We start from the raw sequence: 144,179 nt of genomic DNA on the forward strand, positions 1-144,179 counted from the left end.
GTTTTGATCAGTGTATATGTCATTTTGGTCATGTTGCATGTCGCTTTGGTCATGGTGCATGTCGCTTTGGTCACGTTGCGTGTCGTCTTGGTCACGTTGCGTGTCGTCTTGGTCACGTTGCGTGTCGTCTTGGTCACGTTGCGTGTCGTCTTGGTCACGTTGCGTGTCGTCTTGGTCACGTTGCGTGTCGTTTTGATCAGTGTATATGTCATTTTGGTCATGGTGCATGTCGCTTTGGTCTTGGTGCATGTCGTTTTGGTCATGGTGCATGTCGCTTTGGTCATGGTGCATGTCGTTTTGGTCATGGTGCATGTCGTTTTGGTCTTGGTGCATGTCGTTTTGGTCATGGTGCATGTCGCTTTGGTCATGGTGCATGTCGCTTTGGTCATGGTGCATGTCGTCTTGGTCATGTTGCATGTCGTTTTGATCATGTTGCACGTCGTTTTGATCATGTTGCATGTCGTCTTGGTCATGTTACATGTCGTTTTGATCATGTTGCATATGTCGTTTTGATCAGTGTATATGTCATTTTGGTCATGTTGCATGTCGCTTTGGTCATGGTGCATGTCGCTTTGGTCACGTTGCGTGTCGTCTTGGTCACGTTGCGTGTCGTCTTGGTCACGTTGCGTGTCGTCTTGGTCACGTTGCGTGTCGTCTTGGTCACGTTGCGTGTCGTCTTGGTCACGTTGCGTGTCGTTTTGATCAGTGTATATGTCATTTTGGTCATGGTGCATGTCGCTTTGGTCTTGGTGCATGTCGTTTTGGTCATGGTGCATGTCGCTTTGGTCATGGTGCATGTCGTTTTGGTCATGGTGCATGTCGTTTTGGTCATGGTGCATGTCGTTTTGGTCATGTTACATGTCGTTTTGGTCATGTTACATGTCGTTTTGGTCATGGTGCATGTCGTTTTGGTCATGGTGCGTGTCGTTTTGGTCATGGTGCGTGTCGTTTTGGTCATGTTACATGTCGTTTTGGTCATGGTGCGTGTCGTCTTGGTCACGTTGCGTGTCGTCTTGGTCACGTTGCGTGTCGTCTTGGTCACGTTGCGTGTCGCTTTGGTCACGGTGCGTGTCGTCTTGGTCATGTTGCGTGTCGCTTTGGTCATGGTGCATGTCGTCTTGGTCACGTTGCGTGTCGTTTTGATCAGTGTATATGTCATTTTGGTCATGGTGCATGTCGCTTTGGTCTTGGTGCATGTCGTTTTGGTCATGGTGCATGTCGCTTTGGTCATGGTGCATGTCGTTTTGGTCATGGTGCATGTCGTTTTGGTCATGGTGCATGTCGTTTTGGTCATGTTACATGTCGTTTTGGTCATGTTACATGTCGTTTTGGTCATGGTGCATGTCGTTTTGGTCATGGTGCGTGTCGTTTTGGTCATGGTGCGTGTCGTTTTGGTCATGTTACATGTCGTTTTGGTCATGGTGCGTGTCGTCTTGGTCACGTTGCGTGTCGTCTTGGTCACGTTGCGTGTCGTCTTGGTCACGTTGCGTGTCGCTTTGGTCACGGTGCGTGTCGTCTTGGTCATGTTGCGTGTCGCTTTGGTCATGGTGCATGTCGTCTTGGTCACGTTGCGTGTCGCTTTGGTCACGGTGCGTGTCGTCTTGGTCATGGTGCGTGTCGCTTTGGTCATGGTGCGTGTCGTCTTGGTCACGTTGCGTGTCGTCTTGGTCATGTTACGTGTCGTTTTGGTCATGGTGCATGTCGTTTTGGTCATGTTACATGTCGTTTTGGTCATGGTGCATGTCGTTTTGGTCATGGTGCATGTCGTTTTGGTCATGGTGCATGTCGTTTTGGTCATGGTGCATGTCGTTTTGGTCATGTACATGTCGTTTTGGTCATGTTACATGTCGTTTTGGTCATGGTGCATGTCGTTTTGGTCATGGTGCATGTCGTTTTGGTCATGTTACATGTCGTTTTGGTCATGGTGCATGTCGTTTTGGTCATGTTACATGTCGTTTTGGTCATGGTGCATGTCGTTTTGGTCATGTTACATGTCGTTTTGGTCATGGTGCATGTCGTTTTGGTCATGGTGCATGTCGTTTTGGTCATGGTGCATGTCGTTTTGGTCATGTTACATGTCGTTTTGGTCATGGTGCATGTCGTTTTGGTCATGTTACATGTCGTTTTGGTCATGGTGCATGTCGTTTTGGTCATGGTGCATGTCGTTTTGGTCATGGTGCATGTCGTTTTGGTCATGGTGCATGTCGTTTTGGTCATGTTACATGTCGTTTTGGTCATGGTGCATGTCGTTTTGGTCATGTTACATGTCGTTTTGGTCATGGTGCATGTCGTTTTGGTCATGGTGCATGTCGTTTTGGTCATGTTACATGTCGTTTTGGTCATGGTGCATGTCGTTTTGGTCATGGTGCATGTCGCTTTGGTCATGGTGCATGTCGTTTTGGTCATGTTACATGTCGTTTTGGTCATGGTGCATGTCGCTTTGGTCATGGTGCATGTCGCTTTGGTCATGTTACATGTCCTTTGGTTAGCTTTTGGTGAATGTGAAGGGAGAGACGGCTGAGGTCGAGGGGGGAGGCTTGGCTCCGGGAGTTTAGATGGAAAAATGTAATCAAAATGTTTTTTCTTTCTCCTAGCCGGTGAAAACACACTCCTCTTCCTTGTGTAATTACAGTGGGCTCGGAGAAACAAGAGCAGAGATAATTGGTTTGTTGGTTTGAGTTTGTTTTGCGGGGTTATTATCTAGCAGCTCCATTATGGCTGGCAGCACAGAAATCCTCATTAGCATACACAAATATATACAGAGAGGATGTGGGAAGGGAGAAAAATGCAGCCGTGTTTAATACCAAACGTTCGCACTCTCGCGCAACACACAAAAAACATGCAAATACAATCCACAATGGAGCGGCGCCGACACTGCCTCCAGCTGTGAGGAGACGCAGGGAGGTGTCAGGAGGAGCAGAGAGGAGGGAGGGCGGTGGCGTGAACTGTTTGTTCGGCAGACAACGGAGGAACGAGGGAAGACGAGGAAAAAGCCAGAAAGACAGATGTAGCAGTAATTAGCGCGAGGCCCGGCGGCGGCGGCTGGCGGCGGTGGAGATGACAGGGGAGGAACCGCGGAGGCTGACGGTGGCTTTCACCCTCCGCCATCATCATCCTCACCTTCATCGCCGTCGTCAGGGCCTACACACACCAACAATCGCTGTCAGTCTGTGTCAGAGCGGCACAATGGCGGCTGTCAGTTAGCTCCAGTTCATCTGGATCAACTCAGTTTACCGGGTTTGTTTGTTGTCACCAGTTTGGTCGCTTTTTATTTGGGTTTCTGCACGTTTGACACCAGAACGGTCTCATCTGGACCAGCTTAGTCTGACGTGGACAGGTTTATTCTGACCTGGACTGGTTTATTCTGCTTCATTAAGTCAATAGATTCACCAGAATTATAATATTAAAGGGATTTCAACTTTTGGAGAGGACCAACAGTTGGCATAATCTGCAGATGATCTTCTGATCTACCTAGACCAGCCGAGACAATCTCTGCCTAAACTATCAGACTGTATGGAGGAACACGACTACAAGCTAAATGTGACCAAAACACAGATTATCACGTTCAGCTATCAGCCCACTGGGGATGTAACTCAAAGACACCAGTTAAAATGGAACACAGACTCAATAAAATACGTGGGTGTGCATTTAACAAGAGATCTAACAATGTTGTCTAACATCAACTTTGGGCCCCTGAACTCAAAAATAAAGACAGATATAACAAGAGGGCAAACTATTCCATTCCTAAATTTAAGTTCAAGGTTGAGTCAGTGAAAATGAATATCTTACCATGGCTACACCTGTTCCAGACACTGCCTGTGGAGGTGACTTTATCAATCTACAGAATGGGACTAACTTATATCTGGGTACATATGGAATGGTAAAAAGCCTACGATAAAGTAAAGAACTCTAGAGTTGAAGGAGCATGGAGGAATGGGGCTTCTATGCCTGCCAGAATACGACTATGCAGCCCCATTTCAGCCCCTTGTATGCTGGTGTAATCCTGGATATACTGCCAGATGGAAGAACCTTGAAGTGGTAATGTCAGGGATCCCTCTTCAAGCAGTTATCTCAGATGAGACACTAAATATCTCCTCAGACAAAACCAACCCATTCACTGGCCTATCTCTTAAAGTTTGGAGGCAAATTCAGAGGAAATGCCACAAAACAGCCAAACTACTAAAATGGTTCACTATTGATAGTCTTTCATTCGGTAACGTCGGCAATAGAAGATTTAAGGTATGGACAGAGAATGGAGTTACTGCCTATTGCACTTCAATACAAAGGGAAGAACTTCCAAACTATGAGGGAAGAATAGTGAAATGACTGAAAACAGTTATTAAAATGAGACGTAAAACGACTGAAAGACGATGCAAAATGACCTAAACCAACGACACAAAGCTTCAAAATGACTCAAAGAGGCTCAAAATGACAAACATTTATGCGAAAATAGACACAAATATATAAAGAAGATACGCAAAATATCGAAGAGCAATGTCAAAAGACAAAAGAGATGTAAAAAATACAAAAGGAGAGAAAATTATCAAAGAGACGTGAAATGACTGAAAGTGGATGCAAAATAATCAAGAAGATATGCAAAGTGACCAACAAGATGCAAAATGACCCAAAGCAACAACAAAGAGTTTCAAACTGACAAAAAGACACATGAAAAAAGCAGAAATATAACAAGAGGAGATGCAATTTATCAAAAGGAGACGTAAAATGACAGAACAAAGATGTAAAATGATACAAAATGAGAAAGAAAATTATCAAAGCGAGACATGAAATGACTGAAAGTGGATGCAAAATTATCAAAAAGATATGCAAAATGATTAAAAACAAAACAATAAAAAAATCTAAATTACTAAAAGCACTGAAAATGACAAAAATGAGACGAGAAATAGACACAAATATATAATGAAGAGATGCACATTATCAAAGAAATGATGCACGTAAGTAACACAAAAGAAGACAGAAAATTATCAAAAATGATGTGAAATGACTGACAGTAGATGTAAAATGACAACAAAGACACGTGAAAACCAAAAATATACAAACATAACAAAAAAGACAAGTCATTAAAAAAGGGGTTGCAAGAATCCTAGTCACAAAATGATAAAAAGAGATGTAAAACGACTGAAAGTAGATGCAAAATCATTAAAAAGATATGCATAATTACTGCAAAATGATAAAAACAGATGCAAGATGGCCTAAATCCAACAACAGAAAATTTCAAAATGACTAAAAAGATAGGAGAAAGGCACAAATATAACAAGAAGAGATGTAATTTATCGAAAGGAGACACAAAAAGACTGAAAGATGATTCAAAATTATTTAAAAAAAAGATATAAAATGACTGAAAGACGATTCAAAATTATTTTAAAAAAAGATATAAAATGACTGAAAGACGATTCAAAATGATTTTTTAAAAAAAAGAGACGCTGGAGAAATGAGTGCATCTGATGAACTATTTGATTATTATCATTTCTTTTGGTGCAGCAGTTTGAGTCAAAGTTAATATAAGTGATGTTTTTCATAGTTTTCTGGCTCATATAAACCATATTTCTGAATCAGATTTCGGGGCTCTAACACACAGCTCTTGTTAGTGGTATCTTCCTTTGTTGGTTTGCAGATTGGAGGCTCTGAAGCCGGTTAACCTCCGGAGCAGAGGGACGCAGACGATTATTAACGTGTCCTACTCTGCAAATTAAATCCTCTAAACTCAGCGTCTGGCCCTCGACCTCTCACAGATTTCTTTTCTCCTCCCGGGGATTTCATTTCACTTTTTGGCTGCTCCGTCTCCCCGGTCTATTCTGCGTCTCCTAATATTCTGCCGTCACCTCCTGTGCTCTCCTGCTTCCTCCTAAATGATGCTGTCAGTCGCTGAGGATGAGTCATGTGCAGGGGTTTTCTGCAGGTCCGCCATGCTGCCGGCTCGCTCAGTCCGGTAAACAGTTGTGTGTTTGTGTAGGCGGAGGTGTGAGTCTTTTCTGAGGTTACAAACACTATTTCTCAGATTTTTTGGGTTGCTTTTTTGTTGTGAGATTCCCCGCAAGAAACACAGATAATGTCAAACTCTCCTCTTGTCTCCAAAACAAGGAGGAAAAATGATGTTTTTCTGCATTGAAAACTTGTCAGAAAGGAGCTTTTTAGATTCACAATTTATCCTAAATTGACAGGAATCTGATAAAATAACTGTCGGGCGGAGCGACGTGGTCTCCACACATCCAGAAAAGGATTTAATGTGTTACGTAAGGAGGAATAATTCACAACAGGAGCATTAAAAATACTACTGGACTGTATATGCACCATTAAAACCAGACATGAGGTTTCATCTAGAATGGAGCTTTTACTGCATTTTACTGTTAGAAATACAAAAAGATTCATGAGTCTCCATTGATTGTGCATTTTTTTGTCGTTTTGTTTCTCGATTTTGTCATTTTTGGTCTCATTTTTGTCTTCGCTTTGTTTCATGTCGTTTGTCTCATTTACTTAAAATATCCCAAAAGAGACACAAAACAGTCGAAAACAGTTGCAAAAAGACCAGACGCTCAAAATAATTGTTATATAAAAACAGCTCCAAAGAGACTCAAAACAGTCGACCAAGATATAACAGAAAATAGAAATATAACAAAAAGAGATGTAAACAATCAAAAACACACAGAAAATGACCAAAAGGTCTTAAAATATCACAAAAGAGACACAAAGAGATGCAAAATGATCAAACAGTTGCAAAATAAAACAAAATTGATCACAAAGATACTAAAACCGAAAACAAAATGTCTGAAAACGACTAGAAGAGACTTAAAATTAGAAAAGCTGTAACAGAATGATGGAAGGAACCTTAAGATGTTCTAACAGTCCATTAGGAGAGGGACACTAGAATATCTGAAATGACTAGAACGTCTGAACAGACCCTTAAAACCTCTTCTGTGACCACTAGAACACATTTAGGTACTCTACAACCTTCTCACTGACCACCAGAACCTCTTAGAATATCGAAAGGTATCTCCACAACTCTAAATGGACCCTTTAAACCTCTTCAGTGGTGACTAAAACACTTTAGGATACCTTGCAATCTTGTCAGTGGTCTTTAGAACCTCACTAAGGATCTCTAGAACCCGTTGATAGAGCATTGAACCTCATCAGTGACTGGTAGAATTTTCTAAAAGTCCCAGAACCTGCAGATATCTCATTTAACAGCTGATAATGAGGTAGTTTATTGATCCACCTGGGGGAGGTTCTCCTGTTGCAGCTCATCAGAAGATCAGAGGTCATCGAGAGAACAGCATCAGGAGGAGATTCGGTTTCTTGCTTTGGGGCGTCGACTGATGACACCAAACGGATGTCTAAGAGGTTAGGAGGTTCTAGGTTTCATTTGGAAGGATCTTGAGACAATTCATAAGGTTGTAGCAATAATTAATAAGGTTGTGTTCCAAAGGGTTGTACAGAACTTGATGAGATTCTACTGGACACTAGGGTACCTTTAAGAAGCTCTAGTGGTCATCATAAGGTTCTATGTATCTTCGTTGAAATTCTATGTGCCATTTATTCGCCTGAAAGTATCTTCTAGAAAGCTTAAAGGGTCCAATAAAACATTCCAGGGTTCCTATAGAGAGGTTCTAATGGCGATTTAGACAATACTTAGGTCCCTTTGTCTTTCTTTAGAGATTATAACTTCCTTTAGGAGAATCTTGAATTCATCTTGAGTCAGAGGGGATAACTGATGTGTGTTCCCTACAGTTGGAGGGAACCTTAAGAGGTTCTAGTGGTCCTTTTAGATTCTCTGGTAATAGATTAGAAAGTTCTATGTGTTTGATGTTCTAGGTTTTATTTACTAGGTTTGAAGTGGTTTTTAGGAAGTGGAAAGGATCTGATGGAAGGAATTGTGGTTCCTTCACAAGGTTCTAAGTGTTCTTTATAATTCTTCAGAATATTTCAGATATCCTGTAGAAGGTTCTAGGATTTATAGGTCTACTGGGAGGTTCTAGAGTCATTCTTCATACATTCTAGTATACACTAAGGAGGTTCTAATGGACACTGATAATGTTACAATTTTCTAGTGACTGGGTTTCTAGAAGTTCTAGGTTTTCTTTAGGAGGTGCTAGGGCGTCACTGACAATGTTCTAGTTGTAACTGATGGGATTTAAGGAAGTCTAGTGGTCAGTGACAAGGCTTAAAGGCTCTCAAAGAGGTTCTAAGTGGTCCTTTAGATTCTCCAGTGGCCCATGATGAGGAGGTTCTAAGTGTCCTGAGGTATTTGGTTTCATGTAGGACACTCTGATGGCTAGTTAAAGATCTCAGTGTACTTTAGGAGGTCCGTTAGGAAGATCAGTGGATCCTCTGCGAGGTTCTGATAGGAACTGAAGACATCGGAGTGAAAAAGCTTTAGTGGTTTTTAATAAGGTTCTAAATGCCCAGTAACTAAATATAGTGGGTTTCCATAAGGTTCTACAGGTTTTTATGAGACAATTTGAATTCTGTCCAAATGGAGGCTTTCTGTGTCGCTTAGAAAGATCTAGGGGGAAGTTCTAGTGGTTCACGATGGAATTCTGAGGAACGTTTCTGAAGTCTGAGTGGTTACTAACTTGTACAGGAGGTTTATTTCATTAAAACACTTAATTGTTTTGTATCTGAAGTCAAGTGTTCCCATTAACACCTCGCTCCAGAGGGAATAGAACCTGGTCGGTGTGGTTCCTGAGTTCTCCACAGAACAGCTGCAGAGGAAGTCTTAGGGCTGAGTTAAGGCCTTTAAAGGATTATTCCACCTATTTAAAGTGTTTCTGTTAAAGTGTGTAATCCTGCTGCCCTTAGTCTGAAGATCTGAACATCTTTCAGCTCCGACCGGCTCCTTTTTCTCTTCAAAGACCAGAGAGGATGCAGAGGCCACGACCTCCGACCTCTGATGGACTCAACACCTCCTCCACCTCCTCTATTTGTTGTTGATTATTCACCCTTAACACTGGAGGTAAACAGAAATAAAAAAGGCTGGTAATTTTAGAAAAACATGGTAGTTTTGGAAAAGTTTTGTGTTTGTTTGGCCAAATTTTTACTTATTTTGGTACATTTAGTCATTTTGAATTAGTTTTGCGTAATTTTACAATAAATTAGTTATTTTTGACACATTTTAAGTCAGTTTGTTAATATTTTGGACATATTTTAAGTAACTGTGGATATTTTTTAACTCATTTTCGGTGAATTTTTAGTCACTTTGGACAAATTTGGAAAAATTTTAGAAAAAGAACATTTTGGTAAATTTTGTGTCATTTGTAGTTTAACTCAAAAAGAAAAAGAAAGATCGATCTATCTTATCTGGTTTCAAATCCACCACCAATCACAAATGAATATCCAGTCATAGGGCTACGCTGGGCTCTATGGGGTTAAACATTTTAACGCACTGTTTACAGCAGATTACTTTCATTCTCTCCTTCCTGTGTGACTTTGTCTTTTGCTGCTGCTGTTCGATTCACCTGTTGCCTTCTTTTCTTCTCCAAACTTCTCCATCTGTTTTCCATTTCCTGCTGAACTTTCCTCTCGTCTGCAGCGTTTTCCTCAGAAAACGTCCCATAAACCTCGAGGAGAAGCAGCTTCCAGGTTCCCTCCTCCTCGTTTCTCGGCGGCTGTAATCACTTTACTACTGTTTTTGTTCGCGGTAAGTGGACTAAATATTTGGATGCTCATAAGCAAAGCAGAATAATTGAATGTGTGATTTGTGGCAGCTGGCTCCGAGTCTATGGGCTCGTCTCGGCATAATGAAAACAGCTAGCGAGCCGCTGTAAACAAAAGCAACTTGTTATGTTGCAAACCCCTCGCTGTGCTTTGCCGTGTGTGGGAAACAACTAATTTTCTTGATGGCGTACTGTAATCATGGCGAAGCTTTACCACGCGCTGTGCTGAGTACTGCACTGCTTATTAATACGCAGAGAGAGTCGGTCCACTCCTGGCACAGCTACTATTACTGCAGACGCTTTAAAGTGTGAGGAGAGAGAACGGCAACCTGAATTATTATAATTATTAGTTGAGTCCAGCGGGCCGGCCGGAGGACCTCAGCCTATTTACAGCTGATGTGGATTCCAGGAGTCGGTGAGAGCACTTCTTCAAAATCACACGGTAATTATAATAATAAAAACAATTACAGGTGAAGAAAACCTCCAGCCAACAAGCCGCTGACTCCAGGAAGCCACGTGACTCCTGGAGGTTAAAACGAAGCCGCAGACCCATGAGTTCACGACTTTACAAATTGGAATAAGTCACTGGAAAGTTTGACTGAAACAGCATAAGGACAAAACTCTGTTTACTCGAAAACAAGCATGAATAAGAGCTGATTCTCTCCATGAAACGAAGCCGGTCAGAGGTTCTACACTGAAAATAAACAAACAGCAACAGCACTGCTGTTAAAACCCAAGATAAATGAAGCAGATTTAACTTCACTCCTGGCTTCTAGGTGGTATCGATCCCAATATTTGCTTTGAAAATTGACATTTACACTAGAAAAATGCTTATACAACCAAACTACAATATACCTGCAGCAGGATTTACATCTGAACACAGCAGGGACACATCAACCACAGGAAAAACATCTGGAAACCAATTTCTAAATAAAATATTTTACTTTAGTGTCACTCCACTGAGTATGTTTATAATATATAAATTGTTTTTTATCTGTCAAAGTATATTTTCTTTCTTTGGTTTTCAGATCAGACTTTTTTCCAGTGTAAAAATCTTTTACTTTTTTCCCCTTTCAGATATTTCACAGATTAACTGATTAACGTGACGACCAACTGAAACAACAAACTGTTCAACTAGAACTAAAACTCCTTCTCTGCTGCTTTTCTTTCACTTTCCATCCTCCTCCTCGGCGCCTCTCATCCTCTTTTCTGAGTGAAGACAGCAGAACAACAGAACCTCCACCTCTTCATCTTCCTCCTTCGCACCAACAAAAGCTGCTCTCCACATCACTCAGAGCTGCTGCACCTGTGGAGGGCCGAGGAGAGGAAGGGCCAAGGAGAGGGGAGGAAGGGCCGAGGAGAGGGGAGGAAGGGCCGAGGAGAGGGGAGGAAGGGCCGGGCCGAGGGGAGGAAGGGCCGGGCCGAGGGGAGGAAGGGCCGGGCCGAGGGGAGGAAGGGCCAAGGAGAGGGGAGGAAGGGCCGAGGAGAGGGGAGGAAGGGCCGAGGAGAGGGGAGGAAGGGCCGAGGAGAGGGGAGGAAGGGCCGAGGAGAGGGGAGGAAGGGCCGAGGAGAGGGGAGGAAGGGCCGAGGAGAGGGGAGGAAGGGCCGAGGAGAGGGAGGAAGGGCCGAGGAGAGGGGAGGAAGGGCCGAGGAGAGGGGAGGAAGGGCCGAGGAGAGGGGAGGAAGGGCCGAGGAGAGGGGAGGAAGGGCCGAGGAGAGGGGAGGAAGGGCCGAGGAGAGGGGAGGAAGGGCCGAGGAGAGGAGAAGAAGGGCCGAGGAGAGGGGAGGAAGGGCCGAGGAGAGGGGAGGAAGGGCCGAGGAGAGGGGAGGAAGGGCCGAGGAGAGGGGAGGAAGGGCCGAGGAGAGGGGAGGAAGGGCCGAGGAGAGGGGAGGAAGGGCCGAGGAGAGGGGAGGAAGGGCCGAGGAGAGGGGAGGAAGGGCCGAGGAGAGGGGAGGAAGGGCCGAGGAGAGGGGAGGAAGGGCCGAGGAGAGGGGAGGAAGGGCCAAGGAGAGGGGAGGAAGGGCCGAGGAGAGGGGAGGAAGGGCTGTCGGCCCACAAAAGAGGTCAGGAGTCGGGGTCGGGGGTCAAGAGGAAGTCCTTTCTGCCGACAGAGAGCCACTTATCATTCTCATCTAATGGAGCGGCCATCTGTCAATCAGGAAGAGAGGGGAGGGGCCAACAGGTATCGCTACCTCCGCTGCTGTCCCCCGAGGGCCCGAGCCTTCCAGAAATATGGCTCAGGGGTCCGAATTGGGTCGTGGGATTGTTTACGGTGGCCCTCTGTCCCTCGACCCTGAACCAGGGAGTTTAATCGAGTTTCAGCGACCTGAAGACGCCCTGCTGCCGATAATTAAACCCAAAGTCACACCTGAGCTGATTCCACAGCACGAAACGCCAGGAAACGCTCCCAGGAAACGCCAGAAAACATCATCAAACACTCCCAGGACACTGCAGAAAACGCTAGGAAACACCAGCTAACGTCAACTAATTTCTTGATTAATTTATTAGTTGTTCTAATATTGAGGCTCAGAGATGACGGGAACAGTTCAAAATTGATTGAAAATGACAAAAAAAATTGGTCAAAGATGACTAAAAAAAATGTCTAAAATGACTCAAAATGTGTCCAAAATGACTAAACATTTGACCAAAATGACAAAATATAATCCTAAATTACCAAAAACAAAATCGGTCTAAAATTACTAAAAATTGGTTGAAAATGACTAATACAATTGTCCTAAACTACTAAAGATTTGTCCAAAAAGACCCAAGATTGTTTGAAAGTGACAAAAAGAAATGGTTAAAAATGATTAAAAACATGTCTAATTATTAAAAACTGCTCCAAAATGACAAAAATAGTCCTAAATGACTAAAAAATTGGTTCAAACTTACTATAAGTTTGTCTAAAATTACTGAAAATTGACCCAAAATGGTTCAAATGTGTCGAAAATGACAAAAAAAAATGTCCTAAACGACTTAAATTTGGTCCAAAGTGACTAAAAATTGGTTTAAAATTACTCAAAATATGTTTAAAATGACTCAATTCTAGACTAACCTCTTAGTTGTTCTACTATTGAGGCTCAGAATTGATGGGTGGAACAGTTTTTTAATTGTACAGTCACTTTGCACTCCTGTGTTTATATATTCCTTTCTAACTATGTCTTCTATAGTTATCTTATTCTTTTCATGTACATACTCGGCCATTAAAGCTGAAACCTTGTTTCATTAAATGGGAATCAGCTGATAGTGAGGAGGTCAGGAGGAAACTCTTCTGATTATCTGACTTTATAAGGAATGACACTTTAAACTGTTCCCACATAGCTGAGCTTCTGAGTTTGGTCTTCCCATTAGCTGCTGAGGTGAACTGAAGCATGACGTTCACAGCTAGAGGGAGGAATGTCGGAGCAGAGGTGTTTTTATCCACATTTTAACAGAAACCAGAAGATTGTACCGACATAACACAACAGCAACTGAATACCAACACAACAAACAAATAGCTCAGCAGTCAAACACTCCCAGGACGGTTTTCAGAAAAGGTCTACAGCCCAGACCCAGTTTTTAACCATTTTCTGAACCATTCTCGTCAGTAGAAACCCACTGGACCTCTCTGGGAGGTTCTTGTTCCTACTGAAGTTCCTACAATTATCATGACCTGGATGACCAAGAATCTACACACATAAGCTTCATCATTAAGATTAATAATTGTCTGTCTGTCTGTCAGCAACATTCCTCAAAAAATGGACTGATTTGGATGAAGTTTCCAGAGAAGGTCAGAAATGACACAAGCACCAAGAAATACGCAGCTTATAGTCTGGATCCCCGATTTCAACAAAAAATACTTCAAATTTACAAAATAACTTATAATTTGCCTAAAATGGAAAATAAATTAGTCCAAAATGACAAAAAAAACCTCGACGTGAAAAAAATCTGTCAAAAAAGGAGAAAAAAATAAAACACATTGGTCGAAAAATAACTAAAAAGTGATTCAAAATTACTCAAAATTTGTCCAAAATGAAACATAAATGATCTAAAATGACTAATAGAATTGGTCCAAAATGACTAATAATTTGTTCAAAAATGATTTTTGTCATTTTGGACCAATTTTATAAACAGCTAAATAACAAACCGGTCCAAAATGACTAAAAATTGAAACAAACTGACAAAAAAGTAGTCCAAAAACAACAAAAAAATTGGTCCAAAATGTCTACAAAGTGACTCAAAATTATTTTAAATTAGTCTAAAATGGTTTAAAATGTGACGAAAATAATGAAAATTTGTTCAAAATGACAAAAAAAAATCCAAAATGACTAAGAATTGGTTCAAAATTACTCAAAATTTGTCCAAAATAACAAAAAAGCCCTAAATGACAAAAAAAAGGTCCAAAATGATTCAAAATATGTCCAATATGAGAAAAAAATGGGACTTTCCAAAAACCATGAAAACAGTAAAAGTAAAGGCAAATATAAACAATACCTATAGGTGATTTAAATACAGTAAAACTGTAATTTTACAGCGACACGGTAAAAAACACAGATCATCAATGAGAACTGTGTTTAAGTATCGGCCCGTTTTTGTTGACAGATAATATGAAAATTAATACAATGAATGACCAGTTCTTATCTGTAATTTAACACGGCAGTTCTCCACCTCTGCCTCATCAGTCGATATATTAAAAACCTGTTAATTCTTACTAAACATGAACATGTTTGACTGGACACACAATTCAATAATAATAATAAAGGCAGGTTTTAGTGAACAAACTGATCAGTTATTGGTCTTTGTATCAGATAAACTGAAGATAATCTGTTTTTAGTTTCAGCATTCATCTCCTCTACGATATTCATGTTTCTATAAAAACACTGATTAAATTAATTGTCTAAGAGACCAACGGTTCTCTTGAACTTCATCTAAACTGATCCAGAGTCTGGAGGTGATAAACCTTCTGGGCTGTTTGTTGATCAACGTTTAATCCTCCGATCCTCCAATTATCCTGAAACACAACCTGCTGTCACCTGGATTGAACCGCCTCCAACGACCAACACCAAACATTCCCACTGTCAGGGACACTCCTCCTGACTCCCCAAGGACCTCCTCCAGCCTCACTCTGACTCCTTTGGCCTCCTCCTGCCTCCTCCACTCCTCTCCTCCTGTTTCCTACAGCCTCCTCCTGCCAACCCTAGCTCTGACAGTCTTTTTCAGTCTTTTTTGGTCCTGGTCCTGAAGTTCATCCTGCAGCAGTAAACTCTGTAAGCTTCCAGAGACAGAAGGAGGAACGGTCCCTGCTGGAGGTCTAATGATCAGATCAGTGATTTAATGACAGCCTGTTCCGTCTGGGAGAAACCTCTCACTGCTTTTCTCAGACTTCAGAGCCCTGCAGGGAGCAGAGCTGGGGGGACTGATGCAGTAGTGTGGCCCAAAACCACAGCTGGTCCCTGGGGAGAGTGGAGAGGCGACGGCCCCGAGTGCTGGAGGAACAGGTGGAGCGTGGGAAAAATTACCTGGAGACGATTTCTGAATGACTGAACTTCAAGCTGCAACACAGACCAACTGGAACGGAGGTCGATTAATCAGACTGTTTACACATGAAACAAGTTCATTAACAAAAAATATAAAGTAGCAGAAAATGCAGCTTTCAGATTTAAACGAGTGTTCAAAAGTTTGGGTCACTTAGAAATGTCCTTATTATTAAAAGCATTTTTTTATTAAATAAAAGTGGGAGGTTTTTGTCTGGATTACCCCAAACTTTTGAACGAAAATGCATATTTTTACTAGCCTAGCCATGCTACACCCATGTTTCTGACGGCACAAGGGTCTAGGGAAGCTCGACAGGGAGGGAGGCGGGCTAAAAGGTTGTCTATCAAATCCCTCTGCAGCAGTTGGGTAGGTAGACAACCAATCAGTGCAACGAATAGGCTGACGTAGTTCCGAGAGCACCGGCGGATTGTGGCTAAGTCCCGTTAGCTTCCCAACCAGCGGAGCCAACTGGTATATTAAGGATTTGCCATATCCCGTCGGCATAAGTCCAAATACGTCTTTCTTCTCAATGAAACACTTCAGTGCCGTCCTTTGTTTATCTTTCAAGTTGAATTTTAGCTTCAAATCTTTAAGGGCTGTGGCCAAAGTCGAGTCCAAAGATAACTGTTTATTGTCCGCTGGTTGTTTCTGCCAGAATCGTCACGCCTCTGTCGTCACTTCGTTACGCCCGCCTTCTGACTCTACACTTCATGGTGATTGGTCCGGCCAGTTTTAGGAGAATCCAGCCTGGAGCCTTATGGAGGGTAACTAGACCCACCCTGGCAGAGAATTAAATTCGTTGCCATGGGTTGTCTAGCGTGGCAAGGCTATATTTTTACTGTATTTTAAATGTTTTTTTATTACGTTTTTACCACACTTTTACTACATTTTTACTGTATTTTTAATCTATTAAAACTATATCTAATATATTTTGAGATTTTCACTGTATTTTAACTATATTTTATTGCATTAATATATTTTTACTGCATCTGTACTGTATGTTAATTCAATTTTTCTAGATTTTACTGTATTTACTATATTTTACTACATTTTTTACTATATTTTCACCACACTTACGATATATATATTTTTTTATTTTTACTGTATCTTTACTATGTTTTTACTGTATTTTTACTATATATATTTTTGTTATATTTTTATTGTATTTATTATATTTTTACTGTATTTTTTACAGCGTTTACTGCATTTTTATTATATTTTTACTGCATTTTTACAATATTGTTATTGCATTTTAATGGATTTTACGATATTTTTACGATATTTTTATTGTTTAATTATATTTTTTTATATTTGAACTATATTTTTATTGTATTTTAATAGATTTTTACCCTATTTTTTCTGTATTTCTACTGTCTGTTCAAAGTAATACCCCAAACTTTTGAACTTGTGAAATTATTCTCACACATCTGGGAAATCCTAACAAATCCCAGAAACTAAAACTGCTGCTGTTGTTTTGACATTAAAGTTTCTTCCACAACTCTGCCGAATGCACAGCAGAAAAAACCCACAGAATATTACTAACAGAGGAACATAAGCAGCTGTCTGTCCTCTGACTTCGTTCCTCTGTCGTTTATCTTCACGGTTCCCCTCACTTGAACCCCCTCCTGTCTGATGCTTGTTCAGGTGAGCTACATGGTGTCAAGTTTCACCTGCTTGGAAACAAACAACACTTTAAACAGACCTTTGTGGTCTGAAATCAAGTACATAACTAATGACTTCTTAAAGGTTTTGAGCTCAAATAAAATGTTTTTTTAATCTCATTTTTGTTCACACTGACTGAGCTGCTGCAGTAACTGATGGAGGTTTCTCTGTACATGATTATTTATATTTATTATATCTTTATCCTGTAGCCTTGTGGTTCTTGTTGTAATTTTTGTGCTTCTTTCTGCCTCGTCTGTATCCAGCTGCTGTAATAAGTGAATTTCCCCAGTGAGAGATCAATAAAGTTTATCTGATGAACACAGGACCTGGGAATTTTTTCATTTTCGCCCGCAGGAGAAACATCGTACCTGGAAAGTCATTTTAAGGGTTCAATATCTCCCGAAATAAAACCCCCACAGCCATGAAAATTAGTGAGGAAGCACACGAAATCATGCTGGCTCTTAGAAAAATCTGCAAATGATTCAGTTGAGGCTTTCATAGTGTCCTCAGAAACACCGTGTAAGTGTATATATGTGGACGGCTACATATATTTTCTGATATTTTTACTGAAAATTGGTCCAAAATGACTAAAAGTTGGCAAAAATGACTTCAAATGTATCCAATATGACTCAACAATGACAATAATTAATAATTATTTTGTATTAAAATAGGTGAAAAGTGTAAAATTCTCAATCCAGGCTGGTTTAGTGTCTCCATGAAGTTACTGTAAGTGTATATCTATGGATGGATCCATATTTCTACTAAAATCCAGTCTGTGGTCCACATTTCTCCACCTGTTGAGGCTCAGTAGATATATCTACTCAATCAGTAGAACCTGCTGTGTTAAAGTTTAACCACACAAAGACTGGAAATCTGTCCAAGATCTTTAAAAGAACATAAAGGCTGTCCAAAGTAATGTTGACACCTGTCCTAAATTACTCAAATTTGTCCAGGATGCGTTCTCTAAAATTATTAAAAATGTGCCCATAATGACTCAACTTTGCCCCTAAAAAGCTGAAATATGTCCAAAATTACTGAAATCTGTCCATAATATTTTGAAACTCGTCCAAAATAAGATACTGATCAAAAATACAGAAAAATGTCCAAAAGGTTGATATAGCGGCACATAGAGCTCCAGATGTTGGTGTTCACAGACGTCCAGGTGTTCATAGACGTCCAGGTGTTCACAGACGTCCAGTCGTTCACAGACGTCCAGTCGTTCACAGACGTCCAGGTCTTCACAGACGTCCAGTCGTTCACAGACGTCCAGTCGTTCACAGACGTCCAGGTCTTCACAGACGTCCAGTCGTTCACAGACGTCCAGTCGTTCACAGACGTCCAGGTCTTCACAGACGTCCAGGTCTTCACAGACGTCCAGTCGTTCACAGACGTCCAGTCGTTCACAGACGTCCAGGTGTTCACAGACGTCCAGGTGTTCACAGACGTCCAGTCGTTCACAGACGTCCAGGTCTTCACAGACGTCCAGGTCTTCACAGACGTCCAGTCGTTCACAGACGTCCAGTCGTTCACAGACGTCCAGTCGTTCACAGACGTCCAGGTCTTCACAGACGTCCAGTCGTTCACAGACGTCCAGGTCTTCACAGACGTCCAGGTCTTCACAGACGTCCAGGTCTTCACAGACGTCCAGGTCTTCACAGACGTCCAGTCGTTCACAGACGTCCAGTCGTTCACAGACGTCCAGGTGTTCACAGACGTCCAGGTGTTCACAGACGTCCAGGTGTTCATAGACGTCCAGTCGTTCACAGACGTCCAGGTCTTCACAGACGTCCAGGTCTTCACAGACGTCCAGTCGTTCACAGACGTCCAGTCGTTCACAGACGTCCAGTCGTTCACAGACGTCCAGGTCTTCACAGACGTCCAGGTCTTCACAGACGTCCAGGTGTTCATAGACGTCCAGGTGTTCATCGACGTCCAGTCGTTCAGACGTCCAGGTCTTCACAGACGTCCAGTCGTTCACAGACGTCCAGGTCTTCACAGACGTCCAGGTGTTCACAGACGTCCAGTCGTTCACAGACGTCCAGTCGTTCACAGACGTCCAGGTGTTCATAGACGTCCAGGTCTTCACAGACGTCCAGGTGTTCACAGACGTCCAGGTGTTCACAGACGTCCAGTCGTTCACAGACGTCCAGGTGTTCATAGACGTCCAGGTGTTCACAGACGTCCAGGTCTTCACAGACGTCCAGGTGTTCACAGACGTCCAGGTGTTCACAGACGTCCAGGTCTTCACAGACGTCCAGGTGTTCACAGACGTCCAGGTGTTCACAGACGTCCAGTCGTTCATAGACGTCCAGGTCTTCACAGACGTCCAGGTCTTCACAGACGTCCAGTCGTTCACAGACGTCCAGTCGTTCACAGACGTCCAGGTCTTCACAGACGTCCAGGTGTTCACAGACGTCCAGTCGTTCATAGACGTCCAGGTCTTCACAGACGTCCAGGTCTTCACAGACGTCCAGTCGTTCACAGACGTCCAGTCGTTCACAGACGTCCAGGTGTTCACAGACGTCCAGTCGTTCATAGACGTCCACGTCTTCACAGACGTCCAGGTGTTCACAGACGTCCAGGTCTTCACCGACGTCTAGATGCTTCATGTTGTCTTCATTTTGGCTTATTTAAAGTTCCCATAAAGTCGAACGCAGATTATTCAACACACATCACAATAAATCTTGTGTTTTCAGAAACTGTCCTTAACTGGATCCGTTCAGTCATTCTAATCTGTTGGAAACCATTCTGTCTGTTCTCACCACATTTCATGCCTGCATGAGTTTTATTCTTGAAGATATTGAACCTTAAAATGGTTTCACAGGTGAGACGCTTTTTGAGAGTGAAAATAGGAAAATTCTCAACATTCAGTCAAAATGTTTTTACAGAACCCGAACAACAAATAGGAACAAAATCATGTGCTGTCTGAAATGACATGAACTGACCCAAATGAGTGTTTTTTAGAAGTGAAAGACATTTTAAAAGGAATAAAAAAATCCACTTTCTAGGCCCAGTAATTCAAAATGTGTCCTTCACTGGATCCATTTAAATCCACTGGAAACTATTCTGTGAGAGTTAAACTTCTGAAGGGATTTAACCTTTAAAACGGCTTCACAGGTGAGACACTCAGATTGAAAATACAAATTCCCAGAATAGAACATTTTTACTGTCAATCTCTCTACATATCCAGAGGAACCAAAAAGACGTTTCTGTCACACCTTCATGTTAGTGCCATACATTTAAATAAAGAGTCAAAATATACTATAAATAATGTAAAATATATAAAAATCAACCTATGAGCTGGTGGTAGTGCAATATAGGACGTTTATTGAGGTGATAGTAGTGCAGAAAGGTCAGAAAACACATTTAACACAGAAATTAACAAAATTGAGCCGGATTATTTTGCTAAAGCTGTTCCCAATAAACACATTTATAAGGACTGAATAAAATCTGTGACGAAGCAGAAACTATCTCCTGGATTCTGTCTTCATGTGCGTGGTCTGACCCTCAGCATCTCCAGGCCTGCAGAATAAAACATGCGGGAATTAAAACGCTGACGGCGAGGCTTCGGCCGTGTGAGTTTCCTCGTTTCCTGGTGTTTTCCGACTGTTTGGATCCAAACAGGGCCGGCCGTGTGTTCAGGTTACGAGCTCGGATATCCGACGATCCTCCTCCTTCCTGTCTGCTAACCGGCCATTAGCTGATTGGAGGCCGTCAACGTGTAATAATATTCTGGTGGCGGCAGCGCTGGTGATACTGGTGGTGGAGGGGGGGGTCCAGCCATCCATCCATGCATCCATCCATCCAAATCAGCATTAATCAACACTGTTCATTCCTCCTCGTATCAAATCAGACAAATGATTACTGGCATTCAGGCGACGAGGGCCGTCGACGGCGAGGGGCAGCGCTGTGCCGCAATCAGCCTCGCCGCTCGCTTCCTGGAGATCCCGCCGCAGAATCACAGTGTTTTTCTTTTCTTAACTAATCGCCTAATAAAAGTGACGATGATTGACGGACGGGGGAGAAAAGAAGTGTGAATGAACGCTGCAAACTCGAACCCGAGAATATTTAGACGGGCGCGGAACGGCCCCGCCCTGAAAACACTCATCATCCCGTGTTTTCTTCTCAATCACGCTCCGCTGCAGCACGGATAATCTCATTTCACTGTGGTGTAAATACAGACAACTGACCCAGGAACAGCAGAAGAAGACGAAGAGAGCATCTAATAATTTCTGATTTCAGGAGGTGAAGCGTTACCGGATCGACCTGCAGGGACGGATGTTTGTCTCTAAATAAACCAACGAGGCTCTTTAATTCTGTTTTCTGTCTGTTTAACGTGACGCCCAGGCTGCTACAAACAGATTTAAACCTGCTAATGATCGGACACGCACACATTTACACTCACAAACCTCTAACAAATGACAGAACACACATCCTGAATACAGAATTTTAGGGTTTTCAGGACGCCAAAGTGTAACAAGAATTTATTCCATCAAAATTATATCAGATTAGACATAAATTAAGTAAGAGGACGAAGACTTTACGAAGGTTTTAAATCCTCACACTTGAGTATTTATGATAGAATATTATAATGTATTTTACTAAACCACCAGTTTGACTACAGCTGGATTTTACTATTTAACTTTCTGTTTTTCACTCCCATCTCTCTTTTTATTGTGATATGAAGCCATGAAGGAGGAGAGAGAACTGAAGGAATAAATTCCAGCTTGTTTTTCTACAGGATCTCGTGCATAAGGTCTATTTTGGGAGAATTTTTCAGCAAAACCTGTAGAAAGTGAATTTGGTAAAATATAATTTTAAGCTTAGATTTGGTAAGTTTTCCTGACACAACCACACATTATACATCCAAGGACAATGGAAAAGTTTTAATTCTCATCAGTCTTCCAGTTTTTGGCAGAAAGGAAACGTTCCTTTCAAAGCCACCGGTGGGTTTAGAGGTTGCATATTTTAATTAAAACTATTTTGTAGCTGCTTATAACAGATATTTGTCACTGAATTGTTCAAATATTTGCCTGTAAAATGTCAGAAAATGCTGAAACCTGCTGCCTTATCTGTCTCATTTTTCCTCACTACGTCTCATTTTAAAGCCATGAAGGAGAGAAAAGTGAAGGAATAAAAATCCGTCAGGCGATTCTCAGTGGTGCTTTCAGGTTTTGTTTTTTTACAGGATCCACTGCAGACTGTCCATTTTGGAGAATTTTTAAGCAAAAAATTACTTCCTATAGATGCGTCCTCCTGTACGAATGCATTCTTGAAATCTGCTGCTGAGATTCCTCATTGACCGCTGCAACATCTCAGCAGGAATACTGTGATTTTCATCCTGAATTCTCTGTTTTAACTCATCCAGAGGTCTTGGTCGAGTCGTGTACTCTTTACTCTTGAGATAGCCCCAAGTAGATTTCAAGAATGCATTCGTACAGGAGGACGCCATCTACAGGAAGTAATTTTTAAAAAATGAACATTCCAACATTGGCATGTTCTAAGGTTTCAATTACTATAAATAAAATATTTTCCTTCCATCGCTCTTGGTCACCCTGTATAATCATACAGCATCAATAGGAGTTTCTGCATCCCTTTATTTAGGGGACGTCTGGCTTTTTTTATTAGTTTTTTAGCTGATATTGTCCAACTCTCGATGTTCGATTTCAATATCAGCCGATATCTGTGGGCTATTTAACTAATTCTAGGTAACATCACATATCTCCTGTGGTGGAACTAAAACGTCATGCCTCATTTTATTGTGATGCCCCATTGGATGCAAATTTTATCGGTTTTAATGATTGGCAAAAAAAAGAAAATCAATAATGATACTGACCATTATTACATTTTCATGCAGACATTGGGCATTATTTAATTTTACTACTGGTTTGAAACAGCTGTTGGTGCTTAAATCGCCGCTCAACATCCCACTTACTGTGATTCTGAATAAGCCTCGTGGAGTTAAGAAGTGGGATTTCAGCTTAGAGGGGAATAAAGTAGGGGTTTTTTCTGTTGTCGTTCCCTCTCCTGGTCCTGTCTACAGATTCCAGATTCCCATAAATGTGCCGTTGTGTTGGGTGAAATCAGTGCTGGTTTTGTTGCTGTTTGTCACTCGGATCTCAGCCTCTCCGTCAGCCGTCGGCGCCGCTCAGCTCCGCAGAGCGAAATAAACGCCTTCATTTTTTATTCAGGAAACAACTCTGATGAAATTTGCTTCGCCCAGTGGTGCTCGAATCAAAGTGCAAATCAGACAGAGATGATGGGAGAGACATCTGATCAAGAAAAATCAAAGTGTGGCAGCCTCGCCTCTCAGGAGGACCAGAATCAATTCATCCCGGCTGCTGGAGCCTGATGAGGACCTAAAATGTGCTTTTTCTGGAGCAGAATAATCTGCAGTTTTGGAGGAAAAGCTCCACTGGTGTTACACGACAAACAGGTTGAAATACCTTCTCAGGAACGGACGATTCCTCCAAGTGCAGCTTGGTCTGTTACAGTTGAAATGACTCCAGTACACGACGATTATTGATCCTGTAGAAAACAGAAATGTCAGTTCTAGATCCTCTAACCTCCTTCACTCCATTAAACCTCAGATCAGGAGAGTCAAACTCATCCTAGTTTAGCTTCATTCAGCCCAGTGTGATCTCCAGCGATCTGGACCAGTAAAACCACAGCTTAATAACCTATAAATAACCACAAGTCCACATATTTACTTTGTCTTAGTGCAAAAAGTACATTCTGAAAATGTTCACATTGAAATAATTATCTTTTCTACAAAACATTAGAAACAACCTGACATTTGTTAAGAAAAATAAGTTCAGTTTCATCAACGTTCTTCCTCAGTTTATCATTTCTACATTACAACTTCCAGATCACAGAGTGTCTACAAAGGAACACAACATTTAGTCACCTGGAACTGAATGATGTAGGATTGTACTTTAAAAAAACAACAACAAAATATTACAAAAATGAGACAAAATGACAAAAAAAGAACAATGAACAATCCAGTTTTTTACTTTCTGATCCAAACAACTTGTCATGGTCTAGAAATGATTTTAAATTTATAGTTTTACTCATTTACAATCTGCAGTTAATGTCTTCTCTGGACTTTTTACACTTTGAGGGCCGGATTGGACCCTCTGGAGGACCGCTTTTGGACCACGGGCCTCATGTTGGACCCTCTGGAGGACCACTTTTGGACCACGGGCCTCATGTTGGACCCTCTGGAGGACCACTTTTGGACCACGGGCCTCATGTTGGACCCTCTGGAGGACCACTTTTGGACCACGGGCCTCATGTTGGACCCTCTGGAGGACCGCTTTTGGACCACGGGCCTCATGTTGGACCCTCTGGAGGACCACTTTTGGTCCACGGGCCTCATGTTGGACCCTCTGGAGGACCACCTTTGGCCCACAGGCCTCATGTTGGACCCTCTGGAGGACCGCTTTTGGACCACGGGCCTCATGTTGGACCCTCTGGAGGACCGCTTTTGGACCACGGGCCTCATGTTGGACCCTCTGGAGGACCACTTTTGGACCACGGGCCTCATGTTGGACCCTCTGGAGGACCACTTTTGGACCACGGGCCTCATGTTGGACCCTCTGGAGGACCACTTTTGGACCACGGGCCTCATGTTGGACCCTCTGGAGGACCGCTTTTGGACCACGGGCCTCATGTTGGACCCTCTGGAGGACCGCTTTTGGACCACGGGCCTCATGTTGGACCCTCTGGAGGACCACTTTTGGACCACGGGCCTCATGTTGGACCCTCTGGAGGACCACTTTTGGACCACGGGCCTCATGTTGGACCCTCTGGAGGACCACTTTTGGACCACGGGCCTCATGTTGGACCCTCTGGAGGACCACTTTTGGACCACGGGCCTCATGTTGGACCCTCTGGAGGACCGCTTTTGGTCCACGGGCCTCATGTTGGACCCTCTGGAGGACCACTTTTGGACCACGGGCCTCATGTTGGACCCTCTGGAGGACCACTTTTGGACCACGGGCCTCATGTTGGACCCTCTGGAGGACCACTTTTGGACCACGGGCCTCATGTTGGACCCTCTGGAGGACCGCTTTTGGTCCACGGGCCTCATGTTGGACCCTCTGGAGGACCACGGGCCTCATGTTGGACACCCCTGGTTTAGAAGCTCCAGTGATTCTGCACTTGTCCATAAGTGGGCCAAAAATGACCCCTATAAGATGTGTTTTTATACCATTATTGTTACTTTGGTTCAGAATAATAATTAATTTTAGTGCTTTTTTGTATTTTTGTCCACACAAAAATCATTTCAAGTTTGAAATCTGTTTATTTTTCACTTTCTAACAGATTTTGAACATTGTGATGATTGAGAAAGAAGAATATTAAACAGAACAGCAACAGAAGAATGTCAATGTCCATTTTGTGGACATTTTTCCACTATTTTCCTCCAAGTTTGTGCACTCCATCTCCTCCTTGTATGACATTAACACGGGGGTAGTCGTATAGATATCACAACTTTTTAAAAATATAAAAGGGAACTTAAAAATTTCAACGGAATGATATCAGAAACTTGTTTTTTGAGAAATAACTGGAAAACGAAATGACAAAAACTTTTCACTCCAAAGATACAGCAAGAAAACGTCACCGAGTCATTTTGATGGATCTAAGGGTTAAAGACAGTACCGAGAAAGAGGAATGTGAAATTATGACGGACAATTATTTTATCTTTTCTTCAATCAGTCTGCCAAAGGAATTAGAAATGTGGCAGCAGGTTTCAGCATCTTCTGTTTTATAGACAAATATTTGATCAATTCGTTGAAAAATCGCAGCTCCGAGCAGCTGTAAAGCTTCAGATATTCATTCACAACCAGCTTCTAAACCTCTGAACCTCCAAACCCACCAGAGGGTTTGAAAGAAATATTATCTTTTAAAAAAGCACCAAAATAGCATCATTTATCAGCCAGAAAATGAAAACTAGGGAAATAATCGTCCAATTTTTAACAGGTCTGAGCTGCATATTGGTGATTTCTCCTTCTGCCAGAAATACGAACAAATTTTAAGCTCAAATGAACGATATTTCAGTAAAATCAATGTATTCCTCATGGCTCATTTAAAAACGCTCCAAAAATAAAGCACTTCTACAAAAAAACTAAACATCCTGAGCTCCTCCAAGCAGCTGATCCTCCAGGACCGACAGGAAAACATTCAGAGTTTTCAGATTAACTGAACGCAGCAGAGAGCAGACAAGTACGGAATCTAATATTTTATAAATATTATTACAAATATATATTATCCATAAAATGTCCCAAACGATATGATTAAATGCAACACATAAAAAAATCAAATGACCCCGAAATGTCAAAAATAATCAGAAATGTGTGATAAAAATATGATGAAAAAATAAACAAACATGAAACCGATTTAAATAAAAAAGTCATACAATTAGTATAAAATTTCAGAAAAGTATTAATAAAGGGTGGAAATAAGATTTTTAAAAAGAAGACATGAACAAAATACTTTGGTAAAAGAACCGTCCCACTCCCTAAATACAGTAGATACAGACCTGATCAAAATCTTAAGACCAGCTGAAAAATTGCTAGAATTTACCTTTTGCACATTTGGCTCTTAATGAGGTTTTAAGTAGAGCTACAATATGCAAAAGCAAGAAGGGGGAGTGTGACAAAAAGCATTTTGAAAAAGTGATTTATTGAAAACAACAAGTAAACTGAAATAGGCTGTTTATCAGCTGATCAAAAGTTTAAGACCACAGGCTATAAAAGCCAAAATCTGCTCAAAATTCTCATTTTCTGTCAGCCATTCACACGGTCACGCCCTCCTGATGGCTAAAGCTAACAAACTTTCTCTTCTTGAACGTGGTCGGATCGTCGAGCTGCATAAGCAGGCCTCTCACAGCGTGCCACTGCTGCTGAGGTTGGACGCAGTAAGACGGTCATTCTGAATTTTTTGAAAGCTCCTGAGCATTATGGAACAAAAAAGTCAAGTGGTAGACCCAAAACAATTACACCTGCGCTGAGCTGGAGGATCTGATTGGCTGTCCGTCAAGACACAGGGCGGATCCAAATTAAGGCCCTTACTGGTGCCGACTGCAGCGCAATAACCATCAGACAGCATCTGCAGGAAAAGGGTTCCTAAAACAAAACCTCGTCTCCTTTAACGCCACAAAACTGCCCGTTTAGACTTTGCCAGGAGCATCAAACATGGGACATTGAAAGGTGGAAAAAAGTTTTATTCTCTGGTGAGGAAAAAATTAACCTTGACGGTCCAGATGGCTTCCAACGTTACTGGCTTGACAAGGAGATCCCACCTGAGATGTTTTCTACCCGGCACAGTGGAGGGGGTCCATCATGAGCTGGGTGCTTTTTCATTCAGTGGAACACTGGAGCTTCAGGTGGTGCAGGGTTGTCAAATGGCGGCTGGTTACGTGCAGATGTTGCAGCGGGCATCCCTCATGACTGAGGGTCCTCGTCTGTGTGGTACCAGCTGGGTTTTTCAACAGGACAACGCTGCAGTTCACAATGCTCGCTTGACCAAGGAATTCTTCAGGGAGAATAACATCACTCTTTTGGACCATCCCGCATGTTTCCCTGATTTAAATGCCATAGAGAACATTTGGGGATGGATGGCAAGGGAAGTTCATAAAAATGACCATCAGTTCCAGACAGTTGATGCTCTTCGTGAAGCCATCTTCACCACTTGGAGCAATGTTCCCAAAAGCTTCCTGGAAACACTCGCATCAAGCATGCCCAAAAGAATCTTTGAAGTGATTAACAAGAACGGTGGAGCTGCTCATTACTGAGTCCTACTGAGAACATTTTGTTCTGGTTTGGAGAGTTTTTTGTGATTTTTTGACCCCTGGTCTTAAACTTTTGATCAGCTTATTGTTCTTTTAAATAAATTACTTTTTCAAAGTGCTTTTTGTCACACTTCCCCTTCTTGCTTTTGCATATTGTAGCTCTACTTAAAACCTCATTAAGATCCAAATGTGCAAAAGGTAAATTCTAGCAATTTTTCAACTGGTCTTAAGATTTTGATCAGGTCTGTATTAAAGAAATAATCAATAAATTAAATAAAGCATAATAAATACCTTCAGAAAGCTTCAAAGCTGTGATGAATCCTATGATGAGCGACGTCCTCTTGTTGGTCCTGTGGGAGAAAAAGTTAACAAAATAAATGATTGATCAGATGATCAGTGTTTTATGGACAAAAGCAGCATTTCTGGTTCCTAAAAGAGCCTCCTAAAGCCAGTAGAGGAAAGTAACCAAGTACATTTACTCAGGTACAACAGTTTAGTACTATTTTGAGGTTTTGGTCCAGCACACGAGTATTTTTATGTGCTGCATTTTCTCCTCCATTGCATTTATCCGACAGCTCATCTAAGATGTACGTTTCACAACAGATAATAAAACCCGCTTTTAAAATACAAACTTCTACTCTTTGTGTCTTCTTCCTGTATTTCAGATCTCTATGAGACGTTAACAGCTCCACCAAAGAGTGATTTTTCCTCTAAACGTCTCACATTTCAATAAATGTTCCAGTGACCCAAAATAAAAATAACAAATCCGACATTAAAGAAAAACTGAGAATAGAATTGCGGATTTTTCCTTTGAAGCCTCGGGTTTATCTGCTGTTTCAGAATATAAACTGACTCAAAAAATATTCAGAAAATGTCCAAAAAAATGTTAAAGGAAAGTGTCCCAAATGACATAATAAATGTAAGGGGTAAAAAAAACATCAAATGCCCCAGAAATGTCAAGAAATAGTCAAAGTGTGATAAAATATCATGAAAAAAACAAAACTAAGTCCTGTCCTAAAATTAGCATAAAATGTAATATAATTATTAAGGGTGCAAATTATATTTTAAAAAAGAACACAGGAACAAAATATTTTTAAAATGTTAAAAAGACGACAACATCACCCCAAAAATGTAAAAGAACATTAAATATTTACAAAAAAGCCAAATATTTTGAATAAAATGTGAGAGAAAAAAATATAATACTCTGATCATGTATCAGTTAAAGAGAACAAACCAGGACTTCCATGGCGTTATTTCAACCACACATCACTGTTGTGTACTTGTACACATTTTAAATTGAGTATTTTCACTTTGCTAGATTTACATTTTCACTCGGGTAAAGGATCTGAACGCTTCTTCCACCTCCATCTGCAGCCTGATTAATAAACGAAGCGAACAGTTGACTCACTGGTAACATTGATGAATAATCGCTGGTTGACTGCATAATGATGTTATTCAATAAGACAACATAACGGAGCCACAATAAAAGATATTTTTAGCTCGCTGGGAAACACAAGACAGCTTGCAAATGTTTACTAATTGTGTGCACACAGTGGTAGTCAACAGTGAACATGAGACAACAGGTCACAATAAAAGGACAATAGGTCACAACAAAGGGAGACAACAGGTCACAATAAAAGGACAGTAGGTCACAACAAAGGACAATAGGACACAAAAAGGACAGTAAGTCACAATAAAGGAACAATACTATTAGTAAGACAACATTAATGAGGGCTACCTGCAGAGTGCAGTGTCTTTAATTTATTATTAATAAATTTCACTGTGAAATAAAGGTAAAAATGGTGCAATAAAGAGACTAAAATCTTAATTATTCCCGGGTTCCTCACCTCCTCCATCACCTTTACACTGACATTAGCTAGCTAGCGAGCTACACCTGCATTAAAAAAAGTAGAACCTAGCCAACGTAAAGCAGAGCAAAGTGAGCTAAATTAGTTTTTCTATAATTTCAACGTGGACTTTATTATTTGGAGTTTGTTCGTTTTCTATTGTCAGTTTGTTATGCTCGGTTTTATCCGTTAATTTGCTCACTAACCTGATGCCAACGGTGCTGATGCTAACCGTAAAGCTAGAATGCTAAAGTGCTAGCGGTTGCTAACCTAACTTCCCGCCGAGCTAAAAATGTCTTTTAATGCTGCTCTGGTTCGTTTTATGACCCCCGCTGCTTTATGAAACTCTGTGTGAATTTATTTAAATTACAACTAAGCAGGTGAAGACTAACCTCCGTCAGTTTCTGCTCCTCACAGGTCAGGCCTCCTCTTCCTCCTCCTCTCCGATCCGCCGCCATTTTTTCACAGTACCCGCCGCTGCACAAAAAATGGCGGAAAGCCGAAAGCTGTTTATTACTTCGCCAAAAAAGCAGCAGAGTTATGTGACAATTGTGGTACTTCTGTCCTCCTGTGAATCCTTCAGTTTGTGCACATCACTAAAAACGACCAGGTGATTAGATTTTGGCAGTGATGCGGCTTATAGTCTGACTTAAGGGATTTGTTAAAGATTTCTGTGTCACTGGGGGAAAGGCACGGTCACTGTAATCATGACAAGTGAACGCTATGTCAGCTGCCTGCATTGGAACACTAATTCACCTTTCTGTCCGTCACTCTTTTCTTCAGGAAACACTATAAGAGCTGGTTCTCACTCCAGCTAGGTGCTCGTAAGTTCAGACACATCCTTTGCCTTACACACCACCGTTGTCTGAAAAAAAAAGTGAACACTTCCTGTGCGGCATTTATAATATGCTTTCAAAATAAAAGCATGAAGAGACGATGCAAAACAAAGCCTTTTAAAAAGCGATAAACTGATCAACAGACCTTTATAAGAGTAATTTACACTCTATTATGCACATATACATAACGTACACATGCATATCACACGCCTGTGCTCAGCGCAAGGTGATTTCTTATTAAAGATTTTATCCGCCGGAAGTGACATTTCTAATGTGCTTTTCAAGTTAAAGCTGTAAAAATTCGGTTTAAATTAAACTGTAGCTGCTTTATCTGCATTAAACAGTCGCTAAAATATCATGAACATCTTTCTATATTATTACTTTATTATCTCAGTATCAGTGCCAGTATTATTTATTAATTTTGTATTCTAGTCCGATATTTTCTTATTTATTTATTATTTTCAGCAACGTTTTGCACTTAAATTGTGTTATTTTTCCGTTTGGCAGTGCTTGTACTCTCATGTTACGTCATTTTGTGTGTATTTTTGTTCTTTTTTGGTATCATTTGTGTTGTTCTGCGTCTCCTTGTGACAGTTTTGTGTCTATTTTTGTCATTTTGTGTGACAAGTTATTATCTGTAGTTATCATCTGTTTTCCAGTTTTAACAAAACTGGAAAAACATGTGAAATAACATTTTTCAAGATTATTGAACATTTTATAATTTTTAAAGCAATTTCCCTGTCAAATAATAACAAACATTGATTTTAAAAATACTATATTTCTTTATGATTTAAATACATTTAGAAAGTATAAAAGCTGTTTGATGTGAACATTATTCACAGTTTTGGTTTGTTTTTTATAGTTAACATGTAACTTTCTACTTTTTTGTCTGATTCCACTAAATATCTGTACTGAAAGAAAGCACAAAAACATTGAACTGTTCATAATATTATGACTAAAACAGTTCTTCTCAGGGTGACAGGACAGTCTTATTTATTTAGTTTAATCACCAGCAAACTAAACAAAGTGAGGACGTTCTCTGACTGATGGAGAAGAACTCAGCAGCTCCATAACCTGCCCCAGTCAGCTCCAATCAGCTGCCGCCTGACGGTTGTCAAAGCAACGGGTTGAAAAGGTGTTTGATGTGGGGAAACACAGCAGTAAAGCTGCCCTCAACCAATCAGCTGCTGACATGTGACAGCGCTTAAAGCTCCGCCCGTCTCCACCAGAGTCACCTGACTCCATAAGCTGACCTAGGAGAAGAAAACAGGATGGAAAAGAGGAATGTTTCATCCAAACACAGGAGGAGGAGGAGGAGGAGAAGGAGGAGGAGAAATAGAAGGAAGAAAAGGGGATGAAGGAGGAGGAGAAGGAGAGGAATGAGAAGGAGGAGGTGAAGAAGGAGATGAAGAAGAAGGAGGAGGAGGTGAAAGAGGACAAGAAGGAGGAGGAGACGAAGAAGGAGGAGGAGAAGGAGAGGAATGAGAAGAAGGACAAGAAGAACAGAAGAAGAAAAAAGAGAAAAGGAGAAGAGGACGAGGAGGAGAAGAAGAACGAGAGGAAAAAGAAGAACACAAAACAACCAGAAAAGGACCTAAAGAAACAAGCTCTTGGCAGGAAGTTATGAAATATTTCGGTGGCAGAAGCTCAGAGGGATTAAATGTCAGATCAGGTGTTCAGTCGGTTCATGAGATTCTTCTGCAGCTTTCCTTTCGTCTCAGATGAAGAAACGTTTCAGTATTTCGAGCAAACACCCGAAGATGTTCCTGACAGCAGCAAACCTCAAATAGTGAGAAGAGAATCCTTTTGTCCTGCAGGAAATATTCAGCTGTCAGATGTTAATTCAGTCCTCCTCATGTCTGGAAAGGTCACGGTTCTTCCTCTCCTTTACAGAAGATGTCCTCACCTTCACAGGATTCAATAAACCACCTCCAGACTGCAGGCCGTCATCTAAACACTGGGACTTTCTGAACCCTCATTTAAAGAAACAAGAAATATCAGCATGTGTTGCAGTAAAGGTTGAATACACTCCAAACAGTAAAACAATGTCATCACTTAAAGAAAACAGAAGCTTTTTCAGTCATTTAGGGAACAAAAAAGTCAATTAATGTAATGTGGAAAACACAGCTAAACCCTCAGCATCAGGATCTACACCGTAAAAAACATTCACAAAAACAACAGCAAGACTGAAACTGTCCTAACAGAGCCAATTATTGGATTTTTTGCTCTCTTGAGCTAATAATCTAAATGTACAGTCAGAAAAAACAACCAAATCCAACCCTAAAATCAAGATATTTAATTAAAATCTCTTCATTCTTATGTCTCGTTCAAATATTTGTTAAAAATAATAAATTGTTTAGATTGATCAAATTGGCTACAAAACAAAGTGATATTTCATCAAAATCATTTTAATCACTATTCTGACAGTCTCATTTAGAAATCTGACAAAAATAGACTATCTGCACTGAACAAATCCTGTAAAAACCCGAAAACATCTTGATTCAGTCTGGTTCTCCAGGACTGACCAACCACAAAAAGACGCAAAACAACCACAAAGAAACACAAAATGACCACAAAGAGACACATAACAAACAAAAAGAGACACAAAACAACAAAAAAAGACACAAAATTAACAAAAATATACACAAAACAACCACAAAGAGAGTCAAAATCTCCACAAAGAAACACAAAACAACCACAAGGAGACACAAAACAACCACAAAGAGACACAAAGCAATCACAAGGAGACACAAAGCAACCACAAGGAGACACAAAGCAACCACAAGGAGACACCAAACAACCACAAAGAGACACAAAATGACCAAAGAGACACAAAACAAACAAAAAGAGACACAAAACAACAACAAAAAACACAAAATTAACGAAAAGAGATGCAAAACAACCACAAAAAGACACAAAACAACAACAAAGAGACACAAACTGACCAAAAAGACACATAACAAACAAAAAGAGACACAAAACAACAAAAAAGATACAAATTAACAAAAGAGACACAAAACAACCACAAAGAGACACAAATAACCACAAACAAACACAAAATGACCACAAAGGGACACAAAACAACAAAAAAAGACACAAAATTAACAAAAAGAGACACAAAACAATCACAAACAGACACCAAACAACCACAAAGAAACACAAAATGACCAAAGAGACACATAACAAACAAAAAGAGACACAAAACAACAAAAAAGACACAAAATTAACAAAAATATACACAAAACAACCACAAAGAGAGACAAAATCTCCACAAAGAAACACAAAACAACGACAAGGAGACACAAAACAACCACAAGGAGACACAAAGCAACCACAAGGAGACACAAAGCAACCACAAGGAGACACAAAACAACCACAAAGAGACACAAAATGACCACAAAGAGACACAAAACAACCACAGAGACACACAAAGCAACCACAAAGAGACACAAAGCAACCACAGAGACACAAAATGACCAAAGAGACACATAACAAACAAAAAGAGACACAAAACAACAACAAAAAGACACAAAATTAACAAAAAGAGACACAAAACAGCCACAAAAATACACAAAACAACAACAAAGAGACACAAACTGACCAAAAAGACACATAACAAACAAAAAGAGACACAAAATAACCACAGAGACACAAAACAACAACAAAGAGACACAAAACAACAACAAAAAGACACAAAATGACCACAAAGAGACAATAAACAACCACAAAGAGACACAAAACAACAACAAAGAGAAATAAAACAAAGAAAAGTTGAAAAATGAAAGTAGTTGTAGATTGTTGTTTTACTGAAATTATTAACATTTTTCTCTATAAAATACCAAACATTGATTAAATTATGCTTAAAAAATCCCCCAAAACTAAAATGTAGTTTTTTAGTGAATAATTGCAACAATTAATGAATTTCTCTGACTATTAATCACCAACTACTCTGATGTGTAAATTTGGTGATTTCAGCTTCTTAAATGTGAATATTTTCTGTTTTCCTGCTTCTGTGACAGTAAACTGAAGATCTTTGAACAGGAATCTCTGATGGACATTCTTTGCTATTTTCTGACATTTTAGAGTTTTTAATTAAGGAAATAATTGGTAATGTCAACATTTATTAGCTGCGGTCACAGTAGTGTGTTCCATGGACCCGTCATCCACCCCAACCTCCTCCTGGGTCCATTTTCTGACATTTTAGAGACCAAACAACTGATTTATTAATATAGATAATATTCAGCTGATTAATTACCGTGTTTTACTGTGTTAAAACTCTTTATTAGTATGTCTTTCTTCACATTTGTCTTTCAGTTGTGTTTATTTCCAACTTTATTTGGTGAAATCTTTGGTTCATCTCTTGGTGTTTTTAAATAATTTGGATTTGGACAAATCCAGCAGCTAATTACGTGGATGGCTAAAGATCACTGCTAAACTGTTGAACCATTTAAACATGGAAACCTTTACCTTTTCAAAGAAACTCCAACCAACCCTCCTGAAGGCTGTAAATGTTGTGTAACAAAGCCTGCAGCATCGCGTCGCTGCTTCCTTTATGCACCTGCAGCTCTGATTATCATCGAACACAACACTTCTGCTGACAGTCGGGGTCACAAACTGCTATTTTCTGCCGTCGCTGCTACAAACACGAGCCGCAGAAATTGTTTAGCTAATGAAACTAGTTGAACATGAAGGTTATTCCCGGGAGAAAAGGTTACATTAGCTTTCTAATTTGGCCGGCGGCGGCTGTGATTGGCTGCTGGAGTGGAGTCATCCTGGGAGCTGGAAGGACAAAGAGTCTTTAATTCCCCCGCTGAAGGCCGGAGCTGCTCACAAACCAATCTGGGAGCTATTATCTGCTCGTCTCTCATCAGATTGGAAGCAGGTCTGATTTAATCGAGCTAATCTCCCCCGCTGCTGCTGCACCGACCGGCTGCAGCTCCAATCATTCCCCGCCTGACGAACCCTCCGGTCATTTTCTTTTAGCGCCGGGATCCTTATTAAGAGCATCTCTAATTTTCTCCCTGTCTCACCGAGCGGCGGCGGGAGGCGGGCGTCGGTGCGGTGATTACGGTTGCCGTGACGACGGTCCGGCGGTGCTCCGGGATCACGGCCGGGCGGGGTGACGGAGAGCTGAAATTGCATTCCATTAGTGCTAATATGGAGACATTAAGAGTCCGTCTGCAGCTAACGGTCACTAATTCATCCAATCAGCTCGCAGGCAGGCACTTCGCGGAGTCGTCACGACCTCACCGCCGATTAGCGGCTGACTGACAGCAGCCAACGCTTTGTTTTAAACGGAGACCAAAGGCCGAACATGAGGCGCTGCTTTATGGAGACCAGAACCGGTTTATCACATGGATCTGCTGATTCTAGATCAGTTTAAACGTAAACTAAATGTTTTAGTTTCAGGTCTCAACCTTCAACAGAGCGGGTTCTGCTGCTGGAATCTGAACAACATCATTCCAAATTATTATTGAATATTTGCTTGTATCTTATTCCTATGGAACTTTTTTGCAGCTCTGAATGTGTTTTATAGATGAATATTAGTTAAAATTAGCTGCTTGGGTGTTTTTAGCTAAAGGTGTTAGCCGCCATGATGCTGCTGGACCATTAAAGCACCAAAAACTTCTGTCAAATGTGAACATTTCTGAAGTAGTTTTTGAAAAAAATCTATAATTTAACCTCCTCAGACCTGCAGATTTGCTCCAACAGTCTGTACCATCAGTGGAGATGGATTCTGCTGCTGGATGCTAGCAATGGCCCAAACTACTTACTTTAGTCTGTATTTTTGGAAAATTATTGGCAATGCTGAACTTTTTTGCAGCTCTTTTATAGGTGAATTTGACTTAAAATAAGCAGTTTGGATGGTTTTAGCTAAAGGTGTTAGCCGCAAAGAAGCATTAAAACGTCAAAAACCTCTGTGAACAGCTTGTTTTTTGTGTGTGTGGTTTTAATTATTTTATGTCTCCGTGGCTGTTTTTAGGGCTCAGAGTTTTGCCGTTGATACAGATAAAGTTCTACATGTTTACAGAGCAGATCTTACAGGAGCTCTGGGAGCAGAGCAGCGCTGCACAAAGAGACACTTCAATGTTCGCTGTTTGTGTCTATTTTTACTCATTTAGTTCCTCAATTTGGCAGATTCAGCTCATTATAGACACAGTCCTACATGAACTAGTGTTGCAGGAGCTCTGGAAGCAGAGCAGCGCTGCACGAGGAGAAACTTTAAAGGGAACGGAAAACCCATTTGAATCCATCCATCCATCCATCCATCCATCCATCCATCCATCCATCCATCCATCCATCCATCCATTCACCCATCCATTCACCCATCCATCCATCCACCCATTCACCCATCCATCCATCCACCTATTCACCCATCCATCCATCCATCCATCCATCCATCCATCCATCCATCCATCCATCCATCCACCTATTCACCCATCCATCCATCCATCCATCCATCCATCCATCCATCCATCCATCCACTCATTCATCCATCCATCCACTCATCCATCCATCCATCCATCCATCCATCCATCCATCCATCCATCCACCCATCCATCCATCCACCCACCCATCCATCCATCCATCCACCCATCCATCCATCCATCCATCCATCCATCCACCCATCCACCCATCCACCCATCCACCCATCCATCCACCCATCCATCCATCCATCCACCCATCCATCCATCCATCCATCCATCCATCCATCCATCCATCCATCCACCCATCCATCCATCCATCCATCCATCCATCCATCCACCCATCCATCCATCCATCCACCCATCCATCCATCCATCCATCCACCCACCCATCCATCCATCCATCCACCCACCCATCCATCCATCCATCCATCCATCCATCCACCCATCCACCCATCCATCCACCCATCCATCCATCCATCCACCCATCCATCCATCCACCCATCCATCCATCCATCCACCCATCCATCCATCCATCCATCCATCCATCCATCCATCCACCCATCCATCCATCCATCCATCCATCATCTACACACCGCTTAATCCTTAATAGGGTCGTGGGCGAATTTCAATCAAGTTTTAAATCCTCACAGGTATCGTCTCATAACTTTGTTTTTATCACCGTCAAACAGCAGATTCTTGCAGAAATGGGCCACTATAAAATCAGTCATGATTAAATGGTCATTGTGTCTCTTTCAGGTTATTTGGCGTGTTTGTGATCATTCCATCTTTACTTACGGCTGTTTTGTGTCGGTTTTTGACTCACTTTGAGTGTGTTCCTGCAAAAAACAAAATGACAAAACAACAAACCAGTGAATGAATAAAACAACAAACAAATAAACTGAAAATCCAATAAAACAACAAAACAACAAAACAACAACCTGATAAACCAACAAAACAACAAACCGATGAAACAACAAACCAACAAAAGTTTTATATTTTTATAGATATCGTCTCTCCAAACGGTGGATTCTTGCAGATACGTGCTGCTGTAGAGATTTGAGGACATCTGATGAGATTCCGTCCAGATGAAGGAGGTTTTTAGAGGTCCAGGCCTGCTCTGGTTGTGTTCAGGTTTCTTGGAGGTTCTGGTCGTGACCATCGGGTGACGAGGACCGTCGGGTGACGAGGACCATCAGGTGATGTAACTTCAGCTTCTCCTCCAGCGAGCCTCGACTCGCCTGCTTTATTTCCCATATCAGATCCTCGCCTTTGTCTCCCCGCAGCGATCAATAATGTTTGAGTCCGACTCGCCGGAACAACAAACATCCGAGCGAGTCAGGCGATAATTGTGAGGCTCGATTCATTTGTTTTTGCTCGTCTGTTGTCTCTGCTGGCGCTGTGTGTAATCAACATGTGAGCGAGGACGGCGGACAGACGGAGGGACGAGGAGGACGGGATGGAGGGACGGACGAGGCGGGAGGCGGGGGGTGTTCATGCTGTCTGCTCTCGTCTTGTTTCCTAACAGACACAACTAAATCGCCTCGACGTGGGAAAACTGTTGTGTCGGCGTGTCGTCATCGGGCGCCGCCGCCGCTGCCAACGGAGGGAGGCTGAATGGACGAGTTACTACGGCAACAAAGCCATCATCCTCCGTCTGCCAGCCGGAGAATAGACGGCGAAGAGGAGCCTCGCAGGGAGAAGTGAAAGACGATGAGAGGATGAAGAGGAGGGAGAGGATAAAGGAGGAAGACAAAGAGGAGGAGAGGAAGCAAGCGGAGCGGCAGGAAAAAAACGAGACGAGGAGAGGCTGAAAGGTGCTGAAAACTGAGATAAAGAGCCACAGACGCAACTCTGTCAGGTTCCTTTGTGGTGCAAATGTTTGTTTTTCACCAAAACGCAGCCGAGAAAACAATGAAAGAGCTGCTAGAGTTCCACATCAGAGAGAAGCAACGCACACAGCACGTTCTACCTTCATCTGGAGGAACATCTGGAGGTTCTAGTTTCATTAGGAGGTTCTGCCTTCATAGGAACATCAGGAAGTTCTACCTTCATCTGGAGGCTCGAGCTTCACATCAGGAAGTTCTACCTTCATGTCTCAAGGAACATCAGGAGGTTTACATGATTCACATCCAGACCTGGAAATGTTCTGGATGGAACAGAACGTTTCACTGCAGCAGCTTCAACAAAACAACAGAATAAGAAAACAATAAAACAACAAACCAATAAACCAAAAAAACAACAAACCAGCAAAACAGCAAACTAATGAAGCAAACCGACCATCCGCCGTCTCTGATCGTTTGTAGTTGAGGTCGACCCATCTGAAGCCTGTTTGTGTCTTTTTTTGCCATTATTCATCATTTTGTGGTGATTTTTGTCTTTTTAACGTAGTTTTCTGAGTTAATGGCCTTTTTGTTTATGGCTGTTTAGTGTATTTTTACTAAGTTTGCATCTGTTGTTGTCATTTTGTGTCTCTTTGTGGTTATTGTTCATTTCTTATGTAAATTTATCAGTAAATAATCAATAAAGTTGATCTAATCCTGCGTTTTGTGTATCTTTGAGGACATTCAGTCTATTTTCTGCCACTTTCTTTGCTGTTTTGTGTCTTTTTGTCATTTTGAATCTCTTTGTGGTCATTTTGAAATCACTGTATGAATTTTGCTGCTGAAGAACCAATAAAGTTGATCTAATCCTGTCTTTTGTGTGTTTTTGGTCCTTTTTTGTGGATTATTTGCTCATTTTTCGTCTCTTTGTTGTTATTTTGAGTCTCTGTGTGGTGATACTGTCTGTTATTTTTCATTTATTGGGTTAATTTCCCGTTTAATAACCTAAATAAAGTTTATTTTGTGCTCTGTTTGGTCGTTAATATGAATGTTTTGTATGAACATGAGGAGGTCACGGAACACACAACTTCCTGTCTGACGGTTCTTTTCCTCAAATAAAATCCAGAAACGACACAGAGTTTAAATCGTTTTTATTGAATAGTTATTTAAACTGATTCATCGATTATGAGATGAATCCTGACAGCTCTAATAGCTGAAAATAATTATAAATATAAATGAGTCTGAATTTTGGTTTTTAGCTCCGGTTTGGTCGCCTCCAGCACAATTTAGAATCAAGAAGTTCTGTCATTTTTTGATAAAATTAATCAGTTTGAATACTTTTAAAAATAAAAATAAAGCTTCTTTAATGTTTATATTTCCAGTTTTCTTTCCTCCTCTGTCAGTAAACTGAAGATCTTTGGATAAATCTTTGACATTATTTCTGTTTTCGTACATTTTAGAGACCAAACATTTGATCCACTCATCCAGAAAATGATCTACGCATTAATTAACAGGTAGAATAATTGATCATTTCCCAACAGAAACCAATATTTAGCTTCTTTTCAATATATTTTTAGGGTTTTTAATGGAAGCTGGTTCCAGTTCTCTTTAAACGTCTGCTGGTTTTGTCGCGTTCAACGTCGTTTTTCTGGATTTCGTGATGCTCAGAACTGAAAAAAAGAATAAAATAAACCTGAAATTGAAACATACAAAGCTAATAACTGTACTTTAGTGAGATTTATTTTTATTTTATTACCACAAGATGATTAAAAGCATCTTTAGCTGCATTTTAATAAAACTGGAGAGTATTTATTCCATGTTTGTCCTTTTGAATGATTTAAATCTGATTTTTGTTGCTCAGACGTTTAACATCGTTGTTTTTTGTGGTTTATTTGCTCACAAAAACACGATCTGAATCCTAAAATCTTCATAAAATGTCATTTTTGTGCATGAAAATAAAACTGAATGTGTCTTTTTCTTTCAAATTATGAATAAAAATCCAGTTAAATGTGTTTTTTAGCTGCAATGACGCATAAATTTAGCGGCATTTATTAAAACTGGAGAATATTTGGTATAATATTTGTGTTTTTGAATGATTTAAATCTGATTTTTCTGTTCCTACAGAACTTTGTGAATTTGCTGATTTCCTGTGTTTCTGTCTCAGCTTCTCTAAAAACAAACCGGAGTCCAGCGAGGCCCGGTCTGAATCTCTGAATCTCTGAATCTCTGAATCTCTGAATCTCTGAATCGTCCTCGGGGCTTCACTTCGCTGCTCTCCTGTTAATCTGATTAACTTGGAGCTGGTTGGAGGTGATTTTTTTTTTGGTTAAGTTAAAGTTAAAGCAGCAGAAGAAGATCCGATTTCTGGGACTATTTCCTGCTGCGGATGAAGACAGAAAAAGGTCTGAATCCTGGCTGTGTTTTAAACCTTCCTGGAGGTAAAAATGACACAAAAAGGCGTCAGAAAGGTTGAAGAAGAGCGACGGGATGAAAAGATTAATGAAGCGAGAAAACGGCGGCGAGCCGAGACATATGGCTGCTGGTTGGAGCCGGCGGTGACAGAGGAGGACAAAAAGCTGAGAGAAAAGGAAGAAAGGGAAGAAAGGGACGGAAAATGTAGAAAGAACAGAAGGAGACGAAACACGAACTGAAAATCTGAATAAAACACGTTAAACTGAACATTTTATCAAGTTTTCTGGATGAACGTTTGTCAGATTACTGAGAGCTGGAATCTAATCTGAGAATAAAATGCAGAAAAAACGGGATTAAATAAACATCACAGCAGTAAAAGGGAGGATTTAGAACTGAGAAACAGAAGAAATCAAAGAAAAGCTTCAGTTTGAACGCATTAAGTCAGCAGCAGATTAAACCTGAACGTCTAAATGTGAAGAAAGAAAAGCAGAAATATGAGAAAACACAATAAAATACAATAAAGATGCGCAGAATAAATAACAGCCTGTTTAAAGATCAAACCTGCAGCGATTTATGGGACATCATCAGACAAGAAAAGATCCAAAATAACAACAGAAACTAAAATAAGAAGGAAATAAATGATAACAACAAATATAAATAATAACATAATATAATAAAAATAAACAACAATAAATAAAACAAATAATAATAACAACATAAACAACAATTATAAATAAAATAAAAATAATAATGACAACAAATATAAATAATAACATAAAATTAAGGATAATAATTTAATAAAACAAACAAATAATAATAAATGAAATAAATAATAACTTAACATATTCCAACATTTATATTTAATTCATGCTTTTATCTTCATGTTAAATTATTTAAAAGCCTAAATTGCTGCAAACTGATTCAATTCCTGTTCAAATAAACATTAAATGTCATAAAATAAATATAAACTAAAATGCAAAGATACAGGAAATAATCCCTAAATGAAATTCTGAGTGCTTTCTTTGTTTTTATTCATGCATTTAATTGAAACTCTTTGTTTTCTGTTATTGTTTAACCTTTTTATGAGGAAATAAAACCTTAAAATGCTCCTGGACCTGCAAAGGAACGGATTTTCTTGTTTTTATTCATGCATTTCAACTGAAATTCTGTATTTTCTGTTTTTATTTTATCTTATTTGAACAATTCAAACCTTAAAATGCTCCTAAACCTGCAGATTTTCTAGTTTTTCTCTTTCTATTTGATCTTTTTGGAAGAATTAAACCGCTAAAATGCTCCTAAAGCTGCATATTTTCTTGTATTTCTGTTTTTATTTAGTCTTTTTTGAGGATTTAAACCCCCCAAATGCTCCTAAACCTGCAGATGTTCTAGTTTTTCTGTTCTTATTTTATGTTTTTTGTGGATTTAAACCCCTAAGATGCTCCTCAAGCTGCAGGTTTTCTGTTTTTCTGTGTTTCTGGCTGTTCTGTCGCGTCTCTGCAGGTTTTTCTGCTCCTGCAGCTTTAATTCTCGTCTGGTTTGGTCCATAGGAGCAGCGTTTCTTTACCGTTTGGTTTGTGAGCCTCAGCAGGAGGACGTTTAACGAGACGAAGCACAAAGAATCCAGCAAACGTGGAAACGTGGAGCTCCGTTTTCTGATTCTGCTGCAGCGACGACAAGAAACGAGCCGAGAAACAGATCGAAGGACAGAAATGCTGCAGGAAAGAAAGAAGCCGCAGGTTATTTAACGTCAGAAAAACAAAAAGTGATCACAGACGCATCACAAACAACAATAAGAATAAAAAGAATAACCATGTTTGAATCCTGTTTTCTTTGATTTCTTTCTCTTCTCTTCATTTTATTTCCCACCAGGAGCCTAAAACATTTGCAGATATTGAAATAAATTCTATTTATTTCATTTATTTATGATTTCCATCACATCTAAACACACTGAGACTGAAAATACATATTTAAAAAACTGCAAATCTGCAAAAATAAATAAAGATATCAATAAAATATCAGCATTAATAGAATAATCATGTTTGAATCCTGTTTTCTTTTATTTCTTTCTGTTTCTCTTCATTTTTTTCCTGCAAACGTCTCATAAATCTCCTAAATGTTTGCAAATACTAAAATAAATTCTATTTATTTCATTTATTTATTATTTTAGTCACATTTAAACACACTGAGACGAAAAATATGTTTTCTTTAAATGAAAACAGGAGCTGAAAAAGCTACAAATAAATAAAGATATCAACAAAAAAACAACATTTATCGAATAATAATCACTAATATTGTGGTGATAATAAATTATTAATGATGTTTTATTATTTTTGCCTCTTTATTATTATTTTTATTTTTTATTTCATTAAAATAAATCCCTTTAACTAAAAATATCTTCAATAACTTTGACTTATTATTAAATAAAAACACCAAAAAGAAGCTTCTGGCTCCCTTTATGACTTAATCAATTAATAATAATTATTATTATTAGATGTTTATTTGTCTTTTATTAATAAATGAAATTATATTTGTTTAGGAAACACATTTAATAGCTCCACACTTCTACAGATTGTATTTAAATTAAAGTCAAATGATGTTTTTAAAGCTGCTTTTAATGAAAATAATTCATTCTTTAATGTTTCTGCTGCTTGTTTATGATGGATAATTAAATATTAATAAATTAAACATATAAATATGGACTTTATGGTGTTTTTTATTAATGATAAAAATGTCCACATCCCCACTAATATATTTATATATTATCAGATGTTCAGAATAAATAATTAAATAATAAGAATAGAGCAAATATCTGCACATAAATGTGGATTTAACTCTGTTTTTATGACTCTAAATAAAGAAAACATCCATGAATTATGTTTTATTACGACAAATAGTGACATAAATGAAGTGATCTCACATTTTAAGGACTTTTATTCTGCAAAAGGGCAAAATCTAAACCAACATTGATGCATTTTTTAGCATTTTCTAAACGTTCTATTCATGTTTTACTGATTTACACACGATATTATTAATAATTAAAGAGAAATAAAGACGTTTGAGGGAAGAAATGCTGAAGATGATGCAGGAAATGTGTGCAATTATAAGAATAAAGCAAATATCTGCACATAAATAAGGATTTATTTCTGTTTTTAAACCTATTTATGATTATAAATAATTAAAACATCCATTAATTCTGCTTAAATGTGTTTTATTGCAACAAATACTCACAAAATGAAGGAATTCTCACATATATCCTGCAAAAGTGCACGTAATATTTAATTTATTGCAAAATCTCAACACACATTAATGCCTTTTTTAGTGTTTTTAGTTTGTTTTGCTCGAATTATTAGGATTTGTGCAGAATATTATTAATAATTATTGAGAAAAAAAGACGTTTGAGGAAAGAAATGCTGGAATAAATTCACTGGTTTGGGGTTTTCGTGTACGAATGATGCAGGAAATGTGTGTAATTATAGAAATAATACAAATATATGCACATAAATATGGATTTAACTGTGTTTCTTACAACAAACAATCACATAAATTATTGATGATATGTCAATAATGAAACACCAGCAAATAGTGTAATAAATAAAACAATTTTCACATTTAAATGGGGTTTATTCTGCAAAAGTGCAAAATCTAAACACACATTAATGTATTTCTCAGTATTTTTAGTTTGTTTTACTCCAATTATTAGGATATTATTAATAATTAAAGTGAAATGACAACATTTCAGCATATTTAGTCCAATAATTAAAATAATTCTCACATTTATTCTAATAAAGTCCACAGAATATTTCCTTTATTGCAAAATCTAAAGCAACATGAATGCGTTTTTAAAATATTTTCTAAATGTTCTATTAATGTGTAACTGCTTTGCAACCAATATGATTAATAATTAATGAGAAATAACGACATTTGAGTGAAGAAATGATGGAATAAATTCACTCGTTTGGGGTTTTTGTGCACGTTTAGATGCTGGAGATGATATGGGGAGTGTGTGTGTGTGTGTGTGTGTGTGTGTGTGTGTGTGTGTGTGTGTGTGTGCACTAAAACACAAGAACTAACCCCAACCCACACACACACACACACACACACACACACTGCATGTGAAGTCAAACAAAGAGGTTTTTTCTGCAGCTGCTTTGACTCGTTTACACACATGTGACAGGTTGTGTGTGAGTGTGTGTGTGCATGACATGCACACACACACACTCTTACACACACACACTGGCTGAGCTAAAGCTGCATCTTGGGTCTTTCCTTGCAGCCAAACTTTTGTTTCTGGGTGAAAATTTGCCTTTTTGTCGTCATTTTTTGTCGTTTTTCGGTCTCTTTTTTGTTCCCGGCCTCTAAAATCTTCCCCTTTCGCTGCTCAGATTCTGCAGATCTGTGAGTTTGTGCAGCAGCCGCCTCCCCTCGCCGCCTGCTCTCCTCTCTGCTGCTTTTTTTAATTGGCATATAGGGAGGCTTGTTTGTTTTTGTTGTCTGCTGTTTCTTAAATGTGTGTGTTCGTGTTCATGTGGCCCCCGGTGTCCCAACAAGCACCGCGGTAGGTGTTGGGAGGCGCTTTTCTGGCGGCAACAAACACACAAACACACACACACACACACCACAACAACAACAACAACAACAACACACACACACACACACACACACACACACGGCAGACACACACACACGGCAGACAAAATGCTGCATGACAAAGACTGAAATCACACACAGCACACAGCAAACCTGTTAAAACACAAAAAACACACACAAATATGCACATCCACACACACACACTACAACACACACACACTCCTGTAGCCTCTCATGCGGCGCCATCTAGTGGCCATTTCTGGTAAAATGAGGGATTTAGTTTCCGTCTGAGGGAAGAAATGAGCAAAAAGCAAAGAAAAAAAGCAGAAAATGGGTTTTAAACGTGTCAAATTATAAAATATTATTCATATCTAATATATTTAACACATAATATTAGAATATGTTTGGATTTAAAGCCTGTCTGCTCAGAAAAAAACAACAATCTTCAAGAGAAACTGAAGGATTGAACTGAATTATATCAGAAAAACGGCAAAAATGTTTTTAAATTAATGTGTTTAATAATTTTTTAAAATTTCATGGATCTGAAATGTTCAAAACTACCTGACAATGAGCATTTTTAACCTGTAATCTTCAGAATTTGAGAGTTTACTGATAGAAGTCAACAATATTTGCAGGAAACTGGAAGATTAAACTGAATTAGAACCAAAACACACAAAACTGTGTGTTTAATGGATTATTTTCATTTATTTTTAATCTGAAATATATAAAAATAACAAAAAATTAACATTCTTAATCTGCAACTGAATTATTATCAAAATTGTGTGTTTCGTGGATGATTTTCATTTTTTCTTCATCTGAAATATACAAAAATAAAACAGGGACATTTCTGAACATCAATCTTTAGATTTTGTTCGGAAAAAACAGAAATCTTTCACAGAAACTGAAGGACTGAACTAAATTATGTCAGAAAAACAGCAAAAATGTCTTTAAGTTAATGTGTTTAATGGATTATCTTTATTTTTATGAATCTAAAATGTTCAAAAATACCTGAAAATTAACATTTTTGAACAGTAACCTTTAGATTTAGAGTTTGCTCAGAAAAATGACAAATTTCTGAAGGATTTTGATGAATTTACTTAATAAGAAACAAGTGAACTGTCGCTTCAGGACACTTTTAGCATCAACAATAATATTATTAATAATAATAATAACAATAATAATGGCCCCTCATAAACATCTTACAGTAAGGATTTTTATAAACATTTATGTGTTTATAAAAATCAGAGCAGATGACTGGGACCCCCCCTCACAGACGTTTACTCCTGCAGACGTCAGAGGAACCACCAGAGACCCTCACATCCAGGACCTTCTCTGTTCTCCCCTCAGGTAGATGCTACAGGACACTTAGAGTCAAAACCAGCAGACTCAGAAACAGCTTTTATCTCCAAGCTGCTGCCAAATGTCTCCTCCCCCCCTGAATGAACATGATCACAGCTACAGGTTCAATATTGATGTCAGTGCAATCCATACTTCATGTGCAGTAATCATGTGTAGAGCAGCTCTCCAGCCACGAACCGTTTCCGTTTAGCATGCTGCTCTTATGTTGTGTATAATTAGGGTTGTCTATGTTTTAGTGTGTTCTATAGTCTTTTTTCAATGCTGCTATTCAGAGAGTACCAAACCGATTTTCATTGTTCTCTGTAGCACTGACAATAAAGATCTATTCTATTATTCTATTTTATTCTATTCTATTCTATTCTATTCTATTCTATTCTATTCTATTCTATTCTAAGAATCGACTCAAACTTGTCCAGTTGGTTTTAAAATCTCTTTATTTAAACATGATCCAGAAGAAAAATACATCTTTAAGGAAAGCAGACAGAAACACTGTTCAGAGGCTGAAGAAACATTTAGAAAAACATTCAGAAAAAAGGGACCAATTCCACCTTAAATCAGCAAAATAGTCCACTTTACATCAGCAGAATATTCCACCTTAAATCAGTGGAATATTCCACCTTAAAATCAGACAAATATTCCACCTTAAATCAGTGGAATATTCCATTTTAAGTCAGAGGAATATTCCACCTTAAATCAGCGGAATATTCCACATTAAATCGGCAGAATATTCCACCTTAAAATCAGAGGAATATTCCACCTTAAATCAGCAAAATATTCCACCTTAAAGCAGAAGAATAGTCCACCTGAAATCAGCGGAATATTCCACCTTAAATCAGCAAAATATTCCACCTTAAAGCAGAGGAATAGTCCACTTTAAATCAGCAGAATATTCCACCTTATACCAGCAAAATATTCCACCTTAAATCAGCAGAATAGTCCACCTTAAATCAGCAGATTATTCCACCTTAAATCAGCGGAATATTCCACCTTAAATCAGCAAAATATTCCACCTTAAATCAGCAGATTATTCCACCTTAAATCAGCGGAATATTCCACCTTAAATCAGCAAAATATTCCACCTTAAATCAGAATAACATTCCACCTTAAGTCAGAATAACATTCCACCTTAAATCATCGTTAATCCTGAAACATCGTCTGAAATATGAAAATAATCCACCAGCAGGTTAAAGGGTGGAGACAGTTAGCTTAGTAAGATGCTAACAGCTAGCGGAGCTAACAGTCTGCAAAAGATGGACGTAGCCGTTAGCATGCATTCTCTCTAACCGCCAGTAGGGGGTGAGTCTGGTGGGAAAAATCAATCTGATTAAATCAACGGGAAATTATTTTTCTGTTCATCTGAAACTTCAATAAAGATTCTCTGTAATTTAAAGCGCCGTAGCTTCTCAGCTAAATTAGCTTTATTATTCATTCTGTAGGTTCTCATCCTTCAAGTGTTTCATAAATAAATGAAGTCATATTTTAAAAAGTTTATTCCTGAATTTCCACATCAATAATGGACTCCTGGGTCACAAGGGCCAGGAGATCATTTAGAGGAACTTGGAATCATTCTGGAAAAATTTTGAATCGATTCAGAGAAATTCTGAATCATTTTTAAAACATATGGAATCATTTGAGAAATTTTGAATCACTGTGGAAAAAATTAGAAAATTTCGGAAAATTTAGAAAAAATTTTGGAAAATTTTGAGCAGCTTAAGAGAAATTTTGAGTCATTTTAAAAATGTTTGAATCAAATTGTCACTGGAAATTTTTGAGTCAGACTAGAAAAAATTGATTATTTTGGAAAAAATTTGAACAATAAATTAAATTTCTTTTATCATTTTGGAAATTTTTTACAAATTTTGAATCATTTTAAAGAATGTTGAATCATTTCAAAGATATTTTGAATAATTAAAAAAAATTCCAGATTGAATCAATTTGGGAAATTTTTGAATCAATCTGGAAAAATTTTAATTATTTTTTAAAATGTTTTAATAATTTTGAAAAAATGTTTAATCATTTTTGAAAAAATGTAACAATTTATTAATTTTTTTATCATTTTGGAAAATTTTGAGTCATTTCAGATAAATTTGGAATAATTTTTTACATTTTTAAAAATAATTTGGGACAATTTTAAATAATTTTATTTAAAAAACTGAATCATTTAAAAAAATTGAATAATTTAAAAAAAAATTGAATCATTTTGGAGAAATGTTTAATCATTTTGGAACATTTTTGAATAATTTAGAATTTTTTAGAAATCATCTTGGAAATATTTGAATCATTTTAGATAAATTTGGAGTCATTTTACATTTCTCAGATAAAATCATTCCATAAATCCCTCTATAGAGTTTTAACCTGAATATTTTCTTTTGTTAGCGTCTTTTCGTAACACCAGCGTTATAATCTGTCCACTAGAGGGTGTAAATGTGCTGTTTAAAATGCTTTTATTTTGTTTTATTAATGTTGTAGAAATCATTTATTTACTTGTATTTCTGTTCAATATTTGTCTGATTTAACATTTGTAGCTTTGGTTTATGAAATATTAATTAATATTTCCTGATCAGTTTCTGGGTTCAGTCACTAATTTGAAGTTTTCAACACATCTTGTTGTTAATTTAGGAACGATGGTTTGATTTAGAGGAAAACAGATGATAAAACAACAAATCTCCTTGAATGTGAGGCTTTAAATGAGCGGCTAACAGACCAGCAGGTGGCGCTACAGCGGCTACATCCGTCTTTTCTGTTGAAACCAGCAGACGTCTCAGAAACACTTTAAAATCCTCGTCTAGCTGCAGATCTTTAGGATACATTCAGGTTTATTCGGTTTCATTCCCAGATGTCAGGAACTGCTGCTCCGTCGGTGTCGTCACATTTAAACTCATTTCTTAAAGTCCAGATTATTTATAAAAACCTGAAAACGTCACAAATGTTCTCAGTTGTCACTCTAATGACGAATATTTAACCCAAACTGGGATCTTTTACTAAACTCAACCTGAAAATTAAACCAAATTTTTATTATTATTATTTATTCTTTAACTTAAAAAAATCCTCTTCACTAAAAATATCATCAACAACTTTGACTTATTATTAAATAAAAACCCCAACGAGAAGCTTCAGGCTCCATTTATGACTAAATTAATCATAAATTATTATTATTATTTCACTCAACAAAAATATAAAAGCAACACTTTTGTTTTGCTCCCATTTTTTATGAGATGAACTCAAAGATCTAAAACTTTTTCCACATACACAATATCACCATTTCTCTCCAATATTGTTCACAAATCTGTCTAAATGTGTGACAGTGAGCACTTCTCCTTTGCTGAGATAATCCATCCCACTGATGAGACACCATGATCAGTGACCAGGTGTGCCTCAGACTGGATCTGAACACAATTGTTGGAAGCTGAAAACGTCCCAGTTCTTGCATGGCCAGCAGACTCACCAGACATGTCACCATTGAGCATGTTTGGGATGCTCTGGATCGGCGAATACGACAGCGTGGACCAGTTCCCACCAGTATCCAGCAACTTCACACAGAGATTGAAGAGGAGTGGACCCCCCCCAATGAAACCAAACTGCACCTTTCAGAGTGTCCTTTTATTGTGGGCAGTCTAAGGCACACCTGTGCACTAATCATAGTGTCTAATCAGCATCTTGATATGGAACACCTGTGAGGTGGGATGGATTATCTCAGCAAAGGAGAAGTGCTCACTATCACACATTTAGACAGATTTGTGAACAATATTGGAGAGAAATGGTGATATTGTGTATGTGGGAAAAGTTTTAGATCTTTGAGTTCATCTCATAAAAAATGGGAGCAAAAACAAAAGTGTTGGTTTATGTTTTCGTTGAGTGTAAATGTTATTTGTCTTTTATTAATACGTCAAATCAAATTTATTTAAGAAGCACATTTAAAAACAATAAGTGCTGCACAATTCTGTATGTTTTATTTTAATTAATTTCAAATATTTAATGCTGCTAATGTTTTTTAAATCTGCTTATAATGAAAATAATTATTTTCTTGATGTTTCTACTGCTCGTTTACAACAGATCATCAAATTTTATTAAATTAAACATAAATATGCACTTTATGGTCCTTTTTATAATGACTAATTATAATTAATCATTCTTATATGTACTAACACAAAAATATATTTATTCTTATTACATGTACATAAACAATGAAACGATAAAATTATATCCAATATAAACACATAAATATTGATTTAATAGTGTTTTTTAAAACCTGTTTATGATTATAATTCATCAAATATCCATGAATTATAGTTAAATATGTATTTTATTACCTGGATATAAAATATAATAACAAATACTCACAGAAATAAAGTATTTAGTGGAATATTTACCCTTTTAACTGGACTCTTTTACAAAGTTTGAGTCATTTTGAACAAAGTTTGAGTCACTGGACGGCTTCACACAGAGGAAGTGTGAGCTTGATGAGCAACTTGTTGGAGATACATTCAGCATGGTGAAACGTGTTTGTACAGCTGAAACATGGATGCTTTCGTGATGATTACTGAGACTTTCTTTGACCTCTGACAGAGCAGCAGTGTGTGACTGCAGGAATGAAAACCACATGAACAGTTCTTGGCAGGGATCAGTAATGTCCTTAAATCTTGGATGTTTTCAGAGATAAAACTCATATTTTCACACCGTCTGATAGAAGCCCTTGTTGTTCTGACATCTCAACATTTAAAAAGATTCATTTTAGAAGTTAAATGGAACAAAAGTAAACCTCAGACTGAGCTTTTTTCAGGTAAACTGGAGGTTGTTTTTTTAAGAGAATGAGTTGAATCTTGGTTTATTTACACTGAAATGTAGAGAAAGGAACTCAGTGGTGATGTTTGAGTTTATAAACCATTAAATAACAGTTCATCTGTTGGTTTCTCACAGTAGATCCTCATTTAGATCTGAAATCAAACTCAAATGTACAGAATCTGGACGAACACTTGCAGTTAAACCAGTAAAACTTCCGTCTCTCTGTTCTAAAATCAGACTTGCTCTTCCAGGAACTACAGATTCTTTAGAGCACATAAACAGTCAGAAAACACAGATTTCAACAGATGCTTCAAGCAGAAAACCGCCTGTTTACGGAGAAAACAAAGGAAGGATGGCGTTTGTGTGAAACTGAAACATCGGTTTCAGAGAAGAGGCACGAAGACGACGAGGCCTGAAGGAAGCAGCCCTTATTTAGATGTTTGGCAGCATCAGAACCGTGTCTGATAGACCTGGAGGTTCTGTATGGAGGAGACCAGACCAGTTTAAACCAGTTTACCAATAAAATATCTTTAAACACCAACATCTTCATCTCTACTTCATTCATTTCCAATTAGTGTGTACTATTAGAAGGTAAATGAAGGATGTACTGCAGCAAACCTGTTTTCTCTCCATGATGTCAGCTGATGTATGTCGGTTGTAGTTCCTGGTTGTTCCACCAGGTGGATGCTAGCTAGCTAGCTAGCATTATGTTCATAACTTTATCATAAATGACATGAAAGTTCTCTGGTTCTACCTCAGGTTCTGTCTCCTCATACTGAACCAGAACACTGCGTATTTGGGTTCCACTTTGTGCTGAAGACAAACATTCAAACAGCCGACAAAGGCGTAGCGTAGCGTTCAGGTGTTCAGCTCACCTGTCGGACAGGAAACAGACGCGTCGTGCTGCTTGTTGTCTTTTTATTTAGTTTTTTACAGACTGAAATTAAAATATGAAATATTTCTCGTTGTGGATCCAGAGTTTGGACGACAGAACGACGCGTTTCTTTCTGCTCGTTTTTGGTTTTGTGTGGAGCGACGGAGGGTTTTCATTCCAGAATGCTACACAGACTCCTAAAAAGCAGAACAACTTCTCACAATGGTGGAGATCTGTTTCTGGCATGAATCTTGTGACTGGAACTGAAACGTGAAGTTTAACTGCTTCGATTAAATATCGTGAACAGAAGACGATTAAATCATGAGACAAGCAACAGAAGCATTCATATCTTCATACTCATAACACTTTGAGCCCTCTGAGACGCCGTAGAAATGGATAAAAACTCTACTGTAAACACTCCATGACTTTTGATCCGACTTCCTGTTTGGTGATGGACTTCGGTTTATCCTTGATAAAAGTTGTTCTCCACCTCCAGAACCTACTGACAACTGGTGCTAGAGTAGGTCTACTCTAGAACTTTCTCCAGGAGACATACTCCTTTCTTGTTTCTAGTCTTTAAGTTTAGTCTCTCATCCAACATTCAGAATTGGAAACTTCAAGGTTCTTGAAGTCCATAGAGGAGAACGTTCCCTGGACAAAGTTCTAGCGTAGTTCTACTCTAGAACTTTCGCCAGGAGATGTTCTCCTTTCCTGCTTCCAGTCTTTAAGTTTAGTCTCTCTTAGAACATTCCAGGTGCTTGAAGTCCACAGAGGTGGGTCCAGATTTATCACCTTTTTATGGACTTTTCCAGAACTTCATCAGTCCATCAGATAGAACCATGACTTTAGGAGGAGAAACATCTGAGTTCTGGTAAAAACTGACCCCAGATCAGTTTAAATCCATCCAGGTGTGTCAGTCTGAAGATATTTGGCAAATTTCGAGTCATTTACGACAAAATTTCAGGTCCTTTTTTATACATTTTTGAAATGATTTGGGGAAATACTGAGTCCTTTTGGAAGGTTTCTGTCATTTTTTGGACAAATTTCAATAATTTTGAGGCAATTTAGTGTAATTTTGAACATCTTTTGTCATGTTGAACAGTTGTTGAGCCATTTTGACAAATATTGAAAAATCTGGTATCAAATGTCGATAAAATCTCATTTTATCGACATCTGATACCAGGTCTGTCCACTTTTTATCCAGATATAGGCAGATTTTGGCAGAAAACATTGAAAAAACTTTGCACGGCTTCACTAAATATAATAAAGTTCTTGTAGAAAAATCATCCGAGGGTCAGGAGGGACTTTGTTTTTACTGATTGTCTCAAAGTTGTGCGGTTTTTGGTCTTTCTGATGAACAACTGTGGAGGTTAAAGAAACTAAAAGAAAACCATTTACTGCATTTTGTGTTAAAATAGTGAAAGCTGCTCCGTTCTAAACTACACAGAAGGATGCCAAATGAAAAAACAACAAAACAAGGACTGATAGTTAGAAATCAGCAGAAGTAATAAATAAGTTTGTAGAGACAGAACAAATCCTAATAACAGGATCAAATCAATAGAAAAGAAGGACTTCTCAGGTTGATGAGATAAATAGAAGGCTTATGAAGTATCCTGACCACAGATCTGGATTCTGCTGGACTCCTGCTGCAGCTCGATAAAATATGAAGTGATTTTAGGTGATAATTCGGACCTTTTTTTTAATGAATTCAACAAGCTGTTTTTATTTGTCGTCTTTAAACGTGTTTGGATTCACCTGCAGGTCGTCTCCTGGTTTGTTCTCTCTTTCGTTTTCTTACACTCGTCGTGTTTTCTGTGGATGACCTCGTCCTCACAGCTCGCTGACCCTCTCGCTGAGCGTCTCCAGCTCCTCCTCCTTCTCCTGGTAGCGCTCCATGACGATGCCGTCGCCATGGGGACCGTTGGCCAGGTGTGACGGGTAGTCCAGGCCGCTGAGCTGAGCGTGGTGATGCCAGCGGAGGTCGTCGCTCTCGTGGGTGATGTAGCGTTCGTTCATACGAGACTCCAGGTTCCTCAGGTCCAACCACATCTGGTAGTCCTGGTGGAGGAGCAGAAGAAGGAGGAGGAGATGGAGGAAGAGGAGGAGGAGGAGGAGAAGAAAAAGAAGGAGAAGATGGAGATTAAGAACAACAACAAGAAGAAGGAGGAGGATGAGGAGAAGAGGAAGAAGGAAAAGAAGAAAAAAGAAGTGTTGATAAACATCTCTGGAGCTTCAGAACCTTGAAAAACAACAGCAGCTTCCTCTGAAGAATGATTCTGAGCTTCAACCATTAAGTCAGCACGTTCCTGGAGAAGTTCCTGAAAGTTGCCAGAAATCGTAGATTTCAGCACAAGTTCTGGAAAAAACTGGCATCAAACCTGCAACCTTCTGATTAGTGGAAACCCTGAGAAAGAACGTTTGGAGATGAGTCTGATAAGCTCTGAAAACATGAAAGCAGAAGAGCCATAAATGTTCCTCATCTTCTAAAAACTGAACCACGTGGACAACCTGGAGAAACCACGTTCAGCTCATGTTCTGTAGGCAATAATTAAGATCATTACTAGAGCTTCATGAAGTTATTAACACATTTATAATTAAACTAAATCATGTCAGATCTTCACAACGACTGAAAACTACAAACTGAAATCACAGATGGCCTGAAAATATCAAACAATAAATATGAGATCAATTACAGTCAGTTATGATCGTGAATATAACAGTTATGGAATCTTATCCTTTAATTTTCATATAATTATGAATAATTTGTGTAATTCCTGGAGAAATTCTACGTGTGATTCTGAACTTTTACATTTCAGTTCCTTAACTGCAGGAAATCAAATAATTACAGGAGCTTTACCGTTTTATCAGGAACAGGATGATGAATACTATAATTATGGAACTGTTCTCTGTCTTTTAATTGTTGGATAATTATAAGAAAATTCTACATTTCATGGAGAAACTCTGTAAAAGCAATAAATAAAATAATTCTAAGAGCTTTATGATGTTATAAAAACATATAATAATGACATAAAATAAGACCCTCACCTTCATAATTATACAGGGATTTAATAATAATAAACTGAAATAATAATTATAGTGACACTGGAAGTATCAAACAAGTACTTTATAATTATGGTACGATAAATCCTTTACCATGCAATAATAACCATGAAAATTACAGTTATTAAATCTTATATTGCAGTTAAAAAACTATTTTCTTGTTATTATAAGAAATGTGTACTCATTCCTGTAGAAAGCTGCTGCTGCTGAACTTTTACAGTTCAGCTCATTAACTGGAGAAAATTATATAAAATTATATAATTATTATATTAAACCTTCAGAATAAATCCTGCTCAGTCAGTCATGTCTCTATTGATAATATAATTTCTGCCCTTTAAAATCTATAAATCATAGCAGCTTCATTAAAAATCCTAATAACAGGAAAAAATCAGGATCTCAGGTTTAGAATCATCTCTGCCTTTTTAACTGAGCAGCGATCAAACAATTCTAACGTAAACAAGCAGAAAAAGCTTCATGACTGTGAGGTGAAATGAAGAAAAGCAGGAACTCCTCGGCGCTGACGAATGAAAACAGTTAAATTCTTTGTGTGAAACCCAAACAGCGAGGACAGGAAGTGACCTCTTTCACATGACCTGCAGCCACTTGATCCAGACTGGAAGTGAAAATGTTGATGAAGCAGCTTTAAAGTGAGCCGGTGGTCTGGTTCCTCCAGGTTCTCCGGGTTCTAGAGGGTGTCCTACCTGGAGCCAGGGGTGGCTGAGGGTCTTATCCACGCTGTAGCGCTTCCTCATCTTCACCTGCAGCAGGTTGTTGATCAGGTCGATGGCTGCAGAGAAACAGACCAGAAGGAGAAGCAGAAGAAAGTCAGAGGCAGGGAGGAGGTGAAGCGAGGGTCAAGTGTCTGAGGAGGAACAGATGATGAGGAGGAGGAGGACGAAGGCCCGGCCCCCGTGGAGAGGGGCCGGCCGGGGCTAATGAGCAAAGCTAACATGATGTTAACATTTCTTCAGGGGTCATCGGTCTGAACAGCTCCAGGACCTCGGGGCCCCTCAGGTCTACGGGGCCTCCATCACTCTGCATTATGCACATGAATGGGCTCCACATGAATAGATAAACCCCCAGCTCCCCCAGCTCCCCCAGCTCCCCTTCCAAGAACCGCCGGACCCTGGCAGGCCTCCCTCCATCCCTCCATCCCTCCATCCCTCCATCCCTCCAGCCCGTCACATGACCCGATAATCCACTGAAGGACGGCAGTCTGCACGAATCTGAGGCACAAACCGAACTGCAGCAGCAGAAACTAAACATTGCAGCTACAAAACACTGCAAATATAAAAAAACACTACAGCTACAAAAATTATTCAGCTACAAAAGCATTGAAGCTCCAATAAAACAGCAGCTACAAAATACTGCATTTAAAAAGACACTGCAGCTTCAAAAACTCACCAAAAGAGCAAAAAATGTCCAAACTGACTCAAGAATCGTCCAAAATCAGTCGAGAATTATCCAGAAATACTTCAATTTTGTTCAAAATTGGTGTAAAATTTGTCCCGAATTACTCCAAAGTGTCATTTTGATGTTCCTCCTCTGTTCTCTGTTTCTGCTGCTTTTATTTTGTCGGTTTTCGTCTGTCTCTGAGCAAACACGGTCTGCAGTTCAACCTAAAGAACCAGAACCAGGAGGAGGAAGGTTCTGCTTTTCTGAGTATGCAGAATAAAGTGGTTCTGATCAGAAATATCATCATTTCAAGGTCAGTTTTGGTGAATTTATCAAGAAGACGGTTCATCACAGGTGTTTCGTTCAAGGACCGTAGGATTATTCTGTTCTGGTTGATAAATGGTGTAATTTTAAGGATTTGTTGATGAAAACCAGGCTCTAAAACCTGACTGTTTTCCTTAAACCACACTGACTGAGTCTGAATCTTTGGGTGTTTCTTACTAATGAACGTTTTACGTCTTTTGCTGCCTCCCACATTCTCAGACCTGGAACAGAAGAGGGAAGAAGCTGTTTGCTCGTATGTGAGACGGTGGAGCTGATTAAAAGTCGGACACACTGAGAAGAGGATGCGTCCAAACGGCAGGATTCCTGCTGAGAGCGTTAAATATACAGCTAGTGGTCATCAGGAGGAGGAACCAAAACTTTACAGACTGTGAAAATCTGGCAGCAAAGGTAGCAGGAAAACATGTTGAAAAACTGTGAAAAGATCTGTAGAATGATCTCATTTTTAGCTGATCGCACGTCGTGAAACAACAAACTACTATTTTTTATGTTCTTGCCAGTTTCAGCAGCTGTTTATCTTTTTTATTAAGATTCATTCAACCAGACAAAGTGTGTTTATTCAGCTTTAACTGCTTACTCTGATTAAATGTGAATGAAACTGATCATAAACATTTTACACTCTTCTATTTTAAAGCAGCGTTCCTCTGGCAGAATCAGAACCTTCTGTTAAATCATCAGTAGAAGATGTTTCACTGTTTCTAAACCACGCTGCATTCATTTCACTGCTTTTCTCATGTTTTGTTGTTCCGTGTCTTAATTTAATGATCTTTTTTGTGTTTCTTTTATGCTGTCTTGTTTTTTGCCATTTTTTTTTGTCTCATTTGGGTTGTTGTGTTTCGGTTTTTGTTGTTTTCTTTCTTGTTTTTTGTCTGGTGTCTCATTTTGTTGCTTTGTTTCTTAACTGAATCCCTTTTTTGCCATTTTGTGTCTCATTTATGTCGTTCTGTGTTTCATTTATTTCTGTTTGTCGTGTTTGTTTTTGGTATTTTCTGTCTTCATTTAATACTTTTGCCATTTTGTATTACATTTGGGTTGTTTTGTGTCTTTTTGTGTTGTTTTCTTTCTCATTTTTTGTCAGTTTTTCATTTTGAGTAATTTTGTTTGTGGTTGCTTTGTGTCCCATTTTGTGATGAATTGTTGTTGTTTTCTGTCTCCATGTCTCCTCTCCTCTGCTCATCATCAGTAGATGTTCCTCCATGCTGATGGATCTCCAACAACCTGCTGCTCTGTTCTCTGTTTCTGCTGCATTAATTTTACTCTCCATCTAAAATTGTCCAAAACCATTTGAAATTTCACCAAAACAGCAAAAAAAAAAAGCCAAAAAGGGCCAAACCAACTGAAGAATCGTCCAAAATCACCTTAAAACTGTCTAGAATTGTTTGAAATTAGTTCAAAATGACTCAAATTTTGTTCAAAATGCCGTTTTGGAGTCGTTTTACACCAGTTTTGATGTTTCATGCTGAATGTATGCTGGCAGAACATAAACACTTCACACATTTTTATTTTTACTGTCTAATTTATTATTTTTACTTATTTGTTCATTTCATTCTCTTCGACGCTGAATTTATTTACTTATTCACACATTTATTATTATTTTTAGCATTGTGTTTATGGTTTAATCTTGTATTTTCTTTGACTCCACTTGTTCTCTTTCCATTTTTGGTTCTTCTATTATTTCACCAACTTTAACTTCTGAATCTCTTTTCTTTCTGTTTGGATCATTTCGTTTTGTTTGTTTGGTTTGAAAAGATGCTGCATAAATAGAGTGCTTATTATTTTATTCTCATTCTCTGGACATTTGTTCAGACTTTCCTTTAACTGCTGATGAACATGATGTTATTTCTTCAGCTCTAAATGAGGCGTTTGAGTTGAAAGCAGCAGAAACTTTGTAAACTTTCGCTCCATCACAGCGAGTCGTGTTGCCTGTGGGCAGCAGAGCTCCGTTCCTCTGATCTTTGGAGAAGCAGGATTGTTGACGCACTCAGAGTTTATTCTCTGACATTTAATCCTCCTGCGGCCGACAAACAGGCGACTCGATTTATTCAGAAGTCAGTCGGAGGGACGAGGAGGTGGAGGGAGGTTAGAGTGACTCAGCAGATTTAAATCTGTCAGCGGACCAATCAGACGACACACGGCGGCGTGACTCAGCGCGGCCGAACATCCAGCGTCACCTGGGCAGGTGTTTGAGGAACAACACCGAGGTGAAGCCGACCGTCTGAGGAGCTGAGTCACCAGAGAGGAGCTGAGTCACCTCCAACACCAGAACCCACCAGGACCCACAGAGATGACCACAAATTACATGACTAATCAGAAACAAGCAGCAATATTTAAACTGAAACTGAACTCAGAGCTTCCTGTTTATTTCAGTTTCATTTCACAGCAGCTCTTTGATTTCTGTTTTTATTCTATAAAGGAAACAAAGACAGTGACAGGACTCCAGATCTGCTCATTATTCCTGAGTTTTTACATCATTTATTAGAGTCATTCTATATAAAATCAACTAAATCAGATCAACCAGCCACCACACATGCTGATATGAGCCTTAAAGTTTACCCAGAAGTCACTGTTTAAAGTTTTCTCCAGCCTCATATCACAACACTGTCATTGTGGTGCTCCTGACCACAGAAATACACAAAACCACCAAAAAGAAACACAAAACCAGCCTTGAGGGTTCACCCAAAAGTCCCATTTTAGAGGTTTTCTCCAAGCTCAAATCACAGCGCTGTCAGGACTACGCATTCACTGTGGTACTACTGGTCACAGGAGACTCAAAATGACCACAAAGAAACACAAAACCACCCATGGAAGTTGACCAAAAATCATTTTTTAAAGTTTTCTTCAGCCACATATCATCACACTTGGAAATCTGTGCTTCACTGTCAAGTTCTAGAGTAGACCTACCAACAACTGTAGAAAGTTCTACAGTAGACCTAGTTTCCTCTAGAACTTTCTCCAGGCGGCGTTCTCCTCTATGGATATCAAGGACCTGGAACTCTAACACATTCCCAGTATGAAGGTAGAACTCTGATCATCAATAAAGTTACTGGAGATGAAGAACTGGAGTAGAAACCTGGGACATGTTTGGTTCCTTACCTTCCTGTGAGACTTTCTTCCAGGGGTGAGGAGGATACATGAAGGCAGCGTTCTGGATCTGATCATTGATGTCTTCGTCCTCATTGAAAGGAAACGTCCCACTGAGACTACAAAGACATAAATAGATCACATATATGACCTGTAATGAGTTCATAAATACAGTGAGAGTGGTTTCCTTATGGATTTCTACCTTTAAAACCAAAGAAAACAGACTGAAAGTGTTAGTTCCTACCTGACGTAGATGATCACTCCGACCGACCACATGTCCAGAGATCGGTTATAACCTTTGTTCCTCAGGACTTCCGGAGCGAGATACGCCGGAGTACCGACCACCGAACGCCGGAACGACTTCTCACCGATGATACGAGCGAATCCGAAGTCACACAGCTTCACCTGCAGCAGGAGAACGAAGAGGAGTTCAACAAAAACAACTGATCTGCAACAAACCTTAAACCCCAAACGCATTAATTCTGGTTACAAGTCATGAACTTGCTCATTAGTATTTGTCATGGTGCCCGTTGCTGCTAAACTCCCACAATGCTCTCTGCTTTAACCTCCTCTGGTCTCTACAGGATTAAACAGGAAGAGGCTCCACCTGGTGGAACAACCAGGAACTACAGCTGATCTTCATCTACTGACATCATGGAGAGAAAACTGGTTTACTGCATCTGTTGGAGCCTCAGTACATCCTATCATCTAACACCACATTTACCTTCTAATGCTACATTTACCCTCTAATGCTACATTTACCCTCTAATACTACATTTACCCTCTAATGCTACATTTACCCTCTAATACTACATTTACCCTCTAATGCTACATTTACCCTCTAATGCTACATTTACCCTCTAATACTACATTTACCCTCTAATACTACATTTACCCTCTAATGCTACATTTACCCTCTAATGCTACATTTACCCTCTAATGCTACATTTACCCTCTAATGCTACATTTACCCTCTAATACTACATTTACCCTCTAATACTACATTTACCCTCTAATGCTACATTTACCCTCTAATGCTACATTTACCCTCTAATGCTACATTTACCCTCTAATACTACATTTACCCTCTAATGCTACATTTACCCTCTAATACTACATTTACTCTCACAACAATATTCAGATGTCAAACAGATATGCTGGACTGATTTTAATAACTTATCAATTAAATGGAATCAGATTGGAACTCTGTACATGTAGATATTAAATAATTAAATGACTCAGATCAGATCAGGGCAAAAAGACTTGATTAGGACATCCTTAATTTTTATTTAGATCATGAGACATCAGAAAAGGTCAAATTATCAGGTAATTTCCAGGATAAGTGGCAAAAATGAAAAGCGTTAAAGATCCATGGAGGTCAGGTCTTCATCCAGTTCACCTTTCTGCTCTGCTCACACATCAAAATATAGTAATCATGTGTTGATTTGGACATTTTTTGAATTTTATGACAGTTTTTGTCATATTTGAAACAGTTTCTGAGTGTTTTTGGACAAGTTTTTGTCATTTTTGACCATTTTTAAGTGATTTTTCACAGAACTGTGTCATTTTTGACATTTCTTTAATCTTTTTGTACAAATTTTTGTCCTTTTTCAGTCACTGTTGGCACAGTTTTGTCAGTTTTGACATTTATTTAATCTTTGTGGACGAGTTTTGCTGTTTGGTTGTTGCTAGAGGTACGGACCCGTACCCGTAGCCTGTGGACTACGGATACGGCACTTTCCATTTGCCAATCAGATACGCGAGATCTGGTCACGTGACTCCCGGTAGACGCTAGCGGTACGGACCCGTAGCATCAGTACTACAGGTACGGACCCTAAACCTGACCCTAAAACTAACCCTAACCTTAACCTTTGCTTACCTTTCAACAGTTTGCAGTGGTTAGCAGCTTCTTGACTCGCGAGACTCGCGTACGGGTCCGTATCTGTCTGGCAAATGGAAAGTGCCGTATCCGTAGCCCACAGGCTACGGGTACGGGTCCGTATCTGTAGACACTACCTTGCTGTTTTAGATGTTAACGTTCCGTTAATCCTCTTCACTCCTAATGGAGCATAGGGCCTCAACAGTCGCTCTCCACTTCCCCCGGTCTCTGGCTTTCCTCTTGGCTTCCTCCCAAGACAGGCCGATGGTCTTCAGCTCATCGATGACGGTTCGTCTCCATGTCTGCTTTGGGCGCCCACGCTTCCTCTTGCCTTCAGGGTTCCATTCAAGTGCCTGCCTGGTGACGGTTGCAGGTTCCTTCCTCAGCGTGTGGCCGACCCATCGCCACTTTCTCCTCCTGATCTGGACGGCAATCGGCTCTTGGTTGGCCCTAGTCCACAGGTCACACACAGTTGGCGGGTTGAGATAGCAGTGGCTTTCCACACTGGTCGAAGGATGGCAAAGGCCTGGCGCGCTTTCTTGATTGTGGCCGAGATGTCCTCGTCTGTACCTCCTGTCTGACTTATTTTGCTGCCCAGGTAAACAAACTCCTGCACATCTTCCGTTGCCACTCCTTCACTGGTGATAGGGGCCTCCTGCCCGTTGTTTGTCCTGAGTACCTTTGTTTTTTCTTGGCTGATCCTAAGTCTGACATGCTGTTTTAGACACTTATTTGTAAAAATCTGGACAATTTCTGAGTCGTTTTGAAATTACGTTGCTGTTTCATTTCCTCTGTAAACAGTCGACTGGTTGAAGATGGTATGATTTCAGTTCACCAAAAGTTTCTTTAACTGAATTCAGATGGACTTTCACATCTCTGTAGATCTGCATCAGCCAGATGCTCTGCTGACAACACCATGGAGGTAAAGCACCTAAAGAACAGACTGAGTCACTGTAAGAACTTCTGACTTCAACATCTCCTGATCTGAAGAAGTGACAGAAACCTGAATTAGTGTTTGGATGAAGTGGAGCTCTGATGATTCAGACACACTCAGGAGGAGGACGGAGCTGAATCTCTGCTCATGTCGATGTTGTGATGAATCTTCTGCAGACCTTCAGCATCTTCAACTGAGTCACTGCAGGTCTGAATGCTCCAGGTAGATCCTCAGCTGTGGGCGGACTGACTCGTTTTTTAGATTTGACTGACACATCGTCGCCATGGAAACCTGGACTTCTTCTCATCCTCGACCGGTCGGTGTTGTTTTACAGAAGCTGTCAGGCTGAAGAAGAAGAAACCTCCTGATGTGCTGTGAAAACATCTCAGCCAGATGAAGCTGACATGTTTCCAGAGCTGAAGTGTTCCAGATGCTGCAGGAGCTCTGGAGCAGAGCAGCGCTGCACCAGGAGATAAATGGGAATCAGGTCCTGGATTTTTAACGGCACAGACGTGAAACTTGTTGACTGCATCTCATTAAGGTGACGTTAGCTTTCTAGCTACCAGTAGGTTAGAGAAACAAAACTTTGACACTTTAAATTGTCAAAATCATTTGTTCTGTCTGCATTCTGTAGGTTTGTCACTCTTTCTCTCCAACTGAGAACTTAAAAATATCCAAAAGTACTTAAAATGACTTGAAACTTGTCCAGTAATTACATATGTCACAACTGACCTGAAATTAATCATTATCAGTCCTTAAAAATGGGGAAAATGAGCAAAACCTCCAATCCAGGCTGGTCTAGTGTCTCTATAAAGTTCCTGTAAGTGTATATCTATAGATGGATCCATATTTCCACTAAAATACAGTCTTTGGTCCACATTTCTCCACCTGTTGAGGCTGTAACATCAGTAGAACCTGATGTGGGGAAAGACAATGTTCTAGTTTTTTGTTATTTTGACTAGAAATCTGTTCAAAATAACCAAAATTTTGCTCAGAACAACTTAAAATGTGTCCAAAATTATTTAAAACTTGTACAAAAATGACTAAAAGTTGTAGAAAATGTGAAAATAAAATACTTTTTGGGCCCTAAAAATGGAAAGACGGCAAAAAAATCTCCAATCCAGGCTGATCTTTCTGTTATTTAACTCCATCCCATGTGTTTTACATCTGATGCAGAGAGTCTATCATCTCCTACAGTGATTACATATTATTGGTGAGCAACACGGTGTCGTCTGCATATCTGATGTTATTGATTCCATTCAATGGGGCTCATGTCAAAATTGAACTTGATTAATTATGTACAACATAATTACGCTAAATAGTATTAATAACATATTTTATGCACGTTTTAAAGTGCCACTGTAGAAGAGATTAATGGAAATTCAACAAAACTTTCTCAAATGTAGTTTTTCAGGTGATTTTTGACGTTTTCTGAAGAGTTAATGAGTTTCACGGGAGATTTAAGTCACATCAGCGCAGAGTTTCTACTTCTTGAGAAAAGTAAGAAGAAGCTGTTTCCTAAAGACGTCTCTGGGTTTTTAAAGGCTCTCTGACTTAAAGCACCGAACTGCCTCTCCTTTACATTTGCATTCTGTTTGTTTCGTGATATTTCAGAGACAGTAAAGTGAGGAACCCTGCAGCATCATTAGAGGTTCGTCTGTCAGACACTAACAGCTATTTGTGGAGCCTGAAGCTGCTAATAGCTGACGGCTAATGGACCGTCTGCATCTGTCTGCGTTCGCTGGATTCACCGTTTCACCTCTTCTACTCTCATGTATGTTTTTATGAGTGTTTTTCTGTTTGCATCACCTCCTACCAGCACAGTCTGTAACTCACAGCTCCATATTCAGACTTCTTCAGAGGTTTTAACGATGTCTGATGCTTCTAGAAGGTAATGCCTGAACAGCGAGTCCTCAGTTTGAATCCCAGTCGGCCGGATCATTTATCTAAAGTCATTCTGTTCTCTGTTCCCTGGAATTTCCAAACTATTTTCACTGTCTGTCAGTAAAGCTATACAGGTAGACATAAAATGATGTATTCAGGGACCTAAAACAGTTCTGAATCAGATTTCAAACACAGGTCTTCTGCATATTTCCACCTATTTCTGAGTCAAATACACCTAAATTAATTTAAAACATCTGCAAATTAAAACATACTGTGTAGGATTTTTAAAAAGAACAATCAAGTTCTGTTAAATATTTTGACTGAATCTGAAGAATTTGATTTGCTTTCAGTCCTGAGAATTTTCACCCCCAGAAGCTAGATTAAGGCTTTAAAGCTTGAAAATGGAAGAAAGTGCAAAACTTTCCAACCAGGCTGGTCTAGTGTCTCCATAAAGTTCCTGTAAGGGTATATCTATGGATGGATCCATGTTTCTACTAAAATCCAGTCTTTGGTTGACATTACATTTCTCCAACTGCTGAGGGTCTAACATCAGTAGAACCTGATGTGTGAAAAGTTTGAACAGACAAAGACTGGAAATCTGTCTAAAAATTGTCTAAAAGAAGGTAACGATTGTCCAAAATGACTGGAAAGTTGTCCAAAAATACTGTTTTTTAAAAATGTATTGAAATTTGTCAAAAATGCCTTTAAATGAGTCCAAAATTACTGAAACTTGGTTTAAAAAAAATCTTCAAAATTGTCCAAAATTACTTAAAACTTGTCCAAAATGTCTTAACTTATGTCCAAAATGACCTGAAACGTGTCCAAGATGATTGTAATGATTAATTACTGGCCTTGAAAATAAAAAAAAAACACGATGCAATGCAGTGAGGACTCAGACAGAATAGTTTCCATCACATCAGAATGATTGAATGGACCCAGAAGAGGACACATTTTAACTACCGGCTTTGGAAAATGGAAAAAAGTGCAAAGTTTACCAACCAGGCTGGTGTCCATAAAGTTCAACATCAACATAACACAGGTCAGTATATAGGTAGACTGTAGACACAATAAACAAACATACATACAGCATCTGTAAAGGACACAGAGATGCTGTACCTGTGGAAAAGAGTCTGCAGACGCCAGCAGGACGTTCTCAGGTTTCAGATCACAGTGGACGATGTTCTTGAAGTGCAGATGACGTAAAGCCACCAGAATCTGTAGGTGAAGCACAAAAACAACATTTACTGAGAACTATCTGTTGCTCTCTGTGTTTTTACCCTTTAAACAATAAAAACAAAGATAAATCCTATTCTGGGACCCAAAACTAAGTTTCCAGGTTCCAGTCTTTTTCTGTTTTCACATTACATCTGTTGAAAATTATTTCAAAATGTCCAAAATGATTCAAAATGACTTGAAATTTGTCCAATAGTTACTTTACATGTGTCACGACTGACCTGAAACTTGTCCAAACTGACAGTAATTAATAATTATTAGTCCTTAGAAAAGGGGGAAAAAGTGCAAGGTTTTCCAATCCAGGCTGGTCTAGTGTCTCCATCAAGTTCCTGTAAGTGTATATCTATGGATGGATCCATGTTTCCACTAAAATACAGTCTTGGGTCCACATTTCTCCACCTGTTGAGACTCTAACATCAATAGAATCTGATAGGTTAAAGTTGGACCAGACAAAGACTGGAGATCTGTCCAAGATCTGTCTAAAAGAAGGTAAAGATTGTCCAAAAATAACTAAAACCTTTCAAAAATGTGTAGAAACCTGTCTGATGTGTGGAAAGTTTGATCAGACAAGGTTCCAGTTTTACATATTTATACTAAATGTTAATGAGGACTCATTGGTAGGAACCAGAACCTGGAGTTCATAGAGGTCTAGATGTTCATAGAGGTCTAGATGTTCATAGAGGTCTAGGTGTTCATGGAGGTCTAGGTGTTTATAGAGGTCTAGGTGTTCATAGAGGTCTCGATGTTCATAGAGGTGTAGGTGTTCATAGAGGTCTCGATGTTCATAGAGGTGTAGGTGTTTATAGAGGTCTAGGTGTTCATAGAGGTCTCGATGTTCATAGAGGTGTAGGTGTTCATAGAGGTCTCGATGTTCATAGAGGTCTAGGTGTTCATGGAGGTCTAGGTGTTTATAGAGGTCTAGGTGTTCATAGAGGTCTCGATGTTCATAGAGGTGTAGGTGTTCATAGAGGTCTCGATGTTCATAGAGGTCTAGGTGTTTATAGAGGTCTAGGTGTTCATAGAGGTCTAGATGTTCATAGAGGTCTAGGTGTTTATAGAGGTCTAGGTGTTCATAGAGGTCTAGATGTTCATAGAGGTCTAGGTGTTCATAGAGGTCTAGGTGTTTATAGAGGTCTAGGTGTTCATAGAGGTCTAGGTGTTCATAGAGGTCTAGGTGTTTATAGAGGTCTAGGTGTTCATAGAGGTCTAGGTGTTTATAGAGGTCTAGGTGTTTATAGAGGTCTAGGTGTTCATAGAGGTCTCGATGTTCATAGAGGTGTAGGTGTTTATAGAGGTCTAGGTGTTCATAGAGGTCTAGATGTTCATAGAGGTCTAGATGTTTATAGAGGTCTAGGTGTTCATAGAGGTCTAGGTGTTCATAGAGGTCTAGGTGTTTATAGAGGTCTAGGTGTTCATAGAGGTCTCGATGTTCATAGAGGTGTAGGTGTTCATAGAGGTCTCGATGTTCATAGAGGTCTAGGTGTTCATAGAGGTCTAGATGTTCATAGAGGTCTAGGTGTTCATAGAGGTCTAAATGTTCATAGAGGTCTAGGTGTTCATAGAGGTCTCGATGTTCATAGAGGTGTAGGTGTTTATAGAGGTCTAGGTGTTCATAGAGGTCTAGATGTTCAAAGAGGTCTAGATGTTTATAGAGGTCTAGGTGTTCATAGAGGTCTAGGTGTTCATAGAGGTCTAGGTGTTTATAGAGGTCTAGGTGTTCATGGAGGTCTAGATGTTCATGGAGGTCTAGGTGTTCATAGAGGTCTAGGTGTTTATAGAGGTCTAGGTGTTCATAGAGGTCTAGATGTTCATAGAGGTCTAGGTGTTCATGGAGGTCTAGGTGTTTATAGAGGTCTAGGTGTTCATAGAGGTCTCGATGTTCATAGAGGTGTAGGTGTTCATAGAGGTCTCGATGTTCATAGAGGTGTAGGTGTTTATAGAGGTCTAGGTGTTCATAGAGGTCTCGATGTTCATAGAGGTGTAGGTGTTCATAGAGGTCTCGATGTTCATAGAGGTCTAGGTGTTCATGGAGGTCTAGGTGTTTATAGAGGTCTAGGTGTTCATAGAGGTCTCGATGTTCATAGAGGTGTAGGTGTTCATAGAGGTCTCGATGTTCATAGAGGTGTAGGTGTTTATAGAGGTCTAGGTGTTCATAGAGGTCTAGATGTTCATAGAGGTCTAGGTGTTTATAGAGGTCTAGGTGTTCATAGAGGTCTAGATGTTCATAGAGGTCTAGGTGTTCATAGAGGTCTAGGTGTTTATAGAGGTCTAGGTGTTCATAGAGGTCTAGGTGTTCATAGAGGTCTCGATGTTCATAGAGGTGTAGGTGTTCATAGAGGTCTAGATGTTCATAGAGGTCTAGGTGTTTATAGAGGTCTAGGTGTTCATAGAGGTCTTGGTGTTTATAGAGGTCTAGGTGTTTATAGAGGTCTAGGTGTTCATAGAGGTCTCGATGTTCATAGAGGTGTAGGTGTTTATAGAGGTCTAGGTGTTCATAGAGGTCTAGATGTTCATAGAGGTCTAGATGTTTATAGAGGTCTAGGTGTTCATAGAGGTCTAGGTGTTCATAGAGGTCTAGGTGTTCATAGAGGTCTAGGTGTTCATAGAGGTCTCGATGTTCATAGAGGTCTAGGTGTTCATAGAGGTCTAGGTGTTCATAGAGGTCTAGGTGTTCATAGAGGTCTAAATGTTCATAGAGGTCTAGGTGTTCATAGAGGTCTAGATGTTCATAGAGGTCTAGGTGTTCATAGAGGTCTAGGTGTTCATAGAGGTCTAGGTGTTCATAGAGGTCTCGATGTTCATAGAAGTCTACATGTTCATAGAGGTCTAGATGTTCATAGAGGTCTAGATGTTCATAGAGGTCTAGGTGTTCATAGAGGTCTAGGTGTTCATAGAGGTCTAGATGTTCATAGAGGTCTAGATGTTCATAGAGGTCTAGATGTTGGTGTTAGAAGTTAGAAGCTGCTTCATGTTGGAGATTTATCTGATCCATTCAGATTACTGGTATCTGCCTGTAGCTTCTCCATTTATCAGACTAACTGAAGATCAACCTGGACAGTCTTTAACTGATTCTGCAGATGAACCTTGTGAAGCCAAATGTCTGTTTCTGAACGTTTCTTTTTCTTCAGCACTTAAAGAAACACTTCAGACCTTTTCATTGTGCGTCTCTGAATGTGACCTTACATAACTCTTATTGTGGGAACTCGTCCTCATAACGTCAATCATACATCAGAAAACTGACGTGAGGGATTGTTGAAGAACATATAGCTGCTGTATGCAGGAACCTAGCATGAGTCACAGCCGGACTTGTTTAAATATGACAAGAGAGACGACTGGAGGGTTTCTGAGGTGAAGATCTGGTGAACAGGTCAGTTTAGGACGGACACATCATGATAACAGAGAAATAATTCTGTACAAACAGCAGCTACAACTACCTCTCCTCTGTTTGATTCACTGGATCGTAACATATCCTGAGGCTGTTTCAGGCTCATTAGGAGGGAAATTGTTTCACCAGATATTACTTAGAAAACAAATTATCTGCTGAAAGATTTCCTTTGGGATTCTTTAGATCATTTCTTTCTGCTGCAGACTCAGAAACCCTCGTCCATCCATCGTCTCCTCCAGACTCAGACGTCCTGTGTGTTTGAAGATTTATGAATGTGATGTATCATCATGTAAAGCACTTCGGATAAAAGCGCTATATAAATACAACCATTTACCATTTAAATGTTGGATGTTCAGATTGCAACCTCCATCTGAGACCTGCTGACTCTCTGTTCATCTTTACACTAGAAACTTCTGGAAGACTTTTTTGTCGTTTTGAAAAAGAGATTTCTGAGTCATTTCTAAGATTTTTTGATTCATTTTGAAAATTTCCAATGGATTTTGGACACATGTATGGTCATAGAACTAGCTATATCTAGTCACAGTGGGTGTTCTAGTTAGAGGTTAGTTATAGTAGTTATATCCGGTTCTAGTTAGTTATAGCAAGTTATAGTGGTGGTTCTAGTTAGTTAGAGTGGCTATATCTGGTTCTAGTTAGCTCCAGTGAAGCTCCACCTGTGTGACCAAGAACTTGGTGATCCTCTCCGGCAGTCGGCCCTTCTCACTGGACAGGATCATCTCCAACATGTCTCCATGGAGCTTCTCCATCACCACAAACACTCGCTCTGGAGTCTCAAACATGCAGTCCAGGTTCACCACTCCTGGATGGTGAAGACTCTGCAGGACGAGGAGAAACACCATAAAAAAAACTTTAATCATGAGGAGCAACAGTATTACAACCTTCTTTAGTCACAATGATCAGCTGATCAAACTAGAAACATGTCTGTCTGTAACCTGTCTGTCTGTCCGTCTGTCTGTCTGTCTGTCTGTCTGTCTGTCTGTCTGTCTGTCTGTCTGTCTGTAACCTGTCTGTCTGTCTGTCTGTCTGTCTGTAACCTGTCTGTCTGTCTGTCTGTAACCTGTCTGTCTGTCCGTCTGTCTGTCTGTCTGTCTGTAACCTGTCTGTCTGTCTGTCTGTAACCTGTCTGTCTGTCTGTCTGTCTGTCTGTAACCTGTCTGTCTGTCCGTCTGTCTGTAACCTGTCTGTCTGTCTGTCTGTCTGTAACCTGTCTGTCTGTCTGTCTGTCTGCCTGTCTGTAACCTGTCTGTCTGTCTGTCTGTCTGTAACCTGTCTGTCTGTCTGTCTGTCTGTCTGTAACCTGTCTGTCTGTCCGTCTGTCTGTCTGTAACCTGTCTGTCTGTCTGTCTGTCTGTCTGTAACCTGTCTGTCTGTCCGTCTGTCTGTAACCTGTCTGTCTGTCTGTCTGTCTGTAACCTGTCTGTCTGTCTGTCTGTCTGCCTGTCTGTAATCTGTCTGTCTGTCTGTCTGTCTGTAACCTGTCTGTCTGTCCGTCTGTCTGTAACCTGTCTGTCTGTCCGTCTGTCTGTCTGTCTGTCTGTCTGTCTGTCTGTCTGTAACCTGTCTGTCTGTCTGTAACCTGTCTGTCTGTCTGTAACCTGTCTGTCTGTCTGTCTGTCTGTCTGTAACCTGTCTGTCTGTCTGTCTGTAACCTGTCTGTCTGTCTGTCTGTCTGTCTGTAACCTGTCTGTCTGTCTGCCTGCCTGTCTGTCTTTCTGTCAGCTGATGTTCTTAGTGTTTTAGCTGCAGAGCTGCAATATTTTCATGTCACACCCCCACAGAGTTACCACGGTAATGAAGACGTTCACTGCAGGAAGCTGTCTGTCTGTGTGAGTGTCTGTAGTGTGTGTGTGTGTGTTGTGTACCTGCAGTAGTGTGTGTGTGTGTGTGTGTGTGTTGTGTACCTGCAGTAGTGTGTGTGTGTTGTGTACCTGCAGTAGTGTGTGTGTGTGTTGTGTACCTGCAGCAGTGTGTGTGTGTGTGTTGTGTACCTGCAGCAGTGTGTGTGTGTTGTGTACCTGCAGTAGTGTGTGTGTGTTGTGTACCTGCAGCAGTGTGTGTGTGTTGTGTACCTGCAGTAGTGTGTGTGTGTGTGTGTGTGTGTGTTGTGTACCTGCAGCAGTGTGTGTGTGTGTGTGTTGTGTACCTGCAGCAGTGTGTGTGTGTGTGTTGTGTACCTGCAGCAGTGTGTGTGTTGTGTACCTGCAGCAGTGTGTGTGTGTGTGTGTTGTGTACCTGCAGCAGTGTGTGTGTGTGTGTTGTGTACCTGCAGCAGTGTGTGTGTTGTGTACCTGCAGCAGTGTGTGTGTGTGTGTGTGTTGTGTACCTGCAGCAGTGTGTGTGTGTGTGTTGTGTACCTGCAGCAGTGTGTGTGTGTTGTGTACCTGCAGTAGTGTGTGTGTGTGTGTTGTGTACCTGCAGCAGTGTGTGTGTTGTGTACCTGCAGCAGTGTGTGTGTGTGTGTTGTGTACCTGCAGCAGTGTGTGTGTGTGTGTTGTGTACCTGCAGCAGTGTGTGTGTTGTGTACCTGCAGCAGTGCGTGTGTGTTGTGTACCTGCAGTAGTGTGTGTGTGTGTGTGTGTGTTGTGTACCTGCAGCAGTGTGTGTGTGTTGTGTACCTGCAGCAGTGTGTGTGTTGTGTACCTGCAGCAGTGTGTGTGTGTGTGTGTGTGTTGTGTACCTGCAGCAGTGTGTGTGTGTGTGTGTGTTGTGTACCTGCAGTAGTGTGTGTGTGTTGTGTACCTGCAGCAGTGTGTGTGTGTGTGTGTGTTGTGTACCTGCAGCAGTGTGTGTGTGTTGTGTACCTGCAGTAGTGTGTGTGTTGTGTACCTGCAGCAGTGTGTGTGTGTGTGTGTGTTGTGTACCTGCAGCAGTGTGTGTGTGTTGTGTACCTGCAGCAGTGTGTGTGTTGTGTACCTGCAGCAGTGTGTGTGTGTGTGTGTGTTGTGTACCTGCAGCAGTGTGTGTGTTGTGTACCTGCAGCAGTGTGTGTGTGTTGTGTACCTGCAGCAGTGTGTGTGTTGTGTACCTGCAGCAGTGTGTGTGTGTTGTGTACCTGCAGCAGTGTGTGTGTGTTGTGTACCTGCAGCAGTGTGTGTGTGTGTGTGTGTGTGTTGTGTACCTGCAGCAGTGTGTGTGTGTTGTGTACCTGCAGCAGTGTGTGTGTGTGTGTTGTGTACCTGCAGCAGTGTGTGTGTGTGTTGTGTACCTGCAGTAGTGTGTGTGTGTTGTGTACCTGCAGCAGTGTGTGTGTGTGTGTGTTGTGTACCTGCAGCAGTGTGTGTGTGTGTTGTGTACCTGCAGCAGTGTGTGTGTGTTGTGTACCTGCAGTAGTGTGTGTGTGTGTGTGTTGTGTACCTGCAGCAGTGTGTGTGTGTGTTGTGTACCTGCAGCAGTGTGTGTGTGTTGTGTACCTGCAGTAGTGTGTGTGTGTTGTGTACCTGCAGCAGTGTGTCTGTGTTGTGTACCTGCAGCAGTGTGTGTGTGTGTGTGTGTGTGTTGTGTACCTGCAGCAGCAGTGTGTGTGTGTTGTGTACCTGCAGTATTGCCACCTCGTTGCGTAGCTGACTCTCCTGTTTTGTGGGGAATCTCAGTTTATCGATGATCTTTATTGCGACGTCTCTGCCGGACTTCCTGTGTTTCCCTGCAGCAAGTAACACACAGACACAGAGGGTTTCCCTCTGTGATGTAAACTGAATGTTTTTGGACAAAACAAGACTTGTTTTTGCAATTTTTTGTAATTTTCTGACATTTTAGTGACTCAGAGGTTTAAAATACTTAAACTGCCGGTGAGCTTTACCTCCGTAAACGATACCAAACTGTCCCGATCCGAGAACCTCGTCTGGGAAGATCTGATAAACTGAGTTGATGTCCTGGAAACACAACGGTTCACATTATGTAGGACAGGTTTTTGGTTTAGAGTCATCATGGACCAGGGTTCTGACACTTTTGACTCATTTAAGGTCTTTTTGGATCAGTGTCTGAGTGGTTCTGATTGAGTTCTTGTTTTTTTAGACAAATGTTGAAACATTTTGAAGAAGTTCTGAGTCCCTGTGGACAGATTTCTGTCATGTTGGACAAATATTGAGTCATTTTGAATACATTTGTTTGCTTTTGTCAGCATTAACCAGGTGGTTGTTATGGATTCGTCCCTCAGATGTCTATTATGCAGAGTAGAAACACAACACAGACAGGTGCAGGATGTTCTACTGTAATGTTCTGAAGCTCTGAGGTGAAGGTTTTCCGTCTGGCTCTACAGATTTATGACGACTTCTTCTTTTTTCCCAAAGTGAATTTCCAGTTCAGGTGTTGCTGTTTGGACACAGTTTAGGAGATTCACCCCAGATGGAGCTGATGTTCACAAAAAGTGTTGCAGGAGGTCTGGGAGCAGAGCAGGAGGTGTTTAGAACAGGACAAGTGAAGCAGCATTCGGCTCCGATGCTCTTCACCTGTGGAACAAACTTCCTGGAACACCTGAGGTCTGCTCAGACTATCTTTAAATCCAGATTATTTATTTTCTCTTGGATGCTCAATCTGTTTTCTGGACTTTTTTGTACACTATTATAGTTGTAGGAGCTTCAGTAGAAAAAAAAATGGACTTCCCTGGAAGTTCCTTGAAGACGTTTCACCAGGCGGGGTCATTCTAAAATTTTCTTATAAATAATGGCTAAATTTTAGTTTTTTTGTTGGTTTGAACAAATATTGGACAAACTTTGATGCATTTCAACAAAAGTTAAGACATTTTAAAGATTTTTTTGGCCCGTTTGAATTAATCTGGATGCATACTGAACAAATGTTGAGTGAAATTGAATCTTTTTGTCAATTTAAAAAAAGATGCATTTTGAACATATTTCTGAGTCATTGTAAAGATTTTTCTTGTAATTCTGAACAAATTATGACACATTTAAACAAATTTTGTGGCATTTTAAACAATATTTGAGTCATTTCTAATCTGAGTCTTTTTTGAGTCTCTTTAGATCTTTAAGGTTTGAGTCTGCAGGGTGTTCAGTCCTTAGATCTTTAATGTTTCAGTCTGCAGGTTGTTCAGTCCTTAGATCTTTAAGGTTTGAGTCTGCAGGTTGTTCAGTCCTTAGATCTTTAATGTTTCAGTCTGCAGGTTGTTCAGTCCTTAGATCTTTAAGGTTTGAGTCTGCAGGTTGTTCAGTTCTTAGATCTTTAAGGTTTGAGTCTGCAGGTTGTTCAGTCCTTAGATCTTTAAGGTTTGAGTCTGCAGGTTGTTCAGTCCTTAGATCTTTAAGGTTTGAGTCTGCAGGTTGTTCAGTCCTTAGATCTTTAAGGTTTGAGTCTGCAGGTTGTTCAGTCCTTAGATCTTTAAGGTTTGAGTCTGCAGGGTGTTCAGTCCTTAGATCTTTAAGGTTTGAGTCTGCAGGGTGTTCAGTCCTTAGATCTTTAAGGTTTGAGTCTGCAGGTTGTTCAGTCCTTAGATCTTTAAGGTTTGAGTCTGCAGGTTGTTCAGTTCTTAGATCTTTAAGGTTTGAGTCTGCAGGGTGTTCAGTCCTTAGATCTTTAATGTTTCAGTCTGCAGGTTGTTCAGTCCTTAGATCTTTAAGGTTTGAGTCTGCAGGTTGTTCAGTTCTTAGATCTTTAAGGTTTGAGTCTGCAGGTTGTTCAGTTCTTAGATCTTTAAGGTTTGAGTCTGCAGGTTGTTCAGTTCTTAGATCTTTAAGGTTTGAGTCTGCAGGTTGTTCAGTCCTTAGATCTTTAAGGTTTGAGTCTGCAGGTTGTTCAGTCCTTAGATCTTTAATGTTTCAGTCTGCAGGTTGTTCAGTCCTTAGATCTTTAAGGTTTGAGTCTGCAGGTTGTTCAGTCCTTAGATCTTTAAGGTTTGAGTCTGCAGGTTGTTCAGTTCTTAGATCTTTAAGGTTTGAGTCTGCAGGGTGTTCAGTTCTTAGATCTTTAAGGTTTGAGTCTGCAGGTTGTTCAGTTCTTAGATCTTTAAGGTTTGAGTCTGCAGGTTGTTCAGTTCTTAGATCTTTAAGGTTTGAGTCTGCAGGGTGTTCAGTTCTTAGATCTTTAAGGTTTGAGTCTGCAGGTTGTTCAGTCCTTAGATCTTTAAGGTTTGAGTCTGCAGGTTGTTCAGTTCTTAGATCTTTAAGGTTTGAGTCTGCAGGTTGTTCAGTCCTTAGATCTTTAAGGTTTGAGTCTGCAGGTTGTTCAGTTCTTAGATCTTTAAGGTTTGAGTCTGCAGGGTGTTCAGTCCTTAGATCTTTAAGGTTTGAGTCTGCAGGTTGTTCAGTTCTTAGATCTTTAAGGTTTGAGTCTGCAGGGTGTTCAGTTCTTAGATCTTTAAGGTTTGAGTCTGCAGGTTGTTCAGTTCTTAGATCTTTAAGGTTTGAGTCTGCAGGGTGTTCAGTTCTTAGATCTTTAAGGTTTGAGTCTGCAGGGTGTTCAGTCTTTAGATCTTTAAGGTTTGAGTCTGCAGGTTGTTCAGTTCTTAGATCTTTAAGGTTTGAGTCTGCAGGTTGTTCAGTTCTTAGATCTTTAAGGTTTGAGTCTGCAGGTTGTTCAGTTCTTAGATCTTTAATGTTTCAGTCTGCAGGTTGTTCAGTCCTTAGATCTTTAAGGTTTGAGTCTGCAGGTTGTTCAGTTCTTAGATCTTTAAGGTTTGAGTCTGCAGGTTGTTCAGTTCTTAGATCTTTAAGGTTTGAGTCTGCAGGTTGTTCAGTTCTTAGATCTTTAAGGTTTGAGTCTGCAGGTTGTTCAGTTCTTAGATCTTTAAGGTTTGAGTCTGCAGGGTGTTCAGTCCTTAGATCTTTAAGGTTTGAGTCTGCAGGGTGTTCAGTCCTTAGATCTTTAAGGTTTGAGTCTGCAGGGTGTTCAGTCTTTAGATCTTTAAGGTTTGAGTCTGCAGGGTGTTCAGTCTTTAGATCTTTAAGGTTTGAGTCTGCAGGGTGTTCAGTCTTTAGATCTTTAAGGTTTGAGTCTGCAGGGTGTTCAGTTCTTAGATCTTTAAGGTTTGAGTCTGCAGGGTGTTCAGTCTTTAGATCTTTAAGGTTTGAGTCTGCAGGGTGTTCAGTCTTTAGATCTTTAAGGTTTGAGTCTGCAGGGTGTTCAGTCCTTAGATCTTTAAGGTTTGAGTCTGCAGGGTGTTCAGTCTTTAGATCTTTAAGGTTTGAGTCTGCAGGGTGTTCAGTTCTTAGATCTTTAAGGTTTGAGTCTGCAGGGTGTTCAGTCTTTAGATCTTTAAGGTTTGAGTCTGCAGGGTGTTCAGTCTTTAGATCTTTAAGGTTTGAGTCTGCAGGGTGTTCAGTCTTTAGATCTTTAAGGTTTGAGTCTGCAGGGTGTTCAGTCCTTAGAGCTTTAAGGTTTGAGGCTGTGGGTTGTTGAGACTCTTTAGATCTTAAGGTGGCTAACACAAAGCGGGCTCAACAAAAAGGTGAATTTCCTGAATGGATCACCTGGCGGAGGAACTTTCTGTGAGCCGACAGCCTCCCTCGGTGTAGCTCCACGCCGTCAGGGATCTGCTACAGCTTTGACACCAAAACTGCAAAATATTTTCTCCTTCATTTGTCTGTAATCACGTCTCCCTCTCCTCCCCGTTAGCTGACAGCCTAATATCACACCTCGAGCAGAGAGGACAGAAATACAATATTATAACCCTCCTCCCCCTCCGCTGAGCGCGCTGCCTAATTACCACCGTCGCCATGGAGACGGTTTGGCTGAGTGAGTAATCACAGTAATCTCTGTTCGAGGTGCTCGAAGACGTGCTCACCTTGGAGATGAAGGTGGAGACGGGACTCGCTGTTCTCTGCTGCCGCCACTTCTCTCGCATCAATAGAGTTTGCAGACATGTGAGGAAATCTTTATGATGGAAATATTCAGAAAGTCTGCAGCCCTGAGGCTTCACATGCAAATGAGTCCGAGGTGACAGAAAGCTTTCTAAAGCGTGAGCATCCTGAGTTCAGAGAATGAGCCTTTATCCTGGTTCTAAGACGCCTCAACGTTCTGCTGCAAGGAAACATCTAAAACCAACCGCAATGGGCTCACAGTGACTCAAACATGGGTTCAGATGCATTGTGATATGTTCAAATGGACAGAAAAATCCTGAGAATGACTCAAAAATATGTTCAAAATGCATCTTATTTTTACAAACTGATGAAAAATCTTTAATTTCATTCAAAATTTGTTCAATACGGATTCAAATTTGTTCAAATTGCCAAAAAAATCTTTAAAATGACTCAAAATGGTCTGAAAGGCATTAAATTTTCTTCAAATCTCAAAAGAAAATCTTCAAAATTGTTCAAAATTTGCTTAAATTGAGTCAAAACGCTTAAAAATGACAAAAAATTATTACACAATAACATTTTTTTTTCCACTCACTCAGTTTCTTTAAAAATGCCAAATGACTCAAAATCTGTTTGAAATGCCATAAAATGTGTTAAAAATTTCTTCAAAATGACAAAAATGATTTGCAGTGACTCAGTTTAGACTATGAATGTCTTTAAAATTTGCCCAGAATTTCTTCAAAAGCATCAAAATCTGTTCAAACTGACAATAAATCTTTGATATCAGTCAAACTGTGTTTAATATGGATTAAAAGTTGGTCAAATTGACAATAAATCATGAAAATGCCTTACATTTTTCACAAAAAGAGTGAAATTGCCTCAAAAATATCTTCAAAAAGACAAAAAAATCACAATGACTCAAAGTAATTTCTAATAGAGACAGATTTTTTTTGTTTAAAAATAAAAACGATAAAAAACAGAAACTAAGAAAGTTTTAGTTTCTTCTGAAACAAACTTTTATAACACGTTGTTGTGTTATTTTTGCTGTTGTGTTAAAGCTTTTTGGAAATGGGATTTTAGAAGACACTCTATAATAAAGATTATTATTTTTAGTATTATTATTATTATTACAGATCTGCTATCACCAGGAGCACTGGTGAAAGATGAAAATGTCTAGTGATTGATTTTGATAAATATCTGACCAAGAATGGATCAATCCCAGATTTATTGATATATTTCTAATAAAAACAGAGCACTTCCTGTTAAATGTCAGGATATTAGAAGTCCTCAGGTTGGACAGAATTAGAAACATCAGAGGTTCAGGAACTAATTATTAGGAGGACAGGAGGATAAAAACTAGAATAATGAAACTAAAATATTCCAGATATGTGTTTGAGTGATTTCTCACCACGTTCTCCTGGATCTGGCAGTTGGAGACAGAAATGCTGATGGAGACCTCCTCTGTTCATGAGACACAAACACAATCAGACTGAAGCACAAGCTGATCGCTTCTATTGATAAAGAACCAGCAGCGCTGGGTTTCCTAAATATGGAATAACTGGGAGCAGATTTGTATTATTTCAGTCTGAACGGTGCGACGCAGCGAGCTGTTAGTCATGAGCGGTTTGACGTCAGGAGGCCTGAAATATCTCTGATGGGTTTGTGTGGGTGTCCTCGGCCCTGAGAGGATCTGAGTCTGCAGCACAATTCACAAAGAAAACACACATTTGCATTCACAGAAACACAGCAGAGCGTCCGCCAGTCGACTTTATTCCACCACCAAGCAGCTCAGAGGCTCACGTTGTTCCACAGTTTCATTCATGTTGAGATTTATTTTCTTTCAGCTGCAGGGAAGATTTATGAAACCTCAACATCTGAAAATATTCAAACCCAAAACCCATCATCTGATTCTGTGAGCCTCATTGTAGCTAACAATTTCAACGGTTTAGATGTTTGATAGCTAACAATTTCCATTTGTTCGATATTTGCTTTTAACAAGCATTTCCAACTGTTAGCCTCACTGCAAATGCTAGCAAATACCAACTATTTATCGTGTGTTATAGCTAACACTTTCAGCTGGTGGTCACACTTTTAGCCACTATTATCAACAGTTAGCAACGCTTTTGGCTAACATTTTCAACTGTTAGCCTTACTTTTAGCTAACACTTTCAACAGTTTACACGTTATGATAGCTAACAATTTCCATATGTTTGATATTTGCTGCTAAAAGCATTTTCAACTGTTAGCTACACTTTTAGCTAAAACCTTTAACTATGAGCCACTATTTTAGCTAAAACTTCTGTTAGCCACACTTTTGGTTAACATTTTTAACTGTTAATCATATTTTTAGCTAAAACTTTTAAGTGTTAGCCACTCTAATACCTAACATTTTCAACTGTTAGCCTTACTTTTAGCTAACACCACTGTTTATACATTATGAAGAGTTCCCAATAGTTTGATATTTGCTTTTAACAAGCATTTTCAATGGTTAGCTACACTTCTATCTAATGTTTTAACTGTTAATCACATTTTTAGATAAAAATTTTAAATGTGAACCACATTTGTATCTAACACTTTCAACAATGAGCCACACTTTTAGTTAACATTTTTAACTGTTAGCCACATTTTTAGCTTCAGTAAACTAACATTGGTTAGAAAATTTAAATATTAGACGAACACTACAGATTAAAATGCTCAGGTGGATGAAGTTCGGTTCTTACTGTGTCCACTGCGATGGGAACTGTGACAGATTCCAGTGGAAACAGCCGGCATCAGAGCGTGTTGGATCGCCATCTCCCACATCCGGGCCACATCCTGACCCACACCGCTGACCTGCAACCAGAACCACAGTTACTGCAGAGGAACTAAAGAACCACAGATGCAGTACTTCACTGGGTTTTCTGGATAAACATTCCTCTGATCGTGTTTATATAAAATTTATGGAACTTTTGGAGGATAGATATAAAAATTGTTGTGGTTCATGTTGTCTCAAGCATTTTGAGAGAATTTGACCTGTAATTGGTGCTATATGAATAAAATTGAATTGAATTGAATTGTATTTCGACCAACATCGTTCCTGTTTCTTTTTGTTCAGGACAAAGCTCCATGTTTGGTCTGTACGTTCAGGTGTTCTGGGGGATCAGCTGTTTGATCTGTTCTCATCAGTCTCTGGTGTTTCTTTCATCAAAAGTTGCCCATCAACAACATTCCCGGATTAAACCATTATTTCACACCCCTACATTTTCACTACTTTGGACCGGTCCAACCTGATGGAATTGATGGTGCTTCACATAAATCTGACATCTCTACTCCATCTCCAACATCCCTAAAGTTAACCAGGAAAATCTTCATAGCTGAGAGACCAGAGGAACCTCGATGGATGAAGTACACATGGAAGATTTTTAAAGTATGAAAGAAAGTTTCCCCGTTTGAAAACACCAGCAACAATGACATTTTGTTCTCCTTCCTAACTTAAATTCTAAACTAACAAACTAACCCTACAGCCATATGAAGTCAGATGTTTGACTGAGTTCTATAAACCGGCATATTGGTGACATCAAAATACAAGTTCACTGGAAACCCAACGAGTAAAGATGACTCACATGGAGAGAACTCCAAATATTCTAAATAACTCCTAACATCTTACCAGGATGCTGCTGCCTGTCACCGAGGAGTCGGCTCTCTGCAGATTCTCTCCAACATAATAAACCAGTGTCGCCGTGGCGATCTCGAAGCAGTGAGGATTAGCTCCATCAGGCAGTAGAGAGAAGGTCTGAGCAGGTTCTAGAGATAAGATCTCTGATAGAGGAATCTCCTGCAGATACAGACAGGACGGGTTGGTTAACAGATTCATATATGGACAGAAATGGACATCTCTGGTTAACTTTCTTCTGCTGTCTGTTAATCTGTGACCTCTGATCTTCAGTCAGCCATATTTGTAGTTTTCTGCAGCAGCAGCAGAGATCTCACCTTGTAGTATTTACTGCCGGTGTCGTTCTGGAACAACGTGATGCATTTACTGTCCAGCCGCCAGTAATGCCTTTTCCTCTGAAACACAGATGAGATGAAAGTAGAGGTTAGAGGAGACAGCAGGCGAGAAGAAAAAGGAGAAAATAAAGGAAAGAGGAGGAGATGAGTCAGCAGGAAGATGACAGAACCTGGAAAGCTGTAGAAAATCTGAAACTGGTTTAACTTCACACAGAGCAGAGATCCAGAAAACAGAAACCTCCTCCGATAGGATGAGGTTCTCAGTGTTTGGAGGGAAGGAGAGATGTAAACAGACAAGTAAACATGTAAACAGACAAGTAAACATGTAAACAGACAGGCAAACATGTAAACAAAGAGATAAACATGTAAACAAAGAGATAAACATGTAAACAAAGAGATGAACATGTGAACAGGCTGGTAAGCGTGTAAACCGACAGGTAAACATGTAAACAAGTAGATAAACATGTAAACAGGTAACCGTATGAATATGTGAACAGGGGTCTGTTTCACGAAGCAGGTTCATTGAAAACTCTGAGTTTCCCTCATTTCAATTTATAATGAGGGAAACTCAGAGTTTTCCGTTTCACGAAGCGAGGTAACTCAACCCTGAGACAGAGGGGTAACTCTAGCCTGTTTCACAAAGAGGGGTAACTTAAACTCTCGGCCAGTTACCGCAGAAACAGACTCTATGAGTTGAACCTGGTCGCTAGCAGGTTTATCTGAGAAAACCTCCAGTTTCTCTCCGTCTCCGCCCTCTTTCAGCCACACACGCTGTTTCATTTCCTCATTCATTCAGTCAGTAAGCGAGCGAGTTTTGGCGTAGAACAGCTTTTATTAACAGTAATGTGATGTGACAGTAATGTGAACACGTAAACTGGTGAAGAGGTGAGCAGGTACCAGAGTGTCCTTGCTGGTGTAGTGGACCATCCAGCCCTCCTTCATCACGTTGCTGCTCTTCCTCTTGGTGTGTTTGACGGACTGAACCACTCTCATCAGCGGGATGTTGTTACTGGTGGACGGACTGCAGGGGGCGGGACAAAACATCAGACCTGTGTGTCCATGTGTGTGTCCAGGTGTGTGTCCAGGTGTGTGTCTGTACCTGATGGCCCGGTTGGACTCGTCCAGGTCGGGGTCGTGTAGGTCGCAGAGGTCACTTGGCACCGCCTCCAGCAGCAGACTCCCCTCTGATGTCAGAGCCTCATCCATGTCATCCAGCAGGCCGCCACCTCTGTCAACGTCGTGGTCATCGCAACCCTCCACCATGGCGACGTCTGAGTCCGCCCCTGGGCTCAGCAGCTCTACATAGACAGAAAAAGTTGTTGTTGTAGTTCTGCTTTAATCACTGGGATTGTAGATTTCAAATGAAGACTGCTGACATGACATGGCCTCCTGGTGGCTGGATAAAGAATAGTTCATGAGCAGATCCAACATGATCTCTAGTTCTGTTTTTAACTGCTTCGAGGCTTATCTTAACAACAGAAATGTTCATGTAAAGCTATAAAATGAGCTACGGTGTTCCTCAGGGTTCAATATTAGGTCCTATACATTTATAAAATGCTATCAGGAGGCGTCAGTTTCTACATCTACGTCTATGACACACGGCTTTACCTTACTGTGTCTCCTGATGATTGTATTGTAGTAACCCAGTCTCCATAAAATGATGTTCCTGTGCAACTAAACTGTACTCTCAAATCCATTTTAGACGAGTTTTCTTTGTTGTTTTGAGTTTATTCCTTCCAGACACTTTCTGTGAAAGTTTTCCCTCCTTGCCAGTTTTGTCTTCCATCCCAACAAAGTTTTAGTGAAGTAACCTTTTGTTCATTCAACCTGTCCATCTTCTGAATTACAATTGTTGGTACAAACGTGTTTGTGTGTTCATGTGTGTCGACACTTGCCTCCGTTTTTGGAAACTTCTCCCAGGCAGTTGTTTGGCACTTTTGGTGCACATCGTTTATGACAGTTAAACTTACAATCTGCGACAGAAAAAAGAACGAGGTTATGGTTAGATAAGTAGGACATCCTGAGATAAGCGTATTTTGTCAAGGACAGTTGTGTTGCGGTTCAGGTGCTGACCTTTACACTGCAGTCCTTGTCTGAAGAGGCCTTTCAGCAGCTTCTTGCAGTGCTGGCAGACGGTCGGTCGGGTGTACGAGTGAATCAGGAATGTGTGAGGAACTTTGACCTTTGACAGTAAGATCTTGTCCAGCTCAATGGGACGGCCGACGTACGACTGGGAGCTGGAACGACGCTCTCTGCCGGGGAAGTAGTCCAACTGGTTCTTCTGCTGTGAGAACAAATGAGAAAGAAACATTTTGAAGGTTGCTAAAACAGAGAAAACAGAAGGTAAGCATGAGTGGATTTGTATGGGTTAAAGCTGTGGGACTCACCTCCATACTGGGACTGACTGGAGACTGGACAATGAGAAAGAATAAAAAGTTAAGTTTTGAAGATTCCAGATCCTTAACTATCCACAGATACATGTTTAGGATGTTCTACATGTTTTATATACGGACCAGTAAAGCATCGTCGGTGTAGTGTGGAGGCGAAGGCTCAGCAGATAGCGGTCGACCCATGTTGATGATGCCGCCTGTCAGGGAAACGTTCGACGGGCGGCGCCGCCTCACGCCGCTGCAGTTGTTCGGGATCTTAAAGGCACAGCGCTTGTGATAATTCAGACCACAACCTGCAGGAAGAGTTTCAGCTGCTTAGCTACAACTTCAGTGTTTTGGTTCACTACTTACTACTGCTCTTATAGTTCATTTTGTGGCCTAAGCTGTTCACTAGCTAGACTCATTCAGACTAGCTAGTGAACGTAGTGGAGCATTTATCAAGTAAAGAGCCTGATATTTCCCTCAGGAGATGGTGGGGACCAAAAACAGAGCTAAAAGAGAGTGAAGATTGGGCTTAAGAACCCAAATATGACAAATAAAACTAGAAAAGCACTCAGAGAGTGCAGTACTCTTCCAAGGCTGCTCATTCTCCCATATGTCAAAAATGCAGCATTTGTTTATTAGTTATTGATGATCACAAATCACGGCAACATAGAATATGTCCATTTAATATAGATGTACCCACAAACACAGTGACCTTTCTGTGCACAGGTGTGTGTTCTGCATGTGTACCTTATGTACGGATACCGCATCACGTGATCTAAACATGTAATGGGCAGCTCAGAAACACCCCCACAGTTTAATCAGTTGTTCCTTGGATCATTTCTGATGGATAAGTCCTGATAAGTCCTCAGAGGGGGGCTGCTCAGTGGAGTAGTGGTTAGCACTTTCACCTTGCAGCAAGAAGATCCCTGGTTCGAATCCCGGCCTGGGCCTGGGATCTTTCTGCATGGAGTTTGCATGTTCTCCCTGTGCATGCGAGGGTTTTCTCCGGGTACTCCGGCTTCCTCCCACAGTCCACAAACATGCTGAGGTTAACTGGTTACTCTAAATTGTCCGTAGGTGTGAATGTGAGTGTGATTGTGTGTCTGTATATGTAGCCCTGTGACAGACTGGTGACCTGTCCAGGGTGTCCCCTGCCTTCACCAGAGTCAGCTGGGATAGACTCCAGCAACCCCCATGACCCTAGTGAGGATAAAGTGGTGTATAGAGGATGGATGGATGGAAGTCCTCAGAGGTGGATTTGTAGTATGACTATAAGCTGCATCACTGCCAAAATCTTATCACTTGGTCCTTGTATCATTTCTGACCTTCCCTGAAAATTTGATCGAAATTCGTAATTCCTTTTCTGAATAATGTTGCAAACAGACAGACAAACCAACGCCGACCTTCACATAACTCCGTCACATTCGTTGGCGGAGTTATGACACCATCTTATTCTGACTTTGTTTTATTGGAACATTCTAGCCTCATAAGCCAGAAAACCTTCTCACCTTCACATTTGAGCCCCTGCCTCACAAGTCCCCACAGCATCTCCCCACAGTGGTCGCAGAAGGCCGGAGCTCGGTACGAGTGGACGAACAGGCAGTGGGGACGGATCTGGAAGTCCTCCACTGTGGCCGACGCTGCAGAAAATCACAAGATAATTCACATGTAAGTTCAACAACCAGACAGGGAGATAAAGTTACACCGATTAAAATAAAAGAAGCTGAAGTGGAGTTAAAGTGGAAATACTGAAAAGAAGGCAAGTATTGTTCACACTAAAGGGGTTGATGTTTCAGTTTGAAATGTAGAAATCAGGTGAAAGGAGTTAAAATGTCATGGCATTAGCTGAAAGAACTTTCCAGTTGCTCTGTAAATTTTGGAAGGAATTGAAGTGTCAGTCAAAAAGGGACCATGAAGCGACTTGAAGAGTCAATTTGAGTCAAGAGTTAATTTGTTAGCATCAAAGACGTTTCAGTTAAAGAGAAAGTTCTAGATGGAGATGAGATGTTAGTTCAAGAGAGAAAATTAATCATAACTACTAAATGTCTGAAAGGAGTTGAAGTAAGCAAAAGGTAAGGAGGTGAAATAACTGCACACACTGGAAAATGCTTGTTGAAGCATGAAAGCATGTAATTTTCTAGAAGAAGTTGAGGTGCTGGTTGTTTTGTAGGTTTGGAAGGAAGTGTCAGTTAAGGTGCATGAAGTGGGTTGAAGTGTCATTTTGTCAAGTTTCACTAAAAGTGAAAATGAGTCACAAGCACAAAGAAGTTGAGAAAGCAGTTGACTTTTTCCCTTGAGGAGAAAGTTGTATAAGGAGGTGAAGTGTCAACAGTAAAGATCTGAATGAATGTTGAAGTTAAAATGTAAGCATGCAGTGATTTGGAGTGCCATTTAATGTTGACATGTTGTTTCTGGAAGAGAAACTGTTGTTGTGTCAGTTTGGAAAGGAACTGAAGTGTCAGCCACAATGAAAATTTGAAACGGAGTAACTAAAATGACTTCAAGTGACATTTAATGTGTTACTGCTAAAGACGTTTCAGGGGAAGAGAAAGTTCTGAAAGATCATGAAGAATGAACACTTAGCATTTGAAAGGAATTGAAGCGGCAGGTAATATATCATTGAAGAATATTGGTGTTTCCCTGTACTTTTTGGAATATTTCTTGATTTATTTCTGTCATGTGGCTTGATCAACAGCCATCTTGATGACACTGACCTAATTAAATTAATTATGTACAATAAGTGGAAGGACGGAAAAGAGTTTAAGTGTCATTTACCCAATAAATTACCTAACGAGACCCCTTTCACTCGTCAACAAAACGTTACATTTTCTGCTTTGAGATTCACTTGCAGTCGCCGAAATGTTTCATAAAGACTGATGAGAAACTTTCCACCTTAAGGCTTTTGCAAAAACCACAGCGGACCAAAAGTGAACAATATTGACATGATTCTCGCTCAGCAACAATCCAGTACGATAAACTTTCAAGCAGCGCCCACAAATCCATCTGTGGCATCGCTTGGTGTCCACATTTACCAGTGTGTTTCCATGTTTTAAAGCGACAAGCAGCTGCTGACGTGGGGTGACTGGGCTAGTGGCCACAGTGGCCATCTGAGCCCAAACATCCTCCAGCTGTTTGCATAAAAACCCAGCGGGACGCACTGGCAGCACTGATAAGTCCTGCTGAGACACTCATAACACCACAGAAAGAAGCAACCGGCTGTTTTTAAAATAATGCATGAATGTGGAAACAGTGTGGCGCTGTGAAAGACACCAGCTGAATCTGCAGCTTCATGGAGATTATGATGAGGTTTGGCTCATTGTTCAGCTGCTCAGCTACAACTTTACTGTTTTGGTTCATTCTCACTGCTCTGACAGCATCATTTTCAGTCAAAAAGACACCAAAAATCCAACTACAAACAACATACAGACACAGTTAGAAACTAGCTGAACATAGTGGAGAATTTAGAGCCCAATATGTCTCTCAAGAGATGGTGGAAACCAAAAACAGAGCTACAAGAGAGTAAAGATTGGACTGAGGAACCCAAATATGACCACAACCAAACCATCATGTTGCTCCATGTGTAAATAAGCAGCCACTGATAAAAAAGTTCTCAAAGTTTCACTTTCTGGTAAAGTTGAGGCACCAAGACTACCAGGTTTGGTTCACTAAAATATGACGCTTTGTTCAACACCTTTACATATTAGAAGCTTGGTTAGGGTTAAGCACCAAAATGACTTGCTTCAGGATAGAAAAAATGGTTTGAGTTAAAATATGCCCCTATCACTCTGTTTGATGCTCCCTTTTCCTTTTCACTTGACTGGTTGGCTGGATAGAATTGAAATTACAACAAGAAAATAAACAGGATTGCTACAGAACATAATTGAGAATGCAGTTTAGTTATTTAAACCGAGCTGAAAAGGTTCATGGATGATTGCTGCAATTTGGAGTGAGTTCCTTCTCCATGCAAATGACAAATATCTGTGTTCATCAATTGGAGTTTTTTTTTCTGTCAAATCATGCGTGATGCTGATGGATGAAGGAGTGAGGAGAACTCTGGGAATCGTCTTCAGCCGGTCAGATCATCAGTGTCCAGCTCCATCCTGGAGACTCTCTGGATCCTCATTTAGTCTGTACAGAGTCAGGAGGATGTTCAGAAACCCATTTCTCCTCCTGTCCCTGTCATCCCTGCAATCAGGGCACAAGATTGGCCGTCCAGCAGTGTCAGTTGGGTTGTATTCAGTGTTGTAAGGAGGTCTGGGACGGTACCTGTGGAGTGGCAGACCAGGGCGGTGGTTCCTATTTTCAAACAGTGGACCAGAGTTTGTCCTCCAACTATCACATGGCTCATCATCCTCAGGAAAGTTTATTTTAAGGTGCTGAAGGGAGACTCTGACTGATTGTTGAACCTCTTATCTAGGAGGATCAAAGATTCATTTGAGTCTTTGGAACAGTGGACAGGCTCTTTACCCTTGTAGTGTTCTAGTGGGATGCTGGGACTTTACCCATCTGGTCCACATGTGTTTAGTGGACTTGAGGAAAGCCTATGACCTTGTGTCCCAGGAACTTTGTGGAGTCACTGTTAGAGTACAGGGTTAGAAGCCATCCAGGCCTTGTCCAACCAAAGTGAGATCTGTGTTCGTATTCTCAGCACAAAGTCAAGAGTGTTGGACTCTGATCCTGTTTGCGATATTTATGGACAGATCTCAAGGTGCAGCTGAGATGAGGAGGGAGTTCGGTTTGGAACTTCACTGCTTTATGGCTTCATCAGATTGTGAACTTCTGCATGCACTGGGGTGAGACGACATCAGGACCTTCAAATCTAAGGCAATGAGCACCTGCCAAAGGCTGATGGATTCTCCCTCTGGGTTGAGGATAAGTTGCATCACCAAACCAAGGAGCTAAACAGTCAAAAGAGCTCTTGTTCATGATTTACCAGTTGATCTACGTTCTATTCCTTAACCTTTTGATGCACAACATGGGTCAAAAGCGACTCCAATTCAGTGGAAAGCAGGTATCTCTCGACCTATGTTGTGCATCAAAGGGTTAACTATAGTCTCTGGGTAGTGAAGAACAGAATGACACCGATGCCCAAAATGAGTATCGGTATAGGCTTGGAGACAGGATGAGGAGCCTGGACATCTGGAGGACCTCAGAGTAGAGCCATCAATTCTTCACTTCAAAAATATAGAGGAGGTTCCACATCTAGTTATCTTTTTTGGAGGTTTTCTAGACTGCTGAGGTTAGACCCAGAACTCCATTTCTGGCGGGACTGAACCTGCACACAGGTGTCCCCATAGTCTATGAACTGGACAAGAACCTGAAGCCTCTAGGACCTGTGCAGTTTCCAGGAGATCAGGACAGACAAGAAGGCCATGGAAGCTGTGTCTGCTCAGGGCAAAGTCAAGAAATAGACTCATATGGGACCGAGAGTATGAATTTATCATGTCCTGTTCTTTTCTAAACTGTAAAAAAAAGGTCATTTACTGTTTGTTTATATCACATATATCATCTGGCCTGGGAACATCTTAGTATTCCCAGGAGGAACTGGAAAACATTTCTTGAGTTTGTGCTGTCCGGAACAACTGGTTAGGTTCCTACCACTAAGACCAGCTCTGGATCAGAGTAGGAAATGGACAGATGTGGAAACCATGAGTGTCAGGAGTAAGATTAGCTCAGCTGGACACTATAGATTCTAATGAAACAGTAGAAAACAGTGTGTCTACTGGGGACTATGTCCAGCAGCTGGTCAGTCCGCATTCGGTGCTGGAGTGAGTATCTGGATCAGCAGGATGGTCACAGTGTGGCTCAGAGAAATAAGATATATCAGGCTCTGATTTGCACACAGTAGTTGTCAGTGTTTACATCCAGTGTTGGCTTGGAGCTGTCGAAAAGAAAAATGTTGAATACCAGCAGAGTTTTCCTTTAACTATCCGGAGATGGAGCCTGGAGAGGAGAGCATGGAGATAAACACCAGAGCAGAGACAAAGAGTAATGAATGGGTTGTTAGCGGGTATTTTGTAAATGTTTTGGAGGTACGAGAGGCTCTCAGCGGGCGCAGATGGACTGAGTGTTTTTTTAGTTGGCCAGCAGGCTTGGCAAGGCATGATGGGTAGTTTGGGACACGGTTTTCCTCTTTTTCTGTCTCTCTCTGAATTTATTTCTGAATCTCTCTCGCCTTTTCTTCGCACACACACACTTGGACACACACACTCACCCTGTGTTGCCGTCCTCCAGCAGAATACGCTCTGATTAGACATTCTGCTGCAGGAAATTACCTCCATTTATTCAAATTATTGTTTATGCCTTTTGTTTGGAGGGCCAACATACGTTTGGAAGTGTGAACAAGCTCCCAAACTGTTATTATATGCTTCAGAAAATGACTTGTGTGTGTGTGTGTGCATGTGAGATGCCTCCTAGGTAGGCCTGAATATACACTATATGTCTGTGTTTATGTGTGTGCTGAATTATGAGCCGCTAACTCGTTAACCTGCAGCCACAAAACAAACACTGCAGGTGGAGGAACTGTAAATCAGCACTGTGCTGTTGAATACGTTCATGTTTTAGCTGCTATCGCTATAAATATTACATGTGTGACAATAAAATCAACTATAACTTGAAAAACCAAACACAGACATTGAGGTTCTGCTGTTAGCTTTCATAAATCTCTGAAAACAAACACAGAAGCTCAGAGAAGATTCTTAAACAAATTAGCATGTAACAAGCTAACACTCACAAATGCAAAAACACAGTTCAAATTTTTAAACTTCACACAAACAGTCAAGGGAATATTTCATTTTTGCTGCTGCTAATTGCTCTTGCTAAAGCTAACCTTTAATACCTTTTGCTGGTGTTAACTGCCCTTGTTAATTCTACTTTCAACTTCTGCTGCTGCTAATTGCTCTTTGCAATACTAGCTTCAACTTTTTACTGCTCTAACTAATGCTAACATCCACTTTTTCTGCTGTTAACTACTCTTGCTAAGATTACCTTACAGCTTTTGTGCTGCTAATGCCTCTTTCTCATGCTAAATTCCACTTTTGCCGCTGCTAGCCAATCTTGCTAATGCTAACTTGAACTTTTGTTGCAGCTAACTTTCAAATGCTAGCTTCCATTTTTGCTGCTGCTCTAGCTAAGACAAAACTTTTTTAATTTATAGTGCATTAAAACAGCAGCAGTAGCCCCATGGCTGTTGAACATTTAATTAGCGAGCTGCTTAGCGTGTCACTGACATGTTTAGAGTTTAGACTGAGCAACTGAAGGCTCAAACATGGTTCTTGTAGGCTTATTAATAATGATAGCTGCTGTTAAGGCAGAGGAGAAGCTCTGAGGAGTATCATGTTGCCGAGGAACCCTCAGCGGGTAAGAACATCCTGTTGGCTGGTGGCTAAAACTGTAGCTAAGCGTTTCTTCTTCTCTACGACATTTTGGTGTGATCTTGTAGTGCGAGATATGGTGGGAAAGCACACAACACAAACTCAGCCTGGGTTGACCAAGAAACAACGTAAAAACCATCGTTACCATGGGAACAGTGGTCAGCAGGTGGCACTGGCAGTTACCAAGGAAACGGCTGCAAACATCTGTCACTGGTTGTTTCTGTGGAAACAGCAGCCATCAGATGACACCGACTGTTACCACGGAAACACTGGACTGTGACGACACAAACAGGACTGCTAGGGATATCTGTTGGTGGTGCCATGGAAACAGTGGTCACCAGGCAGTAATTTGGATTCCAGACAACCGCAAAGAAACACAAAACAACTGTAAAGAGATGCAAAACAAGAAAAAAGACACGCAAAACAACTACAAAAAGACACAAAACAACCATAGAGACACAAAAGAACTACAAATAAACACAAAACAACCACAAAGAGACAAAAAACAACCATAAAGAGATGCAAATCAACCACAAAAAGACACAAACAACCGCAACGAGACGCAAAACACCCGCAAAACAACCACAAACACACACAAAACAACCACAAAACAACCACAAAGAGACATAAAACAACCACAAAAAGACACAGCTGCAATCATCTGTCACTGGTTGTTACCATGGAAACAGTGGACTGTGACGACACAAGCAGGACTACGAGAGATATCTGTTGTAGTTATCGCATAAACAGCGGCCATCAGGTGCCAGTGACGGTCACCATGGAAACAGCAGCCATCAGGTGTCACTGGGTGTCACCGTGGAAACAGCAGTAAAGCAGTCTGCAGTGAGCGTACGTCTGTAAATCCCTTAAATCTGAGTTTAGATCTTTGTTTAGCTCAGTTTCTATGTTTTCTTTCTCTCTACTTTAATTGTTTTCATGAGTTTCTCTTTCCACTGAGTTTGTTTCTCAGTTTGCTAACAGCTGAACTGGAGTGTTTGCCGTCACAGCAGAATCAGGCGTCTGAACAGGTACACGACCGTCAACAATCAGCACATCCACTGATTAAAGACAACAGAGCCGACAGGAGTTCGTTAACCAGTGAAACCTGTCAGACGGAGTGTTTCCCGACATCGTCAGCTCATTGGCTTTTTTTTTTATTTTTGCAGGTTGAGTTTTTGTGACCAATCAGCTCTCTTGGCGAGAGCTGCGTGTTACACCGTTCAAAGTTAATTTCCTGTTTGTTTCCTCCACACTCGGAGTGTCGCTGCCACTGGCACCAAGCCATCGACAAACCGAATCTAACCGTCAGCATCCTGACGAGGAGGAGCAGGAGGGAGGTGAAGACGACAGGGATGGAGGATGGAAACAAGGTGGAAAACAGCTAAGAAGAAGTAGTTTAATTTAAACAACAGTAGTTAGTTCATGGACGTAACTCCAGCTGTATGTAAGAAACAGAACAATGGAGGTTTGTTCTGTATATTTAGAACTTTACGTTGAAGACCCCAGTGTTAGAGGAAATAACAATGATATCTGTTGTCCTCTACAAATTCAACCAATCAGCATCACCACCCACATAGCAGCATCTCAGGGTGATTCTGATGGACCAACAATGGTTCTACAGAAGTTCTACCACCCAAGAATCTGCAGAAAAGCTCTCCAGATACACACGTGGACAAAATTGTTGGTACCCCTCAGTTAAAGAAGGAAAAACCCACAATTCTCACTGAAATCACTTGAAACTCACAAAAGTAACAATAAATAAAAATTTATTGAAAATTAAATAATCAAAATCAGTCATCACTTTTGAATTGTTGATTAACATAATTATTTAAAAAAACAAACTAATGAAATAGGGCTGGACAAAAATGATGGTACCCATAACTTAATATTTTGTTGCACAACCTTTTGAGGCAATCACTGCAATTAAACCATTTCTGTATTTGTCAATGAGCGTTCTGCAGCTGTCAACAGGTATTTTGGCCCACTCCTCATGAGCAAACAGCTCCAGTTGTCTCAGGTTTGATGGGTGTCTTCTCCAAATGGCATGTTTCAGCTCCTTCCACATATGTTCAATGGGATTCAGATCTGGGCTCATAGAAGGCCACTTTAGAATAGTCCAACGCTTTTCTCTCAGCCATTCTTGGGTGTTTTTGGCTGTGTGTTTTGGATCGTTGTCCTGTTGGAAGACCCATGACCTGCGACTGAGACCAAGCTTTCTGACACCAGGCAGCACATTTCTCTCCAGAATGCCTTGATAGTCTTCAGATTTCATCGTACCTTGCACACTTTCAAGACACCCTGTGCCAGATGCAGCAAAGCAGCCCCAAAACATTACTGAGCCTCCTCCATGTTTCACCGTAGGGACAGTGTTCTTTTCTTCGTATGCTTGGTTTTTGAGTCTATGAACATAGAGTTGATGTGCCTTACCAAAAAGCTCCAGTTTGGTCTCATCTGTCCAAAGGACATTCTCCCAGAAGCTTTGTGGCTTGTCAACATGCATTTTTGCAAATTCCAGTCTGGCTTTTTTATGAGTTTTTTTCAGCAGTGGTGTCCTCCTTGGTCGTCTCCCATGAAGTCCACTTTGGCTCAAACAACGACGAATGGTGCGATCTGACACTGATGTACCTTGGCCTTGGAGTTCACCTTTAATTTCTTTGGAGGTTGCTCTGGGCTCTTTGGATACAATTCCAACGATCCGTCTCTTCAATTTGTCATCAATTTTCCTCTTGCGGCCACGTCCAGGGAGGTTGGCTACTGTCCCGTGGGTCTTGAACTTCTGAATAATATGAGCCACTGTTGTCACAGGAACTTCAAGCTGTTTAGAGATGGTCTTATAGCCTTTACCTTTAAGATGTTTGTCTATAATTTTTTTCGGATGTCCTGGGACAATTCTCTCCTTCGCTTTCTGTTGTCCATGTTCAGTGTGGTACACACCTTTTCACCAAACAGCAGGGTGACTACTTGTCTCCCTTTAAATAGGCAGACTGACTGATTATGAGTTTGGAAACACCTGTGATGTCAATTAAATGACACACCTGAGTTAATCATGTCACTCTGGTCAAATAGTTTTCAATCTTTTATAGAGGTACCATCATTTTTGTCCAGGCCTGTTTCATTAGTTTGTTTTTTTAAATAATTATGTTAATCAACAATTCAAAAGTAATGGCTGTTTTTGATTATTTAATTTTCAATAAATTTTTATTTATTGTTACTTTTGTGAGTTTCAAGTGATTTCAGTGAGAATTGTGGGGTTTTCCTTCTTTAACTGAGGGGTACCAACAATTTTGTCCACGTGTGTATAAGCAGATTTACAGCCCCAGTTCAGTCAAATAAACACAAAACTTAAACAGAGACCCAAAACAGCTACAAAAAGTCACAAAACAGCAACAAAGAAACACAAAACCTAAACAAAGAGACACAAAACAATTAAAAGAGACAAAAAATACCACAAATAAACACAAAACTAGCACAAACATATAACAATAGACATAGTTTTTGGTAACGATTGAACATTGTCTTACTTTATCGATAATTATGATCAAACTGAAGGTAAAACGTCATGAATCGTATGGAGAGATAATAAAGAGGGTTCTGGTTTCAGAGAATATAACCTGATATTATCCTTGAAGTAGAACAACACGCTGTAGACATGTGGTAGGTGGAGGTAGCACAGAGAGAGAAAATCTAAAACGTTAATTAGAACAAACAACATGCAAATGTTCACACACACACACTTCTGGATGGTGACAGAACATTAGGAAGTCAGGAAGCAACAGCTGCCAGACCGTTAGCGTAGCATCGTTAGCATAGCATCGTTAGCATAGCATCGTTAGCGTAGCATCGTTAGTGTAATGCAGTGTGAACACCTGAGGCCTGAGCTGGACGACAGCCAGAGAGTCTGATGGAGAAAAACTGATCAACATCACACATCTGGAGAAAAACTGATCAACATCACACATCTGGAGAAAAACTGATCAATATCACACATCTGGAAACTTTCATGCAGCAATAAAAGTTTTCCCATCAAACATTTTTGATCAAAAGCAACTTTATCGCCACTACTAATGAATTAGTTGATGGGTAATGTGGAATCCAGACAACCACAGAGAGACACAAAACAACCACAGAAAGACACAAAACAACCACAGAGAGACAAAACAACCACAGAGAGACAAAACAACCACAGAAAGACACAAAACAACCACAGAAAGACACAAAACAACCACAGAGAGACACAAAACAACCACAGAGAGACACAAAACAAGCACAGAGAGAAACAAAACAAGCACAAAGACAACAAAACAACCACAGAGAGACACAAAACCACCACAGAGAGACACAAAACAACCACAGAAAGACACAAAACAACCACAGAGAGACACAAAACAACCACAGAGAGACACAAAACAAGCACAGAGACACAAAACAACCACAAAGACAACAAAACAACCACAGAGAGACACAAAACCACCACAGAGAGACACAAAACAAGCACAGAGAGACACAAAACAACCACAGAGAGACACAAAACAAGCACAGAGACACAAAACAACCACAAAGACAACAAAACAACCACAGAGAGACACAAAACCACCACAGAGAGACACAAAACAAGCACAGAGACACAAAACAACCACAAAGACAACAAAACAACCACAGAGAGACACAAAACCACCACAGAGAGACACAAAACAAGCACAAAGACAACAAAACAACCACAGAGAGACACAAAACCACCACAGAGAGACACAAAACAACCACAGAAAGACACAAAACAACCACAGAGAGACACAAAACAACCACAGAGAGACACAAAACAAGCACAGAGACACAAAACAACCACAAAGACAACAAAACAACCACAGAGAGACACAAAACAAGCACAGAGAGACACAAAACAAGCACAAAGACAACAAAACAACCACAGAGAGACACAAAACCAACACAGAGAGACACAAAACAACCACAGAAAGACACAAAACAACCACAGAGAGACACAAACAAGCACAGAGACACAAAACAACCACAAAGACAACAAAACAACCACAGAGAGACACAAAACCACCACAGAGAGACACAAAACAACCACACAGAGACAAAACAACCACAAAGACAACAAAACAACCACAGAGACACAAAACAACCACACAGAGACAAAACAACCACAGAGAGACACAAAACCACCACAGAGAGACACAAAACAACCACAGAAAGACACAAAACAACCACAAAGACGACAAAACAACCACAGAGAGACACAAAGCAACCACAGAGAGACACAAAACAACCACAGAGAGACACAAAACAACCACAGAGAGACACAAAACAAGCACAGAGACACAAAACAACCACAAAGACAACAAAACAACCACAGAGAGACACAAAACCACCACAGAGAGACACAAAACAACCACAGAGAGACACAAAACAAGCACAGAGACACAAAACAACCACAAAGACAACAAAACAACCACAGAGAGACACAAAACAACCACACAGAGACAAAACAACCACAAAGACAACAAAACAAGCACAGAGACACAAAACAACCACACAGAGACAAAACAACCACAGAGAGACACAAAACCACCACAGAGAGACACAAAACAACCACAGAGAGACACAAAACAACCACAGAGAGACACAAAACAACCACAGAGAGACACAAAACAAGCACAGAGACACAAAACAAGCACAAAGACAACAAAACAACCACAGAGAGACACAAAACCACCACAGAGAGACACAAAACAAGCACAAAGACAACAAAACAACCACAGAGAGACACAAAACCACCACAGAGAGACACAAAACAAGCACAGAAAGACACAAAACAACCACAGAGAGACACAAAACAACCACAGAGAGACACAAAACAAGCACAGAGACACAAAACAACCACAAAGACAACAAAACAACCACAGAGAGACACAAAACAAGCACAGAGAGACACAAAACAAGCACAAAGACAACAAAACAACCACAGAGAGACACAAAACCACCACAGAGAGACACAAAACAACCACAGAAAGACACAAAACAACCACAGAGAGACACAAAACAAGCACAGAGACACAAAACAACCACAAAGACAACAAAACAACCACAGAGAGACACAAAACCACCACAGAGAGACACAAAACAACCACACAGAGACAAAACAACCACAAAGACAACAAAACAACCACAGAGACACAAAACAACCACACAGAGACAAAACAACCACAGAGAGACACAAAACCACCACAGAGAGACACAAAACCACCACAGAGAGACACAAAACAACCACAGAGAGACACAAAACAACCACAGAGAGACACAAAACAACCACAGAGAGACACAAAACAACCACAGAGAGACACAAAACAAGCACAGAGACACAAAACAACCACAAAGACAACAAAACAACCACAGAGAGACACAAAACAACCACAGAGAGACACAAAACAACCACAGAGAGACACAAAACAAGCACAGAGACACAAAACAACCACAAAGACAACAAAACAACCACAGAGAGACACAAAACCACCACAGAGAGACACAAAACAACCACAGAGAGACACAAAACCACCACAGAGAGACACAAAACAACCACAGAGAGACACAAAACCACCACAGAGAGACACAAAACCACCACAGAGAGACACAAAACAACCACAGAGACACAAAACAACCACAGAGAGACACAAAACAAGCACAGAGACACAAAACAACCACAAAGACAACAAAACAACCACAGAGAGACACAAAACCACCACAGAGAGACACAAAACAACCACACAGAGACAAAACAACCACAAAGACAACAAAACAAGCACAGAGACACAAAACAACCACACAGAGACAAAACAACCACAGAGAGACACAAAACCACCACAGAGAGACACAAAACAACCACAGAGAGACACAAAACAACCACAGAGAGACACAAAACAACCACAGAGAGACACAAAACAAGCACAGAGACACAAAACAAGCACAAAGACAACAAAACAACCACAGAGAGACACAAAACCACCACAGAGAGACACAAAACAAGCACAGAAAGACACAAAACAACCACAGAGAGACACAAAACAACCACAGAGAGACACAAAACAAGCACAGAGACACAAAACAACCACAAAGACAACAAAACAACCACAGAGAGACACAAAACAAGCACAGAGAGACACAAAACAAGCACAAAGACAACAAAACAACCACAGAGAGACACAAAACCACCACAGAGAGACACAAAACAACCACAGAAAGACACAAAACAACCACAGAGAGACACAAAACAAGCACAGAGACACAAAACAACCACAAAGACAACAAAACAACCACAGAGAGACACAAAACCACCACAGAGAGACACAAAACAACCACACAGAGACAAAACAACCACAAAGACAACAAAACAACCACAGAGACACAAAACAACCACACAGAGACAAAACAACCACAGAGAGACACAAAACCACCACAGAGAGACACAAAACAACCACAGAGAGACACAAAACAACCACAGAGAGACACAAAACAACCACAGAGACACAAAACAACCACAAAGACAACAAAACAACCACAGAGAGACACAAAACAACCACAGAGAGACACAAAACAACCACAGAGAGACACAAAACAAGCACAGAGACACAAAACAACCACAAAGACAACAAAACAACCACAGAGAGACACAAAACAACCACAGAGAGACACAAAACAACCACAGAGAGACACAAAACCACCACAGAGAGACACAAAACCACCACAGAGAGACACAAAACCACCACAAAGAGACACAAAACAACCACAGAGACACAAAACAACCACAGAGAGACACAAAACAAGCACAGAGACACAAAACAACCACAAAGACAACAAAACAACCACAGAGAGACACAAAACCACCACAGAGAGACACAAAACAACCACACAGAGACAAAACAACCACAAAGACAACAAAACAAGCACAGAGACACAAAACAACCACACAGAGACAAAACAACCACAGAGAGACACAAAACCACCACAGAGAGACACAAAACAACCACAGAGAGACACAAAACAACCACAGAGAGACACAAAACAACCACAAAGACAACAAAACAACCACAGAGAGACACAAAACAACCACACAGAGACAAAACAACCACAGAGACACAAAACAACCACACAGAGACAAAACAACCACAGAGAGACACAAAACCACCACAGAGAGACACAAAACAACCACAGAGAGACACAAAACCACCACAGAGAGACACAAAACAACCACAGAGAGACACAAAACAACCACAGAGAGACAAAACAAGCACAGAGACAAAACAACCACAGAGACACAAAACAACCACAAAGACAACAAAACAACCACAGAGACACAAAACAACCACCAAGACAACAAAACAACCACAGAGAGACACAAAACAACCACACAGAGACAAAACAACCACAGAGACACAAAACAACCACAAAGACAACAAAACAACCACAGAGAGACACAAAACCACCACAGAGAGACACAAAACAAGCACAAAGACAACAAAACAACCACAGAGAGACACAAAACCACCACAGAGAGACACAAAACAAGCACAGAAAGACACAAAACAACCACAGAGAGACACAAAACAACCACAGAGAGACACAAAACAAGCACAGAGACACAAAACAACCACAAAGACAACAAAACAACCACAGAGAGACACAAAACAAGCACAGAGAGACACAAAACAAGCACAAAGACAACAAAACAACCACAGAGAGACACAAAACCACCACAGAGAGACACAAAACAACCACACAGAGACAAAACAACCACAAAGACAACAAAACAACCACAGAGACACAAAACAACCACAAAGACAACAAAACAACCACAGAGAGACACAAAACCACCACAGAGAGACACAAAACAACCACACAGAGACAAAACAACCACAAAGACAACAAAACAACCACAGAGACACAAAACAACCACACAGAGACAAAACAACCACAGAGAGACACAAAACCACCACAGAGAGACACAAAACCACCACAGAGAGACACAAAACAACCACAGAAAGACACAAAACAACCACAAAGACGACAAAACAACCACAGAGAGACACAAAACAACCACAGAGAGACACAAAACAACCACAGAGAGACACAAAACAAGCACAGAGACACAAAACAACCACAAAGACAACAAAACAACCACAGAGAGACACAAAACCACCACAGAGAGACACAAAACAACCACAGAGAGACACAAAACAACCACAGAGAGACACAAAACAAGCACAAAGACAACAAAACAACCACAGAGAGACACAAAACCACCACAGAGAGACACAAAACAACCACAGAGAGACACAAAACCACCACAGAGAGACACAAAACCACCACAGAGAGACACAAAACAACCACAGAGACACAAAACAACCACAGAGAGACACAAAACAAGCACAGAGACACAAAACAACCACAAAGACAACAAAACAACCACAGAGAGACACAAAACCACCACAGAGAGACACAAAACAACCACAGAGAGACACAAAACAAGCACAGAGACACAAAACAACCACAAAGACAACAAAACAACCACAGAGAGACACAAAACCACCACAGAGAGACACAAAACAAGCACAAAGACAACAAAACAACCACAGAGAGACACAAAACCACCACAGAGAGACACAAAACCACCACAGAGAGACACAAAACAACCACAGAGACACAAAACAACCACAGAGAGACACAAAACAAGCACAGAGACACAAAACAACCACAAAGACAACAAAACAACCACAGAGAGACACAAAACAACCACACAGAGACAAAAACAACCACAAAGACAACAAAACAAGCACAGAGACACAAAACAACCACACAGAGACAAAACAACCACAGAGAGACACAAAACCACCACAGAGAGACACAAAACAACCACAGAGAGACACAAAACAACCACAGAGAGACACAAAACAACCACAAAGACAACAAAACAACCACAGAGAGACACAAAACAACCACACAGAGACAAAACAACCACAGAGACACAAAACAACCACACAGAGACAAAACAACCACAGAGAGACACAAAACCACCACAGAGAGACACAAAACAACCACAAAGACGACAAAACAACCACAGAGAGACACAAAACAACCACAGAGAGACACAAAACAACCACAGAGAGACACAAAACAAGCACAGAGACACAAAACAACCACAAAGACAACAAAACAACCACAGAGAGACACAAAACCACCACAGAGAGACACAAAACAACCACAGAGAGACACAAAACAACCACAGAGAGACACAAAACAAGCACAGAGACACAAAACAACCACAAAGACAACAAAACAACCACAGAGAGACACAAAACCACCACAGAGAGACACAAAACAACCACAGAGAGACACAAAACCACCACAGAGAGACACAAAACCACCACAGAGAGACACAAAACAACCACAGAGACACAAAACAACCACAGAGAGACACAAAACAAGCACAGAGACACAAAACAACCACAAAGACAACAAAACAACCACAGAGAGACACAAAACAACCACACAGAGACAAAACAACCACAAAGACAACAAAACAAGCACAGAGACACAAAACAACCACACAGAGACAAAACAACCACAGAGAGACACAAAACCACCACAGAGAGACACAAAACAACCACAGAGAGACACAAAACAACCTCAAAGACGACAAAACAACCACAGAGAGACACAAAACAACCACAGAGAGACACAAAACAACCTCAAAGACGACAAAACAACCACAGAGAGACACAAAACAACCACAGAGAGACACAAAACAACCACAGAGAGACACAAAACAAGCACAGAGACACAAAACAACCACAAAGACAACAAAACAACCACAGAGAGACACAAAACCACCACAGAGAGACACAAAACAACCACAGAGAGACACAAAACAACCACAGAGAGACACAAAACAAGCACAGAGACACAAAACAACCACAAAGACAACAAAACAACCACAGAGAGACACAAAACCACCACAGAGAGACACAAAACAACCACAGAGAGACACAAAACAAGCACAGAGACACAAAACAACCACAAAGACAACAAAAACAACCACAGAGAGACACAAAACCACCACAGAGAGACACAAAACAAGCACAAAGACAACAAAACAACCACAGAGAGACACAAAACCACCACAGAGAGACACAAAACCACCACAGAGAGACACAAAACAACCACAGAGACACAAAACAACCACAGAGAGACACAAAACAAGCACAAAGACAACAAAACAACCACAGAGAGACACAAAACCACCACAGAGAGACACAAAACAACCACAGAGAGACACAAAACCACCACAGAGAGACACAAAACCACCACAGAGAGACACAAAACAACCACAGAGACACAAAACAACCACAGAGAGACACAAAACAAGCACAGAGACACAAAACAACCACAAAGACAACAAAACAACCACAGAGAGACACAAAACCACCACAGAGAGACACAAAACAACCACAGAGAGACACAAAACAAGCACAGAGACACAAAACAACCACAAAGACAACAAAACAACCACAGAGAGACACAAAACCACCACAGAGAGACACAAAACAAGCACAAAGACAACAAAACAACCACAGAGAGACACAAAACCACCACAGAGAGACACAAAACCACCACAGAGAGACACAAAACAACCACAGAGACACAAAACAACCACAGAGAGACACAAAACAAGCACAGAGACACAAAACAACCACAAAGACAACAAAACAACCACAGAGAGACACAAAACAACCACACAGAGACAAAACAACCACAAAGACAACAAAACAAGCACAGAGACACAAAACAACCACACAGAGACAAAACAACCACAGAGAGACACAAAACCACCACAGAGAGACACAAAACAACCACAGAGAGACACAAAACAACCACAGAGAGACACAAAACAACCACAAAGACAACAAAACAACCACAGAGAGACACAAAACAACCACACAGAGACAAAACAACCACAGAGACACAAAACAACCACACAGAGACAAAACAACCACAGAGAGACACAAAACCACCACAGAGAGACACAAAACAACCACAAAGACGACAAAACAACCACAGAGAGACACAAAACAACCACAGAGAGACACAAAACAACCACAGAGAGACACAAAACAAGCACAGAGACACAAAACAACCACAAAGACAACAAAACAACCACAGAGAGACACAAAACCACCACAGAGAGACACAAAACAACCACAGAGAGACACAAAACAACCACAGAGAGACACAAAACAAGCACAGAGACACAAAACAACCACAAAGACAACAAAACAACCACAGAGAGACACAAAACCACCACAGAGAGACACAAAACAACCACAGAGAGACACAAAACCACCACAGAGAGACACAAAACCACCACAGAGAGACACAAAACAACCACAGAGACACAAAACAACCACAGAGAGACACAAAACAAGCACAGAGACACAAAACAACCACAAAGACAACAAAACAACCACAGAGAGACACAAAACAACCACACAGAGACAAAACAACCACAAAGACAACAAAACAAGCACAGAGACACAAAACAACCACACAGAGACAAAACAACCACAGAGAGACACAAAACCACCACAGAGAGACACAAAACAACCACAGAGAGACACAAAACAACCTCAAAGACGACAAAACAACCACAGAGAGACACAAAACAACCACAGAGAGACACAAACAACCTCAAAGACGACAAAACAACCACAGAGAGACACAAAACAACCACAGAGAGACACAAAACAACCACAGAGAGACACAAAACAAGCACAGAGACACAAAACAACCACAAAGACAACAAAACAACCACAGAGAGACACAAAACCACCACAGAGAGACACAAAACAACCACAGAGAGACACAAAACAACCACAGAGAGACACAAAACAAGCACAGAGACACAAAACAACCACAAAGACAACAAAACAACCACAGAGAGACACAAAACCACCACAGAGAGACACAAAACAACCACAGAGAGACACAAAACAAGCACAGAGACACAAAACAACCACAAAGACAACAAAAACAACCACAGAGAGACACAAAACCACCACAGAGAGACACAAAACAAGCACAAAGACAACAAAACAACCACAGAGAGACACAAAACCACCACAGAGAGACACAAAACCACCACAGAGAGACACAAAACAACCACAGAGACACAAAACAACCACAGAGAGACACAAAACAAGCACAGAGACACAAAACAACCACAAAGACAACAAAACAACCACAGAGAGACACAAAACAACCACACAGAGACAAAACAACCACAAAGACAACAAAACAAGCACAGAGACACAAAACAACCACACAGAGACAAAACAACCACAGAGAGACACAAAACCACCACAGAGAGACACAAAACAACCACAGAGAGACACAAAACAACCACAGAGAGACACAAAACAACCACAAAGACAACAAAACAACCACAGAGAGACACAAAACAACCACACAGAGACAAAACAACCACAGAGACACAAAACAACCACACAGAGACAAAACAACCACAGAGAGACACAAAACCACCACAGAGAGACACAAAACCACCACAGAGAGACACAAAACAACCACAGAGAGACACAAAACAACCACAGAGAGACACAAAACAACCACAGAGAGACAAAACAAGCACAGAGACAAAACAACCACAGAGACACAAAACAACCACAAAGACAACAAAACAACCACAGAGACACAAAACAACCACAAAGACAACAAAACAACCACAGAGAGACACAAAACAACCACACAGAGACACAACAACCACAGAGAGACACAAAACCACCACAGAGAGACACAAAACAACCACAGAGAGACACAAAACCACCACAGAGAGACACAAAACAACCACAGAGAGACACAAAACAACCACAGAGAGACACAAAACAACCACAGAGAGACAAAACAAGCACAGAGACAAAACAACCACAGAGACACAAAACAACCACAAAGACAACAAAACAACCACAGAGACACAAAACAACCACAAAGACAACAAAACAACCACAGAGAGACACAAAACAACCACAGAGAGACACAAAACAACCACAGAGAGACACAAAACAACCACAAAGACAACAAAACAACCACAGAGAGACACAAAACAACCACACAGAGACAAAACAACCACAGAGACACAAAACAACCACACAGAGACAAAACAACCACAGAGAGACACAAAACCACCACAGAGAGACACAAAACAACCACAGAGAGACACAAAACCACCACAGAGAGACACAAAACAACCACAGAGAGACACAAAACAACCACAGAGAGACACAAAACAACCACAGAGAGACAAAACAAGCACAGAGACAAAACAACCACAGAGACACAAAACAACCACAAAGACAACAAAACAACCACAGAGACACAAAACAACCACAAAGACAACAAAACAACCACAGAGAGACACAAAACAACCACACAGAGACACAACAACCACAGAGAGACACAAAACCACCAGTTTGTCTCCATTTTTTTAGCTGTAAAGATGAAATCAGAGTGAAACCTTTGGACATCCCTGGAGAATAAATGAGTTTTGAGCTTTAAAATGCAGATTCACTCATCAGTATGTGAAGCATTAGCTGACCTTTAAACGCCTGCTGCTCTTTAATATTCGTCTCTTTGTTGGTCATTTTCTGCTGTAAAACTCTGATTTATTTATGAGCCCACAGAGATGTTAAATACTACTGTTGCAAACTCCTCAGTCACAACTAAAACCTCTCCAACATTATCTCTTTCAGCCAGGAGACTCTGAAATATTGTCCAAATATGTGATTATGCTAATGCATGCTAATTAAATGCTAATTATGCAAATTGGCCAACATATGCAAGTTAGCACCTGGCACCGTCTAAACGCTGGAAGTCATTCTGTACGTTTTAATGGAAAAGTTTGGGGTTCTCACCATTTCTGGGATCAATACAGAAATTACCTCCAGATTCTTAAAAAAACAGAAGCAGAAGCTGTAAAAACAGAGAGAATAGTCAACAAAATAACCAGATATAAGCAAGAAATATCTGGATTTGTCCCTAAAATCACACATTGTTTCCAGAGAGAGGAAAACCAAAGCTACTGGATGAATAAGTAAAGTCAGCATGGCTCAGAAACAGAGAACAGAGGAGCAGGTTGGTGGAGATCCATCAGCATGGAGGAACATCTACTGATGAGCAGAGGAGAGAGGAAATGTCTGGAGAGTTTGCAAAAATCTACACATCTAAATATGTATATATGATCGATGTCATCTGTACAACACGTCACTGTCAAAAAGAGACATAAAACAACACAAATGAGGCACAAAATGGGAAAAGAAGATGAAGACAGTAAACGACAAGGACGAGACAGAGTGACCAAGAAAAAACTGTTTCAAGATATAAAATGACATAAAACAAGAAAAATGGATCATGATTTTCCTTTCATTTGTCCTGTTTATCAGTTTTTTCTGGTTTCTGTTCCATGTTGTTCTTTTTTCTCAGAGCTGCAGGACTTTAACCCACAGAGGGTTAAAACGGTATGAATCCTTCCTTCTCACCTGACAGTACGGCCTCCACCAGATCTCCTTCCTGGATCTGAGAAGCAGATCGCAGCAGCTGCAGAACGTTCTCAGACGTCTGGTCATGACGGAATAGCAGGATCTTCTCGTACATCCCGTAGAAACCACACTCTGGAAGCTGACAGACACACACAGCACAGGAAGTGTTAGAGGAAGGATTTAGAGAGGCGGGAAAACCAGCAGAACCACTCCTGAGACGCAACTAAGATCCTCTGAAGGCTGAGGATTCAAAAGATTATGGTGGGGTAGACGATTTGAGTACTACAAAGACACAAAACAATAAAGAGACACAGCACGACCACAAAGACACAAAACAAATACAAAGAGGCACACTAACAATGAAGCTCCAGATGATGTCAGAACATGAACTTTTTGGTCCATCGTGATCCTTCACAGTTTAAATGTTTTGTTTTTGATTAAAACGGGATAAATAAATGATAATAAATTCTCCACATCTGGAGAAGGAGGAGGAGACTCTTCATCCTTCACCTCCATCACATCCTCAACAATAGATTCATCTTAATGTGTGTGCTGTCGCCATGGCAGCGTCGCCGCTCCTGTTGTCACGGCAACAAGGACTCAAGGCTGATTCCTCCATCATGTGTGTTCAGATCCAGACCCTCTGAGCTGCTAGAAGGCATGATGGGTAATGGAGGTCAGCTGGGTCTCAACATATTATTCAGCTACTTTTACTTTCTGTACAGTAGTTTGACTGTCTACATCTTTACTGTGTCTTAGTGGTTGCTTTGTGTTTCTTTGTTGCTGTTTTGTGTCTTTCTGTGGTCGTTTTTGTGTCTCTTTGTGGTTGTTTTGGTTGTTTTAAGAGAACGTTTGGCTGTAAATCCTTTAAAAAAACATTGTGGGAACAACAAGCATCCTTTTGCAGACATTACTAGAACTTTCAGAACTTTTCCAGAACATTTCTAGAACTAAAAGAGTCCTCACTGCGTTAGTGTTGGTAGATCTACTGTTGAACCCAGCAGAGGTGTAATCGTCACTGTCTGGATCCTTTAACTGTGGTTCTAAAGCAGCAGCAGCGATGGTCTGGTTCTCCTCTAGAACAAGACCAGGAGGACAGCAGCTGTCACCATGACGACAGGACATGCAGCGTGATGTCTTTCATGAAGACGAGTGTTTACTGTAGGCTGAGGAGACTAAAAGTAGACTCACATCCTGGAAAATGTTCTGAAGTCCTACTCTGAGGAACCAGAACATCATGAAGGAGAGAGACCTCAGAGACGTCTACTGGCAGCAGAACGATGGAAAATATGTTTAAATGACGAAAACTTTGATTAGAGAGTCAAACGATTCAGCAAACTGAATTAGTCCAAAATCCCTCACGGTTTGTTTAAAATCATAAAAATGTGTTTTAAGTAGTTTCAAATGACAGAAATTCATCCAAAAACGACCCAAAATTTGCTTTAAAAAACAACATACTGTCTGAAGGGACTTTTTACTGAAATTACTCAACGTTTGGCTTCAAGATGAATAAATTATCAGATTTTTCAGATTCAATTTTGTCTTTCTTCAGTCATTTTACCATCCTGTTTGGTGTCTTTGAGGGGGTTTTTGTGTCTTTTTATGCTCATTTTGTGTGTCTTTGTGGTTGTTTTGTGTATTTTTTGCAGTCTTTTCTTGTCTTTTTCATGTTTTTGTGTCTTTTTGTGGTCATTTTGTGTTTTTTCCAGTCTTTTTCCTTCTTTTTCCCATTTCTATGTCTCCCTGTGGTCATTTTGTCTTTCTTCAGTCTTTTTCGGTGTCGTCGTGGTCATTTTGTGCGTCTTTGTCGTCATTTTGCATGTTTTGCTGCTTTTTGTGTCCCTTCAGCGGCCTTGTGTGTCTTTTTGTGGTCATTTTGTGCGTCTTTGAGGTGAAGGGGTGCTGAATTTCAGGTTGAGGTGAAGACAGAGACCAGATGAGACTAGAGACGAGTGAATGGATGAGAGTCGGAGGACAATGACAGAAAACATGCGTCTGCTTCATTCACAGCGTCTCATAATGGCCTCAGAAGGACACTTCACCGCCGCAATCAGCATCCGTTGCCTGGCAACAAGGAGACGGCAGCGACAGAAACACAGCGACACACACACACACTTCATTACCGTTACAGAGGTGTGTGTGTTTTTCATTTACATTCATCCTCTGTAACGCCTCCGCAGCAGCACAGAAACCAGCCGCAGCTCAAACCGTCCTCAAAGTGCGGTTTTGTCGTTTTAACGTGGACATCTGACGTCGGCGGTCGTCATGGCAACGCAACACGCTTCCCTGACCGTCGCACGACTTGGATCTGACATCCAGAAAAAACTAAAAGCAGTCAGAGTCTGAGCTGCAAACTGAGGAAAAAACTGGACTCAGACATTCAGATTAAATCCATTTACAGAACCTGCAGCAGGCTTAAAACCTGTTGTATCTTTAAAAAAACAACTAAATCTGTGCGTCTGAAACTCTGAGAGACAAAATAAATCATCAGAAGTGTAAATTTACCACAGTCCTGTCTGGAAAAGTCATCAAAACTGAACTTTAACTTGTGATATTTCATCAAAATCAGATAAAATTCACCCAAAATTAAGTTTCTGCAACAAATTCTGTAAAAAAAAATAAATAAATAAAAATTATGAGAGCTGTTTGTGGTCATTTTGCATCTCTTTGCAGAGGTTGTGTGTTTATTTTCCATCATTTTGTGTCTTTTTGCTGTCATTGTGCATGTTTTGCTGCTGTTTTGAGTCCCTTTAGCAGCCTCTTCTGTCTTTTGTGGTGATTTTGTGTATCTTTGAGTTTTTGAGAAGAAAAAGAAAAGCTCAGGAAGTTTAACCTGAAGAACACACTACTGAAAACACACAAAAACACACACAAAGACACACACATAAACACACACACCTGTTAATCAGTTCATTTGGTGCCATTTGAAGTGTTAAGAGTTGCATGTTGTGAGCAGCTGTGGAGGTGACCTGATCTGATTTAGATCCTCCATAGAACACACACCTGAGAGTGAGAGTGTGTGTGTGTGTGTGTGTGTGTGTGTGTGTGTGTGTGTGATGTTCTCCTAGTGTTTTATCTCTATTTTTCGGCAGGTGTTTCCTCCATTTCCTGCCTTGTCTCTGAAGATGAGGCTTCCATGTTGTGGTTTTCACTGCGACTCTACGAGGAGCTTTTCACACACAAGGAATCTGATTTGGAGTAAAACTCGGAGAAGCAGAAGAATTTAACAGAAGGACCGAGATTTAAAAAGAAAAAGAGTGTAGGGAGTCAAATAAAAAGCAGATCTAAAGTATCATGAAGGAAAAGAGACATGTCTGATGTTATCCCAACCAGACAGCTGCCAGGTTTGAGAATTACTCTTTAATCTGAACAGCCACAAACATGCAAAGCATCTGTATCTGATCACATTAATCTGACTGAAAGCTGTGCATTAATTAACCAATTTCTTCTCATTCTGCTAAATTACTGTCGTCTGGATTCCAGCTAACAATAAAAGGAAACAAATTAAGAAAACTGAGACACAAAATGACCAAAACATAACGACACCCGTCAACTCCAAACCCTCCTGATGCTGATCTTCATCTCTTCACAATCTCATCGTGATGTCACCCTGATCTGACCTTCATTCCACCACAGTCTCATCTCCACCTCGTCTCTTGTCTGCATCAGATAAATGAACGATAAATCGATAATGATAAACAATGATCCCTGCAGATCGAGGTTTGACGTCTCAGATGGAGGATCTTGGAACAGATTCTACTTCGACTTGATTTCAGACAAAAAGAATCAACAACAACATTCTGTGTGAATGAGGAGAAACATCACATCCATACTGACACTGTGAGTGTGTGTGTGTGTGTGCTCATTGTTAGCGCTCGCTAACAGCTTAGCGGATCAGTCGGGTTCATGAAGCTAACGCCAGGAAACAGAAACTCCTGCAGAGCGGCGAACAAAGACATTTGGATTCATGTTTGCAGGATAACGGAGCAGTGAGTCACCACACTGACTAACACTGCAGACCCAGGACACACTGCTAAACACACTGCTAAACACACTGCATGCCATCAGAGGAATGCTGTGTGTTCATGGGAGAGTCTGAGCTGTGAAGTTGAACCTCAGAGCTCCAATTAACAGCAACTGATGGAGGAACTCTGAGTCTGCATGAGGCTAAACACAGCCCAGATCTGGAGACACAACTCAGGAAAACCAGACCCAAACCACTGAAATAAAAGAAATGAGAAAAAAATGAGACACAAAATGAGATATAAAACAAAAAATGGGACATAAAATTACTAAAATACGAGACAAAAACGAAACACAAAATGAGAAAATGAAACAGAATGAAAAACATGAGACAAAAAGTATTCAAAACATTAGAAAACTGAGACAAAAGATGGGACAGAAAGGTAAATGAGAGGTGAATCTAGAAAAATCAAGACACAATACCAGAAAAATGTGACACAAAATTACTAAAATAAGAGATGAAAATAAGAAAATTAAACAGTGTGGACAAAATGGAACTAAAAAAACAAACAAGACAAAACAATATGAGAAAAATGAGATATAAAATTTGACAAATGAGACAAAAAACTATGAAAACGAGGGACATAATGAGAATGAGAAAAATAGCAACAATGTTAGAACAGATCAAAAATATCAATAATAATGATGAGGATGGATAAAGCTGAACCTTCATTGATCTCCAGGTTTGTTCTGAAGAAAACTCCAGAAATGGAATGTTTCTGTCATCAGCTGGGTAATCAGAACACGCTAACAACATAGATTATTCTGAGAACATGCTAAAAACATAGAACCAGATTTAAGTGGACGTGTAGAACAGGAGACCTGAACCAGAGGTTTGTGGGTTCAAACATCTCCTGGAGTTTCCTGTAGATTTAAACACTGAGCTGCAGTTAAACTCTGAGTGGGATCAGAATCACAGCTGAATATTAATCAGAACTTCTGACTGACATCTGGATTGTTTCTCCTGAACCGTGGGAGGAGAAACTCTGCTTTTAAGAACATTAACATGAACCAGATCCTCTGAAAGATTCAAATAAAACCAGAGAAGAAGAGTTTAGAGCAGCAGGAGAAGAGACGATCAGCTTCACGGTAGGAAGGTAGAAAGGTCAAAGATAGAAACTTTATTCTTTCTGCTCCAAACACATCAACATCTGTGAAGCTCCAGGTGTTCCAGAAACACACCAATGACTCAGCGCTGTAGAATCTGCTCCGTCATGATACCAGACTGGAAGAAGTTCATCAGATTTACCTTAAAGAACAGACCAGACTAAACCAGATTACAGACCAGACCAGGTCAGATCTGATGCTGTGGAGCTAGATCTCCATGGTAACTGATGCTGAGGAGCTAGATCTCCATGGTAACTGATGCTAAGGAGCTAGATCTCCATGGTAACTGATGCTGTGGAGCTAGATCTCCATGGTAACTGATGCTGAGGAGCTGGATCTCCATGGTAACTGATGCTAAGGAGCTAGATCTCCATGGTAACTGATGCTGTGGAGCAAGATCTCCATGGTAACGGATGCTGTGGAGCTAGATCTCCATGGTAACTGATGCTGTGGAGCTAGATCTCCATGGTAACTGATGCTGTGGAGCAAGATCTCCATGGTAACTGATGCTGAGGAGCTAGATCTCTATTGTAACTGATGCTGAGGAGCTAGATCTCCATGGTAACTGATGCTGAGGAGCTAGATCTCCATGGTAACTGATGCTAAGGAGCTAGATCTCCATGGTAACTGATGCTGAGGAGCTACATCTCCATGGTAACTGATGCTGAGGAGCTGGATCTCCATGATAACTGATGCTAAGGAGCTAGATCTCCATGATAACTGATGCTGAGGAGCTGGATCTCCATGATAACTGATGCTAAGGAGCTAGATCTCCATGGTAACTGATGCTGTGGAGCTAGATCTCCATGGTAACTGATGTTGTGGAGCAAGATCTCCATGGTAACGGATGCTGTGGAGCTAGATCTTCATGGTAACTGATACTGTGGAGCAAGAACTCTATGGTAACTGATGCTGTGGAGCTGGATCTCGATTGTAACGGATGCTGAGGAGCTAGATCTCCATGGCAACTGATGCTGAGGAGCTAGATCTCCATGGTAACTGATGCTGTGGAGCTAAATCTCCATGGTAACGGATGCTCTGGAGCTAGAGCTCCATGGTAACTGATACTGTGGAGCTAGAACTCCATTGGTAACTGATGCTGAGGAGCTAGATCTCCATGGTAACTGATGCTGTGAACAGTAAATTATGTTCACATCAAAAACCTTTATTCTTGTACAGCATGTAACTACATGTGACTATTTTGCTGTATTTAAAACAATTAAATCCTATTTTACATTATTTTTTATAATAATCTAAAATAATAAATAGAATTTACGGTTACAATTGTAATATATTTATAATATATATATATATATATATATATATATATATATATATATATATATATATATATATATATAATACAATAAATGCAATATCATAATTTATTTATTATTAATTTGTACATATTTATAAAATATTTGATTCATTATTTTGTGTATATAATTATAAATTATTTTATTTTTATTATTTGCTTATAATTATAAACTATTTTATTTACTATTATTTACTCATATTTGCATAAAAATTGTTTTCACAGTATTCTACCATCTTTAAAGTACTTTTTGGTGCCTTTCACAGTTTGTTTCCAGTAATAATTTCAGTGGAGGCAGCTCTGCGTGAATTATTATTATTATTATTTGTCGAGACAGAAGGTCGTGGAGGTTAAAGCTGCTCATTGATCTGAGCTTCATCCATACATGTTATTGAATGTTCCTCTCAGCGTCACGTATGGAAAAATCCTGTCTGGACTCAAACACAGAGTTTCATCATGTTTAAATGTCAGGAAGAAACATAAAATCTGCAGGTAAGAGATATTAATAAAGTCCCAGAGTCAAACTTTAGAAGGTTTTTATGAAATGTGAGCAGACTCTGGAAGAGTTTTCATGTTTCAGTGAAATAAAATGACGACTAATTGAATAAATTCTCTGATTACAGCATCTTGTTGTTTCCTGAACAGAGTTAAAAACATGTTTTAAACTGTTTAAGGATCAAAAATCAGTTTCTTCAGTTCAAGTTGAACAAATAAATAAATTAAAAGTTTTTTATTCTCAGGCCATGTTTGTAATATTTTAAATCCATCACAGTAACTAGAAAGTCCTGCAAAAGTGATAGCAGCAGGACTCAGAATGACAGAAATCAGAAAAAATCTACATTTCTTTGGTTATTTATTGTAATTTGCTAAATATTTTAAAGCCTTGAATGTCCACAATGACTCAGAATTTATCCAGAATGACGAAGTGTCCAAAATGACTCAAATATGGCTTAAAGTGTGTCCAAGATGACTTATGACCTGACGTAAAAGGTGTACAATATGACTCAAATGTGTCTAAATTTACTTAAAAAGTTCACAAAATGACCTAAATTTGTCAAAATATTTTAAAATTTGTCAAAAAATGCCTTTACATTTGTGTAAAATGACTAAAAAAGTGTCCTAAACGATCACAATTTGTCCAAAAATGACAAAAAATCTGTGGTTCATTTTAAAGTCCTGCAGCTCTGAGGAACCAGAACATGAAGAAGCAGAGAGAACCACAGATGTTTTCTGGCAGCAGGACTCAGAATGACGGAAACCACAGAAAGTTTTTGTAATTTCATCTCATTTGTTGCTTCATGTAGTTTTACTTCCAGTGATGTTGAGTCTGTATAGTTGTGTCTCGTTTGTGTTGTTTTGTTTCATTTCTGATTGTTTTGTGTAGTTTTGTTTTCTACTTAGTCCTTTTCTCACACTTTTTGTGTCTTTGTGGTCATTTTTCTCTACATACGTGTGTTTTTGTCATTTTCTGTCGGGTTCATGTTGCTTCATTCCTATTAGAGACTGTTTCTGTCTCCTCATCCTGCAGATGTTTTTCTATCTCCATATCTCTAGACGTTTCCTCTCTGCTCTGCTCATCATCAGTAGATGTTTCACCATGCTGGATGGATCTCCAACAACCTGCTGCTCTGTTCTCTCTCTGCTCATCAGAACCAGCACAAACCTCAGTTCAGTCCTTTGTTTATGTTTGTTGTCACACAGGTGTTTGAAAGAGAGAATAATTAGTGGCAGGATGCTAACAGGGATGCTAACAGGGATGCTAATGGATGCTAACAGGGATGATAATGGATGCTAACAGGGATGCTAACAGGGATGCTAATGGATGCTAACAGGGACACTAATGGATGCTAACAGGGATGCTAACAGGGATGCTGACAGGGATGCTAACAGGGATGCTAATTTAGAATTTTTGGCAGCATTTTCAAACAATAGTCTTCTTATACTACATTTACCCTCTAGTACTACATTTATCCTCTAATACTGCATTCAGACAGGGTTCTATTCAAATTTTACTGCAGGGTTCGTGATCATCTACAGAACAGGAAGTACTTCATGTTCCGTTGGTGTTCAGGAACTTTGTAGTAGTTCGTGTACATGATGTTCTGTAATACTTTGAAGCTATTCAGTCGTCAATCAAATAAACTGGATTGGGTTTAAATACATTACTGTACTTTAATTATCTATTTTCAGAAAAGTATTATCAGACTGGAGCTGGATATCAGCAGAAACTAAACAATAAAAGACTGCAGACTGCAGTTGTGACCGTCCATCCACCCCGACCTCCTCCACATGACCTCCTGCTGCTCCTCCAGCAGCCACCAGGGGTCGCTGTCATCAGAAGGTAAACACATGATGCTGTTTCTGTCTATGAACCTGATTACAACCAGATGCTGGACTTTAACTAACAGGTGTGAACAGGTGTGTCAGTTATTCATTTATTTATGACCCAACAGATCCAGACCCAGAACCAGAACCAGAACCGACCTGCTGCTGCCTTTATCTCTTATTAATCTGAAATAAATCTGCTTTCTGCACCAAACTAAAGCTCCACCTGAGCACCAACTTCTGACTCTAACTTCCTGCAGCTGTCCCGGTTCTGACCCGTTAACGGCTCCCGGTTTTGACCCGTTAACTGCTCCCGGTTACCTTCTGGTCCACGATGGAGCACGCCACCTCCCGGACCTGGCTCAGGCTGAGCTCCGCGGCGTCCAGCAGCACCGGCTCCCGGCTCAGACCGATCTGGATGTGGAAGGAGATCACACCGCCTCCTCCTCCGCCTCCGCCTCCCCCGGTGCCGGTGGCGGAGCTGCCGGTCCCCGGTGAGAACGGCAGCGGACTGGGCGCACGGATCAGCGGAGGCGCGCTCATTAGAGCCGTTAACCGGCGTCCAACTCTGCCAGGAAACAGTCAGGAGTCACGACGGTGGCCGGTGACCGGATTAACGGCGGAACCGGAGGAGTCCAGAAGTCCTGCAGCGGCGGGGAAAAAAAAGCGCAAAAAAGCGGAGAGTTTGAGAAAGTGGAGAGAGAAAAAACCGGAGGACGGAGTTGTGAGGACTACATGACTGGACCGGAGAGAAACCGGAGAGAAAACCGGTGAGGAGGAGAAACGGACGTCAACGGCTGGAGGGAGGAGGGGGGGGGGAGGGGGAGGACAGACTGGAAGGAGATGTTTTTATTTACTGTTTATGTTTACTGTTTTTATTCAATGTTTTATTCAGTGATTAGTTAAAGAATGAGGAAAATATTGAAACTAAAATACATTTTCTTTATCAGGTTTTCTGATTTAAACTTTTCAGATAACTTTTTGTTCTAAATGTTGTATTATTCAGTTCACTTCACTTTTATTTCTATAGCACTGATTACAGTCAGTCTGTCTCCAGAAGCTTCCAGAACCCAGATGAACCCCAGAGCAGCTCTAAGGAGACAGAGGAAAGAACGTATTAAAAACAGACAGAAAAGGATGACAGAGTGCTGCCAGAAATGACTCCAAAGATGTAAAACAACCACAAAAAGACGTTAATGACCTTCCAAATAAACGCTGTCTGACTAAAAAGACACACAGAACCATCTGAAAGAGACACAACGGTCTCAAAATAGACACAAAACGACAAGAAAAAGACACAAAACGACCACAAAGAGAAGAAAAATTTGGAAGATGTTCGGCCTGAATCTGCAGACAGATGATTGGTGGAGATCAGGTAATGAAGCTAACATGCTAATTAGGTAGCAAGCTAACATGTTAACAGGTTAACAAGCTAGTATGTTAACAAGCTAACATGCTAACCGGTTAACATGCTAATATGTTAAAGAGCTAACATGTTAACTTGTTACAGCTAAGATGCTAATATGTTCACAACTTATAACATGCTAACATGCTAAGACTGTTGTGACAACAGCAGCTCTGTGTTGCAGTAAGTTTAAGTGAATGAGGGAGCAGTGTGTGTGTGTGTGTGTGTGTGTGTGTGTTCACCTGTTGATGCTGCAGACACACACACCCTGCAGGGCGGTGGTTGCTAGGAGACGTTCACGCTGTAAACACACAAAGAGGCTGCAGCAGCCGCCCACACTGCAGATCCTCTACCTCCATTAAGAACCTCCACAGACAGACGGAGGTCCTGGTCCTGGTTCTGGTCCCGGTCCCGGTCCCGGTCCCGGTCACGGTCCCGGTCATGGTCATGGTCATGGTCCTGGTCCTGGTCCTGGTCCTGGTCATCGTCATTGTCATGGTCATGGTTCTGGTCCTGGTCCCGGTCCCGGTCCCGGTCCCGGTCCTGGTCCTGTTTCTGGTCGTGATACAAAAACAGTCAAAGTGTGACACAAAGTGACTGAAAACACACAAAATGGCTTCAAGGACTCAAAATAACCGGAAAGAGACGCAAAATGAACACAAAGAGGTGCACAACAACTGAAAATAGACACAAAATAGAGTAAAAGAGACATCTGGAGAAACAAACAGAGCTTCATTCATTCTGTTAAACTGAAGCATTGCTCTGGGTTTGTTAGGACCAGGACCACCTTTTAGTCATTGTGCATCTCTTTGAAGTCATTTGTGTGTTTGTCGATCTTTTGTGTGTATTTGTTCATTTTCAACCCCTCTGTCATCGTTTTGTGTCTCACTTTGTGTCTTTGTGGTTGTTTGGCATCTCTCAGTGGATATTTTATGCATTTCTCATCATTTTATGAGCATTTTTAGTCACTCATTGTGGGTTTTGAGTTTCCTTGTGAACACTGTGTCTCTTTGTGGTCATTTGTTGTGTTTTTAGCTACTTCCTGTTTGTCTGTGGCCGTTTTAAGACTGTGTAGTCATTTTGTGTCTCAGTTTTGCTCTCTTTGTGGTTCTTTTGGTGTCTCTTTGTGGATATTTTGTGTGTTTTATTACCATTTTTGTGTCTTTTTTAGGGTATTTTGAGTTCCTTTGTGGACATTGTGTGCCTCTTTGTGGTCATGTGTGTGGTTTTTAGTCATGTCATGTCTCTGTGGTTGTTCTGTGAAGTTATAGAGTCACTGTCTTGTTGAACTCTTTGGGTTCCAGATGTGACAGTCCCTCCTGGACCTGTCTCCAGATGTTCCAGATGTTACAAGAGCTGTTGGAGCAGAGCTGAAGACCAGAACCAGGATCTGATTCCATAAATGACCAGAAAATAACTCCTCCTGTCAGAAGTGTGAAAGTGAGACGAACGGTGTGAAAACTGGAGGTGAAACTTCTTCCTGACATGGTAACCATGGAGACGCTAGATCCTCCTGATGAGAGCTTTGATTGAAGATCAATGAAACATGGATTCTCCTCACAGTTTGATCTAAAATCCAGAGTGGTCCTGGTCCTGGTCGTGGTCGTGGTCGTGGTCGTGGTCTTGGTCTTGGTCTTGGTCTTGGTCTTGGTCTTGGTCTTGGTCTTGGTCTTGGTCTTGGTCTTGGTCTTGGTCCTGGTCCTGGTCGTGGTCGTGGTCGTGGTCGTGGTCTTGGTCTTGGTCTTGGTCTTGGTCTTGGTCTTGGTCTTGGTCGTGGTCCTGGTCCTGGTCGTGGTCGTGGTCGTGGTCTTGGTCTTGGTCGTGGTCGTGGTCGTGGTCGTGGTCGTGGTCGTGGTCGTGGTCGTGGTCTTGGTCTTGGTCTTGGTCTTGGTCCTGGTCCTGGTCCTGGTCCTGAAGATCCTCCAGCTGATCTGGGATCAGGTTTTCTGACTCAGAGTTCCTCCTGTAGTAAAACAAAGTATTTTCAGCCATGAGTCAGGAGTTTATTTGTGAAAGCCGGAGGAGCATCCTGATTGGTTCCCTCAGCGTCGCTCTGCCTCTGCATCGTTTTGTGTTTCTTTCATGAATGTGAGTCTGTTTGGGACAGGTTCTTTAACAGTTTTCATCTCTTTGTGGTCTTTTGCATGTTTGTGATCATTTTGTGTGTCTCTTTCGGATTGGTTTGTGTGTTTCTGTTTGCGATCACTTGGCAGATGTTTTTAGTGTTTCTGCAGACACTCTGTGTTGCTCTTTGTATATTTAACAGTTTTCATGTCTTTGTGGTCTTTTTGTGTCCTTTAGTAGTTGCGTTAGATCTCGTTTTTGTCGATTTATATTTCTTTGTGATGGTTTTGTGTCTCTTTGTGGTTGTTTTCTGTGTTCCTAGTCATCTTACATCAGTTTTTAATGTATATTTTAGCGTACATTTTTAGCCATTTTGCATGCTATTGTTGTTGTGTTTGATCTCTTTGTTGCATTTGTGATCGTTTTGTGTGCCTTTATAACTCTTTTGGCTCTTATTGTGTTTGTTTGTGCTGCTTTTTGTGGCTGTTTTGTGTGTTTCTAGTCATCCTGCACCGTTTCTAGTCTTTTTGCAGACATTTAGAATCATTCTGTGTGTATTTTTAACCGTTTTGCGTGTCTTTGTGGTCATTTTGTGTCTTTTTGTGGTTGCATTAGATCTGTTTTCAGTCGTTTTATATTTTTCTGTTGTCGTTTAATGTATATTTCATGAAATGTGTTTCTAATTGTGGCTGTTTTGTGTGTCTTTCTACTGATTTTGCATCTCTGTGTAGTCGTTTTTCATGTTTGTGATCATTTTGTGTCGTTTTTGTCTCTTTTGTTTCACTGTAGTTGTTTTTCCAGCTCTTTGTGGGTTTTTTGTTTCCTTGTGGGTCTGCTTGTAGTTTCAGTTGTGTTTGTATGTTTATATCAGTGCTTTGTGTCATTTTTCCTGTCTTTCTGTGACAGTTCTTCAGTATCCGCCTGTTTTCAGCTGTTATTGCTGCTGATGTCAGAGAGTCGCCGCCTCCAGTTTCCTTTTTAGAGCTGATGAACTGATGACTGGCGTCTATTCAGAGAGACTTCTGTGAGTCAAAGTGAAAAGCTGAAGGTGGTTTGAAGGAGACGGGGTTTCTGGCTGGGCTGCTGCTGGTGCTGGAGGTTATTTTGGGTGCAGGTTGGTGTTGAGGAAGCTCAGAGTGGGAGGATTTCCTGACTCATCGTTTATCTGCTGGAAGGTCGGACCGAGCTGCTGTCAGGGAATTAACGTGATCACAGCAGCATCTGCAGACGCTACACCGATCTGAACGCTGAGGTTTCTGAGCTGCTTTTGGATATCCAGCTGCTCTGTGTGGAAACAGAAACTGGAGGATTTAAAACACAAGAAGTTCTTTGTGTTGCTGAAGGAGCGTCGCAGCGACACCGGAGTTAGGAGAAAAAAACACAGAGACACGAGGAATGACCAACAAGAGGCAGAAAATGACCACAGAGATGCAAAACAAACACAAACACCAAATACAGACACAAAATATCAGTAAAAAGATCAAAAACTGATGCAAAACAAACACAAAGACACACTTTTTATAAGACAGAAAATGATCAGACTTGCAAAATGCCAAAAATGAGATGCAACTTATCCACAAACACATGCAAAACGACAACAAAGAAACACAAAATGACTAAAGAGAGACACAAAATGACAATGAAAACACTAAAACTGAACAACTAAACCAAACACAAATAGATGCAAAACAACTTTAAAAAGCCTAACACAACCTCAAGAACATGCAACATCATTAAAATGATGCACAATAGCCACAAAGAGACACAAAACAACTGCACAAAATGATAAAAAAAAACATGGAAAATGACTACAAAGAGACCTAGCACAACCCCAAAGTGACCACAAACAAATGCAAAATCAATAAAAAATAACAACAAAGTGATGCAAAGAGATACAAAATGGGCGTAAAGAAAAAAACAACCACAAAGACACAAACTGCAACACTAACTTGAAAAATGTCTACCCAGTGATGCAACACAACCACAAACACATGTCGACTTCAGAGACATCAGACCACTAGACAGATCAAAAACAGAAGCAGACTTACAAAGTGACCACAACATGACAACAAAAACACACAAAAACGTGGCAAAGATGAAACACAACCACTAATGATCTGCACGACTGCAATGATGTTAAAAACGCAAAGATAAAGATTAAAAATGCCTACCAAGAAATGCAAATAACCACAGTAACACAATAACTCTACACAACAGTGTAACACAACAACAGCGACATGTAAAAATGGACACTTAAAGACACAAAACAACATAAAAAATAGATGCAAAATGACAACAAATACACAATACGACAGCAAAGACAGAATCTACAACAATAATTTGTAAAATGACCACAAAGAGACGTAACACAATCAAAAAGAGACACACAAAGTAACTCCAGAGACATGAAATGACACAAAAACACCACAAACACCTCTGTAAAGAGACAAAAAACAATGAAAAGAAACATAAAAATAACACAAGAGTCACAAAATGACACAAAGAGACACAAACAACCACAAAATGACCACAGTGACACAAAATGACACAAAGAAACACAAAAACAACCATAAAGAGACACAAAATGACCACAGTGACACAAAATGACACAAAGAAACACAAAAACAACCATAAGAGACACAAAATGACACAAAGAGACACACAATGAGATACAAAATGACCACAAATAAACACAAACATGACATAAAGAAACATAAAATCCATAAAACAAACAAAATGCAACAACAGCATGCAAAATGTCTAATAAAAGACTCAACACAACCAGAGAGAGACACACAAATTACCTTCAGAGACACAAAGGGCTGATACACAAACAGACACACACCCAGCAGCTTCTCCCACTAGACCTTTAGTTTTACTTGTTCAGTGAGGCGTTTGTTCTGACAGATTTGAATAAAAATAAAATTAAAATATGAAAACTTCACCAGTTAGAACCTGAATGAAAGTTCAGTTAGTGTGTGTGTCTGTGTGTGTCTGTCTGCACTCAGTGAAGGTGTGTGATCACCTAAACCGTCCAGTCTGCTAAAATTTCTTTCAGTGTCTCTGAACTCCAACTTCCTGCAGCTTCTGTCCAAAAAAGTCAACTCAGTTCCAGTCGGACTACTGAGATGTTTCTAAGTAGATCCAGTTAGAAGCATCCAGTCTGACTGAAGGGCAAGACAGCAAACATCTGACTGGACATACTTCCTGTCTGACCTCATCACCCACATCTACTTCCTGTCTGACCTCATCACCTACATCTACTTCCTGTCTGACCTCGTCACCCACATCTACTTCCTGTCTGACCTCGTCACCCACATCTACTTCCTGTCTGACCTCGTCACCCCCATTTACTTCCTGTCTGACCTCGTCACCCACATCTACTTCCTGTCTGACCTCATCACCTACATCTACTTCCTGTCTGACCTCATCACCTACATCTACTTCCTGTCTGACCTCATCACCTACATCTACTTCCTGTCTGACCTCATCACCCGGATCTACTTCCAAAATGTTCACAAGACACAAAACACCCCAAATACAAGAACAAATAACAATAATTAGATACAAAATGAAAACAAAAACACAAAATGATCAAACCCTAACCCTAAAAAACTAAAGTCAGACACAATACAGTAACAATGAAACAAACACAGATTTAAAAAATTATCACAAAAATCACAAAAAGTCCACAAAGAGACACAATAAAATAAAAAATAGACACAAACAAAGAAACTAAAAATGAAAATCAGATTGTTGAAAAATGATTACAAAAGCACAAAGCGTGACCACAAAGAGACACAAAATGACCTTAAAGAGATGCAGAACATCTACAAAGACACACAACATGACCAAAAACAGACATTAACTGGTCAAAAACAGACATCAACATCTACAAAAATGCACAAAATGACTAAAAGCAAAGACAAAACAACATTAAAGACACACAAAATGGCCACAAAGACACACAAAATGATGAAAAAGACAGAAAACAACCATAGTGGCACAAAACAATTCTAAAGAGGCATAAAACAACGAAACACGGACACAAAATGATCAGAAAGACACTCAACATGACCAACAACAGATGGATCACAACAAAAAACAGACAAAAACAATGAAGACACACAAAGTGATCAAACACAAAGACACAATAATGACTTAAAAGAGACACAAAACATCTACAAAGACACACAACATGACCACAAAGATACATATGGATGGAACCTTAAAAAAGCATAAAATATCAGCAAAGACACACAAAATGATGACAAAGACATAAAATGACCAAAAACAGACATTAAGAAGTCAAAAAGAGACATAAAACATCTACAGACACACAAAATGGCCTTAAAGACACACAACATGACCACAAAGATACACAAAATAGCCTTAAAAGAACATAAAATATCAGCAAAGACACACAAAATGACCAAAAATAGACATTAAATGGTCAAAAGAGACATAAAACATCTGCAGACACACAACATGACCATAAAGACACACAACATGACTCTAAAGACACAGAAAATGACCACAAAGACTAAAAACATGCAACACTACAGCAGCGTCTCTAGTAAACGATGCAGAAAATAAAGAAATGTGTTTAAAGTCAGAGTGTCTCCTCTCTGCTCCAACATGGCCGTCTGCCTCACTGAGCGCGCTCAGACTTTAACAACACCTCACACACACACACACACACACACACACACACACACACACACACACACACACACACACTGTCATCCATTCACACAATGTTGTTCACACTCGTGCACACACACACACACGGACACACACTCTGACAGATTTGACACCCGTCGGTGCGTTGTCGCTGTGGGTGCGATTCCCGTCGCCGTGGGAGACGAAGCGCTAAGGAGCCGCTGTCGCTCCCAACAAACTTGTTGTCTGTTGTTGTGCAAATGTTTGGAGGAAGTTTGTGTCGGGAGGTGGCGGTGGGAGGCGGCCGCCGCGGGACGCCACACGTGTCGGCCGGCGGGTCGCAGGCCACGCCTCCCGCCTCTCCCGTTCTGTCTTAATTACTTTCACTTTCTCAGAGTCTACCTCGCACAAACACAGACACACAAACACAAGGCTTTGTTCAGACGCCATGTGGAACACTTACACTGTCGCTGCAACACAACCGAGCTGCAGCAGGTCAGGCGCATCTTTAATGTCTCCAACGCAATATGTCGCCACTCAAACTCTGACTACACAACCACGAAACACAAAGACGGAGACACAAACAGGCATGCAACATGACCACAAAGACACGCAACATGACCACAAAGAAACACAACATGACCACAAAGACACACAACATGACCACAAAGACACACATGTCCACAAAGACACACAACATGACCACAAAGATACACAACATGACCACAAAAACACACATGACCACAAAGATACACAACATGACAACAAAGATACAAATATGACACAAAGACACACAACATGACCACAAAGATACACAACATGACCACAAAGACACACAACATGACCACAAAGACATACAACATGACCACAAGGACACACAACATGACCACAAAGACACACAACATGACCACAAAGACACACAACATGACCACAAGGACTCACAACATGACCACAAAGACACACCACATGACCAGATAGACACACAACATGACCACAAAGATACAAATATGACACAAAGACACACAACATGTCCACAAAGATACACAACATGACCACAAAGACACACAACATGTCCACAAAGACACACAACATGACCACAAAGACACACATGTCCACAAAGACACACAACATGACCACAAAGCTACACAACATGACCACAACGACACACATGACCACAAAGACATACATGACCACAAAGACACACAACATGACCACAAAGACACACAACATGACCACAAAGACACACATGTCCACAAAGACACACAACATGACCACAAAGACACACAACATGACAAGAAAGACACACAGCATGACCACAAAGACACGCAACATGACCACAAAGACACACAACATGACCACAAAGACACGCAACATGTCCACAAAGACACACAACATGACCACAAAGACACACAACATGACCACAAAGACACACAACATGTCCACAAAGACACACAACATGACCACAAAGACACACAACATGACCACAAAGACACACATGTCCACAAAGACACACAACATGACCACAAACACACACAACATGACAAGAAAGACACACAGCATGACCACAAAGACACGCAACATGACCACAAAGACACACAACATGACCACAAAGACACGCAACATGTCCACAAAGACACACAACATGACCACAAAGACACACAACATGACCACAAAGAAACACAACATGTCCACAAAGACACACAACATGACCACAAAGACACGCAACATGTAAACAAAGACACACAACATGACCACAAAGACACGCAACATGACCTTAACGACAAACATGTTAAACTCACCTGCTGGTTGTTTCATGGATCATGTTGTTATTCAGGAGAACCTTCATCATCTCCATCATGTTCATCATCTCTATCATCTATATCATCTCCATCACCTTCATCATCTCCATCATCTTCATCATCTCTATAATCTTTATCATCTCGATTGTCTCCATCATCTTCATCATCTCCATCATCGTCTCCTTCATCTACATCAGCTCTATCATCTCCATCATCTTCATAATCTCCATCATCATCTCCATCATCTACATCATCTCTATCATCTCCATTATCTCCATCATCTCTATCATCTCCATTATCTCCATCATCTCTATCATCTTCATCATCTTCATTATCTCCATCGTCTCCATCATCTTCATCATCTCTATAATCTTTATCATCTCCATTGTCTCCATCATCTTCATCATCTTCTTCATCTCCATCATCTCTATCATCTCCATCATCTCCATCATCTTCGTCATCTTCATCATCTTTATCATCTCCATCATCTCTATCATCTTCATCATCTTCATTATCTCCATCGTCTCCATCATCTTCATCATCTCCATCGTCTTCTTCATCTCTAGCATCTCCATCATCTCCAACATCTCTATCATCATCATCATCATCATTATCATCTCCATCATCTCCATTCTGTTGCTGGTTTGAGGCGTCGCCGTGGAGATGATTAAATAAAGACTGTTTGTTAATTTATTCCAAAGTGTTCATGGAACATCTGTGGTGAAAAGAAACGATGTTCCTCTGAGGACTCTTTAGTTTCATGTTAGTCATTAAAAATACGAGCAGAACATTCACACACCCAAACATCTGATGAATGTTTTCTGAAGGTTTGATCTTCAGCTGGTTTTAATAATAATAATAATAAATTATTATTTTACAGATTTTTTTTGTCAATTTCACCTTTTTAAGAATTTTTTAGTCACCCGTACTGCCACATTTATTAGTATTGTTATTATTATTATTAATGGTAATAGTAATAATAATTATTTATTATTTAATTTTTTTCATTTTTCATTCATTTTTTCAATTTTAATTCAATTAAATACAAACTGCATTTCTGACATCAAACCAAACCGTCTTCTTTTCTTTTCACATTATGTAAAATTACATTAAAGCTGCATGTAAACCAAAGATTTCTGCAATTTGATACTTTTTGCATCAATATTTTCTCACTTTCTCTGAAAACCGTAAAAGAAACCTGATATCAGACCCAAAGGTTTTCATTAAACAGTAAAATCAACACAACACAGTAAATAAACAACATAATAAATAAAGATAACAACCTCCAGAGGATGGATAAAGTACACATACATGTTTAATCATTTTACAGATATTTGTTTTTATTTTCATCTTTTTAAGAAAATTTTTTGTCACCCACACCCTTATTATTATTTAACATTATTATAATTGTTGTTGTTAGTGTTATTGTTATTTTTTTATTATATATTTTTAAATATTTTGATTAATTTAAATACAAACTACTCTTCTACATTTAAAAACACCATCGTTTTCTACTTTCAGTGAGTAAAATCACATTAAAGCTGCATCTAAACCAGAGATTTTTGCAGTCTGACACTTTTTACATCAATATTTTCTCACTTTCTCTGAAAAATGTAAATAAAATCTGATATCAGACACAAACCTTCTCATTTAACAGTAATAAACAACATAGTAAACAAAGACAACATAGTAAACAAAGACAACACCCTCCGGAGGCTGTGTGAAGCGTAAACGTTCCATATACGTTTGGCTGCCGAACCTTAAACGTTCCGTCACCCTACAGCTTCCTGCTGAGACTTCTGCTCGCTGAGATCCTCCTGCTGAGATTCATTTATCAATTTAGCAACAAGCAGCCCAGAGCAGCCGGCTGTACGCGCCGTAATGACGGAATAAAGGCGCTGGGAGCAGAGTATACGTTACCTGCTGTGATTGCAGAGCCGTTAATTTATGCTTTTTTTGTATATAATGAATATTTAACGTTTTCACATAGCAGAGCAGCAGCAGAGGAGGAGAAGCTTCAATCAGCCTTTATGAATGTTTCTGTGATTGTGTTGTACTGAAGAAACAGACCTCCTGCTGCAGACTCACACACAGCTGTTTACCGCACTTCAGAGGACTCACCGCCGTTTTAATTAACCAGAAACATCAGAGAACCCACCAACCTGCAGCCTCTAACCAGCTCTGACCTAAACCAGACCTGGACCAGACATAAACCAGACCTGGACCAGACCTAAACCAGATCTAAACCAGACATAAACCAGACCTAAACCAGATAAACCAGACATAAACCAGACCTGAACCAGACCTAAACCAGATCTAAACCAGACCCGAACCAGACATAAACCAGACCTGGTCCAGACATAAACCAGACCTGGACCAGACATAAACCAGACCTGGACCAGACATATACCAGACCTGGACCAGACATAAATCAGACCTGGACCAGACCTAAACCAGATAAACCAGACATAAACCAGACCTGCACCAGACCTGAACCAGATCTAAACCAGACCTGAACCAGACATAAACCAGACCTGCACCAGACCTGAACCAGATCTAAACCAGACCTGAACCAGACATAAACCAGACCTGAACCAGATAAAGCAGACATAAACCAGACAAAAACCAGACCTGAACCAGATCTAAACCAGACCTGAACCAGACATAAACCAGACCTGAACCAGATCTAAACCAGACCTGAACCAGACATAAACCAGACCTGAACCAGACATAAACCAGACCTGGTCCAGACATAAACCAGACCTGGACCAGACATAAACCACACCTGGACCAGACATATACCAGACCTGGACCAGACCTAAACCAGATCTAAACCAGACCTGAACCAGACCTGGACCAGACCTAAACCAGATCTAAACCAGACCTGAACCAGACATAAACCAGACCTGGACCAGACCTAAACCAGATCTAAACCAGACCCGAACCAGACATAAACCAGACCTGGTCCAGACATAAACCAGACCTGGACCAGATATAAACCAGACCTGAACCAGACATAAACTAGATCTAAACCAGACATAAACCAGACCTAAACCAGACATAAACCAGACATAAACCAGACCTGGACCAGACCTAAACCAGATCTAAACCAGACCTGAACCAGACATAAACCAGACCTGGTCCAGACATAAACCAGACCTGGACCAGACATAAACCAGACCTGGACCAGACATATACCAGACCTGGACCAGACATGAATCAGACATAAACCAGACCTGGACCAGACATAAACCAGACCTGGTCCAGACATAAACCAGACCTGGACCAGATATAAACCAGACCTGGACCAGACCTAAACCAGATCTAAACCAGACCCGAACCAGACATAAACCAGACCTGGTCCAGACATAAACCAGACCTGGACCAGATATAAACCAGACCTGAACCAGACATAAACTAGATCTAAACCAGACATAAACCAGACCTAAACCAGACATAAACCAGACATAAACCAGACCTGGACCAGACCTAAACCAGATCTAAACCAGACCTGAACCAGACATAAACCAGACCTGGTCCAGACATAAACCAGACCTGGACCAGATATAAACCAGACCTGGACCAGACCTAAACTAGATCTAAACCAGACATAAACCAGACCTAAACCAGACATAAACCAGACCTGGACCAGACCTAAACCAGATCTAAACCAGACCTGAACCAGACATAAACCAGACCTGGTCCAGACATAAACCAGACCTGGACCAGACATATACCAGACCTGGACCAGACATGAATCAGACCTGGACCAGACCTGAACCAGATCTAAACCAGACCTGAACCAGACATAAACCAGACCTGGACCAGACCTGAACCAGATCTAAACCAGATAAACCAGACATAAACCAGACATAAACCAGAGAAACCAGACCTGGACCAGACATAAACTAAACATAAACCAGACCTGGACCAGACCTGAACCAGATCTAAACCGGACATAAACCAGACCTAACCCAGACCTAAACCAGATCTAAACCAGATAAACCACACCTAAACCGGACATAAACCAGACCTAAACCAGAAAAAAAACAGTCCTAAACCAGATAAACCAGGTCTAAACCATCTTTTCTCCTCCGGTTTGTTGCGTTTTTCTATCAGAGGAAGGAAAGTCTTCACACTCCGGTCCTCACAACAGGAGGAACACCTCAGAAACACACACTCGGCTTGTTTACAGACAAACATCCGCTGTGGAGAAAAGCAACATGTAAACAACCAGCAACACACAATTTAAGGATTTAGCTCAAAGTGACTTCATGTCGGAGTGTTTCAACGACGAAAAAGAATCCAGTTAAGGAGGTAAACGTCTCACGAACAGCCACAGAGACACAAAACGATAAAAACACACAAAACCACCATAAAGAGTTACAAAACAACCACAAAATCAACACAAAAGACGGAAAGTTAGTACCAAACCATCCAAAAAAATCACAAAAACTCACAAACCACAAGCAGACACATAAATTAAACACAAAGAGACACACAATTACCAAAAATAGAAAACAAGACTACAAAAAGACACAGAACCACAAAAAGAAACACAAAACAGCCACAAAAAGACACAAAATTACTACCAAAACATACAAAAGAATCCCTGAAGGACACAAAATTACTTAAAAAAACACAAAACCGCCAGAAGACACACAAGAAACACAGACACAAAATGACTACATATTACCACAAAACATCTGCAAAAAGTGCAAATAATGGTGCAAAATTGTATTAAAAAAACATACAAAACTACTGCGAAAACTAAAAAACTAAACAACCACAGTAATAAAAAAATTATCAGAGACAAAAAAACACAAAGAGACACAAAACACCCACAAAGAGACACAAAACAACAACAAGGACACACAAAATACCCACAAAGAGACACAAAACACCCACAAAGAGACACAAAACAACACAAAGAGACATAAAACAACCACAAAGAGACACAAAACTACCACAAAGAGACACAAAACACCCACAAAGAGACACAAAACTACCACAAAGAGACACAAAACACCCACAAAGAGACACAAAACTACCACAAAGAGACACAAAACACCCACAAAGACACACAAAACATCCACAAAGAGACACAAAACAACACAGAGACACAAAACAACCACAAAGACACACAAAACAACCACAAAGAGACACAAAACAACACAAAGAGACACAAAACACCCACAAAGAGACACAAAACAATACAAAGAGACACAAAACACCCACAAAGAGACACAAAACAACAACAAGGACACACAAAATACCCACAAAGAGACACAAAACACCCACAAAGAGACACAAAACAACACAAAGAGACATAAAACACCCACAAAGACACACAAAACACCCACAAAGAGACACAAAACAACACAGAGACACAAAACAACCACAAAGAGACACAAAACAACAACAAGGACACACAAAATACCCACAAAGAGACACAAAACACCCACAAAGAGACACAAAACAACACAAAGAGACATAAAACACCCACAAAGACACACAAAACACCCACAAAGAGACACAAAACAACACAGAGACACAAAACAACCACAAAGAGACACAAAACAACAACAAGGACACACAAAATACCCACAAAGAGACACAAAACACCCACAAAGAGACACAAAACAACACAAAGAGACATAAAACACCCACAAAGACACACAAAACACCCACAAAGAGACACAAAACAATACAAAGAGACACAAAACACCCACAAAGAGACACAAAACAACAACAAGGACACACAAAATACCCACAAAGAGACACAAAACACCCACAAAGAGACACAAAACAACACAAAGAGACATAAAACACCCACAAAGACACACAAAACACCCACAAAGAGACACAAAACTACCACAAAGAGACACAAAACACCCACAAAGACACACAAAACACCCACAAAGAGACACAAAACAACACAGAGACACAAAACAACCACAAAGACACACAAAACAACCACAAAGAGACACAAAACAACACAAAGAGACACAAAACACCCACAAAGAGACACAAAACAATACAAAGAGACACAAAACACCCACAAAGAGACACAAAACAACAACAAGGACACACAAAACACCCACAAAGAGACACAAAACACCCACAAAGAGACACAAAACAACACAAAGAGACACAAAACACCCATAAAGACACACAAAACACCCACAAAGACACACAAAACACCCACAAAGAGACACAAAACAACAACAAGGATACACAAAATACCCACAAAGAGACACAAAACACCCACAAAGAGACACAAAACAACACAAAGAGACATAAAACAACCACAAAGAGACACAAAACTACCACAAAGAGACACAAAACACCCATAAAGACACACAAAACACCCACAAAGAGACACAAAACACCCACAAAGAGACACAAAACAACACAGAGACACAAAACAACCACAAAGACACACAAAACACCCATAAAGACACACAAAACACCCACAAAGAGACACAAAACACCCACAAAAAGACACAAAACAACACAGAGACACAAAACAACCACAAAGAGACCAAACACCGGCAGTGACTGAGCTGGGAAGCGTTGTCCTCACTGAGGTGACAGGAGACGTGCATATTACGGGGTGGACAACAGACTGATACAGAAAGTTTATTTCTTCTTCTGTTTGTGGTGAACAGACCTTTGCTAACCTGTCTCTGAGGTCCACCTCAGGAACGTGTCTTCATGGGCGTGTCTTCATGGGCGTGTCTTCATGGGCGTGTCTTCATGGACGTGTCTTCATGGGCGTGTCTTCATGGGCGTGTCTTCATGAACGTGTCTTCATGGACGTGTCTTCATGGGCGTGTCTTCATGAATGTGTCTTCATGGGCGTGTCTTCATGATGGCAGCAGGTAGCACTCATTACTGCTCACCTGATGAGGCTGTTATCAGTGAGGAGGGGGTTGTTGCTGAGTTTCATCCGTGTTTATTGTTTCTTTATTGTGTGTTTCTGTCATTTGTGTCATACTGCTGTTGTTTATATTGTGTATTTTAAGTGTAAACGGAGTTCAGTTCTATAAATGTGTGTTTTAGGTGTAAGTGTGGTCAGGTGTGGTGGGAGGAGCCTGGATAAAGGCCAGGTAATGATCAGTGCAGTGAGAGAGGGAGGGAGTCAGGTGAAGCTCTGCCACCATCTACTGCCCCTGTGACTGCTTTGTCCTGCTGCTTTGGTGAGTTGTGTTGTTGTTTGGATTTAAACCAGTAAAATCTGGAGCTCTGGAACACAAACTCGTTACTGGTCAGCTGCTCTGTACGGTTCTATGCTGCTTTGACCTGCCATGCTGTTTGCTTCCCTACAATACCACAAAAAGACACAAAACAGACACAAAAAAGACACAAAACAACCACAGAGACACCAACAAACACAAAAAGACACAAAACAGACACAAAAAGACACAAAACAGACACAAAACAAACACAAAAAGACACAAAACAACCACAGAGACACAAAACAACACAAAAAAGACACAAAACAGGCACAAAACAAACACAAAAAGACACAAAACGGACACAAAAAGACACAAAACAACCACAGAGACACAAAACAACACAAAAAAGACACAAAACAGGCACAAAATGAAACAAAAAGACCGTAAAGAGCTTCAAAGTGACATAAATGTGCAGAATGGTGACAAACAAACACAAAACAATGAAAAAAAGAGGAGAAATGAGACACAGAAACACAATACAACCACAAGGTTTCATCTCAGCAGCTCACCTGGACTCATTTCTCATTTCCTTCATTAATCGACTCACAGCAGCAGAACGATAAAATAAAAGCTTCATAAAAGTTTAAGCCAGCAGTAGAATAAAGTCCAGATGTTAGAAAAGAAAAAACAAACGTTAGTAGAGTTTCCAGAAACTGTTTTTAAGCATCGCTTCAGGAAAAGTTTTTAAAATCAGCCTCAATTTTGCGCAAAAAGCTCTTCAGGTGTTTTTCTTTTTTCTAAAAATAGTTCAACTTAACGGAAAGTTTAGAATGAAGGAAAACATTTTTCTCTGGTTTCTTCTTTTTCATTAAAGTGTTTTATTGTTTGGCAAAAAGCTCCTACTCTGCAAAAACAATAAAAATAAAAAAGTCAAAGAAATTAGCAAAAAATGAATAACATAAATAGTCAAAAAGTTGTTTTTTTACTTGTAATATACTTTTAGAGATCATATTTTTAATAAAACCACAGGAAAAAAACACATTAATTAACATGACAAAACTGTAAATGTCCATATTTATTTCATTTTTCCAAATATAATTTGTTCCTTTACATAGTTTGACTGAAATTGAAATTTTGGTATAATTTTACAATTTAATGTTAAAAGGGGGGGGGGGGGGGGGGGGGGAGCATTTATAAAACCATTTTACAAAACAAAGAACGTCTGTAAATGACAGTAAATAGTTTTAATAAAACTTTTTATTTTATATTTTATTCTAAAACTGTTTATCGATTGTTTTTAAATGTTTGTCCAGTTTACAGTCTGTTTGGTTAATAATAATCCACACGCTAACAACACATGAAGTTCAGGACTTTAACAACAAAAACATTATTTCATTATTTATTCTTATTTTATTCATCAGGTTTATTCTTTTTAATGATCCTTTAGGTTTAAATCTGAATAAAGAAAAGCAGCAGAAACACACAGTAGATGTCTGAAGTTAATTAGTTTCTCTTCTGATAAACAACTTTAATTAGCTGATAGTGTGTGTGTGTGTGTGTGTGTGTGTGTGTGTGTGTGTGTGTGTGTGTGTGTGTGTGTGTGTGTGTGTGTCAGACTTGCAAATGTCCGTTAGCATCTTTTTATCCTCACCATGTTTAATATTAATGACGCTGATTGATGAAGGAATTAAAACACACCAGATTTTCCACAATAAAATAATAATATTTATAATAAAATATCAGCTCTCTATCAGTGTTATAATAGAACAATTTAATCAGATTTTATAAATGTAGAAATAAGGTTAGAATATAAAAAACTTACATGAACAGCAGTTTGTTTGTTTTTCAAACTGATTACTGATAACAATGAGGTGGTTTCTTCCAGTGATCCTGGTGTAGGGACAAAGAGCGATTCACAAAACCTCGATGACAGCAGCAAAAGGAGAATGTGCTACCTCGCCTGGACGAGGGACAGCGGGTCTTCCTCTGGAGCCAGGTCCTGGTGGGGGGGGAGACAGGGCTTTGACCAGAGAGGACCAGAAGGAGGACCAGAGAGTGAGTTCTAACTACCGGGTATCACACTTCTCTGCCTCCCCGGCAAAGTTTCCTCTAGAGTACTGGAGGCTCCAAATGATTGAAGAACCTCAGATTCAGGAGGAACAATGTGGATTCTGTCCTGGTCGTGGAATGGTGGATCAGATCTTTACTTTGGTGGAGCTGCTGAGGGGATCATGGGAGTTCTACCTGCCAGTCAGCATGTGTTTTGTGTATCTGGACCATGTCTGGTGAGGACCTCTGTGGAGGTCTGAGGGAGTATGGAGTAGCAGACATTCAGTCCTGAACAACCAAAGGTAGAGCTGTGTCCTCAGACTCAGCACAAAGTCAGACTGGTTTCCAGCAGGTGTTTTACTCCTCCAGGGCTGTCCCTGGTCTCTGATCCTGTTTGTGGTCTTCATGGATCTAAAGGATCAGTTGGGTGAGGAGGGTGTCTGGTTTGGGGACCTCAGGATCTCTGCTTTTTGTGGATGATGAGGTTCTGTTCCTCTGAATGTTCTAATCCACGTGTAAAACATTTATGTTTAAAATGTGCAGCAAAATTCAAATAACCTCATTTATGTCGTTTTAAACGCCCTAAACAGTAAACTAAACATCTAAAAGAAGATGCTGTTCTGCTCTGAAGCTGTAGCTCAGGAGCTGCGGTTTCTTCTTCTCTGAGTTGATTCCCAGCAGCAGTGAGACAACAGCGCGACCCGGAGGACAGAGAGGATAGAAGCTGAAGAACACGAAGCAAACGTGAGCTAATTAAAAACCTCGTTAGGATGGCGGAGAGGAAGAATAATAATCATGTGTTTGTTTATTAAAGAGCTTTTTACGCTTCCTGCTCGGTGTTTTCAAAATAAACCTCCACCAGCCGTGATTGAGCCAATCAATGAGAGGCAGGAAGACTTCCCATGATGCCGAGCGGCCTGATGAGAAAACATGTTTGTTCTGCTGCTGAACTCTGTCTCACACACACACACACACACACACACACACACACACACACACACACACACACACACACACACACACACACACACACACACACACACACACACACAAATGAAGCTGTGAATAAAGAACAGGGTTGTGTTCAATTTGTGTTTTTATGATTGTTTATTCACCTCTGACCTACACACACCTGTTGTGTGTGTGCGTGTGTGAGTGTGTATGTTGTGTGTATGTACTGTATTTTGTGTTCACTTATTACTGCATGTTTTTATGACATCCTGTCTGTTTTCCCGCTCGACACATTTGTGATTGCTGTTCCCCACCTTGTGTTGTTTTTGTGCATGTATGTGTGTCTCCGTGTGTGTGTGTGTGTGTGTGTGTGTGTGTGTGTGTGTGTGTGTGTGTGTGTGTGTGTGTGTGTGTGTGTGTTTTCAGGCCCTCAGTGCACGGAGCAACACACTGGGTAATAGAGTCCGCCGGGACACGAACAAGTCCACAGTTGCTAGCTGTAAATTGACCTGAGTGTGTGTGTGTGTGTGTGTGTGTGTGTGTGTGACGTCCTCAGAGGGCTGTAATAACTGTTATCTCTCCCACAGGCCTCGTTGTTTCTCCTCTGTCCAGCAGTAATAATTAGAGTTTTCAGGTCAGAGAGTCTCTGAGGCAGACGGACCGATCCTCCTTTAGCATTATTATTTATAATATTTAATAATCAGACGATAAAAACAACTTAACAAGTCTGATTAATAAATATTAAACCATCAGGTTGGTGATTTTTAGACGATTCTACAAAATACTCAACATTTACAACACACACGGTCTGAAAGGTCATTCAGGAAACCAAGAAAAAAAAATCTAATAAAACATTAATAATAATAATAATAATAGTAATAATAATAATAATAAACTGTGTGAAAAATAACTCAACAAACCAAAAAAAGTGATGTTTTTGTCCAAAACAATTATGATAATAAATACAGTCTGAAAACTGATTAAAAAAACAACAAAAATTTCCATCCATCCATCCATTCTCTATACACTTTATCCTCACTAGGGTCATGGGGGGTGCTGGAGTCTATCCCAGCTGACTCAGGTGAAGGCAGGGGACACCCTGGACAGGTCACCAGTCTGTCACAGGGCTACATATACAGACACACAATCACACTCACATTCACACCTACGGACAATTTAGAGTAACCAATTAACCTCAGCATGTTTTTGGACTGTGGGAGGAAGCCGGAGTACCCGGAGAAAACCCACGCATGCACAGGGAGAACATGCAAACTCCATGCAGAAAGATCCCAGGCCGGGATTTGAACCGGGATCTTCTTCCTGCAAGGCCAAAGTGCTAACCACTACGCCACTGTGCAGCCCTACAAAAATATGTTTGGACCAAATAGTAATACTAAGATAAGACAAGATAGACTTTATTGATCTCACAAAGGCGAAATTTACCGTTACAGAGCTCTTAGGAACAAACAGAGGGGTGCAAAAAGTCACGAAAGGTGCATGAACAAGATAATAAAGATTGTAACTCAATATTGCACATAATAACAACTACACAGTAGTGTTATACAGTCTGATGGCAGTGGGGATGAAGGACCTGTGGTAGCGCTCCTTCTTGCACTGAGGGTGTCTGAGTCTCGTGCTAAAGGAGCTGCTCAGCTCCACTACAGTCCGGTGCAGTGGGTGGGAGCTGTTGTCCATGATGGATGAGAGCTTGGTCAACATCCTCCTCTCACCCACATCCATCACAGAGTCCAGTGGGCAGCCCAGGACAGAGCTGGCCCTCTTGGTCAGCTTGTTCAGTCTCTTCATGTCCCGCTCTGTGCTGCCCGGGGCCCAGCAGACGACAGCGTAGAGGAAAGCAGAGGCTACCACGGTGTCGTAGAAAGTCCTTAGTAGAGGTCTGCACACTCCGAAGGACCTCAGCCTCCTCAGAAGGTGGAGGCGACTCTGGCCCTTCTTGTACAGAGCATCGGTGTTGTGGGACCAGTCCAGTTTATTGTTGAGGTGAACACCCAGGTACTTGAAACTGTCCACTGTTTCAATGTCCTGCCCCTGGATGTTCACTGCTGGATGTGGGAGTGTCCTTCTCCTGAAGTCGACCACCATCTCCTTCGTCTTACTGGTGTTGAGGCACAGGTGATTGGGCTCACACCAGTCCACAAAGTCCATGATGACCGACTGATACTCCAGCTCGTTCCCCTCAGACACACGGCCCACAATGGCGGAGTCATCAGAGAACTTCTGGAGATGGCAGCTGTCCGTGTTGTAGGTGAAGTCCGAGGTGTAGATGGTGAAGAGGAAGGGCGAGAGGACGGTGCCCTGGGGCGCCCCCGTGCTGCAGACTACCACCTCTGACTCACAGCCGCGCAGCCGCACGTACTGTGGACGGTCAGTGAGGTATTCAGTGGTCCAGGCAGCGAGATGTCCATCCACTCCCGCGTCCACCAGCTTCCCCCGCAGCAGCGCCGGCCTGATGGTGTTGAAGGCGCTGGAGAAGTCAAAGAACATGACTCTCACAGCGCTGCCGGCGCTCTCCAGGTGAGTGAGCGCTCGCTGCAGCAGGTAGATGACGGCGTCTTCTACCCCCATGTTGGACCTGTAGGCAAACTGCAGCGGGTCCAGGTCGGAGCTCACCACTGAGCGGAGGTAGTGGAGGAGGAGCCTCTCCATGGTCTTCATGAGGTGGGAGGTGAGGGCGACAGGTCTGTAGTGGGCCAGTTCCTTGGCGTGAGCTGTTTTAGGGACTGGGACCACACAGGAGGTTTTCCACAGGACGGGGACCCGCTCCAGGCTGAGGCTCAGGTTGTAGAGGTGGCAGAGGACCTCACAGAGCTGGTCCGAGCAGGTCCTCAGCAGCCTGGGACTGATGCCATCTGGTCCAGCAGATTTCCTCTGCTTCAGTCGCCTCAGCTCTCTCCTCACCTGGTCCGGTGTGAAGGAGAGGGGGGAGTGAGGGGGGGGGGGGTGAGGTGGGCTGCAGGGGGTGGGAGTAGTCCGTGAGGGTGAATTGGGGGTGAAGGTGTCCCAGGAAGGGGAGAGTCTGCTGGGCTGGGGATGTGTGAAGAGGGGGGAGCAGGAAGGGGGGCGGAGGGGGTGGGGTGGAGGGGTCAAATCAGGATAAGAATAATAAGAATAATTCTATATAGACAAATATTAGGTCATGTTAGACAAATTTTAAGTTATTTTTTGACAAATTTTGAGTCTTTTTGGTAAATTTGTAAGTCATTTTACACCATTTTGAGTAATTCTGGACAATTTTTCAGTTGTGGACTATTTAATTAATAATTTAGAACAAACCATGAGTCATTCTGGAACATGTTTGAGTCATCCTGAACAGGTTGTTGGTGATTTTTGACGAGCTGAACTTCACTGGAACCCTTGAGTTTCCATCTGTATTCATTGTTTTGTCCTCGTCTCCTTGAATCTCTAAACTAAGATGTTTATCTGCTGAACTGACGAACTTCTGAGGCTCAGAAATGATAAATCTGGACCCATCTCTATGGACTTCAAGGACCTGGAACTCCGCAAATATTCCCAGTCTGAAGGTAGAACTCTGATCATTGATAAAGTTACTGTAGATGAAGAACCAGATGTTCTGAGGAGGTTCTGGTGGAACTTTGTTGATTTATTTAGAGTGTTTTTAGTAGAATAACTGCTATGATTACCGTTACAATGAAAATAGAGGCATGTTTTACATCCCAGCTGCTGTATTTTTGCCTGTTTTAAACAGTTTTTATTCTTCCAGCCACTAAAGATGAAACCCTGATAACTCGTTGAGGTCGTCATCAGTTGGTTTCTTCTCCTGAATCCAGATTTATTTGTTTTCTTGTGGTTTGATGGGAGCGGCTCTGATTGGCCGTCCTCACCTGAGCCGAGGTGTGTTTAATTGCAGCGGCTCTGTTGGTTTCACGTCTGCAATTTGGAACTTAATTGGTGCTGGAAGCTCGTCTCGTTAACTCGTCTCGTTAACTCGTCTCGTTAACTTTCGTCTGCCTCCAAACAGCCTCCAACCAATTACTGCCTCCATGTTTACGTCCTGCTCACCCGCTCCCATGTTTTTCCCTCATTCAGGCCGGAGCTTCACAGCCGAACACATAATTAACTCCAGTATTGACAAAGCAGCTTCGCTTTACACTGAAATAATTCAGAGTGTGATCAAAGTCAGCAGCAGATCAGATTCACATTAAACACACACATGTAGCACGAATTACATGCATCTAATATATAAATAAACTGAGTTACACTGTAAAATAGCAACAGACACTTTAATGATTATTTTTTACTGTTTTTCACAGATTAAAATCACAGTAAAATAATTTTATAGAAGTTGACTGTAAAAAGAAAAGAAAACAGTAAAAACTGTTAAAAAGAATCTGTTTTTCTGCTATATTATTTTACAGACATTTTTCCTTTTTGTGAAAGAAAAGCTATGGATGTTAAGTACTGAAAACACTTTTCCACTTTTCCTGTTTTATTCAATTATAGATAACCAACAACATTGCAGAACAGTAAAAAACAAGGTGAAAATGTAATGATATACACATTAGAAGTCTGTATTTTTAAAAATAGTAAATAATTATTTTACATGTGACTTTAGAATTATACTATTTTACTGAGGCTCCACCTGCTGGAACAACCAGGTACTACAGCTGATCTACATTTACTGACATGCCTCTTTGTCTTGTTCTGTCAGACAGAAACACTGGATTGATTTTCTTAACTTTAATGTACTTGAAGTGTTTATTATCATGAAACTGGTGTCAGATTTGGACTCTGAATCTGCAGAAGTTCCAGAGTAGACCTACCGACAACTGGAGAAAGTTCCAGAGTAGACCTACCGACAACTGGAGAAAGCTCTCGAGTAGACCTACCGACAACTGGAGAAAGTTCCAGAGTAGACCTACCGACAACTGGAGAAAGTTCCAGAGTAGACCTACCGACAACTGGAGAAAGTTCCAGAGTAGACCTACCGACAACTGGAGAAAGCTCTCGAGTAGACCTACCGACAACTGGAGAAAGTTCCAGAGTAGACCTACCGACAACTGGAGAAAGTTCCAGAGTAGACCTACCGACAACTGGAGAAAGCTCTAGAGCAGACCTACCGACAACTGGAGAAAGTTCTAGAGCAGACCTACCGACAACTGGAGAAAGTTCCAGAGTAGACCTACCGACAACTGGAGAAAGTTCTAGAGCAGACCTACCGACAACTGGAGAAAGTTCCAGAGCAGACCTACCGACAACTGGAGAAAGTTCCAGAGTAGACCTACCGACAACTGGAGAAAGTTCTAGAGCAGACCTACCGACAACTGGAGAAAGTTCCAGAGTAGACCTACCGACAACTGGAGAAAGTTCTAGAGTAGACCTACCGACAACTGGAGAAAGTTCCAGAGTAGACCTACCGACAACTGGAGAAAGTTCTAGAGCAGACCTACCGACAACTGGAGAAAGCTCTAGAGTCGACCTACCGACAACTGGAGGAAGTTCTAGAGTAGACCTACCGACAACTCTACAGTTGTCGGTAGGTCTACTCTAGAACTTTGTAAAGGGGATGTTCTCCTCTTTGGACTTCAAGGACCTGGAACTCTGGGAATATGAAGGAGGAACTCTGATCATTGATAAAATTACTGGACATGAAGAAGCAGATGTTCTGAGGAGGTTCTGGTGGACCTTCATTAGATTTAGTTTGACTGTTTTTTGTAGAATAACTGCTTTTATTACTCTAACAATGAAGATGAAACCATATTTAGCATCCCAGCTGCTGAATTTGGACTTGTTTTAAGGGGTTGTTCTGATCTTTTTTGTTTTAATCATGTCTTTCCATGTCTCTTCTCTTCCTAACGCTGATATTTATGTCTGAACATTTACGTGTTTCTCAGTGTTTTGTTAAGATGTCCGTCTTGTATTATCTGCTTAGAGTCTGTGTGGGCAGATTACAGTCTTTTCAATGGAGCCTCGTCAATAGGAAGGTACAGCTGGGAGTGTGTGTGTGTGTGTGTGTGTGTGTAGGACCATTAGTAAGCTTTGATTGACAGCCTTAAGGACTGAATGTGCTGCACTCTGCTTCATTAGCTCAGGTGTTGGAGTGTGTGAAGTGTGTCTGTGCAACATCTATCTAGCTATGTATCTATCTATCTACAGAGGAAGGAAAGAAGGTTGGGGTGGATGGACGGGTCAAACCAAAAGTCAACATAGCTTTGTTGACCTGACCTGAACCAGTTGTGGGGATAACCTCATAGAGGCACAAAAAAGCAACAAAGATGCACAAACAATCACAAAGATACAGAAAACATCCAACATAGACACAAAACAACCACAAACAAAACAACTACACAGCAACACGAAACAACCACAAACAAACAAAAAACAGAACGACACAAAAAATTCAATGATGCATGAATTGAAAACAAGAATGCAAAAAGGACACACAAAACGAAAACAAAAATACACAAAATGACCACACAGACATACAAAACAACCACACAGAGACACAAAAAGCCCTCCCACAGACCAACAACCACACAAAAACAAACAAAGCTGTGTTCATATAAACACGTTTCATGACATCCAGGACTTTTGATGTCACCAGGACAAAATAAAAACATTTTTTTAGACTGTTTGCAGACTCGCGATACCCTCCATGCACACACACACGGACTCGCTGTAATTGTTTTCTGTGCTGTTGTGCGTCTTGTTGTGCGTCTGCGGTGTGTATTTCGGGCTGCCCTGTGAGACGGAGGTGTTGGGCAGCTCCCCGAGGCCTCCACACATTCAGCTACTGAAGCCTTGTTAGAGCTTATAATGAGCCATAAAAGAGCTCAGCTGGAGCGAACACGCATGAATATCACCTGTCTGCACACACACACACACACACACACACACACACACAGCCTCCCGCAGGAACAAATAAAGCCATATTGTCCCTGGTCTGATTGCTGTGATAATTAATGTAGCATACGACCAGAAAAACACACCGAGCCCAATTATAGCGGAGAGAGAAGACGAGGAGGGGAAGGAGATGAACTGAGAACCAGAGCTGAGGGTAAAAAAAGAAGCAGGAGGAGGAATAAACTTCATTTAAAGAAGTTTCCCTCTGCAGGTAGAACACAAAGAAAAGTTTAAATCTGTGCAGAGTTCCAGGATCAAACTGTGATTAAAACACAACCGCTGACACAAAACAACCGCAAAGAGACACAAAACAATCATAAAGACACAAAACAACCACAAAGACACACAAAACAACAACAAAGACACAAAACAACCACAAAGAGACACAAAACAATCACAAAGACACAAAACAACCACAAAGAGACACAAAACAACCAAAAAGACACAAAACAACCACAAAGAGACACAAAACAACACAAAGAGACAAAACAACCTGACATATAAGATTTTAAATCAGAGCTGTTGTTTTCTTTCTGTAGCTCCTTGACAGTATTTTAATGAATATCAATAATATCTTTGCTTCCTAACTGATAAAGCAGCAGGAACAAAGTGAATCATTTCAAAGTAAAACCAGTCAGCTGTTGTGGATTCAGACTTTTAAACATTTTGGGCTCCTTGTGAGGATTCCAACCTTCAGCCGATAATAGGAGCAGATCCAGGCGGCAGTGTTCCTCCGAAGTGACGTCCAGGTGTAATTAAAAGCAGCTCAACGCCTGGAAACATGTGGCAACTTGTTAATTTGCCTCCCTGCCTCCCGCTCCTCCTCCCCCGTGTCCCCCAAGGAGGCAGCAGACAGATGGGCTGGGATCAGCTGCAGCAGGGGGAGGACCAGGACGGTTATTAACACCACAACTTATCCTCATGCATGAGCAAGTATCAGCAGAACAACCTGTCTGCATACGGACAGTCACACTGTAAAACATCACCGCAAACTGACACAATCTGGCTGCCAGGGGGGCAGGAAACAAGGTTATTATACACGGTAATGTTTAATTAACCCCGTGTCATTATGCGGGTCAGATTGATCCGTTTTAAAGTTTGAAACATTGATCCGGGCTGTTCTCCACGCCGTCTCTCTCTCTTTTACAGCTGCAGCGGTGTTGCACTTCTTTCTAAAAACGTCTTCAAACTCGCCATATGAGCGCGTTAAAAACTTCCAGTCCCAAACGCAGCCCTCCGCTTCCCCGTTTCCATGGTGACTCGTCGAATCGGGGTTCCATTGATGCTGTCTTTTCAGAGTTGCAGTGACGCGCTTAACTCCGAGTGAAACTACTCCGAGTTAATTAAACCAACTCAAACCAGCCGTTGTGAAACTGAAAACTCAGAGTTTTCTATCTCAGAGTAGATCAACTCAGAGTTCAGGGATAAACTCAGAGTTTGTTGAACCTGCTTCGTGAAACAGGCCCCTGATTATCTGAATATGCGGTAGTCCGACAGTTACCGACATGTCCCCTTACAACTCACAGAAA

The 144,179-nt window shown here is 40.6% G+C and overlaps 1 protein-coding gene and 3 long non-coding RNA genes across 13 annotated transcripts in view; 2 read left to right on the forward strand and 2 right to left on the reverse strand.

Annotated features, from left to right (window-relative positions):
• Positions 1-47,339: 47,339 nt before the first annotated feature.
• On the reverse strand, positions 47,340-116,705 carry prkd1 (protein kinase D1). The gene is made up of 21 exons (XM_022205393.2): positions 115,979-116,705; positions 106,888-107,026; positions 85,406-85,537; positions 84,036-84,205; positions 83,910-83,933; positions 83,596-83,806; positions 83,418-83,495; positions 82,622-82,820; positions 82,420-82,543; positions 81,505-81,582; positions 81,182-81,349; positions 80,256-80,367; positions 78,944-78,996; positions 73,590-73,662; positions 73,327-73,433; positions 70,447-70,608; positions 66,271-66,369; positions 60,702-60,862; positions 60,470-60,576; positions 56,341-56,426; positions 47,340-54,637 (listed from the first exon to the last, which is right to left on the reverse strand). Exons 1-21 carry the CDS (start codon positions 116,198-116,200, stop codon positions 54,410-54,412), a joined length of 2,733 nt encoding a protein of 910 aa, XP_022061085.2. The 5' UTR covers positions 116,201-116,705; the 3' UTR covers positions 47,340-54,409.
• On the forward strand, positions 66,741-69,331 carry LOC127533867 (uncharacterized). 2 transcript variants are annotated; one of them, XR_007941755.1, is made up of 7 exons: positions 66,741-67,075; positions 67,184-67,345; positions 67,508-67,807; positions 68,024-68,047; positions 68,282-68,347; positions 68,528-68,623; positions 68,858-69,331. It is a non-coding gene; the product is annotated as an uncharacterized LOC127533867 (long non-coding RNA). The 2 variants fall into 2 exon arrangements; XR_007941749.1 differs by having other exon boundaries at positions 66,741-67,213; positions 67,394-67,807.
• LOC127533888 (uncharacterized) lies at positions 74,916-76,630 on the forward strand. Of its 7 annotated transcripts, XR_007941772.1 has the most exons (7): positions 74,916-75,126; positions 75,205-75,243; positions 75,478-75,530; positions 75,570-75,633; positions 75,829-75,867; positions 75,907-75,959; positions 76,350-76,630. It is a non-coding gene; the product is annotated as an uncharacterized LOC127533888 (long non-coding RNA). The 7 variants fall into 7 exon arrangements; XR_007941763.1 differs by lacking the exon at positions 75,478-75,530 and having other exon boundaries at positions 75,205-75,257; XR_007941773.1 differs by lacking the exon at positions 75,205-75,243.
• Positions 116,706-140,363: 23,658 nt separating the features above from the next.
• LOC127533879 (uncharacterized) overlaps positions 140,364-144,179 on the reverse strand; it is a 3,841-nt gene continuing 25 nt past the window's right edge. The window contains exons 1-5 of one of the 3 annotated variants that reach the window (XR_007941758.1): positions 141,062-144,179; positions 140,897-141,028; positions 140,765-140,830; positions 140,633-140,731; positions 140,364-140,599 (exon numbers count right to left, since the gene is read on the reverse strand). The exon at positions 141,062-144,179 is cut by the window's right edge and continues 25 nt beyond it. This is a non-coding gene — a long non-coding RNA (uncharacterized LOC127533879). Of the gene's footprint in view, positions 140,600-140,632; positions 140,732-140,764; positions 140,831-140,896 lie in introns of all 3 variants that reach the window. The other 2 variants (XR_007941757.1, XR_007941756.1) reach the window with 2 other exon arrangements.

This window comes from Acanthochromis polyacanthus, chromosome 1 (assembly GCF_021347895.1).
Source record: "Acanthochromis polyacanthus isolate Apoly-LR-REF ecotype Palm Island chromosome 1, KAUST_Apoly_ChrSc, whole genome shotgun sequence".
In the NCBI taxonomy this organism is placed as follows: Eukaryota; Metazoa; Chordata; class Actinopteri; family Pomacentridae; genus Acanthochromis; species Acanthochromis polyacanthus.

Bases quoted from the DNA above. Each gene is read 5' to 3' on its own strand.
- prkd1 (XM_022205393.2), bottom strand. From the start codon at position 116,200: ATGAGCGCGCCTCCGCTGATCCGTGCGCCCAGTCCGCTGCCGTTCTCA. The intron at 83,807-83,909 runs GTGAGTCCCACA...TTGTTCTCACAG, and splicing joins CAGTCAGTCCCAGTATGGAG to CAGAAGAACCAGTTGGACTA. The intron at 60,863-66,270 runs GTACAGCATCTC...CTCCTGCTGCAG, and splicing joins CTGCAGACTCTTTTCCACAG to GTGAAGCTGTGTGACTTCGG.